This window comes from Pangasianodon hypophthalmus, chromosome 25, assembly GCF_027358585.1.
Source record: "Pangasianodon hypophthalmus isolate fPanHyp1 chromosome 25, fPanHyp1.pri, whole genome shotgun sequence".
Taxonomy (NCBI): domain Eukaryota; kingdom Metazoa; phylum Chordata; class Actinopteri; order Siluriformes; family Pangasiidae; genus Pangasianodon; species Pangasianodon hypophthalmus.
In genome coordinates, this window is record NC_069734.1 from 5,299,157 (window position 1) to 5,431,261 (window position 132,105).

The 132,105-nt window shown below is 37.3% G+C and overlaps 3 protein-coding genes across 3 annotated transcripts; all 3 read left to right on the forward strand.

The window, feature by feature from the left end:
* Positions 1–33,744: 33,744 nt before the first annotated feature.
* Positions 33,745–53,404, forward strand: mmp2 (matrix metallopeptidase 2). Its single transcript, XM_026937487.3, has 13 exons — positions 33,745–34,101; positions 34,637–34,863; positions 35,420–35,568; positions 36,142–36,270; positions 36,357–36,530; positions 37,105–37,278; positions 39,923–40,096; positions 40,291–40,446; positions 41,063–41,189; positions 48,762–48,898; positions 49,820–49,979; positions 50,812–50,921; positions 52,433–53,404. The coding sequence occupies exons 1-13, from the start codon at positions 33,946–33,948 to the stop codon at positions 52,531–52,533; spliced, it is 1,974 nt and encodes a 657-aa protein (XP_026793288.1). The 5' UTR covers positions 33,745–33,945; the 3' UTR covers positions 52,534–53,404.
* A 5,780-nt stretch (positions 53,405–59,184) lies between these two features.
* Positions 59,185–72,461, forward strand: lpcat2 (lysophosphatidylcholine acyltransferase 2). Its single transcript, XM_026937759.3, has 14 exons — positions 59,185–59,438; positions 61,394–61,536; positions 63,041–63,258; positions 64,295–64,407; positions 64,781–64,841; positions 65,616–65,674; positions 67,362–67,396; positions 67,880–67,934; positions 68,323–68,405; positions 68,517–68,642; positions 69,504–69,657; positions 69,885–69,983; positions 70,247–70,388; positions 71,068–72,461. The coding sequence occupies exons 1-14, from the start codon at positions 59,223–59,225 to the stop codon at positions 71,247–71,249; spliced, it is 1,686 nt and encodes a 561-aa protein (XP_026793560.3). The 5' UTR covers positions 59,185–59,222; the 3' UTR covers positions 71,250–72,461.
* Positions 72,462–82,060: 9,599 nt separating this feature from the next.
* Positions 82,061–110,650, forward strand: slc6a2 (solute carrier family 6 member 2). Its single transcript, XM_026937573.3, has 15 exons — positions 82,061–82,175; positions 82,564–83,034; positions 86,395–86,526; positions 87,984–88,221; positions 95,334–95,472; positions 96,264–96,398; positions 96,641–96,744; positions 99,416–99,540; positions 99,925–100,037; positions 100,838–100,966; positions 101,443–101,542; positions 103,744–103,844; positions 106,559–106,726; positions 106,978–107,049; positions 108,307–110,650. Exons 2-15 carry the CDS (start codon positions 82,767–82,769, stop codon positions 108,328–108,330), a joined length of 1,848 nt encoding a protein of 615 aa, XP_026793374.1. The 5' UTR covers positions 82,061–82,175; positions 82,564–82,766; the 3' UTR covers positions 108,331–110,650.
* The last annotated feature ends 21,455 nt before the right edge of the window (positions 110,651–132,105 follow it).

Here is a 132,105-nt window from a genome sequence, read left to right on the forward strand (position 1 = left end):
GATTATAAGCGGCAGTTTTAAGACTAGCGTGTGGCAGGCCATGTGCCCTCTTGAGTTAAACTATTAATCCCTGGCCAGCTGCTCCACCAAACAGCAGATGATACATGAGCTCTGATGAGTTTCACTTTCTTTAAGAGCACTGGATTATGAAAAATCACTGAAGTGAATTGTATTTCTGATGTCACACGTAGAGCTATGAAATACTGCCTCGATTTAATATTATATTAACGTAGGCTTAGTAATTAGTATACAATGGTGTAGAATATAACATTAACATTATAGGTATAATAGTAAAACAAAATCGAATTAGTTCAAGAGAATTTGAGTCAGTGTTTCTCAGCAGGTCTTGCCTTAAGACCCATATTTATATGTGTATATGAGAACTCAACCTTTAGTTTATTTCATAAAAGTGCTCTAAGTGCAGCAAGGATTTAAAAAGTGATCTAAACATGGCCAGAAAGACATACAGTTGGCCCATTATGTGTTTGTTTGAGACACATTTTTGGGTTGCAACCCAGCAGCTTTTCTTGCACAGATGTTGTGGATTCAGATCATTATGCATGGGAACATTAGTAAGATCAATTGACAGCAAAATACAGTAAGTGAAGCAATTATTTATGCAAATAATTGCAAATAAATGACATAATGTTTTTTTTTCCCCATTTCAGGTTGGAGATGTCAATGACAGAAGTACAGCAGCAGTTGTTGGAACACTCTACTTCTCTCTACTTGTCCATTTAATAAAGAGAAACAGGGTGGGAGGGATGGACTTGCCCCAAGTAAAAACTAGCATGAAGGCCTGGCCATCCCAGCTGCTCAGAGTTGGCAATAGAAGAGCAAGCCCTTTTCTTCTCTCCTCAGAAAAATCATTAATCATCACTCTTTTCTCTTTTGCTCTTGCCATCTGAGCTGAACCAAACTCTCTTTCTCACCCTGTCTCCCATGTCCTGATAAGATCAGACGTTTAAGACTGGCGGCGCGCTGCATGCCGGCACCACCAGTATCACTATTCACTCCTCCGTCTCACTCTCTCTCACCATCTTTTCTTTCTTTTTACTAAAAGGGAACAGTTTAAGCCTGAAGAGGAGATGAAAACCAAGCCGCACACACACACACACACAGACACACTCACACTGCTGTCACATATCACAACCTGCCTGCCCTCCCTACCATTTTGTCTGATTGAACACTTTTCAGTTTTGTGTGTGTGTGTGTGTGTGTGTGTGTGTATGTGTGTACAGTGATACTGTTAGCGATAGCAGACAATTCCGTCCTCCAGGCAATCATGAACAAAGAAGCACTAACTGCTGAACTCCAGAAGAAAAGTCACTCATTGAAGGATTGATGGGGGAAGAAACTCCATATGAAAAGAAAAGAATAACATTTGTGATTTTGTTGCTAAACTACTATGAATCATAGACACAGAGCATAAGCTAGGTAATGACTAATGACTAAGCTAGCAAATAATGATTTAACTAGCTAGCACAAAGCCAAAAGGTCTTTTATACAGGCAATGTAAAGGCAGAATGACACTGAAAATGAGACAAAAATTTCAGGAATATCAATATGTCCCCCAGGTGTGTTTTTTAATTGGTAGGAAAAAAACTTTATGACTTAAATCATATTATAATTACGATTAGCAATTAGCGCTGACCATCAATTGAACTTTCTTTTCTTCTGGCTTATAGAAATACATCAACTTTGCATCAAATTGGGAAAATTTTACTTCCAATGAGATGAATACCCCAAGAGTCAGCCTTTCATATGGAATTTTCTAGTTAACTCAGTTAACAAGACTGCTTTTATTCTCTCTCTGTTATTTTCTGTCCGTGGAAGTGTTCAGAAACATTTGCCATTGTTATGCTGGTTCACTAAAACATCCAAAATTTAAAAGCATACAGGAAATTAGCTTCAATTATGCCAGTATTTATGAATCAAATGAGATTCAAATCTAATTAAATCTAATTAAAATGAGATAATATCTGGTGTATGTGCACATTAAAATGTAATGTAAATAATAGCAGAAAGTACCTAATATAAATTTGATATCTGTGAAATTATTTGGACAAGGAAAGTCTCTAGTGGAAGTTGGCATGAAAATAGCAGTCTTTTTTAAAAAAAAAAAAATATCCAAGCTGGGAAAAGTGATGAGGAGAAGGATGAAGAAAGTGAAAAGGAGCAAATCCTAAGAAAGCTAGGCCTTACTGTCTAAATATAGAGGACATAGTGTGTGTGTGTGTGTGTGTGTTGGAGGTGGGAAGAGGTTATTTGAGGCCATGGTAAGGATAACATAATGCCCTGCTTCTCTTTTAATTAAACAAAAATAATCAGGACACAGTACAATTCAGGAGCTGGCTTGGGTGTATTGAGTGTAAGGATACTACACTAGTAATTAAGAACTAGCTAAACCCAATTTCATGCCAGATTTATAGGACTTATAATAAACAAGAGGAATTATGTTAGGATTCATATAAACCCACCACTTGTCCAAACCTTATTTAATCTTTTCATACGAGTTAGTGAGTGCCAATTCTCTGTACATTTGCCAATGGGAACATGTATTTGCTAGCTTGGGGTTTATACTCTCTCTCTCTCTCTCTCTTTCTTGAGGCTTGCTATTCTCTTAAATTTCCAAACCCTATTTACATAAAGACAGTCCAGCCTATAGCACCCACAATCAGTGCATCAGATATTAAATTATTGCATTGCATGACCCTTTTACAACGTACAGTAACTGCTTGGTCAGGGTCATAATGGTTTAAATCAGGCAAATAGTTTGTTAACATTTTAGGAACCGACTAAATTTTTTACGAAATAGCAAATAACATCTCTGGTTGAGAGCAATTATGAACTTAACAATGTAACTGAGGTTGAGGAACTGTCGAAGGTAGAACTCACACACTATGTTGACATTGCTGGAATTTCTACCGATTTATCTATCTATCTATCTATCTATCTATCTATCTATCTATCTATCAGTAATTTCGAAATCTGCTTCTATAGTGTCATACAGCAGCTGAACACATTCTGAGATGGACATGAACTGCCATCTTTCATATACCTGTACTAACACACTTATAATCGGCTTGCGGATCAACAGGTGAGACAGACATTACATCATGCCCACCCAGAGAGCAGCATAATTAGGCTGGCTAATCTAGTATGAGCAACACTGATTTTGAACATTATTCATCCAAAAAAAAAAAAAAAACACAAGCTGAGCCATGATCTTAATGCAAGGCATGCATTCGTGATAGTGCTCAGTATCTTATTGTTTTAATCTGCATGTCTGAGAGGCTATCTATGCAAAAACCAGAAGAGAAAAGATCAACAAACATCAAAGAGGCCAACAGGCATTATGTAGCTGCTAATTTCTTATTTCTTAGAGAGACAGCAGGCGAGAAGGAGAGAGAGAGAGAGAGAGAGAGAGAGAGAGAGAGACTCTCCCTCCAACTTCAAAGCTGTCTGAGGCCTGAAAAGGTCAGTCTGGGTTTTGACGTGGATCTGCAGAGGTGAATGAGAATCAAGCAGCCGAGGCAAGCCGCCTTCAGAAGTCAGACTTGCACTATTAGCCCACCCCTCTTGTGCACACACACACACACACACACACACACTCTCTCTCTCTCTCTCACACACACATACACACACACAGCTTTGACAAAGAAGAAAAACAGGAAAATTCAATAATGCCTTTGAGAGGCTGGATTACCTGTGAGAGGGGAGCAAGATAGAGAAGTCTCCAGCGCCTCATTCCTCCACTCAGCTGAACACAGATCTCTAGCAGATCAAACCTGCACTTTGAAGCCTCAGTTGGATGTTAACCCTGAGAGCCCAGGACAACAGCTAGCATGGGATGTATATACTTTTTTATGGGGATAACAACATATAGCCTAACTGTGTATTTGGGTTGCCTCATTTTTATATGATTAAATAACAGATTTGATTAGCAGATCCTGGCAAAATATTCATGTCATTTAGATGCTAAATCATGTTCATTTTCTAGAGAGGAGGTAAGTAGTAGTCCCCCTGCAGTAGTAGCTGTGCTAGCAGTAGTAGCATGTAACAATAGTCTTTTACACTTTTGCTACTGAGGGCAAAGAGTCATGTAGAGTGAACAGCAAAATGTTAAGGATAAAGTGCTATTAGGGTTTGACATCCACACAAGGCCTGATTTTTGCCCATCACTCAACCACACTTTTGTTCAGAGTAAAAAGATATTTCACAAGAGAGAGGAAATGAAAATGTATAACAAAAGAACTGGCTCTTCAAACACTGAAGCTTTCATAATTAACACTGTTTACACAAGTGCTTGGCAGGTAGAGCATGGTTCATCAGAGAGTGGATTAACAAAAATGTTGCAATGTTCACACTACAAGACACACAATGATCTCTTTGTTCCCCCCACAAAGTCTCAGTGGCTGTAACTTCAAAAATGATGATGACAGATATTTAAAATCACAGAAAGCAACTGATTGTTGAGATTTGTTTTTTGGATTTACTATACAATAGAGGCATGTCACAGTTGAGAATATGCATCAGCTGATATTCATTATGCCTGAATTATACCTAAGTATTTGAACATAATGTTATAACATACAGTATGTCTTCATAATTTGCTCCTAAAAAAACAAAAGAAAAAGCTTCTTTTGTCACTCATCATTTGCAATGTTCAACATTATATTAATGAGAAATCCAATGTAGAAGTAGTGCAGACAGAAAACGTTGGACTCAGAAGTCCCAGAATGCAATGCAGCTATATGACTCAGTTGTGCTGAAGACTTGGCTCAGCTAGTAAGCAATGATAAGCACAATGGCATTAACATGACAGTTGATGCTTTGGAAACTGATCTGTTTGAGCAGAGTGTAGATAGACAGAGTGTGGACAGACTAAAGGAGTAAAGCGCTGCTGCATCGCTCTTGTCAAAACAGCCCAGGACAGTACACATGCCTGTCAGCAGAGGTCAGTGTCTCCAGAAGTCTAGTCGGTTTCTCATTTCTTGGTTTATTCTTTATATAAGCACATGTACTTCAGTTATCCACTGCGAAGTCTTGCCATTCATTAGAGCTGTGTAAGCCATGTTTTCCCTGATTGTTATTTCTGTGCCTTGACCAATTTGCTATGCCATGCTTGACCAATCTTTGGATTTCCCTTCCATTTTGATGATTGATTCCAATACTGCGTTTGATCATTCCTTGCTTAACGATTGCGATATCTGTATTGAGATGCAATAAACTCTGCACATGGATCCTACCTTTGCTGTTGAGTCTGGTTCCCTATACGTCTCTATTAGGTGTATGAATTTCCATTGGCACCACTATTAGTGGGGAGTTGAATGGCATCGTGGGTAACGTTAGCCAAAGCTAAAATAGACCAACTTCTTGTTGAAAGAAGTTAGAAAAAAATACATTGCACCATTGAATATCACTATTGATTATATTGATTATACATATTTATATGCAAGTCATTCAGGGTGGATTTTTGGAGAGCTTTCGTGAGAGAGTTTTTGACCTCCAAAACCCAGGGAGCATCATAGAGAATATTCAAACAGCAGATTTATTTCAAATGACCCATTTCCCCCATGTTTGAGCTTTAATCTTGGCCAGGCTAAAGCTGCATTTTATGTGTGAGTGTGTGTTTATTTTTCACTTTGACATAAAGGAGAATTTTTCTCCATTTTAACTGCCAATTAGTCAATAATTTCCGTCCTCCCTTCTGTTTTGTTCCAACAAAATGTCTTCAAGGGTTTCCCACTTTGGTTGGGTGTGACGCTGTAGATCATTGCTTGGGCCAAACCAAACAAAATGTCTGTTTTATTCCATTTCTTTTCCTTTCTCAGCATTGAGTAGAGGCAAGCTTCACAACACATTACCCAAATGATACTTATAGATGCCATAATGGAAACTGCTCAACAGTCCAACTCAAACCAAGACACATAAACACACACAAACGTACAGAAGAAAAGGACTAGCATCTATCAGACCAGACTGATGAATTCAGCAAATGTGATTATTCTTTCAGTGTTCAAATAAATCCCACAGAATGGATTTTGTTTCACCTAAAATCCTTTTTCTTCCACACCTCTTTCCCTGAATGTGATTGGCACATCAATTACGTGCATAGATTCTAATACACATCCATCAAAATGGTGCAAACAAATTGAGATGACATCACTGGCCAACTCCAGTGAGAACAGATATATTTTTCTAAACTGAAGTTTATTTTTCTAGACTGGTGCAAAAGTTAGTCATTTATGACCTCCTTAAATCCACCATGACATTATGTTATAAAAAGACTTTATTTCAGTGTGTCTGCCATCACGACTGAATGGTGACAGTCTATTTGAAATTCAAAATATAGTCACCTGATCTTGCGTCAAGAAGTGTCAAATCGAAAAGTACGGAAATGTGGCAAATGAAAAGAATGACATTCAGTGCCTGAAGAAATAAGTAGGCTATTCAAAGGCAAGTATTTATACAGTGTGTGTGTGTGTGTATGTGTGTGTAATGTAGGAACTAGATGAACTGACTAGTATTCACGCCTTTGATTAACTGAACTGTGCACACTTGGGCTCAGAAGGCAGCGGCAAGAAAAGCTCTCGATTTCCAATAAAACCAGATTTATGCTTATACAAAGACAAACTGAAAGCCATTACCAAGCACATTAAAAGCCTCTTTAGCCGCCAACTAATATTCGCTCCCCTCTATAATTAATTTAATCATATTTTCGGCTTCTTTCCGGGACATGAACTATGAATCCAATTTCATGTCTCCTTATTGAGAAGCCTCTGTATTGCTCCATGTATACAGACTTCATCATTGTGAATGTCTTTGTTAACTCTGGCTGCCGAAACCCGGCGTGCGAGACGAGGCCTGCTTCACTGTGGAGGGGAAATACAATGAAAGAGGGAGAGAGAGAGAAAAAACAATATAGGAAATCCGAGTTATTAAATTGGATATTGCGGTAATGCATAATCTCAAACCGCCTGGTTGGAGCCTCCCAGAAAGCCTTTGTTTAGCCAGCGAGCTGCCGCACCCCCAGTAATTGAAAAACCAATTCAGATTTCTTATGAGCACAGGAGCCGGGGTGCTAAGGAAAAAAAAAAAGGGGGGTGGATGGATGGATGGATAGATAGATGAAGTGGAAGGGAGCATTAATCTTTATAAGGTTATTATTTTTTCATCCTCATTTTTTCCCCTCCCGATGAACTATTCTCCTTTGCATAATATGATTGCAGTTAGTAGGCTAATAAAGTCAGGCAGGGGGAGAGAAAAGGAGAGAGAGAGAGCAAGAGAGAGATGGAGAAAGAGTAGGACTTTCTGATTCACCCTGAACTCTCAAACTCACGGTTTTTGCTGCTCATACTCTTTCTTTACTTGCAAAGCTCAGTGAATGACTCCTTTAGGTTGGAGAACTTCTTTGAAGCAACAAGACAAACTCTTAACAAGCCTCCAAAATGGAGACTATTTTGTGGGTACCAAAACTCGCCCATACTCACTCACTCCTGAAATAATTCCATGGTCTCAGACTCCCAGCTTGCATTAAACAGATGGAACAAAAATGCAAGGATGACTAATAGATTGCAGAGCATGGCTGGATTTTTTTTTCTTTTACTATAAATACATCCATCTATCCATCCATCCATCCATCCATTCTCTGTACCGCTTATCCTGCACAGGGTCATGGGGTAGCCTGGAGCCTACCCCAGGGGACTCAGGGCACAAGGCGGGGGACACCCTGGATGGGGTGATAACCCATCCCAGGGCACAATCACACACACACTATGGACAATTTGGAAATGCCAGTCAGTCTACAACGCATGTCTTTGGACTGGGGAGGAAACTGGAGTACCTGGAGGAAACATGTAAACTCCACACGCACACACAGGGCGGAGGCGGGATTCAAATCTCCAACCCCGGAGGTGTGAGGCAACAGTGCTAACCACTAGGCCACCATGCTCCGCCCACATTTAATGTAAATATGCAACAATTTGGTCTAATATGTTTGGCCTAATCTGGGAGTTAGGCGCCTCTCTAAAACAGTCCGTATACTAATCCCGTGCTGATTAGTCACACAAGTACAGTGAACTCCTGAAATTATTGGCACCCTGCTTAAAAATGTCTGCCTTTCTTCCCTCAAATAGTGTTCTGTTGTCTCGTTAGTGCACACATCTTGTGTCTAGTTAGCATGCATAACCTGTGTCTTTTATTCTACTGTGTATTTATTGCACATTTTTAGTACTCATTTCACTTTATGTATTATGTAGTCCTGTGCACCATGTTGCACCATGGTTCACAACCATCAATTTCACCAGAGCCACCAGCTCATCCATATAAGCGCATTTTAAGAATTGGTAAATACTGTTACATGATACACAGATGTTTTATTTTACACATCTTTTGCGTTGATTTATTTAATTTCTTTGTTAACAATTAATTTGTGGGCAGTGTAGGGCTGCTAAAGGAAGTGCGGTTTGAGGCCTTTAAAAAAAAAAAATAAAATAAAGATTAGCAATGTCCTGAAGCAGTTCTTGTTTTAACTATGGAAACAATAACTAGTCAACTACTTTTTTAAATTACTGGCTGACTGAAAATTAGGAGTCCTCCAACCCCTACTCTATACATGCTGTGTGTGGTGTACTTAAGCTAAGATGGAGCAAAATGGAACATGGAGCAAATCTCTGGTTTCTAATAAATATTTATTAGAGATGCAAAAATTTCGCCACACATTTTTCAGAGAAAATATTATTTAAAAAAAATATTTGTGCATGTCTTTTGGCAAAAGGAAGGTAAGCAGTTTCTCAAATTGCCTAAGTGGAATTTATATACCATCTCAACCATTCTATTAAAGTATGCCAATAATTCTGAAGCTGAATCTAGATGTAGATCTGAAAAAAAAAAAAAACAGTCATGAGTTTTACTTAATTCATACTTAAGTAATACTCAATAAACTCTACATTAATGGATGTTTGCCAGTTATTTGTTATATATGCAGCTGCATATATTAAATGTTTATGTTCTTTATTTCTTTATATTCTTTATTTTGCTTGGACACTATTGAGCCTTTTTTTCGTTGGGTCATAGACCTTTAAAGGACATTTACATACTTGAAACATGACGCCATCTACTGTCTATATCTATTTGTAGCCTGCTCCGGATAGACAAAAAAAAAAAAAAAAAAACCCTGAATCAATGTCTTTAGGTGCTAAAGATTCAGTTACGTGCATTCAATACGTCTGAGTGAAAGATTTATTCCAAAAGAAGTGATGTCAAGAAACAAGTCACCAAATTATGGATGACGAGTTAATGTCACTAAGTACAATTGAGTCACGGTGCTTCATCAATCATCTGACTGGCTTTCATCCTTTCAGTGAATGAATGAAGGGAGGTTTGAGGTAAGATGAGACTGTGTCTGTCAAGGTGTTAATTTCGTAATGTAAACTCTGAGTGAAAACTCCATTCCATGGTGTGGTAGGTGTGGTAGCAGGACATAGGGTTAGGCCCAGAGGCAGGGTTAACTGCATCTCCCTTCTCCTCTCACCGATGAGCCATCCATCTCTCCTTCTCTGCGTTGACGCCTCACTTATTGTCTCCTTCATTTGTCATGTGTCCAATCAGCGAGATGAATAGGAGCTCTGCCTCGCTGATCGATGGCCTTTCTAATTATGAGCCAAAGAAAAGATCTGCACTAAACTTGAAACGCAATTCTCCTTTCTTTTCACCTCTTTCTCTCTCACTCACTCACTCTCTCTCTCTCTCTCTCTCTCTCTCTCTCTATCTATCTGTCTATCTGTCTCTATCTTTCACACACATGTTTGTCTTACTACCCTTGTGAGGACCTTCCTAAATCTAACCCTTACCGTAATCTTAGGAACCAAAAGTAAATATTTTGGCTCTGGAAGTTTGATTATTTATTTATTTTTTTTTTATCAAAGCTGCAGGTTTTCTCATGCGTACCAGTCAAATGTGACCTCACAAGGTGACAAATATTCCTATTCTTGTGAGACATTTGGTCCCCATCAAAATATAAAAGCATGCCTATATTCACATACACAGACAGACACTGTGTAAGAATCTTTTTCTATCCGACCCAACCTGGTTAACATCATTTCCAGTACCAGACTGCTACAGAGCATAGAAAGAGAGGTTAAAAAAAAAAGATAAAAACTCCAGCAGCAGGACACTTTTCTTTGTTTGTTTGGTGGTGTTTAAAACAAAGACAGCACAGGCATCGAGAATCTCATCTGTGCAAAATCCCAACAGACGCCTAGACATATTCAAAGGCATGCAAATGCCGTCGCCGTGCGCTGCTTTACACAGGGACTGCGCTCGTTCTGCTTAATTACTCCATTTCCAAAATAACTTGCATCTTGTTTACGAGGGCAGAACATAAGGTTGCACCATTGTTACGTTACCCAGGCTAAAAAAAAAAGAAAAGAAAAAATTGGCTCTGAATGAATGGTACAGAAAAGCATCAGTGGTACAGCACTATAGTCTATGTAAGTGCTTAAAGCAGCCTACATATGCATAGAGTCAATCCCAGCATGCCACTCAGCTAACAGCTAATATGTAACAGTGTGGCTGAATGGTAGACAGCTTCAAAAATGTGGTTTGAATGAGCGTCAGATATTAGATGAAGGTTGTGAGCCTGTTGAGGGATTAAATGAAAACAGGTAATGCTCGACAGTCTGTACTAGTTTAGCACAATCTATTCAAGTGCCTTAATGACCCCAAGAGATCAGAAAGGCCCAAGTCACGGCATATCTACGGAATTTAAAAATGGAGGATATGCTTGGATGCTTCTTAAAACATGCATAGAGAGAGAGAGAGAGAGAGACTGAGAGAGAGAGTCAGAGAGAGAGATGTAAAAAGGAGAATGAATGTGTCAGGCGAGACGACGCCTTTGAAAAGAATCAATTACAGTAAAAGCATCGGAATCACTCGTGCATGTAATACAGCTCATATCGGGACATTTCAGCCGCTGCCATCATCCCTCAACCATCAGCCTGGGCGATCTGCTATTCCCCTCTGCATGGGAGCCATATTCTAAACTAATATCAGCACATTAAAAGCCAAGAAATCCTTTCAGGAACACATTAAGATGAATTGTTGCAGGCTGCTGATATCAAATAGCAGGTAGCAGCAGCATTGAAAGACCCTAATTTCTCATTTACAGCACTTCTGAGAAATATCACGAGGAAGAGAGACAGAGAAAGGGGTGATATTCATACTAATTTGATCAAAGTAATGTGACTCGTTTAACACTATTAATACGACTATCCGTTGCCATGAACAATAAGAACCAGGTGTGAAACCAAACAAATGTTCTGTCTGTTGTTTAATAACACAAAATCATGTTAGCCTTTCCATGTTAGTGTGTATCACAAGTACAGTCATACCAAAAAAAACCCTAAAACTGCTTTTCATTCTGCAGCCCAAGTGATCAGCGTCGATCAGCTTTGTATGCAGGCGAACATCCTTAATCCTCAACATCAAAAACAAATAACATGCACACAAGGAATGAAAATATTATCCAGCTTAAATCTTTTTTTCCTCTTGTCATCCTTTAGTGGACAAGTCCTGTTCATTAGTGTGGAACAACTCGGCAAACAGGATTCAGTGGCACAGAGCGAGGACAGAACGATTGTTTTGCGTAGCTTGCACAGTGTACACATGCTGTAGACATGCTGTAAACCCTTGGGGTTCTTCCCAGGTCCTGTGCCCTAACACAAATATCTACTCCATAATATATGTCCAGTGCCTGTTAACAGACACTGTGTACATGTAGGATATTCTGTAAATACCAAGGAGACAAAAGATCTAGTAAGAAAATTTGTAATAACACTTTACTTACTGTATACAGTGTGTAGGGCACTATTAAGCCCTGATATAAACCTACTTAAATATTACAAATGCTTATTCCATTATGTGTCAATTGCCACTCAAAAGCCTTTCATCAAATTTGAGGACGAATTCACGTAACATCAAATCACATGACAGTTTCTGGTTGACATACGGTTGTTATTATTTTTTTATATTTTTCAAGTTGACTTGAAAACTGTAGAATATCATAATAACTGACTCATTATGGTGTCAAGACATCAGAAATAGTCATAAAATATTATAAAGAGTAAAATTAACTCATGCCATTCAATTCATATCATTGCTGCTTTAAGTACACACACACACACACACACACACATATACATATATATATATATATATATATATATATATATATATACACACACACACACACACACATATATATATATATATATATATATATATACACACACACACACACACACACACACATATATATATATATATATATATATATATATATATATATATATATATATAAAGATCATTGTGTCATGGATTTCTGTATGTATCAATAGAAACTTTATAATACAATTAACTAACTGACTATTATTTAATATAATATAAATACAATTACAGATAACCTGTCACTGCAGTGTCATGACAGTAAAATTGGCTCACAGGACACAAAATATACATAGCCCATCATTACAGTGTCATGCCATTACATACATACCTACATATTCATAAGAATCTTCTACATAAATTCACATCATGATGCTAAAGGGACAGAGAAAATATACAGAACTCTGTCATTATGGTGTCATGACAGTCATATATATTCATAAAATTCTTATAAATCATAAAATGAACTTCTTAAGGGAGAAGAAGTGCACATGTACAATTCATATAAAGAGAAAATGTACATAACTGTCTTTAAAGTCTCATGACATTGTCATAAATATTCTCGAAAATCTAAAAATGTTATAAATATTAAAATTAACTCACATGAATTAAGGAACAGAGAAATAAACACAACTCATTATAGTGTGATGACAGCCATAAATATTCATAAAAAATCTTTTAACTAGTAAAATTCACTTGTTATTTATATGGAGAAAAAAAACATATAATACTCTGTCATTATGGTGTCATGACACTGTTATAAATATTCATTAAACTATTACAAAAAGTAAAATTAACTCACATTAGTTAAGGGACACAGAAAACATATCTTACATAAGTTTGTCATTATAGTGTCAAATAATGATGTCATGATACTGTCATATATGTTCATAAAAATATTCTAAATGGTAAAATTAACATGTTAAATAAGGGATAAAAAAAAACCTCTGTATAATGCATAATTACAGTGTTGTAACACTGACATAAGTATTCATAACAAACTTATAAGCAGCAATAAGAAATGTACACTAAGAAATGTATTTTAAGGATTTGCATGTTTCATAAAATACATTTCTTAGTGTACATAACAAAGTGATTTTTCCACCAGCTGATTCCTGAAACATGCAAATGTTTATGCAGTTGTATGTCAGTTGTTGTGAAGGGTAATGTAGGTGTCATATGGCCCTATAAACAGGACAAAATTTTAAAATGCTGCTGCTGTGTGGAGTTTTGGGGAAAATCTGCCATCCCAGGTTTTAAACGACCTGCTCATTCATTACGTCCCAAACTCCTGTCCAGCTCCACAAAGAATCAACTTTGGAGAATTGATGGCTATAAAGGAAATGCGTGTGGGGCAAAAAGGCTTCCATGTAGCACCGTGGTCCGCATGTATGAAAATGACAGCCATGATTGATCTGACACGGCTGGTAAGATTTATCTTGCAAATGGAATAATTAGCGGAGCAGCGCAGAAGGTGGTCTGTTGCTCAGCTGATAGTGCAGGAAGAAAGAAAAGGCAGAGGAACGGTCCCCAAAGGATCCCACGCTAAAAATCTTCAAGAACTGTTGTGGAACAGACTGTCCTGGTCAAGGGTACGATGCAGTCATTCGTCTTAAGGAGCGTGTGTGTGTGTGTGTGTGGCACTTTGTCTCTTCACGACAAGGTGACCTAACGAGATCCAGGCAGGTAAGGACTAATTATTTATAAACGGACAGAAAAGTGGAACAGAAAAGCCAAAAGCAAGAAAGATGGTGTGAAGACAAAGAAACAAATCCAAATTCAATTTGCCTTCCTGCTCACAAGGAAGGCAGTCATTCTTGATCAAAGATATACTGAAAATGGGGTTCATACGCATACACTTATTTCAAAAGCAGCTGAGCTTGAGTTCATACACATGCATGCACACACACACACACACACACACACACATATACACACACCATGCAAATGCATAGAGTGCTGTCACAAAAGAATGGGTTTCCATCACAGCTCATCACCCCCAAGTTACGCTCGGAAAGAGCACCAGCCATCTCTCCATACATTCATAATTGAGAAAGTGTTCCCACAAATCCACACTGCACACTCAAAAAAAAAATCAACAGGATTTCCACTTCACAACATTTTAACTTGACTGCTTTCCTCAGGCCTGGGGAGGGTGGTGGTGGGGAGAAGAAGGCAAATCCTGAGGGTAGCTCTGATAATGTTTTGTTTATATCACTTTAAGAAAAAAATCTCAGGTCTCGGAGGAGAGAATATGTTTCACAGGTATCCGTCATTCAGCTGTCAATCTGGCCAGCGCATTTCACACTCCACTGATACTCTGCTGGCCTCACCTGCTGACAGTCAAATCACTTTCCTTCTCTCGCTCCCTCTCACACACACATACACACACTAAGGAAAAAACTGAATCAAGAACATCTATCAAAAACAGGTGGAAGTAAACAGAAGGAAAACAAATAAAGATTAAATCGGCCATTTTGTGGTGATAAGCTGGCTCTCGCCCATGTTGAAGAATTATGACTCTGTGTCTGTGTGAAGTATTACATGAGGAATACACAACCAGGCATGCTGTTATAGGCAAATAATCAACAATGAGGTTGGGTGATGCAGATCAAGTTACTGTTATCACTCGAACAGTGATTTATTTTCCAATAACAGCATGTCCCAATGTGCTTTATTCCTCTTATGCCACAGCAATATACCAACTTTAACAATGTGCTATTGTTTAAAGAATGGTATCTCATACTTTTTATCCATTTATAGTTACATTTAATGTTGCAGAACGTCTGTGAAGCAAGTCATTTCCTGTTATCACTTACAATAAAGCAGTCATTTCCTTACCAGCCTTTTTCTTTTTATCTCGCTTCAAGTAGCAAAACAAAACAAACAAAAAAAAAATCCAATTTCATGTGGCTTTGACAGCGAAAAGCCCTCCATCTTGAATTCTTACTCATATTGGAAAATTTTAGGTTACAGCTTTACCTGTACCTTTACCTGAAACTGGAGTCTCCTTCCAAAATGTTAAATAAACATATTCTCAGAGAAAACATCACTAATCAATGTTTACATATACTGATGATACACTTAAAAAAAAAAAAAAATCCATTAACGTAAAGTGTTCGCCACACAACAACTGGGTACGTTGTTACTATAGAAACAATGACATATTAGAAAGAGCACTGTACTGTTATAGAAACACCTTGTGGCCAATCAAAATCAAGCATTCAATAGCATTGTGGTATAAATGTATTTATATATGGGATTTATTTTCTGATTTTTCAGCACACACATACTGTATACACTGTAGAGTCGGTTCTTTGGATTTGCATATAGGTTCTTAGCTTCCTAAAAGGATTCTAGTGAGAAATCATTCTGATAAGGAAAACCTCTTTTGTGGTTCTACATAGAACTGTAAGGGCAAACCATAAAACATAATGTTAGGGTTGTAGGTTTTACCATATTTGTGCACAAGCATCTGTTTACAATGCTGTCCAGATTAATTAGCTTAGTAGTACTTTGCAAAGACATGCATATATTAAAATAAAGTACGGTAAAAGAATTACCATCATGTACAACTAAACAAAATATGTAATGACATTTTATTCCAAATTTCTGTAAACTCCAATGACACCTTGTGTAATTTTCACCTACTTTACTGACGTGCATGTTGTCAACACTTCCACTCTAATCTCTCATGTGTTCTTCCATGTCAACAGTATTTTAATAAGCTTTATGAGCATTACATTGATCTCTAGGTTCCTCCCGCAGTGCTGCCACACAGCGCTGGCACAGGTATCACCTCCAAGGACAACTTAAACCTGTTTTACTCCTCCTCGAGTTTCATCTGCCACTGATCCAGCACCTGAGCTGTGGCTTTCAGCGTCTCCCACATATCTGAGCTTTCGTGTCATGTGTTTATGAAAAACACGGCGTTCAGGAACTAGTGTGGGTTACAGTGTATTCTTTAAACAACAGCTCCGACCTTCGAGCTCAGCCTAAACCTTCAGAGAGGGAAAAAGTCTACGTCTTTGATGAATCCTGTGTAGTACACTTAATTCCCAGTAGAATATGGTGCGTGGGACATCTCGTCAGAAGTAAGAGAAGGGAATTTAAGAATATGAACAGTAATATTCATGCTGGCTGAATCTGCATGCAGCGCGGGATTACAGGGCTCGTGGGAGATTACCGGCAGGGAAAGAACGGATACAAGTCCGGAAAACTTTTCATCTTTCACTCAGGCCATGAGCAGTCAGGAGTGTGCATAGTGCTTTAGATGTTTAAACCACACACACACACACACATACATACATAAAAATCAGAGACTGGCAATGCAATCACAACATTTTTTTTAAAGTTTCATCCCTCATCATATTCATATCTACTCTACTGTCATATCTCTTTGTATATATTAGCAGACCAGTGTTGATTCTTGATTTATTGAGAAACCCCATGCATCAATCATCACTTCAAAAATATCAACATCAACCTTTGAGTGGCACGCATGAAGGCATTTCTAAGAGCTGTCTTTGATAATGTTGTGTTTATACCACTTTGAAAATTCAATAGAGAGACGGGACTAGTGCTGTCGTTTTAACAGTAGTGTTTTCGCAGTTCTTACTTCAATACACACAGTGTATACACAGAGATTAGTGGCTCCACTGAGCTGCCAGGCTTGATTTGGTCCCTGCGTGTGTTGCGTTTCCTTCCCAGCACGGAGCAGCCGGCAGGCCACGCGTGCAAAGCAAGCACAGGAAATCGGCCCCAGGAGTCAGCTTACAGCGCGGCAAAACTCTGCAATTTCCCCTTGTGCACCTTCCGTGTGAGAGTAACATGTAACACACACACTCCACTCAGCCACCATGTGCTCCCAATCACACACTTTAATCAAGGCCATTCAGACCAAGCGCACAGACAGAGGGCCTATAACAGGCTTGGACGTGCGTGTCACCACCAGAAATCATACTGCTGGCTTGGAAAAAAACTACTTATATTATCTTCAAATTGAGAACGTGATCGTGAGTTTTATTATGACAGCAAAACTGAAGGTGTTTCAAGCTGCTTGACATCAGCTTTGTATCTGCGGCTTAGAGGCCCACATCCTGATGAGAGAAAGGAAAAACGGAAGGAAGGAGGGAGGGAATGAAATGAGTGACTCGGCTGCCCCATGCAGAGCTCTGCTAACCTGCTAGTCCTGCTAGCGCTCCTAGTTCAAAGAGAATCCGATACACAGCCACCCATCAGCAGTTAGCCGTCTGACAGCCAACATCTCATATTAAAAGCATGGAAACATGCACACGTGTACACAAATACACCCAGTGTTTGGACTCTCGGCTCTTTTAATGTGGACTGACGCTCTGAGCAGACTTTAGAGTTAGTCTTTGACAAAGAGGCACATGCATATCAACAGAAATGGTCAGGAAACCGTTTGTTCTTTGTGTACCTTTGCATGAGAGTTGAATTCACCATGTCAAAGAGTGTCAGTGTTCTTACTGGTACTAAACTATGGGGAATATGCATAATAGAGTTAGTTATCACTATGTCGTTTTGAAGTGTTGATTGATTTTACCATGCCGCTTTATGGCAACTATGGTTACCAAACTCAAAACTTTAATGTTACACATTTAAGTATAGTAATTAACTTTGATCATTTAAATTTGTGTAATAAAGTGTTAGAGAAGCTACTTTGCAATTGTAGCCTGTAGATCCACAAGCTACTCATGTTTTAAAATAGCAAAGCTATAGCCAAAAAATATTCTTTTAATAAAGTAGATAGTTACACTACAAGCTACTAAGAAAAAGTAACTAATTACAGTGAAGCTACTTTGTCAAACTGAGGAAAAATAACTGTGACATTTTCATTTGTGCAGCTAAGTTAGCACACGAAATAAAATGTGCATGCTTTGTACAGGATATGCCATAACAAAAGAATTTACTTTTCTGTTTGTAAATCACAGTATGTAAGAAGAAATATTACTTAACAACAAATGGAGCAGGCTCACACTACTACTTTCAGTCCACTTCATTTCTGAAAGTACATTATATGGAGAAAGTACACTATATTTCCAAAAGTATATGGACACCTGGCAATCACACCCATATGTGCTTTTTGAACATCCCATTCCAGATTTAGTTCCCTGTTGCAATTATAATAGCCTCCTAACCTCCACTCTTCTGGATAGGATTTCCACTAGATTTTGGAGTGTGGCTATGGGAATTTTGTTCATTCAGCTACAAGAGGCTTAGTGAGGTCAGGCACTGGTGTCGGGTGAGGAGGCCTGGGGTGCAGTCAGCATTCCAGTTCAGTGGGGTTGAGGTCAGGGTTCTTCATGTACAGGACACTCAAGTTCTTCCACTCCAACCTCGGCAAACCAAGGCTTCATGGACCTCGGTTTGTGCATGGGGCATCGTCATGCTGGAACAGGGTTGTTTCGAGTAGCATTACAATTTCCCTTCACTGGAACTAAGGAGTCCAGTATCCAGAGTCCAGGTGTCTACACACTTGACCATATAGTGTATATAGCAAGTTAATGTTAATGGACATACAGTAATCCACATAACATTAGATTTGGACTTTCACCGAATAATAATAATAATAATAATAATAATAATAATAACAATGTCATCATTGCTTGTTATTTCATATTGTCTGATGCTAGTTATTAGGCTAAATCATATCTGAGGTCAGTTATCATGCTCCATCAAAAGAGTTTTGACAGTTTTAATCATTTACTGCTTCATCACAGTAATTCAACAGAAAAATACTCAACACCTAATGCTGTCACTTCTGATCACCCTCGTAACACACCCTTGATTACAAGCTTGGTAATCAACAATCAACAAATTGGTGCTTAAAGTTTTAGATTGACAGTTTTTTTCACATTTCTGGTTGCATATCTTATAAACAAACATGTATGACATATGAAACATGTAACTTGCCATGTAAATCTTTCATGCTTACTCACACTAATTTACATTCTACACTAATTAGAAATATTTATCTTGGTTCTGGATGGAACATTGCGATATGTTTGATTAAAAAATAACTTTGAACAGGTTGAAAATGGAACAAATAGTGGTGTAGCATAGCGAAATGGTAGATGCTACATGGTGAAAATGTAAATTCTTGCTGGAAAAGCTACATTACATATTTTGAAAATAGCTCAGCTACTGCTACACAGTCATTACCATTAAGTATTACTACACTAGTCATAAATAATGTTTATTACACATTTAACTATAAAAAGTCATAGTTTTATTTTGTATCATCATATTATTATTGGAGTTTTACTGTGACACTTTTGTTAATTCTAACTCTTATAACACTTATTTATGTTTTTGTAGTGGTATTGAAAGAAAGAACCATAGTTCAGTCTGCTTAAAGGTGTATTTCATCTTAACAGGAAGTTGTGATAAGGTCTTGGTCATTCAATGTGTCATGTTGCTTTTTTTCTAGGTCATCTATGCCAGGTTATTTTATTCTTTATTTTGTTGTAAAATACAACAAAACAGGTTTATGAATTTAATTCCGAAATCTCATTTAGTGTAGCTTATGCAACTTTATGTAATATAATAAAAAAAATTGTAACAGTCAAACAACACACAACATAGAAAATTATACTCTTATCAAATATCTCCTCCAATGTCAATAGTAAATGTATAATTTATCAAACTCATCCTGTATCTGTTAGTCTACTTCTGGATTTAACATGCGAATCAAGCATGGGTCTTTCCCACAGTCAGCCGATCTTTATGATTTCAGTATGATTCCTTTGGCGTGGTGGAACCTGATTGCCACCTTCAGGATTGTGGAGGGCAAAAGTGATCTAAAAGCCTTCTCGAATACCATTTAAATCGCCATCAGGGGAAACATCTCCATTCATAATCCTGGGCATATATCATTATTGAGATAATGCGGAGGATGAATTACAGCATGCGTGTGAGCCGTGTGAGCACTGACCCAGGTGCAGCCTCATGAGAGCTGAGGAATTCATTTTCATATTGCAAATGGCCGTCCTAATCATCACACTTGATTGTTCCACACAGGAGATTCACATGGCAGTGAGCAGTCTGCTGAATGTGTACTGAGGAACTAAGACAAGAGGAAATGCATTGATATGGCCACCTGTACTACAACTTACAACAAATTTTAGTGTAGTGTTGTAATATTATATATTTATTTGTAAGTATTTGTACATATTAGACCTCAAGTCTAGTGAATATGGGGCAGTGCTCATTAAAATATTTTGGTCTGTTTGCTATAAAAATGAATTCATGCCAATTAGTTTTAAATTGACTATTTAAAATCAACAACTAATGAACTAATCTTGGTATATTTTCCCAATTTGCACAAATTTGCATGAATGAGGATGATGTGGTAAGATATAATTTAATTTTATATGAATAAATTAATATAAAAAGCTATGAATGCTAGCTCCGCCCCTAACCTTAACCTTTTCATATGATTTGAGTGTCATTCTTGCAAGTTCGTAACAGTTTGCATGGCTCAAGTTGTATAAAAATATTGTTTAATGTTGAGGGTAGGTTTGGAGTTAGCATGCAAGCCTTTTTAATGGCTTTAGAATGAAATCAAATTAAATCCAACCACTCTTTTTTGTACAATTTTTTAATGAGATCCGGTTCTGAAGAGTAAACCCCAGGCAAACAAAACAAATCGGAGACAGAGAAAAAATTATCTCAGGAAGTGATTAAGAACAAGTTACTATGCAAGACTGTCTTTCTTTCCTTGTTAGAAAAGAAAAAAAATACAAAATCACAAAGTAAGTTAGTTACTGACTATTTTCTGACAATGCTAGCTAGCTATAATCTTAAGACACTTTTTTGACCAAAAATCAGTGGCTACTTCTTGTTTCTACAAAACAGTAATCATGGTGGGCTTGTAGCCATAGGTATAGATATAGGCCATAATAATGTTGACTTTTTCGTTCTTTCTTGAGCCCTGAACACCCCAATCTTACATTATAACACACACCCATACCCACAGCAAGCCTTATCCCCCATTCAAAGCGGATGGAGCTCTTAAATGATTTAGCACTGCGATCTGGAGACATGCAGAGCAATTTCATACGCCACTGATATTCACAATGCAGCACATATGGGATTTCAGACACACACACACACATACACACACACGGGAATCACAAAAGCGAGTCTGACATTGGTATAAGACGGGAAAATCACTGTCCCAAATATATTACTGAAATATAAAAAATAATGCCAGGGATTAGGTCTTGATACTCAGCCTTATTTACTCATGCTTGTATTAGGAAAAACACCTGGCTCCTGCTCCAATAGGATCAAGAGATTAATCTTAGTAAGTCTTAATACATACAGATGGTCAGACAGGAAAAATTAGAAAAATATGAAATACGAATACATTCGTCTTGTATAATTTGAAATACGATTCATCTACTGGAGAGATTATGGCTTGATGTATTGGTGTACTTAGCAAGGAGACAAAGTTAATTTCTTTAAAGGCCAAATGTTGCTGGCAAGATCCCTGGAATAATAATGATTCTTTGGGGAATATTATATAAATTAAACTGAAGCCATCTCTTCTGCTTGCATATTAATGGCTGCTGCTCGGGTGCTGTATTTTTTTTTTCTTTTATAATTCATATGCTGTCAGATCCCTCTACAGATGACACAATACACTTTGCACAAGCTGCTGACAGCTCAGGACATGCCGTATATCCAATACCTTTAATGTTGGAGACATATTACAAAGCCAGGGATTAGGCCACCTTTTCAACAAGGCCCTGCATTATTGTCTGCCCGTAAGGAGAGCTGATCTGTAACTTGTTTTTGCTTGTCCTTTATTTAGCAGAGTATAAAAATTTACAGCATTGTAACAGTGTAGTCTAGTAGTTTGGTAGTGATTTCAAATATTTTGCATAAATGGCAGTTACAATCTTTATCCTATATATACTGTGCATTCATCATCCTCTTTGCTAGAAAAACAGAAGTTAATTAGCAGTCAAGCCTACTATGATCTTGTAGCTATGAGCGTTAAGCTCTCCTCAACATGTTAAAATACCTGACAGTGTAATACTTTAGAAACCAAATAGGCACAAAGAAATAATCATTCACAATATAATACAAACCATGTTTTATTTTTATTTAGTTTTTTAGTTAGGGCAGGCAGGGGAGGCTAGTGTAAAATGTGCTAGCAGTGCTAAGCCCTCCTGTCTCTCAAAGACAAAAACATATCAATACATGGTTTAATTTTTAGTGTGCACGTCTGATTATTATTTTAACAAATATTGTAGGACAGAGTATTTTGGACTTTTGTGAAACTATCTGCAATAGCACCATGAATGGTCATAAGAAGAATGCACAGAATGCTTTTAAGTAGCAAGGCTGTGGCTGATTTCTTTCTAGCCCAGACTGTAGATTCATGCAGGGACATGCAGTGACAGTTGATTCAGGTGACTACACAAAGTGAAACACATCTGTAACGTGTCATCAGCAATGAATGAGATGTTGTGGTTGTAATGAACACAAATGAAGTGGATTACTTATTCTTATCATCTTTTTTTTCCCCAAAAATACCTTTGGAGGAGAAACTAAAAGTAGAATAACAGATAGAGTAAGATAGACTTTACATACATTGTCCAAGCAAAGTACAAATGACACAATAAGACATATGACAGAACCATTTAACAGTTCATAAGAACCATAATAACTGAAGATTGCAGACTTGAAAAATGTTTAAAATTTAGAAATCACAAATGCAGCTGTGTTTTCTTCCTTGTGTATAAGTGTGTACAATAGTTTGCTACATTTCTATTATTCCATTGATGAAACCTTATGATATAATTCATTGCTTAATGCTAACAGTTTTTGAGCTATTGATAGCTAACTTGAATGCTAATTCTAATAAAAAAATTTACCATCCATCATAAGGCTAACGTTACCTTTATCAACTGATCTTGTGTCCTCCTTGCAAAGTGAATTTATGTATTTTCCATATTTTCAGAAACTTTTGAGGAACATCTTTCTGTGTTAATACTTTGTCATGACGATTTTATGTACATTATGTACATATTCATTTGGCTGTAAAATGGACAAATTGTTTATTTTGTATTACGTACCAAAGTACATTGTGATGTGTTTAAGCTCATCTCTTGGTGATGCTGCAATAAGAAGTAAGCTTAAGTGCTACCCAAGTTCAATAAACCTAGACATCAAAGGTTTCCATGTAATTTTGAATATAGTAACTTACTGTGTAAAACAATGTGCAATCGGTAGCAAAAAAAAAAAAAAAAAAACTGTCTGAAAAATGCTTATGCAGTTGTTTTTGACATTACTCCATCTAGGAAACAGACTCTTGGTACCTGACAGCTGAAAGGTGATACAGTAATCTATCACAGTGGGCTCCATATCCTTGCTTAACACCCCATGGGCCTCCCCTTCCTGTCAAAGGTCTTTCTCAATATCCTGAATGGAGGGAGCAGTGGCGAGAGGGGAGAAGGGGAGGCACTGAGACAGGGAGGAGAATGACAGGGAAGGAGAGAGGTGGCGTGCCAGGTCTTGGTTAAGATTGAGAAGAGAGGCCACTTAGGCCAGATTTAAATCAAACCCTGCCGGAATCAGGGGAGGCGAAGACGCCATACCGGACACGGCAACATCCTTGCGTGTATGCCTTTTACAGACACACACACACACATTTTCAGGGTAGAAACGCGAAGGGGAAATAAAATCCTGTTTGTGTCATACAGTTGAAATTCAAGCCATTACGGAGTTTTCAGTTTTACTGGCCAAACAATAAACTAAATGGTTATTATGCCTATTTCTAGACATTTTCAAACTAATTTCAAGTTTTATTTCCAGTTTTGTTCATTTGGAAGATGATTGTTTGTAATTTTAAGCATTTATTTCAAGAAAGAAGCAAAATGATCTGCTAACAGAGTAAGAAAACGTAAAACTTGAAATGAGGAAAAGTATCTAAGAACGAGCTGAATAATTTTAGATTTGATAATCTCATAATAAGAAATATTAGATAAATTTCCCATATTTAAGATATTTTAATTGCTTAGATATAATTGTAGTGTAGGAAAACACAAATGTATGTATATATGTATGTATATATATAATATTGTATGTATGTATGTAAGGATGATCGAGAAACTGTCCATATTTTTGCTCACATAAGTATTCTTGCTGAGAAAATTTTTAATAAGACCAATGCCCACTGTCATTTTTGAAGAAGTTTCCAATATATGAGCATGTTCTTTTGCCATCTTAAGGCACCTTGTCGATACACAGATTAAATAAATACTGCGTGTTTTAAAGCATATAATAGCGGTTTTGTGGCATTTACAGACTGTACACATTGTACAACACAAGTTCAAGTCAGAAAAGGCTATGGCATGCATCCTTTTTTTTTTTTTTCAACATACCAAAAAATAGAAATGTAGGCCTGTAGTCCAAGTTCATTAAGGTCAAATTATCCAATAAAGCATCACAAAATGATAACATGACATTTCACTTATGTTTCACACTTTTTTCCACAGGTAGTGGACTTTTCACAAATAGTGCATGTGTTTTATTTTCACATTTTTCTTTTTATACATTCATAATATATCATGTGAACAATATTAACAAGTCTACTTGAGTGCAATTTCAGGGCACAACATGTTGAACTGAACCTTCACTTTCACATGATCACTAATTACTCACATAATCATGTAAAATGTGTGTGATTTTGCTGTAAAGAAGGACAGTACATTCATGTTCACAAAATAAAAGATACACAATAATTGTGCAAAGATCGAAAGATCTTTTGGTGTACAGCCCAGTGGTAAGCATTTGTAGCCTGTACAATATAGTTAAGTACAGTACCATTTCTCCTGAAAATGGATAGGCCTATGTGCAAGGTTGCAAACACTGGAAGTAATATAACACTGCTGTAGTAAGAAGGTGCAGGGAGTGAAAAGAATAAAGTGATAAAGTCAGAGCTTTATTGGATCATGCAGTCCTCAGATCTGAGGAGTGAACCTCAGATCATTATCAGCAGAAGAGGAAATTCACTTTGGTGTGGAAGTTGTGACAGGAGAGAGAACTGTAACAGCTCTGTATTGACACCTACAGGTTCACTGAAGGTGGTAGGATCTGATTGAAACACAGGGTGATTCAGGTAATATATATATATATATATATATATATATATATATATATATATATATATATATATATATATATATATATGTATACACACACACACACACACACACACACACATATATATATATATATATATATATATATATATATATATATATATATATATATATATATATACATACATATATTGCGTACAGATGTTTGTTGGTATGTTCATGTAGAAAGGTGTTACAGATGTAGACATTCATTGTCTGTGTGGGTTTCCTCAGAGTTCTCCAGTTTCATCTCACCTCCCCAAAATTACCTATAGGTGTGAATGATTGTGTGAATGTGTGTATTTCTGGGATACAGTAGGGTCTGTATCCACTGCGACCCTGACCAGAAAGTGTTACTGAAAGAGTGAGTGAGACTACACTACTTGACCATTTGACTATTTTTGTTATTGAAGGAACATCTTTTAGATTATCTTTTAGATAAACACACTAAATATGCTTTATTGGTATAAATTTAATTTTTTTCATTGTTGTCATAGGGTGACACAAACTTTTGCACTGAACTGTATGGTATATACTCCAGTTTTTCTCTGGATATAGATAGGTAGGTCAAGCATATAAGTTGCAATTCACTTCCAAAACTGATTAACACTACATTACTTTGGTCTTTTGCAGCTCTAAGAACACTGAGTCTGCGACAAGCAGAGCAGAGAGACAAGGACAACTTGTCTACATAAAGCTGATGAGGTAATCTCACTCTTACACACACGTAAACACACATGCTTACACTTTCAAGATGGAACACACACAAGTATGAATATATTAATGCCGGATAGGCAGCATTTGGGAACAGGACCCCTGGAGAGAGGGAACGTATCCACTCAGGATGTCAGGATGGAGAAAGGATTTGAAAGCTCACAGGACTGAATGCCTAGTTTAGAGAGAGAGAGAGAGAGAGAGAGAGAGAGAAACATCCACACACTACACATCTTGCAACATGTATCCTTGCACCTACAACCTGTGTAGATTGATTTTTCTTCGCCTATAAATCACATTAAACTCATTAAGTCTTTAGTGTGATTATTTTGGATTCCTTGTCGTGAACAGTCATACAGTTTGCCCTTGCCTTTTCAACAAGGATGATTACAGCGGTGAAAAATTCATCTCCTCTGCCAGCTTGTCAGCTGCACCCAGTGCACACCTGGGTGAATATTTTACAGTAACTAAAAGCAATTCGGAATAGCCATGCATATTTCATCTACAGCTACACACACACACACATACATACACACACAAGCTCATACTTTTTGATGCCTTGGGGAGTAATCTGTCTCAGAAAGGCATCAATATTTGAATTTGGTTAGAAAAAAAAGTAAACACAGATTCAAAGGAGGCCACAGGCTGATGCTGTTCTCTCTCTCTCTCTCTCTCTCTCACTCTGAGCTCATCTCTCTTTCGTTAAATTCATCTTGAACAGACATGGAGCCACTCACACTCTCCATTTATATCAGTGCATCTGTGTTTAGATTAAAATCTGTTCTGAGCTAATTTAAATGTCAGTACCAGTCTGATTGTTCTATGATTGAGAGTGCTCTCACTCTATTTCCGTGACTGCTTCTTCCCTACTCTCTCCCTATTCTTTCCTTTATCTATTTCTCCATCTGCGTAAGTGTGAGTGTGTGTAAGTGTGTGTTGTGCCATGCACAATCAAGGAGCCCTGTTTAAGCATGCACAGTGTTTTGGTGTCCCCTTATGACACACAAATCATTTACATGCTTCTCTCATCAAAGCATCTCCTCTCATCTCCGTAGAGATGATCACATCTCCGGGGCAAGGAGTCTAACCTTTCCGACTTGCCAAGAAATGTGATTAATTTTTTAAGTACAGCTGTGGACCTATTATTGAGACGGAAAGAAGCCGCGGGAGATGAGCCTGCTTCCCGCAGCACCCGTAATGGAAAGCACTATTCCATCAGTGTTTACAAGTCACTGCTAAAAGAGACACAGAGAAGAGCAAAAAAGCGTTAAATGACAATAATTTTGTTGGCCGTTCCGGTTCAAATCCACACACGAAGCATCAATCAGAGGCCTAGATCTATCGTGTGCCACTTTCGCTTCACTAGTCACATCAGAAATCAGAGCAGTGACACAATGGAACAACAATTACGCAGTAGCACGGGAGTCCCAGCGCTGCTTAATGCATGCATAAATAAAAGATGATGGATTCATGTTCAATAATTAATTATAATATTTCCATCACGCAATCGCAGCAAGGTGTAAAACGGCACTGTTATGAAGTACTTAGCAAAATTAACTTCTGTTTCAAACAGATTGATTAGCATTCCTAAACTGGTTTCTTCAGCTGGCTTTGCACTGTACAGTTTTACTGGTGCAGAGAAAAAAAAACATCGTAAAAGGATTCTTTCTTCCTGATTTGAGATCAGTGGTCTTAGATTTAATGCCATTGCAACCCAAGACTGCCAGCGTCTAAGTCCTAGAAGTGTCAGAATGTGACTGCTGCGAGGACGCTCCTCTAAAATCCACCAGTAGTTGGATGGCATAGGATGACGCTAAACTTACAGGACAGCAACAAATATGGCGTTGGTGATGGCAAAACATAAATGAATTTTTTTTTCTGTCTAACAGACAGAAAAAAACATCCTGCTTACCGCAATCTCGCTTTGAGATGCCATTTTCTGTATGACCCTGGATCACGCTGATACAGTAGATAACCAGAAAATAGTAATATTCTTTAATTGGATGTCTATCATTAGAGAATCTTCATTGTATAATCTCACATGGCAAACACATTAGAATGGATTAAGTTGGAACACTATCAATTACTCCAACAAGCTACAAGCAACAAGCTACGAGGTGACACTCACTCTGCACATGCTCAGTAGGATCCTCGGCCTGCCTGAATCACAGCACTGAAGAATTTATTGTCAAAAGTTTTGACTTATGAAAGTAACTTTCCTCGTCTGAAGAACATTTTGATTGTGTTGTGTTCATTTTGTGTGCAAATGAAACCAAATAGGCTAGTTTTGATCACTGTCTAGTTGACTATTAGCTGATTGATGATTGATAGTTGACAATGTTACACTGGTTAGCTGGCATGTCAGATTGTAAGACAAGACAAATATTTAAGATATTCAACAAAACACAAAAGAGCTTCCACTTACTTGAAAAATGGTCGTGCATTCGCATCATGAGGTGCTCAATATTTATGCATTTATACTGTATGTTCATCTTGGCAAACATCTTACAATTACATATGACAAAATAATTTGCAAAAAATATGTTTATATCTTCCAAAAACTTAATAAAATGAGAGTCATTTGATTTAATTTTATATATATCCACTGATATTAACATAAAAATTGTATTTGTTTATGAATAGTTATTTATGATTATTTATATATTTTATATTATTTGGTTATTATGAATAGTTATCTGTTAACTTAACATGTACCTAATGTGTCAAACTGGAGCTTTAGAATATTTTGCACATAAGATTTACAAAAGAAACTGACAACTGACCCCACACTACCATACAAATATGCATTTGTTGCAACAGTCCAATTCTCAGTACACAAGCTTTTTGACATCTTTCGAAAACCAACATGGCCAGCATTCACTTTGTAGTGCATGCTTGTACGACATCTGAACTGTGATTCACTTTGTAGTGCGCACTCTCCCACATCCGCATTCAAACTGGAAAAAAGAGCATAAGGGCTGAGAGTTGAGCATGAAAGCAGAGGAGGCATCCCGTTGCGGTGCCGCACATGAACACATATGGAGCATGTCCCTAACAGATGAGCATCTGAGGGGTTGACACAGCTTCTAACATGACCCAGATGAATGGGCCAGCACTCTCCGAAACGCCAGAAGACCCTTTTGGCCTGTTGATGGGCACAGGACTGCCAGTCCGAGTCCAGAGCATGAGACCAGGAGCCAAAACACAGTGTTACAGTCCAAGTACACAGATTGTGTCATAGGGCTGTTTGAGTATTCCCCTTATACGAGAGACATGCAGGAGCAAAAGTGGAAAGAAAAAACTGGCAGCATTGCATCATGAGAGAGAAACATCAGAAAGATCCATCACAACCCTGACCAGGACGAAGTGGTTACTGAAGATGGGTGAATGAATAATATTTAATATATGAAATATATTTCTTTTTTTTTTTTTTTACCACGTCAACTATATTGAAACTATAATTTCAATACAGTTTAAAACATAGTTTAATATCATTTTTGTGTCTAAGCAAATAGGCTAGAGTCTCATTATAACATACAGTATTTTCAATGAAAATTACATGAGATACATCAAATTATTTGATTCTCGAGACTACAGGAAATATCTTTTTCAGCAAGGGAATCTCTCTTGGCCTTTAATAGTTTAAAACAATACAGAAATATCTTATTTTTATTCAGTATCTGTTTTAAAATGAATGTTAACCTATTTTAAGTGCTATAACATACTTCAGAGCTGTGCTGCTTCTAGAAAAACACTTTCTGAAGTCTTTTCTGACTGTAAGGGAAGGCGATGCAAGGCAAATTTACTGATATAGCATTTCATACGCAAGGCAATTCAAGGTGCTTTACAAACAACATGAACAAATATAAAAACAAGCTCAAATAAAAAAAACAGAAATAATAATAATAATAATAATAATAATAATAATGATTATTATTATTATTATTATTGTTGTTGTTGAAATTATATAAGGTAATATGAAATAGAATACAAAGTAGGTCAAAGTGCCGTTTAAAAGAGCAATAATAAATATACAGACTTTAAGATTTAAACTACTTCAGATTGTCATTTTATATTGTAATGCTGTCTAGGCAGAAAGCATGTTTTTACTCTGTTACTTAGTTGAGGACTAAATAATTCCGTACAGTAGCATATATCCAATGCTATGTCTTTCATTTTATGTGCAAGTGTACGCTACTGATTGTGACTCAGTGGTGCATCCAAATTCAATATAATCCAGTTGGGAATTTGTATTGACTTGGAAATAAGGAAAGAGAGACAGAGAGACCAAATCGCTTCAACTTAAAAGAACTCTGGCAGTAAAAAAAAAACATCGAAGAAAAAAAAACAATTTACATGCAAATCAAAGTTTATCAACTCTATCTCTATTCACGCTGTTCTTTGATGCATTTGCATTCGCATGCTCGAAGGCATTCATGTAAGCAAGAGAGCCTGTACACACACTTGGGGAGACAGAACGAGACAGAAGGAGTGTGAGGAGAGAGACTGAGACAGAGACAGGCGGAAAGAGACGAGAGACTGCATCCTCCTGTCAGCAGCATGAGACAGCTGTATGTGACAGAGCATGAAATGAAGGCAGACTGCAGAGCCACAAGCCTTCGCCCATCGCAGCCAAACGGACCGTACCACCGGGCCGCTCCTCATCTGCAGTCAGACCTGAAAAATTAACACCCCCTCCCCAATGCGGAGAGATTTGCAGGCTGAGATAGGCAGAAATAATCCTGTTTGAGAGCACTCTCACTGTAAGATTTCGCCACTAAGTCCCCTGGCTTTCCTTCATAAAGAGTCTGTGTCAATATACTGTCGAGTCTAATCCTCCACATGAGAAAAGAGAGATGTCAAGAGGAGTTAAAAGAAATCCAGGGGTGGATACGCAGGCCTAGTCAAGCTCAGCAAGCCCTACTGAAGAATCATTAAAGTGTGCAGTGCTCCCTAGGGCCACCAGAGGACACTCTGACTTCTCGCTGGGATTATACCACGTGTGGTTGAATGCAAAAGTTTGTACACCCTGGGGACAAACAGAAGTTAATTTATACCAACATGATATTTAGGACATATAATACTCCACCATCTTTAGATCAAGTCTGGAAACCAAGAATGTCAATACAAAGCTTATTTACTAGTTTCTTTCTTTTTAAAGAATTTGCTTTTGAATTTGAATTGCTGTCTTCTTCTAGGAAAATAGAGATACTTCAATTTTTTTCAGTATTGACTTTCAGCATTTTTCTACTGTTTTCCATGTAAACATTTGAACTTAATGGCACTGCATATACTCACTATTATTACATTAAAATATTTTTTGCATTATTATTTTTATAAATCAGTAGTTTTCTACTGCCACCTTCATTGTCATTATATAGATTTATTTTATACACATTTATTATTATTATTATTATTATTATTATTATTATTAAACAACAGTTGATCTAGGAAATTCAGTCAGATAATGTAGTATTTTGTTCTGGCACCAGAGGGCACTGTCTCATTATATAGAATTATATAAAAATGTATAAAATTATATAAAGACTTTATTATTATTATTATTATTATTATTATTATTATTATTATTAAACAAATATGTAATATTTCCCACTGGCACTGGCACTGTGATTTATATAGTATATCAAATCTTTCATTATTAATAGATAATAATCACCAGTCAGTCAGGGAAAAGACAGATTTTAGTTTAGTTTATTATTTAGCCAATAATCAAAAGCCTATGTACATGTAAATGTATTAATGTTATATCATTAAAAGACCTAGCACTCTGCCACTACATTAGTCCAGACACAGGAAGGGAGGTCTCAAGTATTGTTTATGAACCAGTCAAATTCCTGAGAGCTTTGCTCAACACTTCTGCACACTGAAGTGCCTCCTCCAGTCTCATTATCTGGGGTATTAGTTTTGGGCTACTGCATTCAAGTTGTAAACCAAATGAATAAGAGTTTGGTTGTCAAAGTGATAATAGTTATTTAAGAATGTGTGCATTGTCAGTACATAAATAATGTTATTGTCAGTATACAAATAATATATCAACTAAGTGAAAGCCTAAAAATATAGAATAGTATGTAGAGAGAAAGAAAAAATGGCAACAGTGAAACATAGAAAAAGCACTTTGCATGCAGCCACTTCTTCCAGTAGATTTTTGCATGAAAGGCTCAGGTTAAAATAAATAAATAAATAAATAAATAAATAAATAAACCAGAAAACATGCAGATATTTGCACAGGAATTTTACACTGATATATTAATTGAATAAGTTGTATTTCAGTCATGCACCACCAGAGGGGAGTCTTTCCCTTCAAAATCTTCAGAGACATTCCCATCTACTCAGTTTCATGAGCTGCAGGGTTTCATTCTGATGAATTATTATTATTATTATTATTATTATTACTTGGATACATTGTACTGTCTGTGTGTGCATTAGATATTTCAAATAACAATGCATTTTTCGACCATGAGTTAAATTATGACTTGTCATTTTAAGAGATTTTTTTTTTTCTTTAATAAATTGAGTCAGCCACATTGTAATAACAGGGAATCCATGAAAATGACCCTGAGTCTAGACTGAGTGAGGACCCAGGCAGTCACTGACATGTGGGATAGGCCTATTTTAAGTATGAAAGTTAGCTTGTCTGGCCAAGTGTTCAGCTAGCCAGTATCAAATTTCCAGATCCAACCAATTCATGGTTTTGATCAGTTGTAGCACATCTGCTGTTTTGATGGTGGCTGTTTCCTGTTTTGGTTATGTTGTTACTTCCAGTACTTACACTGTTTATCTCCATTAGTCCAGGACTTTTCGTAGCTATTCTATATTTACAACTAGGCTACTGTAGGTGTACTACACTCAAATTTCAATAATCTACAATTATTACTGAAATACACTGCAACTTCAACTCCAGTGTGCATTAGTTAGGATTCTACAAATCTCTGGAACTGGACTACAGAGCTGAACACTGTTCTTATTAGAGCTATTTCCTCAGCAGGGGTTTTGATGATGGTGGTGTTTGAGCACTGTTTAGCACATCAATCCAAAATCTTCTTTAAGTGTTTAAACTTATGATGAATGAAAACTTGTGATCACATATGAACCATACACTTTACTTAGGTCTTTGTTTACACCTTAATTACAGTTATGGAAAAAATTATATACAATTTTAACCTGATCATAAGTTTTTCCACATGTGATTATGTGAGTAATATGAGATCACGTGAAAAAGAAAGAAATAAAAAAAACATGTGAAGGTACATTTCACCATCTTATGCTCTATACTGTACATGTGAATTATATGTGAAACTACATGTAAAAAAAAAAACATTTGAAAATAGATGAATTATGTTGAGCAAATAATAATAATAATAATAATAATAATTTTTAAAATACTAAAGGTATGTTTTTTAAGTGTCTAAAATGCACATGGGAATCATGTGACTGCCTGAGATCACGAGTCACATCAGGACTATCCTTCGTGTTTTCCTCTTTGCACATCTGGTTTGCTTCAGTCTGCACGCACGAGCACGCCCCTCAGTGCACGCGCACGCGCTGGCGGCTCCGATTTCACTGTCCTCGCGCCACGGGGAATCGAGCGGCGCCGGAGTACTGTGTGCGCGCGCGCGCGCGAGCGAGACAGCGTCCACGAGCCCGCCTCTGCGCGAGCTCCGGATCGGCGTGTGCAGTTGTGCAGGAAAACGAGCGGAAAACACACACACACACACACACACGCACGCACTCCGGAGCTTCGAGAGCGCACGGTGCCGAGCTGTTACTGCTGTCCGTGCCCGGGCTCCTTCTGCAAGCGGATAAAATGAGTTTCTTTACGCTTTTCAGCCGGAGGCATTTAGTCCTTCGAGCTCTCCTGGTTCAGGTTCTTGCTTCTTTAGGAACTTTTGCAGCGCCTTCGCCTATCATTAAGTTCCCAGGCGATGATCCTGCATCTCGGACAGACAAAGAAGTAGCGCTGGTGAGTGAGTCCTGAGAATTAATGTGGAAAGTGTGTCACAGGTTTCACAGCTAAATACTCTAAGATATTAAATTATAACATGGTGTTAATGTTCATGATGGGGAATTATTTAAAATATTTTTAAAATATTTTTAATATTTTTCTAGACGTTGATTCAATGCAATTTTTTCTTGCCAAAATCCAAAATCCAAAACTGCCTCTGTTTTGGAAAGATACTTTTATTATTTATTGTGTTATACATTAAAAAGCTGTAGTTTATAAAGAGTGTATAAGACCAGACCATAAATGAATGTGTGTTTAAAGTTTTCTCAACTCATAATGTTATTTATTTATTTATTTATTTATTTATTTGTGTGGGATGTGGTTGGAGAAGGTTTGGAATGCGGTAGCACTTCCAGTGAGGTTAACCTCTGTAAACTCTGTCAACTCTGTTCTTGTTTTCCTCTCTCTCTCTCTCTCTCTCTCTCTTTCTCTCTCTCTCTCTCTTTCCTCCTCCTCCCTCTCCCTCTCTCCTTATCTGTCTATAAATCTAAAGCATTACTTGAATAAGTTCTATGCATGCCCACAAGACCGCTGCAACTTGATGGTTCTGAAGGACACGCTGAAGAAGATGCAGAAGTTCTTTTCTCTTCCGGAGACGGGAGAGATTGATCAGAAGACAGTTGAGATTATGAAGAAGCCACGCTGTGGTGTCCCAGATGTGGCCAATTACAACTTCTTCCCGTCAAAGCCTAAGTGGCAAAATAATGAAATCACATACAGGTGTGTGTGTATGTGTGTGTGTGTGTATGTGTTTGTGTAACTGCTGAGCCAAGGCATTGCTTAACCTCCTGCTGTTTGTTTTCTGAGATAGCGAAATGAGACTACTCAAACATTGTGTTCTGGTAAATGATGTTCCGTTCTCTTTTTGGATCCTAAAATGTTTTTTTTCTTCTCTGAATGGAAAAAAATATATATATAACAAAAGCCATATTTGGTGTCCCTGCAAGCCACAAAGAACCAATGGAAAGCAACGACAGCATTAGCAATATTTAAAGAATGTCCTGACGCTGCCTTTTGTGGCTAGAGCTGACCGGAACGATGGTGTTTGCATCACTAGCAACAGAATGAGTCAAAGACAGAAAAGGGAATATTTCTGATAAAAAGAACTAGAGGATGCCCTTATAGCTGGAAGCAAAACCAACACTATAAATGACTCATAACCACAAGTATGTCTCGTAGCATTTTACCATGTAAAACAAAGTCTATTCTAAAAGTACAAGGGTACCAGAGACTTCACTCTTTAGTATGGAGGTCTAACTACCTCTCTTCTCTTTAGGATCTTGGGTCACAGTCCAGATATGGATGAGGAGACGATCGATGATGCTTTCTTCCGTGCTTTTAAAGTCTGGAGTGATGTTACACCTCTTAAATTCACACGCATCACGACCGGAGAGGCTGATATCATGATCAACTTTGGGCGCAATGGTATTTGTAAAAACATTCTGGTGTGATTTTTGTTTGTCTGGTGCGTTCAGACACCTTAAGAAGTAAAGTACAAGAATCACTGACAAGAAAAGTTACATGTCGGGTGACAGCAACAGTTTTTTTAAGGACTTCGATGTATGCAAGACTTATTGCTGAATGCACTTTGAGAAAATTCAGTATGAGTAGACATGCTGTAACTTCAGTGACTCTCTGCACAAGCTGTGGTTTGGTTCAACTTTGCCTTTGCATTTCACTGTATAATTAAAAGCACAGCTCAGTTTACTGGAAATTGTAGCTTATACTGACACATGAATTGTCCAAAGAAATCACAACACAATTACTCCTGTCCAAAACCCCACTTATTTTTGACCAGTTGAGATTTTTTGTCCAGAGGCTGTATCTCTATCCTGCCAATGAACAGGACATAACAAAAATTGCAGAAGACCATGTTAATGAATCCCAGCATGTTGTTACAGATTTTCCCCATATGTTGTAGAAATCAGGATACATTCCATTCATCAGGAGTGTGTTGGTATATAGTATGTACTGATTCAACATTGGTTTGATCTCTAGAGCATGGTGATGGTTATCCATTTGATGGTAAGGATGGTCTTCTGGCCCATGCGTTTGCTCCGGGCCCTGGGATTGGAGGAGATTCCCACTTTGATGATGATGAGCATTGGACTTTGGGAGAGGGCCAAGGTATTTTCACCTAATGATTTTCTTGAATACAAAGGTCTTTCTCCAAGGAGCAAACAAACCTACATTTTCTCTTACTGTCTCTCTAGTTGTAAAGGTGAAGTATGGCAATGCGGAGGGGGAGTTCTGTAAGTTTCCATTCCTCTTCATGGGTAAACTGTACAACAGCTGCACAAATCAAGGTCGTGATGATGGCTTTCTGTGGTGTTCAACAACCTATGACTTTGACACTGATGGAAAGTATGGGTTCTGTCCACATGAATGTGAGTACCACTTAGATGATACTGCTGATGCTACTTTCAGATTTTTCAAAAAATTATATTGACATTTTCTATTACTTACATAGCAGGGATGAGACCATGGTATAGGGTCCCAGCTCTCAATCAGAAGGTTGAGAGTTTGAATCCCAGCACCACTAAGCTGCCATGGGTGGGTCATTATACAAGACCCTTACTGTCAGTTGCTTCAGGGGTGCTGTATCATGACTGACCCTGTGCTCTGAAGCAAACATCCTATCATGTTAGTATATGTGATGAAAGGAAATTTCACTCTACTTGTATATAACGACAAACCTCTTTATTTTTAATACATTGTTGCAGATTGTTGCAAGTGCTTTATACTGTATATAATACTCATCCAACACATGATGCACATGATGATTGGGAAACCCATGGTAGAAGACTGATTTGACCAAAACATCTTAATATGAATTATTACAGAACATGCCACACAATATTTCCCCTATTGGAAAGAGTTCCAGGTAGCTAATTATCCAAGAAACCCTTAAAACAGCCCTTGAAGGACTGTTTTTGTAAGAGTGTACTTTGCATGTTACAGTGCTGCTCACACTGGGTGGAAATGGAGAAGGAGCACCATGTAAGTTCCCCTTCACGTTCCAAGGAGAGAAGTATGACAGTTGCACCACTGCAGGTAGAGATGACGGGTACCGTTGGTGCGCCACTACAGAGAACTATGACCAGGACAAGACCTATGGATTCTGCCCTGAAACTGGTAGATCATTATTTTTTCCTGTCCCACACACTTTTGTTATTAAACAAAATTTAATAAATTTAATAGGATAGGATTGCTTCAGTGTGGTTGTGAGTCACAAAACACTGGAAAGATTATATGATAAACCTCATGAATCTAGTAAAATATTCAGGCTGGAACCACATTTTGATTTTTTGCTAATATAATGTGAAATGTAGGGTATTTTGAGATGTTAAAGGCCTAGAGGTATATAGTATTTGGAAACCTTCTAAAATGAAAGCATGATTTTCAGGTAATATTACCAAGATATCATACTTGTTGTGGTCACATATTCACACACTTGGCAGAGAGTCATTTTAGAGAGTCATGCTAAAAGAGTCATGCTAATTTAGCCACAGACAGTGACTTATTTATAATTTATAAACTATAATTTAGACAGTATTTAAAAAAAAAATACTTTACTTGCAGTAGGAAAAATGTGTCCACTGAGGTCATATTCTAGCCAAAAACAACAAAGCAGTTTGGTTTCTCTTTGAGCCACCTCAGCTAAAGACTTCTGTATGCACAGATAAGTTGCATGTGGTGTATAGTTTTTGGTATAATTTACAAATATATTTTTTAAATATATAATAATTTATATATTTTAATGTTATCTTCCACTTTAGCTGAATGTTTAGTCATTTTGGCTAAGGTTTTATCACTCACATGGGCACAAATGCAAACTGTTCAACCTACTAAATGTTTTTAAAATACTCCTAATTCTAATAAATAATATACCAATATTTATTACTTATCTTGCAATAACTTATTGATTTTTCTAAATTCTTTATTCCATCCCCTAAGTTTGATAGAACCAGCTGCAGTGTCCATTTGTCCTGTTAACCTCCTAGAAGGCTATGAAAGTCGCTCATCTGTTTTCTTCCCTGTGGGCTGGCAGTAGGTTTTTTCCATTGTGTCAAAGAACTGGCTAAAGCTAAGAGAGCAGCCCTCTTCATCTGGATCTAATTCTCTGGGAATGTAGCCCTGTGTGTGTTTCTGTGCCAGTGTGTGTGTTCATACTGTATAACCTCTGGCTAAAAAGCAAAAGAAGCCTTGGGCTGCATCAAGCCCATCGTTCAAAAAAGAATCTGAGCAGTGCGGGAAAAATAAAGCCTCTCATTTCACCGATTTTGGAGTTTCATTTCTCTAATAATACGCCATACTAATGTTCATAGCATCTGGTGTTGTGCTAATGTTAAAAGCATCTCTGTCAGATTCTTTTATATTCACAACCAAAGAGAATGTGTTGCGAGTCAGGACAGATCTTTTTGCTAAAGGGATCTGAATGCTCACACTTAGTTTCTAATGCCGTTTCTTCACTTTTGATAACAAGACAGGCTTTTTCCGTTAACTACCAGTGAGACAGCTTAGTCTCTTAATGACAGATGCTCATGCCATTAAGCTCTCCCTGGATAATAAAACACTGCTATAAAATTCATTTATTGCCAGCTGTACTGTGAACTAGCTTTAAGAAAGGTGGAATGTGAATAACACACACATTTGCATGTTGCTTTGCACTCTTTTAGCATTATGAACATTAAATTTTGTGCAAATATTATCATCTATAATTTAAGGAAGCTAGCTTTCAACTAGTATCAGCATCCTTGTTGCCATCTTAACCATCCTTAATATAAAAAATAATTAGTGTACTAAATATATTAGCAGAATACCTCAGTTAGTAGAAATTAGTATTAGAAATCTGCTTTTTTGTCTACAGTACAGTTTAACTTTAAACAGGATTTTGGAAAAGTATGGGTTTTAAACACATTTGTTTTTCAACCTGGAAAAGTATCAAAGTTCAGAATATGGTTTGAAAAATGTAAGGACTATATAGAGTAAAGTAAGGGTTCTAAGTTATATAGACTCAGGATATGAATTAAAAGTTCCGAGAATTAAAATTCTCTACACCAACACAGCATTTCTAAGGCATATCACATTTCATGTTTACCTTTTTTACTATACAATTAATTACCATTACATAAAATAGTTTAAGAGTCACATGGAAAACATTCCTGAAAGAGTCTGGAACTTTTTTCATGATGAAAGGGAAATAATTCTGGAATTGGTTTTAGATGGATTAAAAAGCACCAGGTGGTTTCATACGGAGTACATCTTGCCCACATTTGGTTTATTTCTAAGAGGAATGCTAAAACAGACAGGCACATTTTATTTAACGCCAGATCCTTGTCTCTGATGTTATTAGTTGTCTCAGTAACTGTTCACAGTTGTTTCTGCTGCTCTAGTCTCAGCCTTTTACACTCCTCCTCACGCATCAGATAGGTGTAGTACACTTCTCTGGCCACGAGTTTTGGGATGTCAAAGACTGTAAGCTGATTAGCTATCTATACTTCTGTCTAAACATGTGTTCATGCACCAGTTTCCATGAGCTTTTTTTTAGCAACATATAGTCACAAAGAAGAAGTTGGTGGTGAGTAGGGCAGTATTTGGTCATCTGCCATGGCATTTATATTGCCTCATTCAGTGGAAGCAGAAGTTCATGGCCATTGGTTTATTGACTAAATGTACCAAATGTACCAAATGTACTCTCTTGCAAAAGATAGGAGCATGGCTTGAGAGATCATTTTGCTCTATATCGTTTCATGAAGATGTGTTATGCCTCTTGCAGCCATGTCTACAATTGGAGGGAATGCTGAGGGAGCTCCCTGTGTGTTCCCATTTATTTTCCTGGGCAAATCTTACGATGCATGCACCACCTCTGGACGTAATGATGGGAAGATATGGTGTAGTACCACCAAGAGTTTTGATGAAGACCGCAAATGGGGCTTTTGTCCAGACCAAGGTGATCAATCACTGGATCTGTTCAGCTTAGACGTAAAATATACCATACAGTAAATGCACAACTCCATCATTTCTTGACTAACAATATGGCACTGTTGCTAATGAATGCAATTTTAGGATTCTCTGTATTGTAACTATACATTATAATGGCCAGGCTCAGGTGTTTTGACCCAGTCTTTGGTCACTATCCACCAGGCTACAGTCTGTTCCTGGTGGCAGCTCATGAGTTTGGCCATGCTCTGGGCCTGGAGCACTCCCAAGACCCTGGATCACTCATGGCTCCCATCTACACCTACACTAAGCACTTCAGGCTCTCCAATGATGACATCAGAGGAATTCAGGAGCTCTACGGTAATTAGAGAGTCAAACAAAACACATCTAATAATAATGCTACAATTAAAATGACATATACCACAGTGTTATTGAATTCTCAAATCTGATTGGTCAGATGGTCTGTAACAGCAGTTATGACTATAGTATTGAATTTAATTCAAATCATACAGTAGGTTTATAGTAATATAATTATTCTCATTTCTATAGTAACACATTACACATAGATTAAAAAAACTACATGTAATTGTTCATATGATGCTGTTTTCTGTAAGGAAGTGTTTATTTAACATTTATGTAAGAACTCTCCAGTGTCTGAGCTTTGTAACAGTCAGAGAAAGGCTTGTGTTCCACGACATTAGATACAACCATAAATGGGTAGATATATGGTATGATGTTATTTAATAAGTAAATGTAACTGTTGGCAAATTGCTTTGGTATAAGAAGAGTAAAACACTTTGGGGCATGCATTTATTGGAAAACAGCCAACTTCAGGGGGTTATCAGTAACTCCACTTCTCGTCGGGCCGCATCACACCACCCCGCCATTGATCATTTTCCTATAACACCACATCCTGTCATGTTTTATCGCTTATATAAGCATCAGAATGGTTGAACACTATTTCTCTCACTCACAGGTGTGCCAACAGGAAAGCCACTTCCTCCCACTCAGGGTCCAGTCACTCCTATGGATATCTGCAGTGAGAACATCATATTTGATTCTATAGCACAGTTCAGAGGGGAGACTTTCTTCTTTAAAGACAGGTAACTGTGATGCTGTCTATCTTTTCTGTGGCACAGTGCCTGAATCAGGGTCAGGATTAGATCATTTGCTAAAGTAACAATTGCAGTTTGAAATATGCTAACATCATCGCTGACTACAAGGACACATTTCAACCAAGTTTAGCTTGAAAGCAAATCAAATTAATGAAAATGAAAGTAATCATGTCTGCCTATCCTACTAGCCATGTTAGAGTTTTAATGGCATTAAGTAAACCTCTAGAGAACCAGAATGTTTTCAGATTGAGCAAGTTTTTTTTTATATCAGTGGTTCTCATAGTGGGATCTGTGAACCATAGCCACGGGGGTCTGTGATTTTTTTTTTTTTTTTTTTTTTAGTTGCAGCGGGGGAAATCACATTCCAACATAATCAAAGTTAATCATTTTATTATTGCGTTCTAATGGTTTTTAGCAGATTTTTCTGGTCCCTTTAATCCAAGCCCCAATAACTCAAAACCAAGTGGCTGTTGGACCTAACGTGTTGTTGGTGGAAAGCTCAGGAACGCAGAGCTCTATTACTTGGATAAATGGCCAAAATATTATTGAGCACATTTAAATAATCTTGAAATGAAATAATTCTGTCCTGGGGGGTTTGTTCAATTTATTTTACAGTTAAAGTTTAAGAACCCATGTTCTATGCTATGCATATCTTTGGAGTTAGAGGACAAATGATGTACATATAGTATGTAGACATTGTTTTACAACTATAGTGGTTTCACATAAAGATATAAATTTCTATTTGACAAGAGTGACTTCCAGCCAGTTCATAGTCAACTAATCTCTATGTGGTTTAAAAAAAACTATTGTGGAAAATGGCCGGAAAATCAAATGTAGTGTATCTTCCAAAAAAAATCATTTGTGTTTTAAGAAATACTATAATAACGTTAAAACCATCACAGCAACTTATATTCATTTTATTGAAAGAGCTACACAAGTTATGCTGCATCTGTAACTGAAATATATTTCTGAATCCTTCAAATGAATTAATGTTACATTTTAAGGCTGAATTTAAGAGACTAGAGTCTCTTAATTGGAGCACGAGTGCTTATGTGTATGTTTGCATGTGTCTGGCCTGAGAGTGCGTGTCTATGTGTTTCTCTGTGTGTGTGTCTGTGTGTGTGTGTGTGTGTGTGTGTGTGTGCGTCTGTGTGCCTAGACTGTGAGCAGTAACCACAAATCTCTACAGATTCCAAAGCAAAATTTTTCATGGCACACACAAAAGCATACTTCAACGAACTTCAGGTAGTTCTGCTGACTGTGCTGTTTTATTATAATTACATAATTAAACCTCAGATAAAACATTCCTTCGCAGACTTCCCATCGTGTTTACAAGTATGAATGTATGCTACAAGTAAGTGTGTTGTCTGCTTTTTGCAGTAGACACTCTATTCGATGTACAAAACTCTTTTAAGTGGCTTGTAGTAATGAGACGGAATGAAATCACTAAACGAAAGTAGCCGTGAAAGCCACAACATTAGCATGCATATGTGTTTAATCAGGCTGTGACTCTGAGTAAACCCCATGGTGACACACACACACACACACACACACACACACAGGCATCCGTTCACTCCAGATGTCCTCTGTTGGGGACTGGATCTGATGGGATCAGCTAACCCAAATAATGCAATCCTAAGCAAAACTCCTTGAAGTTGTTGGTTTGAACACAAACACACACACACACACACACCACGCTTATGTACATAATGTGGTCTCAGAATCGAGCCTTTGGAGCAAGAGAGAGTGCTTAGTGTTCTGAACACAGACCTATCTTTAATACGAATTAAATCTTTACTGCTCTGTGGTTAGCAATGATAATCAGGAGACCACACACACACACTGAGGGCTGTTTTCAGATTTCTGGTAAGCACCGGTAGTGAGGAACTAATACCAAAATACCACATAGACCAGTATTGAGTCCTCAGAATTATCTATGGAGTTAAGCATTGATCGGACATCTGTGCACGGGGGCGAAGTTGTACTTAAACAGAGGTCTTTTCTTTCCTGTTTGAAATTCAGTCCAGCTGTCTGATCATTCGTGTGACACCTAGATTTTACCTTGAAATTCAAGTCTGGGACAGTGAAGGTCAATATTAAATAGATAAACTGGAAGTTAAAATAATTAATTATAAGAATCCTCAATACTTCTGCTGCAACTCCCACTACCAGCCATCACATTTTTCACATCCCCAAAGTCAGTTCCAAGGTTTGTTGTAACTGCAATATTTAAAAGCAAAAGACAGTTCATAGATAAACTAATAGTGGGATTGTTCTGAATAGCAATGGGAATCATGAATGGAACAGTAATGGATAAATATGTCGGTCCTTATTCATCAAAGTTGCATACAGTCAAATCTGACCAAAAAATTTCATCATCTTATCTGTAATATCTCATTTTCGTCGACCTATCTATGTGATCAAACTTGTGACTGAGTATTAAAAGTAATTATGATAAACATTAAATAATGTTAATAATCACAATTGAGCAAGTGAGAGCATTGTACTAAAATACGCTATGTATTGTGTATGTGGACACCTGGCGATCACATCCATATGTGCCCATTCCAAAACCATGGGCATTAACAAGGAGTTGGATCCCCCTTTGCTTCCACTCTTCTGGGAAGGCTTTCCACTAGAATTTGGAATGTAGCTGTGGGGATTTTCTCATTCAGATACAAGAGCATTAGTGAGGTCAGGCAGCGATGTCAAATGAGGAGGCCTGGGGTGCAGTCAGTGTTCCAATTCGTCCCAAAGGTGTTCGGTGGGCTTGAGGTCAGGGCTCGGGCTACTCAAGTTCTTCCACTCCACCCTTGGTAAACCATGTCTGCATGGACCTTGCATTGTGAACAGGGGCATTGTTATGCTGGATCAGGTTTGGGCCTCTTAGTTACAGTGAAGGGAAATTATAATCCTACGGCATACGAAGACATTCTAGAAATTGTGTCCTTACAACTTTTCAGCAACAGTTTGGAGAAGGCCCTCATTTGAGTGTGATGGTAAGGTGTCCACATACTTTTGGCCATATAGTGTATATATGCAGCATGCACTTTCAACACAGTACTAATAACTTCCCACTGAGTTAGTGACATAGTATCTTTTTACTCAAAAAAACTACTTAATTTGCCAACTCCGAATACAGTGTGTGTGTGCAGGGTGTCTCCTGGTTGGAGATGTTGGACAGTAAGACACTCCTGGCGACAAGCTATGAAGCCTCATGACGTGACCGAACTGTGCATATGCACATATTTTTGCTCGTTTGGGGGCAGTCGTGGCCTAATGGATAGAGAGTCGGACTTGCAACCCGAAGGTGAACCTGAAGGTTGTGGGTTCGAGTCTCGGGTCCGGCAGGGATTGTAGGTGGGGGGAGTGAATGACCAGCGCTCTCTTCCACCCTCAATACCACGACTGAGGTGAGACCCTTGAGCGAGGCACCGAACCCCCAACTGCTCCCCGGGCACCGCATCAAAAAAAAAGGCTGCCCACTGCTCCGGGTGTGTGTGTGTTCACTACTGTGTGTGTGCACTTGGATGGGTTAAATGCAGAGCACAAATTCCGAGTATGGGTCACCATACTTGGCCACAATTCACTTCACTTCATTTTGTTCCTTTAGGCCCAATAACTAGCAAGGGTATTTTGACGTTGTCCTGAGTGACATTAAACCATCAACCCTCTAGTTAAAAGAGCTATAAACTATGAAAATCTCATGACAGAGCTACATGTTTTTGCTCAACTATTCATGTGCATGTTTTTCCTTTTGATTCACTTTAATGATAATCTCGTGTTTGTTGTGGGTAGCTTTTCTGTGTGTTTTGTTTTGATTAGGATCGGTTCAGGATTAGTTACAGCATACGGCTGTTATCTGTTGGGCTCAGTGGTATAAACACCAGCTGTTAAGAAAGGGTACTTCAGAGTCTTTTGCCTCACTCCATTTCAGTAGAATTTTGCAACAGATATGGTTTGAACTTGTCTTTTATAAAAAGGTGAACATAGATCTCAGATAAAGTCTAAATTTCATGACCTTAGAGGGAAGACAATTGTTATTCCTGCAAATGCCCGATTGTAGTTAGTTGCACGAATCATATTAAGGTGTTGAAAACGCCAATAAATATGTATTTTATAATGATCCTAAACTCAGAGTCAGCAAGTAATAAAGAGGCTCACATTACTCTAAGGAAAGATGACATTAGCTCTGAGATATTTGCATAGCTGGGTCACTTTCTACAGCTGTTTAAACCATTTGAGAAATAGAGAAAGAGGCAGATATGTTGAAAAACTTATCCATGGCTAATGTCCATTATATTTGTGCAGCTGCAGTGGAAATGTATAGTTCATCTCTTTTATTTTGCGTTAAGTATTCACAGTATTTTTATAATTAAAGCTGACTTTTTTCTTGTGAGTCAGTGGACCTTTAGGCAGTTTCCCTCTAATCCTCTCTTGCTGTCCTGTTGGAGCTTGCTGGACTATAAGAAGGGAATGCTGACAGGTGTGTATTCAAGAGCGGCTGTTAACTCAGTGCTGGAAGGGAGTGGTGTCTAGCCATTTGATTACCTCGTCTCCCATTCCAAGTGTGTCTAGAGGTATAGGCAGACTGTGACGCAAGGAACATGAAAGTCTTAACTCTCACATTCATCTAAACCACATATATAAATATGTCCTTTTTTGCTGTAGTTTGTTGGAGTTTGTTGGGGATACCAATCTGCTCTGAAAGAATAAGTCTGGGCATAGAACCATTTTATAGGGGTGCATTCAGTTTAAAAATGTGAATATATAGGAAGTAAATAGATGTGTGTATATATATATATATATATATATACACACACAGGTACAAAGTACAAACATGAGACCTGTGTGCTAATATCATGTTTGGCTGAGCATCATGGGTATTGTAATCTGCAGCAGGCACTGACTTTGACATGACAGAACTCCACCTCCCCACCAAAGAGCTCATTCTGGGAGCTGACACAGCTCATTTTATCTTCAGCTCCATCCTTTGCCATGGAGTTTTGTGATCCGGGCATCTAGCGTGAATGTAGCACTGGTGTAGCAGAGCAGTGCCTGTCAGCAAATTTCTGTTGAATGACTGCTAGTCCTGTGCATCTCTGGGCCTCCTCCCATTCCCTTTTGCTTTTATGAAACCATTCATTAACAGCAGGTGCATCAGCAAACAATAATGGTTGGTCGCATATTGGAAGGGTGTTAGAGGGTATATTCTGGGTATATTCAACCTATGGGATAAAATGTGAACATTCATCAGGACACTTTTCATAATGGTTCTTAAGAATCTTCATACCTCTTGATATACCCTCTGTACTTTACCATTTGCCTTTGGGTGGTAGCCTGACATGAGACTCCTAGCTTTTTCATGATCTCCATACTTGTGATGTGAAATAGGAACCCCTGTCTGGAACTTCATCTTGAGGAATACACTATTTCCTAATAATGTATGTGGCATTTAGCTGATATGTCATTTAATCTAGATTTTAATGTCTACACTAGATTTTCCACCCCCTCTAACTAGTGATGCCACTCCCTCCATGCCAGGCTGATGGCCATCAGTTCTTCATTACCAAGGTCTTAGTTTTTTTTCACTGAAAGTGAGTTTCCTTTAAAGAATGCAGTGGGAAATATTTTTGCTGGAGATCCTCAATGATAATGATATGATCTCTGAGGCATCCACAATGAAAGGCGTCAGGGTGCTTGAAAAGACCTGTGGTGAATGCATGGGTGGTCTGCCTGGGTGGTGTAAACGTATTTCTTTGATCCACCCTTTAACGGTGTTATGGCAGGCATAGCTGTGGAACTAAAGTTCTTAAAAAAAAGTCTGATAATAAAATTGGTGAAACCTATGAACCTTTTAAGGTCCTTAATGCATTGGGGTGTTGGCAATTCAGTGACTCTCCAAAATGGACACATGGAGCTTACATTTCTCAGCTTATTTGGATAGATTAAGGTTTCCTAGTGTGCACAGGACCTATTGGACATGATCTTTCAATCAGTAGGAATATTGATATATGTTGACAATGTATGTGAGGACAAATCTGCCCAGGATATCTATAAGGGCAACTTTACTGGACCTGGAAAATAGCAGGGGCGTTGACCAATCCATATGCCATAACTAAGTAGTCATAGTGACATGGTGTACTAAATTCTGTTTTTGATGTAACCGCTTCCTGAATCCTGATAAGATATGTAGGTATATATGTAGGTATTCCATACTGTACATCAAGTTTAGTGAATATGGTGGTGGATGTTAGTTATTGCAGGACAGATTGTGCCATCTGTGATTTGCTTGAGCCACAATAGTCAATACTGGGTCTAAGACCTCCCCCCCTTTCTTGGAAATGAAGATGTGTACAGAAGTATTCAAGTGGAGGGTATAATGTATTCCTGTTATAATGTCTCAGTGATGGACCTCTCCATTGCTTTACTTTCTGTGGGAAATAGAGGATATATATGTGACCTTAGTGGTGTAAGGTCACAAAACAGGTCAATGGTACATTCATAAGTTCTGTGGCAGGTAGGGCAAAGGCTTTGGCTTGACTTAACACATCTTAAAACTTGTCATAACAGTCTGGAATATTGACTGAGTCAGGGGCTTTCAGATGTTGTGGATGCAATGATTATGATATGGCATGTTGAATAGGGTGACATTGGAGCTATAATAATTTGGGAGGTCATTCCACTATGCATAATGCTGGTGCTGAGACAGTGGGATAGCTTGACAGGTGATGATTTTCTCACCCACTGACTTGCCATCCTGACTGCTTTCATGCTGACGACCACTGAAAGTGAAGTACTTTTGGAATGTGAAACGGCTTGGCATTAATGACATAGTTTATAGTCACCACATTAGTATGTGATTGTTCTTCAATGCACTATCCAGCACAGGCCCTTTTCTAGTAGTTTGTTGTTCACCTGAGGTCAGTTAATTGGCATTGATCTGCATGGTACAAAGCAAGGGGAAAATCCAAAAGCATACAAACAATCAGAAAGGTTTAGGAAACTCAAAGAAGGACTCAGTGCAGTGATGGACTCAAGCAGTGCATTTAAAGGGTTAAAACGTTGCTGTAGCCAGAATTTTTTTGTATTTGCTGTTTATTGAAATGCATAGGCCGGATCTGCCTATTCAAGGTCTGAAATAATTTGGCCTTTGAAAATAGGTCAGCGGAAAAGGAGCTGGGGGAAGTGGGTATTGTTGCTGGGCTGAATGTTGGAAAAGCACAGTTTGGGCCTGTCCCGCTGGCTCCGCTCTCTGCCATAACGAGAAACAGATGCTCCAATGAATCACCCCATTGTTGCCAGGAGGCAGATCTACTAATGCAGCCTCTCTCTCACTTTATCTCTCAGTCTTGCTCTCTCTCTCACTTACACAGTCCCTAACTCCTTCCCTTTTTCACTCTAGCCTTTGGCTGCCATTTCTCTCCATTTTTTGAAGTGATGCTGACGTATTACTCACCAGCATCACCCTTTACTGAATCCAATTCAATTTGTGTGCAGAGTCACTCAAGTAAATTACTCATAAGTCAAGCCTGGGTCAATCATCTTGTTCCCTCTCAGGTTCCTGTTTAGAACTACTAGTACAGACAAGAAGCCATCAGGTCCATTGTTGGTGGCCACATTCTGGAGTGAGCTTCCTGAGAAGATAGATGCAGCCTATGAGAACCCACTGGAGGAGAAGTCCGTGTTCTTTTCAGGTAAAGTTGCACAGAGGACATCATAAAATGAAATAAATGTCAATCATTTTAACGATATATGACTTAATAGATAGAAAGAAATAATAAATAGAAATAATAGAAAATAGCTACTAGTTTTTCATAATCTATACAAAATTAAAAGAAAGTACATTAGAAAAATCAGTAGAAGTCTAAATACTTGAAAAATAAGTTGTTTTCACTTTTAGCATTCAGTACATTTGCCTGGTATCTACAGTACCAAACTTTCTATCTGGGCTCCTCATTGTATAAACAATGAGGTATATGCAAAGGTACCTAACAGATCTTACAAAGCAATTACAGAGTAACATTTAAGTTCTGTGTACTTCGAACTAATTCTGTCTAAGTAAATTTACCTAAATATATATATATATATATATATATATATATATATATATATATATATATATATATATACGCCAGTGTCCCACCTCTCTAAGGAGATTATTTTCCGCTAGTTCTCTATGATGTTGTACAATCTGCCTCAGATTGAGTAATTATAATATACCGAGACATCTTCCTCATTGTTGACTAAAAAAATTTAAAACCAGTTTTTTAAAAGAGCTATATATCAACCCCTGTATTTGTTAATACTTTGGCTTTGGTGGTTTGTGAGGAGGAACATTCAGTTTATAGATGACAAAATACGTCCTACCATGTCATACTTTGGGGAAAATTGATATTGCACAATTGCAGGAGGAGTTACATTAAGCAAAATGTAAAACACTGGATTTTTCATAACACACTAAGGGCAAGCTTTGTAAAATTGATTTTGTTGATAAAATAAAGACCTAGTTTATCTTGGTCTCTTATCTTAAAAATACCTGCATTCGGTCTCTATGCATGTAGTCATATTAAAGGTGTGTGTGTGTGTGTGTGTGTGTGTGTGTGTCCATGTCCTAGGTGATGAAATGTGGGTGTATTCAGCAAGCACTCTGGAGAGAGGCTATCCTAAAAAGATCTCCTCCATGGGCTTTCCACCAGACCTTCACCGCATAGATGCAGCCTATGCCTTCCACAAGAGCAAGAAGACCTACCTGTTCTCTGGAGACAAATTCTGGAGGTACCGTCTCAACTATCACACACAGTAACCCCAATGATAACAATACAAATGATGAAGAGTCATGTACAGAGGAGGACAAATGCTGAAATAAACCACATATACTGTTGAGTGCAAAAATGTGCATACTCTTAGGACAAAATAAAGAAGTCAAAAAGTTATATTTGTAGCAACAAGACATTTTGTGTGTTGGATTTCACAGATGTTCCCAAATGGTCAAATAATACAGACTGTATTGTACCACAACTCTATGCATTTCTCAATTCTGACTGGTGAGAAAGTGTAATTTTCCAACACAAGAAAGTCTTCAGGATGGAAGGATTTGTGCTTTCTCAGTAACACAACAAGCTACATTTTGTTGTTTTATTAAATTCAAGAGAGAAAAAAGAGACTGGTGAAGGAACAACTATTTATAGCTTCTGCAATAACTTAAGTGATAACAGGAACTAACTTGTCTCACAGATGTTCCACAAGGTTGAATGTAACTATAAATAAATAAAAAGTATGACATTCTTCATTTTTTTTATTACGATCATTGCCAAATTACTGTGGTATAAGAGGAATAAAACGCTTTAGAATGTGCTGTTATTGGAAAATAATAAATTTCATGGTGGTAACATCACACCATTTTGCTGCTGATTATTTTCCTATAACATGTTTTATTCCTTACTAAAGACATTAAAAGTGAAAAAAAATATGTTATCTGACCTTAGATGGATCCAAAATTTTGCACTTAACTGTATGCCTAGCAATTCCTTGAAAAAGCATTACCATCAGATGTAAAAAGGCAAACCGTCTTGATTAAACATCTGTATCCTAATTAATAATCTCACAGATACAATGAGGCCAAAAAGAAAATGGATCCTGGCTTCCCCAAACTCATTGCTGATTCCTGGAACGGAGTTCCTGATGATTTGGACGCTGCCTTCAGTATGAACGGAGGGGGTAAGATACTCAGTGGTTATTTTATGATATCATTAATAGATAAAATTACCGTATAACATATAAACATTATATTCCTGAGGTGCCTTGTTGTCAAGTAGGAAATATGTGGGCAGGTTTGTAGAAAGTCAACATGGACTTTTTGCCAGTTATATCACTGCTCCATCTGTTACATTTTATGCAGAGAACACACACAAGCACACTTTTACTGCAGTCAGTCGTCACCGAAACTCCCACATACACACATTCACTCTATAAAAAAAAGTGTTAAATAGAGCAAGTGTGTGCGGTGCCTGAAACGAGCCTCTATGTTGGTAGCTAACCAGCGCTAGGTTGCAGATCATTTTTTCCCATTTCCTGTAAATGCCAGCACCTTATTTTTTTTTTTACCAGTAGCTTTCAGAGTGAATGCCTTCTTGATGACCCATTTCTGCTACTGACTTTACCAATTAACCTATTTCCTTCCCTGTTACATATAAAAATTTGAACCTTTAAATAAAACATCCCTAAAGCAGCCGGAGTCTCTTCCGTAAAGACACAGAAAGAAGCAGAAATTCAATAAGTATTCATCTGAATTGTATCTTAATTTGCAGATATTAAAAAAAAACTTCTGCCCCTTAAATGGATATACAGAAAATAATTTGGTGATCTACACACAAATCCAGAGTGAATACTTACAGGAGTGGACAAATCACTAGCCCAGTCATCCAGGATAAGCATATTACCAGAAAAAAAAGATAAAAGGGAGTCCTTGTTGATTTTAGCAAAACGGTTTTAATTGTGCATGTGTCTACTTTTAAACTTCAGTCACAGTAGTGTGCCACATGTCGATGCTGTAACTATAGCGTTCATTACTCATTCCAAATCCCACCACCTGTGGCACTACATACAGTACATCAACTCAGGAGGGATCTGCTGTTCGGCTAGGTAGATTAATTAGCATGAAGAGATGACAAACTATCTTTTCACAATCAGGAACATGCAGCTATGTGGAAACACTGAGCAAAATGAAGCCCAGCGCAAAGCTGCCATTTAGCACAACAGGCAGTTACCTCAAGATTTTTAAATGTCGAGGGAAATCTCTAGGCAGTCTCTAGAAAGTCTCTAGGCTGACTCAGATAATACATTTTATGTGCGATTTAGGGACAGAACATCATAATTTATAGCCGAAATGTTGACCAAGGACTTGCTGACCTTTCACTGAGGGTGCAAACTTGATATGCTACATGATCATATATTTGTTTGTTTCCCTTAATCTGTACATAATTAATGTTACATACATAATTACATACGTACATAATTACATACATAATTACTGTTAAGTCCAGGGAATCAAAATAATCAAAATCGAAGCATAGGAGCTTTTACTCACCCAGTTTATGTTTTTTCTACCTCTCAATTAACATGCACTGTGCTTATAACAAGTAAAATGTTTATCAAGGAACTTTTTTCTTGATTGTGGATTCTTCTGGTATTATTGTTCCAACTTAATTTCATGTTTTTGTGCCCTACAGGCTACAGCTACTTCTTCAAAGACTCCCACTATCACAAAATGGACGAGAACTTTAGGATCATCAAGGTGGGAGAGGTGAAAGCAGACTGGCTGCACTGCTGAGCAGCAGTACGATCCCCCAGCCATGACCTTTAAACTTGGATCATCTTATTCTGTGCCACTATGGTGTAATGTTTTATTGGCAACACTCCAATCTGTCAGAATGTCTTCGCTCCCACTGATCTCTCCCAGTTGAGATCAATCTGGTATTAGTCAGCCTGTGAGGCTTTATCATAGCTCTGGTGATCTTCCGTAATGGAACATAGTTAAAGCCAGATCTTACAAACTATTTGCATCGTTAAACCATGTGATAATTGCTGTTTATTTCCAGTGCTCATTTTTTCTTTACTCATGGCCTCCTTAAAGGAAATTAATTTGTGTGTCACACTAGATTTGCAAAGACATCAGGTATGTCCCCACTGAATATTCATGCAATATTGTATTTCATGTATTGTTTTTCTACATAAACCGGATTCAGTCAAGTAGGACTGTAAAAGTACAATTATAGGCATAAAAACTAATGTTTTGGAAATGTTTTGACTTTTGTTTATTATTCTATTAGTGGAAAATCTTATCTGGTGCAGTATTTTTTTTTTTATATCATTTCCTAGGGGGAAGCACTTTTTTGTACATTAATTAAAATTGTGTTCTGCAGCAACACAGAGACCAAACATAACAGTAGCACATCATTTTTTATTTTTCTTCTGTTTCTTTCATGGCACTAGGCAATTGAGGGCACGGGTTGCCTGAGACTGTATATGGGTTTGTTGTGTGATGGACTCATGACCGAAAAGTATCATGGAAAATACTGTTAATTAATCATATGTACTTTTATTTTGACCTTTTGAGTTGGCATTATATGTTTTTATTATTGTTTGCTTTGTGCACTTTGTCATTACATGTAATTCTGAAAATAAAGACAAAATAAAGACTGTCCTGTAGCCCTTTTTTATTATTAAATCAATCAAGAAATTAAAATGTGTGCACAAAATAGGTCTTTCATTTATAGTATAATCCCATAATAAGTATGGAAACAGTAAGTACATTACTCACTCATATGAATGCCAGTGAGCTTTATTAGTGTGACTGTTACATGGACGTGAAAGAATCAACACATGGATAAACAGTGACATCTTGTGGCTGATTAAAGAAACACAATTGCCCTCAAGCTTGTTAGTGCTGTACTTGGAAATTATTAAATTATACATATTGTCATATTCCAGGGGTATGAACATAACATAATATGTTAAGTTAAGTGAATCAAAATAACAGTGCTGTATTACATAGTATACGCAAATAATCCTCAGCATAGTGTGTGTGTATGTGTGTGTGTGTGTGTGTGTGTGTGTGTGTGTGTATATTCAGTTCAAAACATAAACATATGCATAATATTATTTCATTACTCATATGTACTGCTACTAGTTTTATGCATTTAATAGTAGAGTTGTATACTGTTAAAAAGCTTATGCATGGCCGTTTCTAGCCATCACACCATGTTTGGGCCTCCATGTTAGTTTCAGTGAAGGGAAACTCTAATGCTACAACAAAAACATCCTATACTATTGTGTGCTTCCAACTTGTAATGGTCAGGTGTCCACAAACATATTGCCATATAGAGTGTGTCATGAATCTACACAAAATAGTCCATAATATTGAAATCACGCAATACAAATAGCTTTGATTGCACAAATATTCACCCTCATTGCTGTGAAATTCCTAAATTAATTATTCTGGAAAAAGATATGGTTACAGCATCAAATATTTTGCTCACTAATGAAGAATTACATCCATAGCACATCTTGTCACTAACTGATTTCATGGCTCTGAGTTTATTGCTCTAATTTGCCCCCTAGTGGAATAACAGATACTAGATCTTTCTTGTTTTTTTTTTTTGTTTGTTTTTTTTTCAATTCTGTCAATTCAGTTAAGGTCCACAAAATGATTTTAATTTTTAACATGGATTCTAAATTCAGATGGTGACATGGATTAGAATATTTATCAGGCCAGCCCCACACCCCTGCATTAGACTGTCCAAACAGGTAGACAGTTCCAACAAGAGACTAATGTAAATAATAATACAGCATTCCTATGTGAAAGGACACGTTCTATTTCTCAGTAAATATTGCAAAAATACATGTTCAGGCACTGCATATGGCAACATCAATTGCATTTACATAGTTTAATCTTAATAATAAGTTAAAATCAACTGTTAATATAGACTATGGATAATTTTGCCCCCCCTAAAGATGGAAGGAGATGAAGTGCCAAGGTGCATGATGGGTGAAGGATTGATGCTCTACACAGGAAAACCCAAGCAGCTAAAGAAAACCTTGTGCTTTTCCAAGAAATGAAAGCCATCATTGACCACATTCATCAGTAACATGCCCTTACCCACACTGCCATCAGTACCACAAATTGTTCGGAGCCAAAGCTACTGTAATTCAGAGCCTTATGCAGCTGGAAAAAAGCTGCATTGTGGTACACTGATGTTGCACCAGACATTACCCCTGCACCACATACAAGGAATGCAGACAGTGGTAGATAATGATAATGATAGTAATGATGATAATAATGAAGATGATAAAGATGATGATAATTTTAACGACCACAGATTATAAGATTGTAATAATTTGTTCATTACATTGTTATGTGTGAGACATAGGCTCTACAAGTTAAACTGACTTTAACTGGTTTGAACTGAATCTTTAATTGGTTTCTGTTTAAAAAACATTGAATGGTTTACATTCCACTGCATATCCATTACACTGTGTATCTTTCTCTGGAAGCAGTATAACCCATCCTGAGCACTTTGCTCAGCTGAAATTTGTCCGCTGTAAGTCCAGAGTATCAGTTGCAGCTTAGCTGGTGAAAGACATCTTCCTAACAATGCCCCTAAACTGTGGAATAGTTTTACAGGAAACCTTAGGAAAACTCTATAGTTGTATATGTGTTTTTAATCCAGTTTATCTTGGCATATTCTTTTATGTTGTTAAATATACTTTTTTTATGATTCGTAGTATCTCTACTAGATTTAAAGTCGATTCATTAATAATTTACATTGGTTCTTTAATGTGCTTTATCATAATTTCTTTGTTTGGACCATCTAATCTTTTATATTGAATGCACTTTGACATATATACTATGAAATATTAAAACACGGTGTATAAAATTGTCTGTGTGTGTGTGTGTGTGTATGTGTGTGTGTGTATGTGTGTGTGCACGCCTTTTTAATCAACACAGTAATATAATTGGGCTGTGGTGCGACAGAGGGATTAGCGGTTTAACTATTAATGCACTGAGAAGAGCTGTAAATTTATAACCACATAATTTACTGTTGTATTGACAAAATGTTTGCAAAACGTGCATCTCCCCAAAGAGACCCAACCAAAGAGAAACCTACCATTGACAATGTACAGACCCGGGCTCTGGCAGATATGCAGGAAATCATGTACAATTATAGTTGTGTTTCTTGGGAATTATTTTCAGCAGAGATAGTTTATTCATGTCCCTACAGCACAACACCCTTTCCTGGAAGCTACAGATCTTGTCATGAAGATTTGTCTAATGCTTAAGCTAACCCCAAGAAAAGCCTACCCCAAATTTTGTCCTATGAAGATAATATTAAAAAATAATTATTTTAAAGTAATTAAAAAAGTTATACACAAAAACTTTATATGGCTGCATCACTAAGTTGATCCACCGGTTTAACCATGCCTTCACCAGCTTTACCAAGCTGATCCACCGGTTTAACCATGCCTTCACCAGCTTTACCAAGCTGATCCACCGGTTTAACCATGCCTTCACCAGCTTTACCAAGCTGATCCACCAGTTTAACCATGCCTTCACCAGCTTTACCAAGCTGATCCACCAGTTTAACCATGCCTTCACTAGCTTCAGCAAGCTAATCCACTAGTTTAACCATGCCTTCACTAGCTTCAGCAAGCTGATCCAACAGTTTAACCATGGCTTTACCAGCTTAACCAAGCTAATCCACCGGTTTAATCAGACTTTCATCAGCTTCCCCAAGCTGATCCACCAGTTTAATCATGGCTTTACCAGCTTCAATAAGTTGGTCAACCATTTTAACTATGATTTTACCAGCTTCACCAAGCTGCTCCAACAATTTAACCATGTTTACACTAGCTTCACCAAAGCTAATCAACCAACTTAACCATGTTTTCAACAGCTTCACCAAGCTAATACACCAACTCACCAGGCTGAAGTATAAGTTCAAACAGTTCTGACCAGGTAAACCAGGCTAGTACTCTCGTTTAACCAGTTCAGGATCAAAGCTGGTCTACACTGGATTTTTCAGCAGGGTCAAATCTAAAACCTAGGATGTCGTTCTTTGGGCACCCTTCAGCTCTACCAATTTAACCATACTTTCACTAACCATCTTCACTAAGCTGATCCACCCATTTAATCATGCCTTCACCAGTTTCACCAAACTGATCCACCAATTTAACTATTCTTTTACCAGCTTCACTAATGTGGTACACCAGCTTACCAACATGAAATAAAAGTTCAACCAGTTCTGACCAGGTAAACTAGAACAGTACACCAGCTTAACTGGTCAAAGCTGAGCTAAGCTTTTTTTTTTTTTTTTTTTTTTTAAATTTAGAACCTAGGTTGTCCTTCTGTGGGAACCCTTAAATTTTCAATGTAAAATGTTACAACAGCATTTTCCTAACATGAAAGTACCTGGGAACTAGCCATAAAACCTATCAAGAATCCTTTTTTCTAAGATAGAAAATAGAACAGGCAAATATTCCATTAAGATACAACAATTACATATTGAATTATCTTATGTCCTGGCCCTGTATATCCTGGCCCTGGACTCTTATAAACTGTTAGATCGTAAAATGTTTAATAGAAACTGTTGGGCCTATTCCTGTTAGGAAGTTCAGTAGAACAGACAGATTCTTGCCTGTAGCTACAGGTTTAATTTCAGCCAGGCTGCAGGTATACTTAATATCCATTTGAAAACCAAACTCAGTTGATTAAACAAGTGAAAACCTGTTCTTGGTTGGAATGGAGATGTGCAGCCACACCAGCCTTTTGTGGATAAGACTGGAGACCCCAGATTTATGGTTTCAGCCTGTACAATAGCTTTTTCCAGAGGGCCTGGATCTTGGTCTAAATGACCCACTGCCCTGCACAGAGGGCAAAATAGAGTAATTTCCTGGTGTTTTTTTTTTTTTAACTAACTTACTGTCCCAGAATTTAAGCACTGCACACCAATGACTACGCCCTTAAAATAGATAGTCATTAAAAAATGTAGAATTTTACCAAATAAAATAAATAAACTATGATTTATTTTGTTGTTTTTACCTGTCAGCTGCATGGAACATGATTTTTGATTCTAAAAGTACTTGGTTTATGATGTCCCAAATACTTGACCACGTTACACCAGGAGTTCCAGTAGGCTGTAAACGAGACCTGAGGCGACATGTCACCGGAACTCAATTATTGCATGCGCCACAAGAAAGAGACAGAGAAAGCTCAAATTTCATTTGTGGATAGATAATTTATTACTTTGAAAATTGACATGCAGTTTTTGCTGGTATCGTCGCTATTTTCTTTACACGAAAGGTATTTTTGCACAATAGTCTGTCTGTCTACACCACTAGGGGGCCTGAATAAACAGGCTACATGTTCATTTTTCTCCTATTAAACACAATTGTAAACTGCACTAACAATAACAATGTTCCCTTTGACATCAGCATAGCATAGCAGACAATCACAACCTTCTCACAGAAATAATGAAAATATGGCACCAACCAACAAATTAGCACCATGATCACTAGGCAAGTCTCAAATATTTCAATATAAACACATTAATATTGTTTCAGGGTGGACTTCCTTTAAGCGTGGTACATGTTAGACTTCATTTTCATGCTTAATTCACCCTGGGGTTATGATATGGTACAAGACATTTTCTTTTATGGGCCATACTTCTAAAACTTTATTAGTTAACACATAATCTTTTAATTTATTTACAGTGAGGTACAGAAGTCTGAGACCACTAGTGAAAATGCTTCTATTTTGCATATTTGTTTAATGTAAGAATTTGATAACTTGATTTAATCATATTCTCAGCAGAAACCTGAGTTAGAAATATCTACATGGATTTCAGATTTGGTATTTCTCCCTTTTGCTATAATGACAGTGCATTCGTGCTGGCGTGGACTTTGCTAGTTTATAAAAATCTGATTCATGTTCTATCAAATCCACTGGAGTGTCATTTGAACATGTGCTTTAATGCAATGGATAAGACTCAAGAAAAACTTGACCTTTTGTGCAAAGCAGTTAACATGCTCAATATCACAATATTTTCTGCCATTTAAACAGGGACCTTGAATATGAAAATATTCAAGATAGTGAACATTTACTTTCTTTAGTGTAAATAGTTCAGAATTCTAAAACTTTCTGCTTCTTTCCAGTTTTAAATGGAAACAAATCCCAGATTTTCAGTGTGATCTCAGACTTTTGGATCCCACTGTATATATGAATAACAACCCTAGATATAAAGAGCAACTGTTTGAAATAGATCCACATTTGTGTTTTTCTGTGCCATTACGTAAGTGGCTCATTATACCTGTTCTCCTTTAAGCAAACTGATAAATGCATGTCTGTGCAGCTCAGAAGAGGATTAGAGGCTTAAAGCTAGGCGGGTCGATGGGAGATTGACACAGAGAGGTAACACCTTAAAAGGAGGAAGTACGCGGGCAGAAAGGTTGCATAGTTGTTGCATGCTGTGCGAAGCTCCTGATATTGAGGAGGAAGTGCAGTGCAGTGCCTGTGCATCTCTTACTGAGCCATACAGATGTGTCGGCGCACTGGATCATGCGCTTAACCTGAAGATGCCTCCTAAAAGAGTGTTTCCCAGGCAGGAGTCCCTCCTGCTCCCTGCCGTCATCAATCCCTTCCGCCTGGACTTTAAACTGACCAAACGCGACAAAATCAAAGTGAGTGCAGCTTTTGTTTATTCTCTTTATGCCTACTTACGCAACATCTGCTGGGTGACGCGGTAACGGAAATGCATGGATGCTGTTAAATCCAGTGCTGTACATCGCTGACTGTGCATATACATACATGCACGTGCACGTGCACACGCACATGTTAATCCTCAAAAAGCGTCTGGCTATTCACATGTATTCGTTTGTTCTACAGAAGGAACAGCGTGCAGATGTTTTACATGCTTGTGTGCACGAGCATTCTCACATTCCAGCTGTAGGAAAGGCGTGTCCTCACTCAGTGCACTCATTCACTGGTGTCCTTGAATGTGTAGCAGTGATCTGGCTTGTAACTCTACAGAAAAGTTCTTATTATACGACAGAAAAGGCACATGAACATCACATGATGCACATGATGTGAAATATACACAGACATGTAGTGGACTTTTCACATATAGAGTATGTGTTTTTACTGTCACATGATTTTTTCACACACTCTGAGCATTAAAGATAGTAAACTATACTTTTCTTTGTGCTGGGGTGCTAGTATTGAGGGTACATCATTTGTAAATTTTGTATATTTTATCTGGAAATGTGAATATAATATACATTTAAAAATAATTTATGGTACATAATTATACCTTAGGGACCACTGGAGTACTGTCAAAGTTTTATTCTAAAAGCTAAAGCACCACAATATGCACCTTCGCAAAATGATAAAGATACATATTAAAGCTACGAAAGATCCCCCAGCAACAAGAAGTACAGTTTTTTTTAACAGTTACAGTTCAATTTATTTCTTAGAGTCCATGATTTATTTCTTTTCAAATGCAATTGTTACATACATTTAATTTTTCACATGTATTTTTTTCACACAAATTTCTCAAATGAACAATTCCTTTTTCACATGTTGTTCACATACTGTATACACACAGCTGACTTTACTAGGAACGCATATACACCTGCTCATTCATGCAAATATCCAATAAGCCGATCAGTAAAATGCAGCAGTAAAAAGCAGCAGTAAAATGCATAAAACCATGCACATACAGGTCAAGAGGTTGAGTTAATGTTCAGTTAACCAACAGCAGAAAATGTGATCTCAGTGAGTTTGACCATGGCACGGTTGTTGGTACCAGAAGAAGAAGCCTGTCTTTGTCACATATACCTTACAGCACAGTGAATTTCTTTCAAAGTTATTTCTTCACATATCCCAGCTTGTTAGCAATTTGGGGTTAGAACATAAGGTCAGCCATGATACAGCACGCCTGGAGCAGAGAGGGTTAACCTTTTGATCAGTTACCCATGAGCCATCACTGCCCTGGGATGGGTTGAGTATTTCAGAAACTGATGCTGTCCGGAGGTTTCACAACACAAGGTTTACACAGAATGGTCCGAAAAAAAAAAAAAAAAATCCAGTGAGCGACAGTTCTTGTTGATTAGAGAAGTCAGAAGAAAATGGCCAGACTAGTTTGCATTGACAGGAAGGCTACAGTAACTCAAATAACCACTATTTACAACTGTGGTGAGCAGAAAAGCATGTCAGAGCCCATGACACATCTAATCTTAAGTTGGATGGGCTACAACAGCAGAAGACTACATCAGGATCCAACGGCTCACCAAAACTGGATAGTTGAAGATCTGCCACACACTTGAGATTTATTTAGTAAAATACAACGATACTGCTTCAACAATACTGCATCAGTCCTCTTATTAACCGCTTAGCTCCTGATATTGTGACCATCACACATGGTCACTTTAAAAAATATGTCAGTGCATCAAACTGAACCACTGATACCGATCCAGTGTTTCAGATGAGTATCAGTCCCAATACTGATATCAAACTGCTTCACTTCAAGTGAGTCCAAAAGCTATAGATTCCAGCCATATGTCTTTTTCCACTGTGGTACAAAACAACAGACTACCATATTTGTTTTTCTGTGTCTTTTGTGTATTCATGTGTTTAGTGTTTTCTTCTGGGAATCATCCTCGTGCCACTGCGCTCTGTCTTCCTCTTCCTGGTTCTTATGGTAGCATGGCTTGTTTCTACCCTAATCACATTCAACCGTCCTCTCAAAGGAGAGCTGGAACCTTTCACAGGCTGGAGGAGGTAAGCATCGTTATCCACTACAAATGTCCACATCTACAAGCACTAATCATTTGACAGCAGTAGGATTATTCCTACTGACATCTAATGGGATGTAGCAATCATAAGAAAAATACACTACATCATGTACTCATTAATAATTGGGCTTTGATATGTGCTTAAATGTGTCCTGATTCTTTATAAACATTATTCTTGAGCAGGTTCATGAAACAATGTATAAAGATGTGGATCATACTCTGGGTCACCAGGAACAAGGAAGTGTTTATCTATTGTAAATAAAAGCCTACTTTGTTCAAAGTGTGGAAACACTATTTCCAGAGAATCCCACTTGCTTTGCATATTGATTTCTAAGATAGTCCAGGGAATGCTGTTAGATACTCCAGAGTCAGAGATACACAGAAAAAAGTGTTGTTTTGATGTGTACAAATGATTCCAAAAAATGTAAATTAAAATAAAAATCTAGAAGAGATTTATCTTACAGGTCAAAAAGACGGAGGATGTCATTCCATGCTTACTTCGATATTTCTTGTGAATACTAATTCTCAGATCTGGACAGTGTTTTTTAAAATACCATTTCTTATCTGAAAGTGAGATTAATAAATGGAGCTTAAATGGGCATTATATAATGTCCATGAAGAGCCTGTATTAACTCAAAACACGAAAGTACTCAAACACAGTATACAACTGCATGAAGGATTTAATGGATGAATGTTAAAAAGGGTTACATCTGCAAAAAAATAAAAAATAAATAAATAAATAAATTGGGAAACATAAAACAAGAAATGAGAAACCAGAATAAGTGGGAACTAGGAACGCAAACTGTAAATATATACACAGTGTATATACACTGCGATTAACTAGAAATGATTTACAGGTGACATAGATAATGCATGATGAAAGGGAGGGGAAAACAAAGTCAAAATAACAAATACACGTGGAAAACAGAGAAACAAGCGTTGCTTAGCACGCTGGGAACCGTGGCATGCGTTGAAAGGGGTAATTTGAGATAAGGCTTCTTCCTGTCTAAGTATAGGTGCATAGGAAATCACACATTCTTGGCATATTATTTCTAAAGTAGTCCACAACATGCTGTTAGATGTGGCAAAGTCAGAGATATACAGAAAATGTTTGCTATTTATGAATAATTCATTCCAAAAATAATTTGTTTTTGGAGCTAATACTTCAAGATTCCTGGTGAACACTAATCCTCTGATTAGAAGTCTTTTTTTTTTTTATTAAAGCATCTGTGTCTTAAGATGGAAATCAAAATGAGGGTCTTTTTTTCCAAATGCTAGAAGTTCACAGACTTCATATACACAATAAAAAGAACTAGACATGTGTAAAGATAGGGTATTTTATCTAATAAGGTTATCAGCCCTCCTGATCTACAGTTAAACCGACTGCTACTCAAATGAATGCACTGCATTACAGAAGCAAAGGAAGTGATGCTGCCACTTGTGTGTATGTTTGTTTCTGCTCATGCATGACTGTGTGTATGTTTGTGTAGCTTTATGTGTCATAGAGTGATGGTGGTTCTGGGCCGGCTGTGTTTCTTTATGATGGGCTTTCGCGTCATAGTCAAGGGGAAACAGGTAACCAGCACCGAGGCTCCGATTCTTGCTGTGGCTCCTCATTCTTCGTTCTTTGACTCTATCACCTGCATTGTGTCAGGCATGCCATCTGTTGTATCCCGCACTGAGAATCTACTTCCTCCCATGTTCGGCCGTAAGTAACAGACGAGTGCTTATCTTTCATCACCATTTTTTGTCTGTAATTTGAATATGGAATAAAGACCTCTGTGTGATGAATAAAGGCTATTTATAAACCTAAAGCTGATATCAAACTGAGCCTGCATCATTAATGGGGTTATAAATGTTTGGAATTAGAATTCTTTACCGACCACATTTAGGATCAAGTAGGAATGTAATCAGGTTAAACAATGCTCCAGAGACTAAAACTGTTTTCCAAGTAACTGATCTTTAACCTTATAAAATCTATAGAATATTTTGTTCAGGCATCACAAGGTTACCCAACAAATGGGGTATATATTTTAAAAGCTATAGTTAATATATTTACTTATACCATAGAGCTGTTGAATGCTCAATCTGACTGGGTAGAAAGGGTTAATTTTCTTTAATAGTATATCTGACAGTTCCAGCAGCAAGACAAATTGCAGGTTTATATTTATGTGCTTGTTCTAATTCTCTACTTGTTCAATTCTATAGTAACAACTTACAAAGGGACTTGGTGTTCAGAGAGCGAGCCAAAAAATCATGCATAATCATTGATATGATGAAGTTTTCTGCAACAAGATGTTTATTTAGCATTTTTGGAAGGAGTCTGCAGTATCAGCACTTTGTAACTGCCAACGTTAAATGTAACCATAAACAGATAAAAAGTATGACATGCCGTTCTTTAATGAAACAAATGTCTTTATTGGCAGATTGCTGTGATGTAAGAGGAAAAATACTTTGGGACATGATGTTATAGGAAAATAATAAAATTCTGAGTGGTACCACTTCACATCTGACCGCATCACTGGCTGTGTTGCTGATTATATTCCTAGAACAGCAAGCCCCCAAATGTTTTATTTCTTACTTAAAGCCAGAAAAAGATGGAGTGAAATTGAATTGGTGGAAGGGTACATTGGGCTTTGACTACTATAATACCTTTATACAGATTTTGTGCACAAAAATCATCTGATGTTTGTATGTTGTATTATGCAGTTAAGAGTTTGGGCATATGTATGTGTGTCCTTTAGGATTTCTGCGCTGCCTGCAGCCTGTCGTCGTCTCAAGGGAAGACCCAGACTCACGCAAAAACACAATCACGGACATCAACAACCGGGCCAGATCTGAAGGCCGCTGGCCACAGGTCAGAATAAATCCATGCCTTGCATTATACTGTTTGTTTACGTGAATGCGTAAGTATGAGGTAGCAGATTGTATAGTCTGTCTTTAGACAGGAGATTTTAAAGTTGAGTCTGTGTGTTACAAAAGCAGGAAATTACTATGAAATGTCTTTGGAGAACCCAACTTCCTGTATAAGAAGAAAGAATGCCTGGCTTTTCCCTGCCGTGCGTTAAAAGTGCTTCAGTGAAAACATAAATTAATTGTTAGTATGAAAATAAGCATTATGTATGGTTTACCACACATTACCTTGGATTGACTCTGATTAAAAGATAAGCAAAATTATTATACATAATACATTCTAAATCCACACAGACTTTATCTTCAATATTTTTCAGTTGCTGATTTTCCCAGAAGGAACATGCACAAACAGATCCTGTCTCATTACTTTCAAACAAGGTAAGAAGGCACACTCTTATGTAACTCATGTACTTATATGTGTATCTATATTTTGTAATGATTTTTTGGTCTTAGCATTGATATATGCAAGTCATCCCTAAGTCAAAAATAAATAAATAAACAAACAAATAAATAAATAAGTAAATAAGCTTATACAAGTGGTTGCAGTTTATATAAAGTAATATGAGAATGTCCCTTTGGTGGACAGGGACATTGCAACATCCAGAGTTGAATTGAATGTATGTAATGAAACTGACTTCAGTGTTTATTTTTGCTTGCAGAAGAAGTTAAAACAGGAACAGATCTTTTAGATCAGACTTTTGTACCAGACACATCCTTCATATACTATACTATACTGTACAGAACACATTATTTTTTAGTTAATCATATTTTAGATTATTTAAGCATTACAGACAGTCAGCTCAAAATGCTTATACTGATTGAATTTGTCTGAGGCCATATAATCTACAGAATTTTGATTGATTACATGAGATCATCTAGGGCACAGTCTGATCAATACATACTACTGATGCACATTTACCAGAGCAGCACTCGTATCCAGTGAGAGCACTGCAGTGAGGACAGGGTTAACTGTGATGCATTTTGTACACTTGCATTTACACAGTGTGTTCGAAGGGTGTGAGTGTGTTTGAAAATTGGAATGTAAAAAAAACTCACCGAATGTGTGTGTGTGGGTGGGTGTGGGTGTGTGTGTGAGTGAGAGAGAGAGAGAGAGAGAGAAGTCTTGTCACTTAGTTCTCTTTTTGTTTTCAGGTGCTTTCTTACCAGGGGTCCCTGTTCAGCCAGTGCTTATCAGATACCCCAATAAACTGGTAAGTTGATTCCAGTGAAGATGTGCAGACTACACATCTACATTACATACCACAACCAAAAGCCCATTAAAAAAAAAGAAAGAAAGAAAGAAAGAAATGTTCTTGTTATGATATAAGGAATTCTACTGATTGGACTTAACCACATATCACACATCTGTTGTAATGTCAAAGCTGCATTCCACAGGGCTTGACAAATCATAAATTCTTTATCTAGTCCACCAGGCATGTGAAAGCTCCAATGTGCTGTCCAGTCCCATGCTTTTGTTCCCTGGAAAAATAAATGACTAGGCTAAAAAGTGGTAGCTAGAATAATGTAACAGTGTATGATGAGCTAGTTAGCTAGTTAAGTACATTAATACAGACTAAGAGAAATGAATGCATATAGGATTATTATCCTCTTCTATCAAAGTTGCCAATGTAGCACATCATGTTTGCACCATCAACAAAAAATCTATAAGCTGTTGTTTAAGATTTCAGCTAGGACAGCTGGAATTGTCTGTCCTTGCATCACATGTAAAAGATACAGTATCATTTGAGTATCTCCAATGTCTGTTTTCTCTACGTATGTTTACACAAGGTCACGTTATTCGTTACTCCCTCTAATAAAAATCATTTACCATCAACCAGCTTACACTTCAGCCGATGTGTGTGTGTGTGGATTTACAATCACACACTACAATTACACCATCGAGGTTCCAAACCTTTGTGAAAGTTAGTAATAAGTAGTTATTTCTGGTTGTTAAACCTAAAGGCAGGCATGAAATGTACTTGTCCTAGACACCATGGCTACAGATTTGTCCACCCCTACCTCCACAAAATCCCTGACAAAGACAATACTACAATACTACGACCATGTGTTAAGGTAGGGGACTATTCTGAAAGATAATACTTTAGGGAAGCAGAAGTACTATAGAAATCTGATTTTTTTTTTTTTCAATAAATTTGTATTATCCAGGTTTGAAAAGTACTTCATTTCAGATAAATGACTGGAGAATTTTCTGTCATAAGTGGACTGAATGACATTCAGGAGAAAACAAGCATACAGTAGTTTCGTAATTGTGTTTCATGAAATGTGTGTATTGTTTGTATGAGCTTGCAGTGCCAGATAAATTCTCTTGCTGGAGTTAACTGTAGTTTAATCATTTGTGCTCTTTAATTGAATCGTAAAATTGGACTTAAAGCATATGCCTTCGCTGAATATCTTAATAAATATGCCCAGATAACGTTACCACTCATCATTACAGCACTATGTAACCTTAGATAATGATGGCAATTCAAAAGTGTATATATATATTTTTTTTTCCTGTGATTCACTGTGATTATTATTCACTAAATTTCACTTAATAAGGTTGCATGAACTTGGTTGTAGAAGGTAAAGGCACAATTTTTTTGCATTGCAAATATGATCTAGGCCCAACTAGAAGTGGTCCTTGGGAGTCTAGTGGATAAGGTGTACGTATGCTCACTACTGTGGCCTGGGTTTGGTTCCTGGGTAGTTAACCAACCCAGGTACTCTGGGTGCCAGTTCCAAGCCTCATGGGTTCTGTCAGAAAGGGCATCTGGCATAAAAACCTGTGCCAAAGCGATCATGTGACCGATGATCTGCTATAGCCAACCGTAACGGGAGCAGATGAAACAACAACAATGTATCTTATACTAATCTGTGTACATTTTTTCTGCTCCTCAGGACACAGTAACATGGACATGGCAAGGCCCTTCATTGTAAGTGCAGAAGGTTCAGTTAACAGTTCACAGACTTAAGTTGTTTAAAATGTCTAGCCTCACATCATCTGGCCCACTGCTCAGCTCTAGACATAAAATATTCTCTTAGAGTGTTGACATAACTGCGTTGTATTTTAGCCCTGTAATGAGCTCTGAGAATTGTCATACTTTCCAGTCCTAATTTCCAGGGAATAATCCTCACTGGACAAGCAACGCAAGCATTTTCCTATTTTGTGTTCCCAATATGTATAAATACAGAGGTGGGACAATGACATATTCAAAGCTTTTATTTTGCTTTTTATTTTTTATTTTTGTCCAAGGTATACCCACACTTGCTTGAAATCCATATATCACTACAGATTTCTTGAGGAAACGCAAACTGACAACTATTGAGTCAGTGTTGTGCTTAATGCTGAATATATAATGTGGTTTTAGTTCCTTCTTGAAAAAGTGTAGTAACATCATCGCTGCTTCCTGTTTCAGTCGGACCCTGGTTCTCTTCACCCTGTGTCAGCTCTATACAACGGTGGAAATTGAGGTTAGCCATTTCCGAGTCTACTTCTCTGTTTTAACTTCTTTTGCAGACCCCCTGCCTATCAAACTTATATGCAAACTGCATCAGAAGACATATCAACTGAAACTTGCAGAGTACTTTCCAATTGAAGATTTATTCAGAGATAACTATCGTTAATATTCCATAGCCTCAGAAATAGACTTTATTCTAAGAACTCAGAAGAAGACACATGAAGGACAGTTTCACATTTATATAAAAATGTAGCTTAAATATCTTATTGAATGTTGATTTCTATTTACTTGAACTTTGAAAATTCATGAGGTTTCATGTGAATGTTGACAGTTTTGTTCTGAAATGTATACAGCATGTATGTATGATCTCTTGTAAGTGTGCTTTTTTTTCTCTCTTTCAGTTCCTTCCTCCATATATTCCCAATGAAGAAGAGAAAAATAACCCCATAAAATTTGCACAGTCTCTGAGGAGTCAAATGGCAGCGTAAGGAATAAAATAAAGTGCAAGTTTGCACTGGATCCAAGGGTCTGTGCTGTGAGTATTGGTATGCACTTATGAATAAGTCGGTGCTGATGAAACTTTGTGGTTTGACAGGGCTCTGGGCGTGCCCATAACTGATCATACTTTTGAGGACTGTCGGCTGATGATCTCAGCAGGGCAGCTGACTCTGCCCATGGAGGCGGGGCTAGTGGAGTTCACCAAGATTAGCAGAAAGCTTAAGTATAGCACATTGTTTGGACTTTACTGCTTTCTCTGTACTACTTAATATTGTATGTATATCGATGCATCTTACAGCATTATAATGACTTGGGTTAATATAAAATTGGGGAATATTCAGAGTGAAGCCTGTGCAGGGAGGAGTTAACACTGAATATGCACATCTCTATTACATTAAGGTTCAGGTCAGGACAGCTATAAGCATGTACACTTAAGTTATGATCATCACTGCACAGAAACCAGCATTATATAGGTAAAATGTCATGGACACTAATTTCCTAATCAGTGGTCAAAAAAAAATCTTCTTTTGTTTGTTTTTTAAATTTCTGATTTCTGAATGTTGGATCCTTTAACAAAATCTTAAACTACATGAATACAAAGAAGATGAGAAACCACAGAGGGAATCTTTTATGTTTGAAGAAAGAATTAATTGGCACTTGTTTATACATACACTATATATTTTTACAGATGTAATTATCTTGCTAGCAGTAGCCAGTGTGACAGGATTTCTGAGGGTACTGAGGGCCCTTGTACATCCCTGTTTATACACTATACTGCTAACACTGGCCAGCTTGCTGATAAGAACTAATTTGACAGGATTCCTGAGGGTACTGAGGGCCCTTGTACATTACTGTTTATACACTATACTTCTAACACTAGCCAGCTAGCTAATAAGAGCTAATTTGACAAAATTCCTGAGGGGATTGAGGGGTCATATACAGTACATCACTGTTTATACAATATACTGCTAACACTAGCCAACTTGCTAAAGGGAGCTAATCTGACAGGACTTCTGAGGGGACTGAGGGCCCATGTACATCACATTTTTTTTTTTTTTTTTTAATTCTTTTTAACTTCCCTCAGTCTGAAATGGAACAACATGCAGAAGGAGCTGGAGAATTTTGCTGCCATCGCCCAGTCGTGCAAAGGAGGTCGAATCAGGATCGAGGAGTTCGCTAGTTTTCTCAAACTGCCCATCAGCCCTGTGCTTCAGGAGCTCTTTGCTCTTTTTGACAGGGTGTGTTTCTCTCTCTCTCTCTCTCTCTCTCTCTGTGTGTGTGTGTGTGTGTGTGTGTTTATTTATTTATTTACTTTATTAAGTACTAATATCCAGTTATATCTTATGATCCTCAATAAAAGTATTGACAATACAGAATCCGTTCATGAATTCGACAATACTATAGTGAGGTAGGTGCATATAAATTTTAGTAGGTTTAATAAATCATTTACCATGTTACACTGCAGGACGGGGATGGCACCATTGATTTTAGAGAATATGTCATCGGTATGACAGTGTTGTGTCGACCAGCGAACACAGATGAAGTGATCCAGACAGCATTTAAGGTACATGCCCACTCCTTACATGCATTTGATAATTTTATGAACTAAACTATAATTTAGATAAGACTAGATACGACTTAGATAAGACTTAGATAATAAGACTTCCCATATTTCTAGTCATTATGTTTTTCATTTTACTTTACCATCCCACAGCTTAATCATTGGGCTTTGTATTTTTGAAATACCTTTTTGAACAGTGTAAAGGTAAAGATGCCGGAAATATGATGTATAGCAGTACAGTAACTCTGTGTGATGTCTCGCTTCAGCTTTTTGATGTAGATGAGGACAAGAGCATAACTCGAGATGAGTTTGCTAGCCTGCTGCGCTCCACTCTCGGTGTCTGCGATCTCGATGTCACTAAACTCTTCAATGAAATCGATATCGATGGTTCAGGTCATATCACATATGGTGAGTATACAGTTTGCGCAGTGCAAAAGTTTGCACCGTTCTTGCCTTTCTTCTTTTTAATCTGTATTTCCCTCAGTTTGAAATGGGGAAAATAGATTCAAAGTGACACTTTACATCTTACAGTTTGTCGAAAACTCAGAATTCCATGTTCATGTTATGTTCTTTAATGAATTGATGACCTTATATAACACACAGCCTAAATCTTAAAGAAAGAAAGAGAGCCTTTATTGTCATGTATAGTACAAAAATTTAAGAAATGTTTATTAATGTCTAGTGAATTGAGAAATGTTAGAAAAGACCTTATTTTAACAATCTAGATCTAATCTAATTAGAAAAGGTTAAAAAAAATCACACTAATTAGACACCACATAATTGTTTTATACTTAAAACTAGCACTGTCTATGAATCTTGTTTTTCTGTAGGCTTAACATGTTTGTCCAATAAAATACTCATTTAGAGTCTCTTGAGGATCTGAGAGTGACCAAGCGCCACAAATATTTTGCTTCCTTTACTTAACTTCTGCTTTATATAATTTTGTATGTTCTGTTGCACTAATTGTGATTAAACTCTTACAATACTTAAGAAACTCCAGAAGATCAGTGGTAGTGTATTTAGAGTATACAATATGTTTGACATGCTATAACTAAAAGATTTTTCTTCCCTGTCATCTTTTCATTAGATGAGTTTCTCTCCTTTGCTTACACACACCCCGAGTACGCTAAACTCTTCACAACATACATTGAGCTCCAGCGCTACCAGTGCCTCCTGGGAGAAGGACCAATCTCGCACCTCACTTCCTCATCTACGATTCCCCCCACTGAGCAGCAGGAAGAGTGTAATTTGGACAAAAAAGATGACTAAGTGCCTTATATCAAGAGTAAAGCCATATCAATTACATTGTGAGGCAAACAGAAAAGCAGATTTCTGCTGCTTTTTTCCTTGATTTGAAACACAGCTATTGCTCTGGGTAAAATCCTGTGACTCTCATATGCCTCAGCAGCATCCAGAGCAAATACAATGGATTTGCAATAAATCATTAAATATATGCACATTTCCCCCCAGTTTTAGATGATGTTACTACCTGCTTAAATTTTATTAAATGCATGCAAAGACTGATGTGTTACTGCATTTTGCCACTGTGATTATAACACTGTGACTTTTCGTGATCCAGAGATGCACAACTATTTCTTATTACACAAAGAAAACAATAATACTACAAAGTTTGCAACTTAAAAAAATGTCCTTTGAACACTGCAAAGCCAGCTAATGCATGATCATTGTTTAAGTTTACAGTCAAGTGCAAATGTCTGCATACCCATAGGGCAAAATGAAGACATTGTATCCACAGTAACAAGACATTTAGTTTGTTATGTTTCACAGGTAACAAAAATGGTCAGTTGATGTAGTTGAATATATTAACAGCGAATAATATTAAATTAGTATTATTTCAATGTGATATAGTTTTTTTTTACTCGTATGCTCACCCTTTGCAGCTATACAAGTCTCCAACCTCTTATTATTATCTGTTCTAACTCCTCCTTTTGGACTCAGTTATAAAGATTAACCCATGAAACTCCAAGGACCTGTCAGTGGGTTCAGACCTACATTCCTTACTCTTGTAACTACACACATTTCCTATAAGTTTCACTGCAGTTATGAATAATTCATTGATACTAAATAATATGCATTAAAGTGAATAACTGAGAAATTAACTATGTTTTTGAAGGTTAAACTGCAATTGACAGCAATTTTTATCACTGAATGATGAGTCCTTTTTGAAAAGAGCCAGCAGTTAGTTGAGCTCTGGCCCGAGAGTGTATCAAAATCCCCATGTGTTCTACCTGATGCCTGTTTTTCCCTACGTCCCTCTCTCTTTCTCACTGCTTAGGGGCCTTGGTGTGGAAACATTGTATTTGCATTCATATTAAAGAGTTAACATTCTCCATTCTCTCTTAATCTCATCCCCAGTGGTTAAAAATAGGCCAGTTTATAAGATTGTGACTGTTACTGGTTACAGACTGTCTTTTTTTAAGCACTCTGCTTATTTTACAATAAAACTACATCAATTTTAAAGGTGTGATTTGTGTTCAGTTGTACTGCATAAACAGCTGGAAGATTGTTGCCAGTAGACACACACAGGAAACTCTTGTGGAGTCTAAAAATATTTAGTGAATATTATTCTGCAGTCTTCCACCAGGTGACACCAGAAACCCATTTTACACTTCTACTTACATTGCTCACCTCCTGACTGCCTGAAGATCATGCAAGCAATCTTTCGTCTTTGAGTTCTCCAAATATTTGTGCAGGTGTGTGTGTGTGTGTGTGTGTGTGTGCAATCATCAACCGTTCAAAGTCAAAGGCCAAATGTTACAAAATGATACAAAGCCAAGCATACATATCACTAGCCTGTAATTTATCCAGAGCCTATAAAAACCAAAAGTATTTATAGGAAAGTATATGTGCATGCTAATCCTTGTCTCTGTTTGAAAGATGGGTCAAAGGTATACAGAATGTTTTACAGAGGAGTTATGAAAGAAAAAATGTGACCCAAAGGAGAATTCTAATAGTCTTGCTGCCTTTTAATCATTCTGTGTTTCGTTCTGTAGACTGGATCATAATTTAGATTAACCATTTTTTCTTAAGTAATACTTAAACATACATGATGAAAATATGAAAACGTCTGATGAAAATGTTTGCAAATACTTAAATTTTAGATTACAGCAAAATCACTGTGGCTGTGTGTTTTATTGTACATATACAGTGCATTCACGTTAACTAGGAGATAACTATGAGGTTCTTCAATGAGCTGTACATATTCTGAGATTGGGAAATGATTTGTTTCTGTGGCAACTCACACAAATGTTAGCTGAACAATATTTTTACAAATTTTGCTCATAGAATAACAAAATTCTGCAATATAAAAAGTTCCAACATACTATTTATTACGTTTATTAGTATATGGTCTTTACTAAAACCCCATGGAAATATATGTTCAATCAAGTTCATTGAAGATGTGAATACTTTTCACAAGTCAAAAGCTCATAACTCTCATAATACTGATTTGACATGAACACACTGTGGAGCAATACACAAATTTTACAACCTAGTGAACAGGAAGCCGTCTGGAATTCAGCCTAACTTGTGGAATGGTAGATTCTACCTCTATCACAGGTTAAATCAAATCTGAAACATTAAATTGCATGATAAAATTTTGATATTGCCTTATCAGGTGAGCAGAAATATTACTCTTAATACACCGACAAGATGGGTAGCCAAATTTAGCAGACGTATTTGGAGATAATGACAAAATGTTGGACAGGGGATTTGTTACTATGCCATACTGTCTGTCAGAATAAGGCTAAAAGAAAGATAGTGATTGAACACGTAGTGTGTATATAATAAATGATTTTCTGAAAATTAGTGCATGTACAATATTAATTTCCAGGGTCAATGATGATGATGGCGGCGTCCTACAGAAGACTGATGTTCTCTCTTGTCAAGCCCTGCTGGATGAATGATGGCATGAAGCTCACTTCATTAAATCCCTGCTGTTCGGTACACTGTGATCACCAGCTGCGATTTCCACCGTCAATTTGTTTTAACCTTTTCAGACAAAAAAAGCCCATTTCATTTTAACCACAATTGATGAGATGGCATGGAATCAATTAAATAACATTGCTGCCTCTTCTCCCCCTTTCCCTCTATTTCTCAGTGCTTCTCCTTTATATTGCTGGATCCATTTTGGAGCAGCCTCAGGTTAAAGCTGTCTAGTCAAATCGTAAACAATCAATGTCACTAATTAGGTTTGATTTGCACCAACCAAATGAGGATTGGATAAAGGGGTCTGGGTGAGCCGGTGTCTGCCTACACAGATGAAGAAGAGACTGATCTGATGCTCTTCTAAAGAAAGGTCAACACCGACAAGATGAGCAGTTAATTGACAAGTAGCCAAATAGTCGCAAAACGCAGCAAGCTAATCGTACTCACCCTGCAAGTATAGGAGACGTTGCATGCATCCATTGCCTTCTCATTTATTTGTATTCAGCTGTGAATCCAATAATGACACATCATCCTTTTTATCCATTTACAGTTACATTTAATGTTGTAGAATGTCCACGAATCAAATTATTTCTTGTCACTTACACTTACCTCACCCGAATCTCTTTTTTTTTCCCTCTTGAAATTAATGAGACAAAAAATCTAGCTTGTCATGTTACAGAGTGCAACATCCTCCATCCTGAAGAGTTTCCTGTGTTGGAAAGTTTAAAAGTTACACTTTTAACTCTGACTGTTGCAAAGCACTGACCCTGGAGACTCCTTCCAAAAATACTACTTAAACGTCACAATATCAGTGATTGCATTTTTATATGGAGCATCCATCATGTATCAGGAGAAGTTTAAGATTTTGGTCAAATGCTGTTTTGGATAGAGGGATGTATTTAATGTTGTGCTAAATTCATCTAAAATACACCATATGATGAAGGTTGAGATTGGGACTCTGTGAAGGACACTCAAATTCTTTCACACCAAGCACGCAAAGCCATGTCTTTATGGACCTCGTTTTGTGCACTGGGGCATTGTCATGCTGGGACAAGATTGGGCCTCTTAGTTCCAGTTAAGGGAATTCTTAATGCTTTAGCATACAAAGTGTCATGGTAGAGCCCAAAGGGTGCTGAACTGCATTTCCCATCAGGCCCAGCATGTCATATGTCCTAACCACTATCACCTGTGTCTCGTCTCACCCTGATTTAGCACCTCTATATAAGTCTAGTTTGTAAGTGTGTCATTGTCAAGCTTTTATTTTCGTGTTGGTGTGTTGCTATTTGTACCTTAGTCTCGAAAATAGTCTGTATGTTTTGCCTTGTATCTCTAGTTCAGGTTTTTGATTCTTGTTTTCAGTGTTTTTGTTGTTTGTTTGCAATGTTCACACAAATCTCCACCACTGCCTCTACAAATCCCTGACACAAATACATTCAAATCTGTATTCTGATAACACCTTGCCCCTTGAAATCCTACCACCTTGCCCCTCGAAACTCTAGACAATATTTGGTGGGGGGGAAAACAAACAAACAAACAAACAAACAAATGGTCATGGTCTGTGAATTCTGGCTCTGACAGTTCCTCAGCCTCATATCACTCGAGAGATGTGTGCAGGACTGTGTTTAATCACATTCCAATCATTACTTTTATTTGTACCTGCCTGCAATGACCAAAAGAATTCTAACAAATTTAGTTGGATCTGCACTTTCGTTGTTTCTCTTTCGCCTGCTCCTGTTAGGGGTCACCACAGCAGATCGTTGGTCCGTGTATTTGATTTGGCCCAGTTTTTACACCAGATGCCCTTCCTGACACAACCCTCCCCAGTTTTATCCAGGCTTGGGACCAGCACTGATAACACACTGTTGCACGCAACTCCAGTGGCTGGGGTCAGTTCCCTGGCCGGGAATCAAACCCGGCCCACAGCAGTGAAAGCACTGTGGCCTAACCACTAGTCCTTCAGGGAGCTAGTTGGAGCTAACCTACTACTGTAGCTTAATTTAAACCACTCTGACCCTGACCAGGAAGTTAATAAAGACCATCAATAAGTCTTAGTACTAGTTTAATATCTGACCAATCGCTAAAACCAAATGGAAAGTAAAAATGTGTGGTTTGGATAATTTTATTGCATCCTCTGTTATCCCAAGGCACAACTTTAGTCTCAACCAGATCCAAGCTGTCTAAAAAAAAATAAATAATAATAATAATAGTGCACCTTCTATTCATATTTGTATTTGTTTAGAACACATATTCTATTCAATCCAAATAATGTATTTGTATTTGGTTATATTCCTATTTTATATAATGGGTATGCTTGGGTATGTCATGTGTTGTGCTGTAGTTCTAGCTGTAAGATTAAATGTAATATAAGGTGGTGGTAAGTAATTGTGAAACGTATCGCATTTTACTTCAGTACTTTGAGCATCACTGTATTCTACCCTCACAGCACTTTTCAATGTGTCTCTGTGGGTGGGTGTTTTCTGTACTATACTGTATGGATGCCATACCCCAGCCACCCACAGCTTCCCCAAACCCAGCCTTCTTGAGTAAACACAACTTGTAGCACTCTTACTGATCTTTGATGTAAGGAAAAAGTTTTGACCTCGGGCAGAAGGGACAAAAGCCATAACGGCACCTCCCGGAGGCTGAAGCACAAATAAAGGACAGCCCTTCCTCAAACCTCTGGACGACACCATGCTGATTCATACAGTCCTTTTCTTCTGAGGAAAGAGTGAGGAAATGTTTATACAGTGATTTCCAAATTAAAGGAACTCCCAGATACAGATGAGCAAGCTAAGCTACAAAAGAGTTCAAAACGACATCATTGTTAATGCTTGTGGTTTTCCACTTGTGTTTATGTCTCAGCACTTTTAGAGAGTTCCAGAGAAATATTTCCAGTGATTACTTTATTGTTCAATTCCACCGCAGATAAAAACATTCCATTCAAGGCATTATTTGGATGAATTTAAGATAATTTAGGAGAGAATAACTAATGATAAGGAGTCAAATGATAATAAAATGTTTTAGTGACAGCTTTGTACTTTTCCGTCTCCAAAACCTGATCTCATGAGACATTTGTATGAATTTGGATCAGCAAAAGGGATGTGATTCGAAACAAATGCTAACCCCGCTCCTAATCCTAACCTTAACCTTTGTGTCTCACTGATGACGGGTCACATATTTGCAGCTAAGTGATTCACTATGGCAATATTCAAAGCAAAGATAAGATAGATATATCTATTAGTGTTGTAGAGACAAAAATAAGACCAGTACAGTGGTCTGGAGGAATCAGCTTTCCTTCTCTAGCTCCCTCAGCTGATGCTTTTCCACTCCTCAAAAAGGAAGGATTCTTTTTACTTTAATGTTAATGTGATAAAAATAGTCACAAAACCAGACACAGGGTAAACCTTAACACTAAGCATGCACGTTCCCTCTATAAATCAGACATTTTTATGTTCAATGCACTGTTAAATTCTTAAAGGTCTTGCAGCCAGCACTATGGTCAGACCAATCACTTGTTTATATCAAAAAGAAAGAAAGACCGTTTATAGATGCTATAACACAAGTGAGAATAGGAACTAACTTGATTCACAGAACTTGTACAATGTCTTATTAGATATAACTATTCACTGGAACAAGTACACCATGTCATTTTTAATTAATAAATAACATAGTCATTGGCAAATGGCTTGGTATAAGATGGATAATAAATTTGTATAAGAGGAATTAAAATACTTTGGAACATGCTGCTATAGAAAAAGTAATCTGATTCACGATATTTTTTTAAAAAAACTTTCCTATACCAGCACATGCTTTTATTCCTTACTTAAATGTACCCAGCAATATGACAACTTTCGGATTATATGAGTATAAAGGGCAACTTAATGTTCTCTGGAGAGCGCAAGTAATGATATGAAATCTTTTGGTATAAGAAGCTGTTATAGGAAATGGCATAGCTCTTATTTTATGAAATTTATGAATAGTATTAAAGGGCTACAGTGTGATTGATTTCTGGCCAAACTAGACCTTGTATGTGGGATCACTCCATTAAAAATGTATTACTATTTTCTCAAAACACAGCTAGTTTCCTGCTAGCAACCTATAGGGGACCTTTCACTGGGTCTGTCTTTCTTTTGCACATCACATTTGTGCAAGCAGAGACACATGGATCAATTTAACAATGACGTATTGCAGTATTTTATGTTGGTAGTCAAGGAAAACAACAGTATTTGTGTAACATACAATACTAATTCCTTCTAAAACCTTCTGCAAACCTCTGCTCTTTCTCTTTAATTTACCTAATGGCATCAATTCCCTATACTGTATCATATCTGTAGGATTGAAATTAGATAATTAACTCCATATATTCTATAAGCAAAGAGGCTTCTCATTGATGTTATTATGTTGTTATTATATTGTCATTTAATTTGATTTTAAAACTATGTGTATTTAAATGTAATGAAGTAACTAAGGGTAATAATCTCATTTTGTGGGCCATTTATATAATCTGAAACATCCAAATAAACTTGCTTTGGACAATGACACACTGTTTACATGTAAGGTGAAGGCTTCAGTATGTTCTCAGTGCAAAAGAAAGGCTGCATTTGGAAAATGCTTCATTACCTTTTTTTTTTTTTCTTTTCATTAAATGAAATGTATATTACTTTGATTTTATTTGAACGTCAGGAGCACACTGATGTTTTCACATATCCCTTCGAGTATGCACTGTTTATGCTCTGGACCACATGTGTTTTGTATCAGGGTAACACCGATCAATTTCAATAAAGCTTGCAGATGATTTGATTGACAGTTTGACATGGCCAAGTGATGGTGTGAACTCTCTGACGAACAAAAGCACTAATTAAGCATAGTTTAACCTTTTAGAGAGCTATTTGGCTGATTCACTAAACTGCAAAAGCTACTAAAATGGGGGAAAAAGGTATTTAAAAGGAGCAACAAAGAAATTTTAATCTTATTGTTGTTATAATCCTATATGCTATATGACTTTAGCCTAGCAGACATTTTACTGGACTGTGTCTTCAATTCATCAACCTTATCTCAGGAGAAATTTGTATATATGTATTCAAACAAGAAATACTGATGAGGTTGGATTTAAGGTCATATCAGTGAAGTAGGAAAAATACAAAAGTGAATTCCACTCCAAACCTTAAACTCAACCTATGTATCTTTTCATCTTTTCATATAACTTGAGATGCACAGATTTGCACATTACAGGAAACATATAGACCATTTCCTGTTTCGAACAGCTCTTTGGCTGATTCTGGAAACCTGCGATTTTGATCTGAAAGGCTACTGGAAGTAATGTAATTTAGAAAAAAAAAATGCAGGTCTGCTCTTTGTTTAGCTTAATGATCAACCTTTCACCCAGTGCCCCAAGGCTCTCCAACACCTGCCATATATACTCTCTCCAAACCAGTGTCAAGCATTTTATGGACCATCTCCTTAAAAAAAAAAAAAAAAAAAAAAAAACTTTCTCATAACCTACCTCTTGCCTTTTATTTTGGTCATTCTTAGCTTTTTATCTTTAATCCTGCTTTGCCTATAATTCTGTGGATGGACATTACATAGAAGAAACATAAAGAAACTTGACAACATTGTTCTGAAAAAGCTAACATTTACCAAAATGTTAATTTGCATATACACTACAGGCTTTGTTTAAGCCGATCCCTAAGGCTTATATATACTAGAGACGTCCCACATATCAAACATGGGCAAAAGGCAATATGTAATCTCTACAAACTCAGTATTTAAAAAGCCAAAGTCGTAAAATGTATGCTGTTTGCTCAAATGTGGTGTTTGCCATCTCTGTCTCATGATGATGACCTGACCTCATGACAAATTTATATAAAGTTGAACAAAGTAGGGTTTTGCTTGATTTCATATCACTCATAAGAACAAATGCAAATCCAGAACTAACCCAAATCCAAATTCCTACTAATTGATGTTACCACTTTGTACGCATGAGAGGCATTTCTCTTTCAAAGGTCATAGGTTAAACAGTTTTTTTTTTTTTTGTAAGAAACTGATCAGCAGTCACATGAAAATACTTCTACTATCATATCCACTTCTAACCATTTCTAAATATCATGTTTCCGAAGTTTAAATAAGAGCACTATGTATAAAACTGTTGTTGCTGTTGTCTTATAAAAATGGTTATGAGTTTTTATGACTGCATTAGCACGGCTTTTGAGGAAAAGGATAGCGCTCACAGGCTTGATGATGGTGGAGGATCCGTGTTTGGGGTATGCCACGGTGCGAGAACGTCTTGTTTGCTCTTTGCTGGGGTCGCCGTCTCCCATCTGTATGGCAACTTCCTGAAGAAGTATGAACAAATTCCTGTTCCCATAGAGAGAAAATGCCCTTAATGAGTGCATAAATCAGTCTGCGTAACCAGGTTCCTTATATGATCTAATCTTTGCCAGAGTATCAACAAAAACAGGCCTGTAAAGGTTTCATAAAAGAAGCACTGGAAAGCTTTAAATGAACATTCATTGACTTTAATGGGATGAACTGATCACCCATATCTAATAGAAATCATAGCCTTTGGCTAAAGCTGTGCAGGATTCGATTACACATGGAACACAATGCTTTTACTGCTTCTTAGAAAACAGGTAATTGAATCTATGAAGAAGAAGAGAAGAGAAACATACAATTAAAGGGAAGATTATAGAATTTTAAGAAGGACTTGTTTTTATCTATTTACTTTTTTTGCAGAACTTTTGGTGAGAATATAGGAACTGGCACAAAGGTTAACCCGCACTGCACCCACATTCTTACTGGGGTTCATTTGCACGTCTGTGTTCCCTAATCTCTCCACCACTATATAAAACACTTGAGATGCAAAGTTGGCACATTTCAGTGAATGTCTGAAAGTCTAAGTGGGATAAAAGTGTTTGCTTTCCTGACATGCATTGTAAAACATCTGAAGAGTAGTCTGATTAGTTTGAGGCAGAATTTTTGAAGTGTACTTACGTACAGGCACATTGCGTCAAGATTCATTTTCTAGAATTTTCCACAGTGCCTGTTGAGGCAGAGCGGCAACCGGAAAAAGTCTGTAAAATAAATCAGCTGAAATTGCAAGAAATGTTAGTTTTTGTTCACATTTAACTTATGTTCTAATTTAGTTGAGCTTTTTTTCTAGATGTTATGTAGGCAATAATTTTTTGGCTTGATGTTCTCTCATAATTATATTTATTTTAAGTTACCAAATTTGGGCTGCTACATAACTATTATCAGTTCTTCTAGCTACTTAAAAATGACTTTGCCGATTTTCTGTAATATTATGTTGGGTTATCGGCTAGCACTAGTGTCTAAAGCCCAGTGATAGTGATGTTTACCCACAAGTCAGCAAGCTACGTCAACATTTTAATCCAACTTTACTGGGATAAACCAACCCATGCACAAGGGTTGGTCCCTATTGGACCCAGGGCTGGATTTTCAAATTTATTATTAGATCATTATTTTTAGCCCAGCTAGGCTAGTGTAATAATAATAATAATAATAATAATAATAATAATAATAATAATAATAATAAATCAATGCATAAAATAAAATAAAATAAAATTAAAAAAAACTAATAGTAAATTAAAAAATATATTTTTGATGCTTTTTTATTTGATGCTTTGAGTGGAGCCATAAAAATAACAATAAAAATATTAATAAAAATACAAATAAAATATATTTTTAATTGTCTTATTGTAAGTTATTGGTATAACTTATAATTTATTTATTACACTCTAAATAAACCCAAATAACTAAATAATTAAAATATTATAAGTAACTAAACACAATAGGCTTATCACATGGGAAATTGGCAGGAGTACAGTAAATAAAGATTGCCTGAGTGTAATAAATAAAGCAATAAATGAATCAATAAATGCATACATTGAGAATGTGAAAGTTTAAAAAAAAAAAAAAAGCATCAACTCAAAAAAAAAATGCAATTAATTATTGTCATATTTGCAATGACTTGATTTATTGATTTATTGCACTCTAAAAAAAAAAAAGGAAAAAATAAATAAATAAAGAGAAATAAAGAAATAAAGAAACGGATCCGAAGCATGCTGAGATATAAGGCATCACGTGGAAAAACAGGAGGATGTCAGTTTAAATAGTCCTGGGCTCTAAGGGAGGGGACACTTCTGGCTCTGGGAGAATGGGCAGCAGCCTCTCATTCGCGTCCGGAGCGCACGAGCAGCCGGGTTGTGACCAGCAACCTCCGACTCACAAGTACGGACTTTAAACTCGACTTCATGCGCTTTACTCGACCAATGGACGTGAACTTTAATTTAGCAGCGCTTCATTTGTACCAGAGCAGTTAATCTCTAATGGGTTATGGGTTAGTGTTATTGGCTCCTGCACAGCGGCACGCGCGAGAACTTACTGCTGTTAACGCACCAACAAATAATTAACATCTGGTGATCTGCAGATGTTAATTATTGAACATTTGGCTTAAACCACTAGGCTTTCATTTTAACACGCGAACTTTGTAACTGTATAACTTTATATCTTGAGAATGAATTCATAAACAAGCACTCTCGTGCGTTTTCGGTTTATCACACGTTATCAGTTCAGTAACTTTTTCTCCCTCATCCTTTCCTCTGTCTCTCTTCTACAGCTGATGAAGCAGAGGAGCGGGCAAGCCAAGACCAAAAACACGTCCTTATCACCCTCCTCTTCCTCAAAGTCCTCCTCCTCAGCATCCTCATCATCCTCATCATCAACATCAACATCATCATCATCATCATCGCCAGTGCGGACTCGAGCGCCGGCCACCCGTCCCGCCTTTCCCCAGGCAGCGCGTGCACACCGGCGGCCATCATGAACGTGCAGGTGATGCCCGAGCACAAGCTGGCGTCGGTGGCCCCGCTCAAACCGTACGCCGTGGAGAAGAAGGATGTGGAGCTCATCCTGGTCAAAGAGCGCAACGGCTTGCAGTACACGAGCACCCGCACGCGCACGTGCACCGAGACGCCGGAGCGCGAGACATGGGGCAAGAAACTGGACTTCCTGCTCTCCGTCATCGGCTTCGCCGTGGACCTGGCCAACGTGTGGAGGTTCCCTTATCTGTGCTACAAAAACGGCGGAGGTGAGTACTCGAAAAGAAACATTGCATGATGCATGCCACTCACTAACAACTGCGCTCTGTGTGCACTGGAGTGCTAAGAAGTGTGCACAATGCAATTTTTGCACAAAAAAAAAAAAAAAATCTTCCTCACATTAATCACATGACCTCTACCATTTATGCAGACTAGTTCAAAACTGTTTGCATGCTGTTCTACAAACCTGACTACAAGTTCAAAACCAAAGTGACAAGAGTATATATGTATATACAAGGAGGTTATGAGTTATAAACAAATATTGCATTCAACTATAATCAGAACTTTTAAAATATATAATACTTTTAGACACAAGGAGAAAAAGACAACAGCGAAGGTTCTGGACTAGAAGGGGTCCAACATGGGCCGAAATTTCCCATTTCATTTTCACACAACTGCTCTGAATCTAAAGTCTGAGTTAAATAAACGGACAGAGAAATAAGCAAAAGATAGAATAACAGTGCAGACCATCTGAGATCGCTCTCCAGCACTCACACACTTATCTACAGTTCAGTAGAAGAATGAACAGCAAAAGATAAGGGACATTTCCTCTCACATTATTCACCACACATAGAAGAGTTTATTAGCATTGTCCACATGATATGTCATGTGGTAATAATGATAAGTTTCTCAAACCTGTGGTTGCTTTACAGCACACAAGAAAATCTCACACTAACAAAACACAGGATTTACATGCTGAAGAAAAAAAAAAAAAAACTAGACGAGGAAGACAGATGAAAGTGTTGAGAAAATTTTTCAGGTCACTTTTAAAAGAAGAGATGGAAAAGCAATCCTGGAGAGATTGAAGTAGTGTGGCAATGTTTAGGTGCTAAGACACTAAAGGACCTGCAGCCATAGTGGACAAACTTACACTCATAGGGACATTGAGGATCCCAGGACCTGCGAGTATGAACATGGATGTAGGGATGCAAGAGCACAGAAATCAGTCAGAACAGGAGTTTGCATTGGACGCAGACTGAAAACGATAGAGTATAGGAGTGATGTGAGCGGATTTTGTATTATGGATGAGGAATTTTGTGTGTATCAAAGTGTTGTGTGGTTTTCTCTGGAGCGCCAATGCAAAGGGAACTGCAGTAGTCAAGACGAGTGGTGAAAAAAGCATGGACCAAAGTTTTAGCATATTTTGTGTTCAGCATTTGGAGGAGTTGAGCAATACTGTGAAGTTGGAAAAAAGCCTTTTTAGTGAGTGCCCTAATGTGGAGCTAAGATGTAAGAAATGTGTCAAAAGTAAAGACCAGAGGCTTTATTAATGACCCCTGATGGATTCCTGCACTTATCAGATTTCCAGGGATGGAATCAAGCATGCAAAGATTTTTTTTTTTTTTTTAGTGGTGCAGAAAGAGAGGAGAAAAAGTGTTGTGGTGATTAGAACAAATAACCAAATGAAGTCATAATAAACACGATTTTAGTGTACTTTTAGCGTTTGTTACACTATTAGAGGTTTAGATTCTAGCACTTTTAACTTGTAATTGTTCCAGACAGTACAGATGTGCCATTTATTCTGTCTGCATATTAAAATGTTGTTAAAAAATTCAAGTAATTCAAAAGAAAACAGCGTTCTTGCTAGACGAAAACCAGTGATAGTCTTCTGAGAGAATGAACTGTTTCAAACTTCATGCAGAGAGATGAATGTGTGATGAATTTTTACAGTTTTATGTAGTTGAACTGTTCCATATGTTACATGAACTCACATGACACAAGCTATTCAAAGAAGGTTCTTTTAGTGCTTATTTTACTTTATTTTTTAGCGTTAACTTTGACACGTTAGGAACTTTTCCAATGGATGGTGTGGTGCAGCCCGACTCGGCAAATTAGCCATAATCCTCCACGTTGTAGGTATTTCTACTGCCGATCCAGGAAGTGGTTAAGCACCCTTGCAGCATTTGGTTACCTTTCTTGCCCAGGTACCATACAAACCAAGCCTAGACATATGAGTAGAGCTAAAAAAAAAAAAAAAAAAAAAGTCGCAGACCATTGATCAGTCACATAGGCATTATGATTAATGTCTCTGCCAGGAATTGCTTCTCTAACAACATAAAAATCAAAATGTAGGCTAGTGCAGTGACTGCCAAAGTTTCTCACTTTTCTGAAAAGTCTTTTTTCTGGCAGATTTAAGAGGGCAGACGTTTCAATAACCTTAACAGCGATTTCGTGATTCAAATTCAGTTTTATTTACTTACCCGCTTTTCTTTTCTGTGATCCAAATAAAATCCACAGTCTTCCAGTTGGGACGAATCCTACATAGCTTCCTATTCACTTTGTTTGAGCCACTGTGTTTTATCTGGTAAGGTTTGCTCTGTATTTTCGCAAAAGATTAAAGTATTGGCACCCTTGGCCGTGTTTCAGAGAGTAGGCAACCATTAAATGAAAGTTTGCGCCTCTTTATTTTCACTAAGCATTAAAGTATCATCTTTGTGTGCTGTCATTAATACAAGCTCACTGTGTCTCATGGGTAATTTAACTCTATAACAGAGCAACACATTAGCACCACACATGTTAACACCAATGGAGACAAGCCTGGTTTCATTTCAAATCGTAAATTCAATAATTAGAATTTTGAGCACTATTTTACTGATTATTCTTGTCAATTCACTATCCAGTAACCTCCAGACAAGCTCCTCCTACTTTCAGATTTAACCGATGGGAAAGCGACACATGAAGTTAGCTACTGTAGGATACGGATAGTCCTGAGCCGTGTTGTTCGTTAAAGAAGCAGTACTGTACAAGTGTTGCTGTGTACTTATAATGCAGTATCAGTGTAAACATAGTATCTTTTCTGCAGTGACTTTTTCACATCTGTTTATTTAGGTTAGAGTATCAAACTATGGAAGTTTTTCTGCAAGCCTCTATACAAAAGAATGATATGAAGCTTTGATATTTTCTGATCAAACACTGTGGATCATATGTATGTGGCATCTGTTTTCTATAAAAAAGATATGAGCACGAGATCTGTTGGTGTCTGAAATCAAAGATGATCCCATATCCCGTATCAACTAGTGCTCTAGTGCTTACTTTGTAAATCTTGTTTCCATGTCTATAATGAAATTAGGGTTGTACAATATAAAAAGAAGATATAAAATACAAAGAAATAAGACACAATACACAACAGGGTTTTATTGTTTTACTGTCAGTGTACAGTATGATCACTGATCATCCCTTAGCTTTAGATCGATTATAGAAAACTGTTTAGAAAACTGAATTTCACCACATAATCATTTATGTCAAGTTGTACATAATGTAGTACACATGTAGACAATCTTCTCAGTTTCTTTTATTCTTTCTTCTTTATGTTTCTGGAATGATAACACTCATGCAAATCCTTTCTTCAGGGGCCTTTCTGATCCCGTACACCATGTTCCTGTTCATTGCGGGAATGCCGCTGTTTTACATGGAGCTGGCTTTGGGTCAGTATAACAGAGAAGGGGCAGCCACTGTGTGGAAGATCTGCCCCGTTTTCAAAGGTGGGTTTTTAAAATCTCTCTTTCATTCATTACCTTCTTACACAGACACTCAGCTTGATCATCTCATAGCTTGTAGTATCTGTTTCAAAAATTAAATGCATTATTGTAGCTTTAATATGCTGAATTAATTTGTGTACTTAGATTTTAAATTCTGGCATATGGCCCTATCATAAAATAACAGTAATTGTATTCACAATCCTTTGTTTTTAAAACAAATGCACATTCATTACTGGAATGGTACCTGTAGGTCTTCCTGAGGATTTATTAATCATGTTACAGACCGGTGACAAATTAAAGGAAAAACTGGTGGCTCTGTTATACTGTTCTGTCTGGAGCATGTATTTATTTTGCTGGCGTGGTTTGGGTCCACTTGTCCCCTTTGAGTGAAGCATCACTGCAAATCAATACAATATTCTTCAAACATTTCTATCCTGATGGATGTGGTCTCTTCCAGGATGACTCCACCCCCATCCACAGGGCATAAGATCTCACTAAATAGTTTGATGAGGATGCTGTGACGTTCATTCACCAGATCTCAACTCAATTGGACACCTATGGGAGATTTTTGAGTGACATGTTAGACAGTGCTCTACACCACTATCATCAACACACCAGCTGAGGGAATATCTTTTGGAAGAATAGTGTTTATCCCCCAGTACAGTTCCTGAGATTTATAGAATCGATGCCAAGCCACAATCGATGACGCTCTTCTGGTGTCTCATTGTGGCCCAAAACCTTACTATGACAGTTTTCCTTTAATATGGTACACGTCTAGATGTAGTAGAAGTATGTAGATGAAGGATGTAGTCAAAGTACATCCATTTTTTAAACTACTATTACATTTGATACTATTAGCTATAAGCCTGGGAGACTGAAACCCTTCACTGATCTAAAAAACAGTCTTTGGTTTCTCTTTCAGAGGGAACCCTTAGAGATTTTATGTAGAATCCTAGAACAGACAGTTTCTTATCCAGAGATACTTTCAAATCAAAACCCTTGTAGAAAGCTAATGACATGTTCATGCTATGTCGGAATTATGATAATTATGAGCTTCCAAAGTGCTTTTAAAAAGCACTCAAATCTCTGTCAAACATGTAATTACCAGCTGGGAAAGTTTCTGAGTGCTCTGACTTGTGTGTTTTGTTATAAACATACATGACCAGAAACACCAGCAATGGCATCCACAGTTAATGCAGCTGGAAATGCAATGTCAAATATTCCCTATTATTTTCTAGTCCTAGCTAATAAATAAATAGCATAGTTTTGGTTTCTATATAAAAGATGTTAAGGCACCAGATGAGTTTCCATAGAAACGATTCTGTGTTCCCAGAGCTGTCATCTTGTAATTCCTGCAATTCCGACATGATCTAAACACACTATATGAACTTTTAACTATCTAAAATTCTTGTTTTTTTTTTAAAAGAATGTACTAAATCATCTGTCCCAACTATCTGCAGGTGTTGGTTATACCGTGATCATCATAGCTTTGTATGTGGGCTTCTACTACAACGTCATTATAGCATGGTCTCTGTACTACCTGTTCTCCTCATTCACGAGTGAGCTGCCCTGGCAGCACTGTAACAACACATGGAACAGCCCCATGTGCAAAGACCCCAAACTCATCAATGGCTCCTTTTTCCTGGGCAATGCGACCTACGCCAAGTACAAGCGAACGCCTGCTGCTGAGTTCTATGAGTGAGTTTAATCATTCCTAATCTCAAATCTTATATTTTGTTCGTGCTTAGGATTTGTTTTGTAGCATTGCATCATTGAGTTGCAGGGCCAAATGCATTTTTTTGTGGACAACAGTGTCATCTTTCATACTCTTCAGTGGGACAGTTTTTCCACTCTGGATAGTTTATGTGAATTTACTTTTGGTCTCCATTAACAGTGTCAGTTAAATGGGATATTTCATGCAGTTTTTCAAATTTGTTGTACAAATCAATCTAATTACACAGTACAGTATGTCTTTAGTATGACTAAAGATTCTCGCAATATGAAAATTTATGAATGGTTAAGTTCAGAGGGAGGAGTAGAGTTAGAGGGGTTTGGCATTTATTACACCTTACATTTTTTTATGAGACTGGGCTGGTTAGTGTTTTCATGGCTGCTATAATAAGTTGGTTTTTTCCTAATGTTTCCATATCCATTCAATGAACTACTTCTATAGTATCATGTTGCCCCAGTCAGTCAGTGCACCTTATCATGGCACCAAAGTTTCCACTCTATTTTATTTCAGCATTTTATTTTCCATCTCTTTGCCTCCACTGTTATTTTTTTGTGTTAGCAGCACTTCCATAAAGCATCTGTTGGCAACTTAATATTTGTTTCTTTAGATTAAGTAGGAATAGCTGAAAACATGTTTTAAATCGGATCGTACTGCTGATGGGATGTGTTGAGTGGTTTCAGGCGTTAATCGTTAACAGTAGTAGAGCGTGGAAGGTGCCATAATTGATTCAGTCTAGCCAAAAGCAGTGGGGCGTACAAGCACTGGATGGCTGTTTGAAAGTAGAGCAGTTTGCATTCCAGCAATCTTCTGAGTTGTATGTGAAGTGAAACTTAGAACGGAAAATTTCTGTCCAGCAGAAGGAATAATGTCTGAGGCATTCAGAATGTTTTTGGAGGTCTCTTTCAAATAAATCTCATAATTATAAATCCAGTGGCGTATCATTATCGGACCAAATTGCTGGATCTGAAATTGAATAAATGTGGTTTAAGGAAGATCCACTGAAAATATTTTTTCTGGCTTAATATTTATTCATTGTGATTAGTTTGATTTAGCAAGGAGTTCTTTTGCATTGACACTGATCACCTGTTCTTAAGAATATCATTTATAGCAGAGTTTGTTTAAATAGCATAGTTTATTTTCCATTCTTGGTTTTACACATCATTTTATAATGTGTTTGCTTTTTTGCCAGTAGGTCTCATTATAATGTTCACATTTTGAACTTTTTTTTATATTATGTATATTAGGAGATACCGATTTGCGCAACTATCATGTGCGTATGCAATTAGGCAAACCCTAGAAGAAAGTTCCTTAAGGTCTGCTGCTGAAGCCCAGGGGTTTAAACAAAGAAGATTTCATTTCCAAACAGTGATTCATGAATCCTACTAAAGCTGCCTGATTAGAAAGTGAGGATCATCTGCAGTGGAAAAAAATATTATAGATGTTCAGTCATAATCCAGACAATTTGAGTTCTTCATACTCAAGACGCTGGGGCATCTGAGCTATGTTTTGCATACTTTTAGAAATTGTGGTTTTCTCTGGAAAATGAGTACGTTAGCAAGAGTTTTATTTCAGTTCAACCAGGCTAGACAAATATTAGTGCTCTTCATTTATAGTGATGTCTGACTGAGTGTGTTTTCATGAGTGTGTTATGGAGGAAAGGTACATTAAGGTGGATCTAGTCTTTGTTTAACAGCGTTCTGAATCATTAATCGCTATTCTTTTAGTCAGAAGGTGAAATCATTTTGAGGTGTGTGTAAATATTTTCTTAACATGGAGTCAAAAAGAAGTTTGAGAACGTTCAGTCAGCTAACAATGAAAAACTATTACTGGGTGTAATATTAAAGAAGTTGACACTGGAGACTCCTTACAAAAAAGCTAAATAAAGGTCTATGAGCAGTCACATTTTTAATCAGTTTATGTGGAGTGCCTGCCATACGCATCCATGTATAATGAATTAAGGCAAACGCATTAATATAAACTTGTGATTTAACTTGTAGCCTGCACTACTGACCGTGCTGCGCTTATAGAAAATTAATCAACACCTCCTAGAATGGATTAGAAGCATTTTGATTTGTCCTCCTGTTAATATGTCATGAAGTCACACATCTTTGGTTCATTTGAATGTTAAAAGTGGGTCAAAAGGCATATCATAACTATAATTTTTTATTTTTTTTTTGCACCCCTAAGGTCCTGAAGCCTCCAACTTATTTTCATGTTCTGTATTTCAATGTGTAGTATAATATAAGTATAAAATTTATGGGGGAAAGCATTTATACCTTAAAGAATGGCCGATCCTTAAGATTGGGTTCTGCAGAGGAATTGGAAAAAATATATCAATATTTAAACTGATGTGCAAATCACTGCTGGAACCACAGCATTCATTCCTCTTCAGTAACTGCTTCAGTGAGAGCAACTGTTGGACAGGGTCACGGAGAATCCAAGCCTATCGTGGAACATTGGGATACACCATGGTTGGGATTCCAGTCCATCACAGGACACAATCATTCATACCTGTTGCAATTTAGAGTAGTTACCATCTGCTGAAATGTTTTTGTATGGTGGGAGGCAACTGTATAACCCTGAGGAATTCCATGCAGGCACAGAGTGAAATAATTAAAGAAAGTACAGAGGAGTTGACTACTTAGAAAAATGTTGTAGTTTCTACTTGCAAAGGCATTCCTGAGTGTGAGAATTATGTGGAAGAACTCAAAGCATTAGGCAGAAGTCTTCCCCCTGATAAATATAGTTTTATCTACAGGGAACAGGGAAAGGTGGTGTTTGATGTCTTTGTTAAAGTGAAATTCAAAAGACTCACCATAAAGCTGTTTTATAATACACGTGGAAGGTAGTGAAAGCCACAAGAGATAAACTCTGGGCTTTTAAGCTGATTATACCACCCTGACCTTGCCAGGCAATAAAAAACCATCCCCTTCGAAGCAAAAGTCTTAAGTTTAGTCTAGTTGGCATACTGTACCTCTTTGCTCTTTAATTTCTCACTGGCTCCATTCTTTTTCTTTTTTCATCCTTATATTACAGTTCGTTTCTCTCTTATGTTGCTCTTTCTCTATTTGTGTCTTACATGTCTACCTTTCTCCTTGTGGTCTCTTACATAATGACGCATGGGTTCGTCAGCTGTCATTGGCCAGCACTAACCATGACACTGAGTCTAAAAAAACAACCGTAGGATACTATGATTAGTCTCATTAGTGTATCCAGCAGGAGTCTTACACCAGTTCTTTTTTATCCCCTCAGTACAGATGTATTTAATGAACATAACCCAATGATTTAAATATTCAATACTCATGAATTAAATGTGGCTATATATTTTGGCTATATATTTTAACTGTAGTGCTTTTTTATTCCTAAACCTTCCGTCATCATGTCATCATCATGTTCAATTTCACAGAAATGATATGACTACTTGTTTTTGAGTTAATGAGGTTTGGATTGTGGTGGTGCCGTGGCACAGCAGGTAGCGTCTCCCTCACTGCCTCACAGCTCCAGGGTCCCTGGTTTGATCCTGAGTTTGTCTTACTGTCTGTGTGGAGTTTCTGTTCATTTTTCTACTATGTCCATGTGGGTTTTCTCTGGGTTCTCCGGTTTCCCCCTACCTCCCAGAAACATGCCAGTAGGTGAATTGGCTAAGAAAAGTGATCTTAGGTGTTAGTGTGTATACATGGTGCCCTGTGATGAACTGGAATCCCAGCCAGGGTGCATTCCCGCCTGTCCGGTGTTCTCAGGATAGAGCAGTTACTGAAAGTGAGTAAGGTTTGGATTACACCCATTCAAGTGACCAATCAATCAAATAGGCTAATATAATGTATAAGAATATATAATATAGCTTCAATAATAGATTATTTTTATAATAGCAGATCCACTGGCTATGTTTGACAGAACTTTGGGTGTCCCTGGACCCCACTTTGAGAACCATGATGTTACACACTGGATTATGTTTGGAGAATCTCAACTGATTTGGTTTGCACTTTCCAAGACATTTCACCATATAGTAAACTTAAAGGAACAGAAAACAACAGATAGCCTTGGCAACCCCAAAAGGAAGTGTCACATGTCACCACTATGTCTTTCTGCAGTAGGCAATCAAGTATGACTTCTAGAGAAAAGAAAGTGTGACAGTGTCAAGAAGAGGAAGTTTCATCAGCCATCTTACCACCCACATTTCATTTCAGTGCATTGTTTTGCCAGTCAATCTCTGTCTCTAGTGGGTGGGAAGTAATAGTAGTTGTCAAAAAATTCTTCTAGACACAGATTAAACCTAGTCTTGAAATAATTATTTTGTCAGGAAGGATTCTCTATTGAAAATCTAATTTTAGATTTTTAATGATGAGAAAGGGTATTTTCTCTAATTTAGTTTCTTTAAATAAAGACTTTAAAGGCTAAAGAATATCCGTGCAGATGTTATGGAGGGTCAAATATCCAATGACTGTTCAAAATATGGGTTTGTCTCGGCATAAGGGGGGGTTCTTCTAAATTAAATGAAATAAAAGAGCAACAACAGTAAAAGAAGCTCTCTTCTCCTTCTAAACTGTGTATGAGCATTGTTGGCCCATGTTCATCTATATCACTAAGAATTACTAACATTAGCACTTTTGCTTTTTTGGATAAAGAGTTTGGCAAATCTTTATCTGAAACTTTAGCTATAAAATGATAGGTCTGTAGTAATATGACTCTTCTGATACGTCATTGTTTCTAACGTACCAGCTCATACATAGTGGCTTGTATGGCTTTTCCAAAGAATCACAGTTTACACTGTAATGAATAACAGAAACAATCTTGTCTTGTGGATGTTTGTGGATGTGTTGGCAAATCACTCGGGTTTAAGACTGCCTGTTGTGTGTTATTCCTTAAATAATGATAAAAATACTTGCCTGCGAAAATTGTATAGCTGTCTGGAAATTTAAATATATAACTATTAAATATATAACTATGTTCACACTATCTGTTAAATAGTGAAGCCGTTTATTTTCGTGTTTTATTTTATTCATTTTACCTGCTTCCTCCTATCCCATTACCAAATGTAGTAATCTCTTAGAGGCTGGATATGATATTGACTCAATTAATGCAGTTTCCTAAGCATTGTATGTTGTCTTCACCAGTAAGTAGGTTCAGTAAGTAGTAAAATGTTCCAGAGTGATTTATTCTGCTTATACCTTGGCAATTTGCCAGTAATTATGCATTTTTCTCTGTTAAATAAAGTTTTTCCACAGACTTTACCTAACTGCATTACATCTGACTATTCTCCGTATGTATTCTGCACTCTCCTTATGTAGAAACTTCTCAAGACTACACTGTTTTCTTTGTTAAAGAAAAAGAGCACCTGGAAAACAAATCCCTGTGGGGGAAAATAAGCTAGAATTCTAAACATTTGTATGTGTTTTCATATGTATTTGATCTTGCATCTGTGTTGTTGTAGAAAATTACTCAGTACCTCCTGACCAGCAAGAATCATTTAAGAAATATTATTTGATGCTTATGTTTTTATGGTGAACTCAGACCATTGGACTTTGCTGTAAAAGAAAGCTGTCAATTCAGATTGGAAGCAGGAGTTTAAAGTTTTAAGCCTCGCCTTTGGAAACTTTAGTAGAGACAGATGAGATCTGTTTCAGATTATAATAGGAATGTTTTCCCATGTTTCACAGAGACAACTATTTGAGCATCACTTTTAAATGGCAACAAGAATACAAAGAAATCATACAAGTGGTTATGAAAAGGGAAGTTAAGGGCAAAGTTTCAATTAAGAGCAAAATTAAATCTAGACCTACTTACCATTTAGCCTTTTTCCCACCAACTGTAGTGTAAACTGAAAAGGAGTGAAATGAAAAAGGAAACAATAACTTCTTCATGAGAATTTTTTATTTCGGAAGGAAAAGCACAAAACAGCAGGTTCCTATAGGTGTTTGTTTAGCATTTAAGAACAATGGCCTTAAATTCTTTTCCCTTTGAACTTCTGGGAATCTGGATCATGATTGCCTTTTCTCAGAATGTGTGGAGGTAATACTTTGCTCTGACACTAAGAAAGAGAAATACAGCATGAATAATATTTATCTCTTCTAAGGAGAGGCCCCATATGTGGGTGGTACTTTTCATCTTTTCATATTTATGCGGCCATAAATTTCTGAAACCTTTGGAATCCCACGGAGCAGGAATAAGACCTGATGGAAGAGAAAAGTCACACAAGGCTGTGTATGTGTTTAACTAAGGGAACTGAATATATAACTGACTGTAGCCTGTATGTGCTAAACACATTTACAAACCAAAACTGCAACTGCAAATTCGAAAACACAACAGCGATTTCAGAAACACAGCAGAAAATTCAGAAAAACATGACAGCAAATTCGGAAACTCGACAGCAAATTCAGAAACACGACAGCAAATGGGCAGCAACTTTGAGCTTTTACTTGACCAGTGGGCTAGTTAATGAATTTCTCCACCTCTTCTTGTAATTTTTAGCAATTTATAGGCAATTTCTAGTTATTTACGTGTATGCATTCCACCAATTTTGTTTTTAAAAGCAAATGAAATAATCTCAGTGTAGTGTTTGGTTGCATATAATAATTTCACAAGCCCTGTGACCAACTCATACCACAGTCTTTTTGAGATCTTCTGACAGGCTGTAGTCCCGTTCAGTTCTTATCAGTTTTGAGGAGCTCCTGAAAGCAGTGAAATGCACACTTATCTCAACTTGTTTGTGCCAGGACAAACCCTTCTTCTGTAGTTCTCTGATTAACCCAGGGATGGTTATATGAGTGTTGTGTTGTTCTGACTCTTGAATGCTTTGTGACTTCTGCCACCTTCAGTAAAGATGAGTTACAGTGTGAGCACCAGTGATTGTTTGTCATACTTTACAGTTTTACAGTAGTTAATCCTAACCCTTTTAAAGACATCAATCAAACATTGTGTTATATATTCATTTCAATGAAAACAATCTCTGTGTAAATCACAGGCTACTTGATAATTCAGAAAAACAGGCTATGAAAGTTTTAACATATTACTTATTAAGCAATAACATCAATTACCTTCTTAAATTTGGCAGACTTATTAAAATGTGTTCTTTGCTTAGACGAGAGGTACTGCGCATCCATGAGAGTCAAGGCATTGATGACCTGAAAGAACCTCGCTGGGAGCTGACGCTTTGCCTCGTGGTGGTCGTCTTTATTCTCTACTTCAGCCTGTGGAAGGGCGTAAAGTCCTCTGGAAAGGTACTAAATAGCCTGAGCATTTTTTTTTAAATTAAATTACAATATATTACACTATATACTATGCTGATTATATTACACTTTTGTTTTGTATCTTATGTATTCCAAAGATTCTCTGCAAATTGGTTCATGCATCACATACTGGTGGCAATGCAATAAATACTATGTACTGTAACATTACATAACTACATAGTATTTATTTTTAAAGCAAGCAATAAGAGATGGAAACCAGACATGCTCATGGGAGTCCAGTTACATGAATGTTATATATAATATATCAGATATATGAGTACTATATAACTTTAAACATTGCAAGTATTTTTCAGCAGTATTTTTTTTTTTACCACATTTTACTTTTACTTGTAAAACTTCAGTAACTTTTATTATGAGTCATGTTTAGATTTTTTATTATTATTATTTGCATGCTATTGTTGATTAATGAGATCATCTAATGATCTGGATATGGTTTATAATAATTTATGCATGAAAGGATTTATGCATGAAAGAGGATTCTAAAGCTGTTAAGAAGATATGAAAGTGGTTGGAGGCAGGAAATATTTATAACATTCCGAAAGGGAGATGCAACATTTTGTATAACATTTTGTATAATTTATTATTTTTTATTATTTTTTTTAAATTAATGAAAAAATAATTATAAAAGGAGTTGACTACTTAAAAAATAATAAAAAAATAATTATAAAAAATATTTTTTAAATAATTTTTTTTATTATTTCACTTTTATCTTTTTATCTTTTTTATTATTTTTATTGGACATTTTTATTTATCATGTTTAGGTGGTGTATATCACTGCCACCATGCCCTACATTGTACTTCTGGTGCTGCTGATCCGAGGCATCACACTACCTGGTGCTATGAACGGAATCCGTGCATACCTCCACATTGACCTCAATAAGCTCAACAATCCTCAAGTGAGCCTCTGATTAACTTCAATTTAAATGAACTTGGAACTATCATCTTATCAATTTACCATATTATCATTTGGAATATTATTTACATCTATTAACATAATAGCATATCCATATAACATTATGTATTTTCCTTGGGACTAACTATAATCTTCTGATCATTGTACTATATTGTTATTTGCAGTGTTATCTATATGTATTATGTCTTGTCCTCTGTGTGTATTGTTGTCTTTTGTATGTTGCAGGTTTGGATTGAAGCTGCCACTCAGATTTTCTACTCTCTGGGGGCTGGTTTCGGTGTGCTTATCGCTTTTGCCAGCTACAATAAATTTGACAACAACTGCTATAGGTAAGACACAGTCACTGATGTGATCTGTTGGGATTGGATATCACGGTCTCCGTCAGCAGCACTATATCATGGACACTGCAGATCTGTGCATTTTATTCCCATCTTTCTGTGTCATTAAATAGACAGTGGTTCAGGTAAATGATGGCTATCTCCATCTTTCTCCTTGGAGCTGTTGCTTAATTGAATAAGAGCTGTGGCCAGTGTCAAGTTTATGCTCTTACCAGGCCAATGTCATCTCTGCTTTGTGTCACAGTCCAAAGGACATGTCAGATAGAAGGAGCCTTAAGCCTTACTGATAAGAGTTTGTGTGTTGCTACTAGGTCCATGTGTCTCAGTAAAGCCTTTTTTTAATAGAGAGATATTATGACTTGAGGGACTATGCTGTTTCTATATTACTAACTACATCAATTACATCAAACTACATTAAATAGTTATATTCACAGAAATCGATAGCACAGGGAGAAACATGTCCATAAAAATTAAACAAGTTGTCACAATTGTTTGTAACAATTCACATGATGAAGGTTAAAACTAGGTTTAGGAGTGGCAATTAACATTTGTACCCTTCTTTCAGCTTTCAATTTATATGTCTTTATGGGGTGCATGTTGGTTTAGTGGTTAGTATGTTTGCCTCAGACATCTGGAGTTGGGGGCTCGATTCCCATCACCACCCTATATGCGCAGAGCTTGCATGTTCTCTTAGAGCTTTGGGGTTTTTTTTCTGGGTACTCCTGCATTGTAGGCTGATTGGCATATTTAACTTGTTCATGGTGTGTGAATGGGTGTGTGTGCGATTGCGCCCTACGATAGGTTGGCACCCCTTCCAGGTGCCCGAGTCTCCTGGGACAGGCTCCAGGCTCCCCGTGACCCTGTGTCGGATGAGCGGTACAGATAAAGGATGGATTCCTTTTCCAACTAAAATGCTAAACAAATAAAGTAGCAAAGTACAATTTCCTAGGGACTTTACAGTGGCAGGGTTAGTGTTCATACATTTTCTTGCAACACAATGAAACACAAAGGGAAACATACCCATATAAAGCCTAAATCCACTGGTTTCATATACCAGGAGAGCTAATTTCCATTTGATGCAAAAGCTAATGCCTTTTTGGGAGGATTTTTACCCCATTTTCTTATATTTGGTAATTTGCCAATTCTCACCCACTATCTAGCTCTGCCCTATCACACGACAGCTACCAAGTGGAGAGGGTTAGGATTAGCACGTGTTTTTTGCGTGCGTCTTTTCCAACTGCTGCTCATGTAACATCACAGTGTGGCTTTTCAGTGGAAAGCACTAACTGTTCTATTCCACATACATGAGCTCACGGATGCCTACGATTGGTTACTGTTGCTGTAATAGAGGAAAGAGTAAAGCCACTCTCCCACCCAGAAAGCATGGCCAATTTTGCTCTCTTGGACTCCTGGCCATGGAAGACTGTGGCATCATTGGGATTTCAAGGCTTTTTTTGTTGCACCACTCGGGAGTCCCTTCAGAAGCTTTTTAATCCAATTTGCAGATTATACAACAGTTTTATACCATCATAAGCACTAACTTCTGAACTACCACTGGGCACTGTAATGAGCAGGTCAAGTGCATACTCTTTTCACTTACACTGTAAGTGTACTTCTGTGTACTTCTAGAGGCTGCAAAATTGGCCATATTTGGCCACATTTCTGACACAAAGACTAAAAATCACTGGACCACACTCCAACAACACTCTGAAGTCATTTGTTGAGCTGTGTTAACAGCCTGAACTCATGCTAACCAGGCCCGATGATAGCTCGATGAGGTAATTAAACATGGGATCTCACACAGGCTCCCCAATAGATGAACAATAGCTTGGCTCCATGCTAGTGGGCAAGCAAGGCTCTCTTGTCTTTGGATTAAACAACAATATGTCACTCAGAGCCAAGACATGGTTCCAATAAAATTTAGATTTACTATTCTGTTTAGGAGACAACAGAAAGTCAGTGAAAGAGTCCATGTTTTTGTAATAACACATATTTACTCATTGGAGGGATCATAGATCAAAGATGATAGATAGTAATTGCAAGTCTTGCATTAGTTTCTAATTTAAAAATACATATTTTCAAGTTGCAAATAGTTTTTAGGTGATCCAAGCATTGTGCAATGGCCAGAGGCAAATGTTGAAGCTAAGACTTTATCCTTTTCATTTGGATAAATCTGTGATATGTGTAATGGATTTGAAAAAATTGTATCTAGATGCAATCATAGCCTTCTGACTTGGATTATCCTATAGAATTACATTCATTCATCTTCAGTAACCACTTTACAATCATCAGGGTCACAGTAGATCTGGCCTTTATGCATGGAACACTGGATGCAATGCAGGAATACACCCTGAATGGGACAGCAGGTCATCGCAGCTATAGTATTATAGGAAATTGGAATGATAATCCTGTAACAAACCTTGCCCTGTTTGGGGCACTAGAGAGTTTAAAGAACAAAAATTGGTGGCAAGAATTTTTGACTTCCACAGAATTTATTAGACTTCCACTAGTTATGAAAAAATACAATCACCTTCAGTGTTTGGACTCCTAACTTTACGAACTATTGTTTATAGAAATAAATACAGAAATACAGTGGCAACACTTTTATAAATTTTAGTAATGTGTTGAAAGGAACAACCTGTTTTTCACTGTGCTCTTGCAGGGACGCCCTCCTGACCAGCACCATAAACTGCATCACCAGTTTCTTCTCAGGGTTTGCCATCTTCTCAGTGTTGGGCTACATGGCCCATGAGCATGGCGTCAGCATCAAGGAAGTGGCCACAGATGGTGTGTATGTCACATCTCTTTATCAGCTCTACACATCTATTTTAATCAGCTTTAAAATTAGTTTTAACTTGATTGCAGGGTGGATCCTTGATTCCATCATTTTATAATGCTGAATCATAAAAAGATTCAGAATAACAACCGTGAAAATCTGATATCTGAAAATCTACGAATGTTCTGAATACCAATTCACTGAGTGGAATATTTAGAGTAGTATTTTTGTAATTTACTTGAGTTGTAATATTTTGTTTATTATTAATTATTATGCTATTTCTTATTGCACAATATAACCATAAAGTGCTTGCTGTTCTATCTGTGTTGTGTTGTTATTCCTAAGAATATCAGCCTGTACTACTCCATCTATTTCTGATGTGTGTTTGAATGCAGGGCCTGGGCTTGTGTTCATTATCTACCCAGAGGCCATTTCCACTCTCCCTGGATCCACTTTCTTTGCCATATTCTTCTTCATCATGCTTCTAACCCTAGGCATTGACAGCTCTGTAAGTCACTTACTGAGGAAAAAATAAGATCTTAATCTCAAATCAGCAAGAATCACTTTTTCAATGTGCTGTCTCGCTTTGATGCTGTTTATGGAAATGTAGGTGTGTCAAAGAGTCCATATATGGGTTTTTTTTGGGTGGGCATGCCTTTGTGTCCATATATGGAAGTAATAGAATGTCCTTAACATTCATGTACTGTATGCTCAGGCTTTTTTTTTTCCAGATTTTATTAGCTAGCTAGCTATCATGAGCAGGATCATAACAGGATTTCTGTTAGTGCTAGCATTAAAACGGTTATCCTTTTAATGTTAGCACTAACCAGTTAGCTACAGTTAGCTAGCCTGAAGTAAGACTCATGAATGCTCCAAATCGTCATGACAAATGATAACAAATGATGTTATAAAATTAGTCTTCGAGTCCATTGATGCCTATGCCCAGACTCTTCTGGAAACATAAGCTCTAGTCAAAATAACAAAAGCTACAAAGTTGTTTTTTTTTAAGTATGACAAAGAAAAAAAGATTTTTTAGTCCAAAAACCCAAAAAAGCAAATAAATAAGAATATTTTGTGATAATATATATAATGTAGATATTTCACAAAATAATGTACAAAATGTGTTGTAGGCAACATTGTGGCATTGGTTTGTCACCAGCATGCCACCAACAACTTGTGACACATAACGGAAATTCTGATAAAACTGAAACAAAAACTGTCAACAGATTAGCAAAGCAAACACATCACACACAAGCACTCTCACATTTAAACCTCCCCATATCCATCCAGTGTGTTCTTTCTGTTCAGATGGGTGGCATGGAAGCAGTCATCACTGGACTCACAGATGACTTCAAGATACTAAGGAGAAACAGGAAATTGTTTACCTTCATCACTGCATTTGGGACCTTCCTGGTTGCATTATTGTGCATTACAAAGGTATGAATCATCTCATTACCATGGAAGTGAGATAATGGGAACTTTTTGAGGCAGTGTAAATGAGCAGTTCAATATGAGATTACATACATAAAGATGTAAGAAAAAAAATGTTATAAATTGCTATTGACCACATCCACAATCCTGTCTAAATTTCCCCAAACTATTGCTGCAATGTTCTCAGCTTGACATGCATTCCTTTCTTTACTATGTCATGCCTTGTTGAGATAATAAATACAGAAGATGTACAGCCTTTTAGTACAGCCTTTTAGTACATGTGGTCAATGATCATTATGAAATTTCAGGGAATTATTGACTTGAATGATTAAACATTTATCAGATAAAATGAGGGCCAGGTTAGTAACTTACTACATGAATTGACACAATTTTAGTTCTTCACTGGGGTTCATAGTGTTTTAATTCTTTGAAAAGTTTTCATAATGGGCTCTTTTGTCATTTCTGGATATCATTGTCCATAGGGAGGGATCTATGTCTTCACCCTACTGGACCACTATGCTGCAGGGACATCCATTCTGTTTGGGGTTCTTGTGGAGGCCATAGGAGTGTCCTGGTTCTATGGTAGGTGATTCAGGCCAGTCAGGGCAAATAGTTCAGTTCAGCAAAGCTTTACTGACTATAGGCCATTATATATTATACAGGGTGGCTATCATACACATGAAAGAACATGACATTGTTGACCAAAAAAATCTATTTTTGGCTAAGCAGCAATGTACACTACTACGCTAGTTTTAATGCCTCAGTGCGCCAGCTTTTTTTTTTTTTTTTTTTTTTTTTTTTTTACTTTCAGCCAGTCTTTCTTTTTCACCTTATAGCAGCAATGTGACAAATACTGACAATGGGCCTCATTTATCAATCTTTTAATAAAGTTGTGTAAATGTTCGCATATGCCAAACCAACCTAAAATTTTCCACCAGATTTATAAAAGTTTCAGAAAGACTGATTTTCTTTGTACTCACATATGTATGTTGATCACCCATAACGTGTAAAGCATGTTCCCGACACAGCTCATTTGCAGGTAGTGACACCCACAAAACTCCAAAAATGTTCACTCACAAAACTCCAAAAAGTGCACAGACAGCTGGGAGCGCAAAACGATCGATCAGGGTAAAGTCTGAAAGGCAGAAGTGGAAATGATATTGACTCAATTCTTTGGCAATAACATCCATCTATCCATTTTCTGTACCGCTTATCCTACACAGGGTCACGGGGAGCCTGGAACCTATCCCAGGGGACTCGGACCACTAGGTGGGGGACACCCTGGATGGGGTGCCAGCCCATCGCAGAGCACAATCGCACACACACATTCACACACCCATTCACTCATTACAGACAATTTAGAGAGGAAACAGGGGAGGAAACCCCCGAAGCACGGGGAGAACATGCATACTCCACACACACAGTCCGGAGGCGGAGGCGAGGCAAACGTGCTAACCACTAAGCCTCAGTGCCCCCATGGCAATAACAATATATAATAATATATAATATTAATAATAATAAGCGAGCACTATATCTTCCATCAGCTGTGGCATTTGTTTGCGGCTTATGGCTACGCAGAAGTTGTATATTTTTTAGGGCTTATGACTAACTTGCCCGTCCTCCGTTAACTGGTAACATTTCTTTTGTCATAATTGAATGATTAGTTTTATTTGTCTTAATTGACAGGTTTGTGTTAGCTAGCTTTTTTATTTCAATTACTGTCAAAAATATAAACCAAATATTTTTAATTCTTTCTCACCTAGTGAACCAGCATGAGTTATTAATAGAGACTCATAAACACTTTTATAAGTCGTTCTGGATAAGGAACAATTTACACATAAATCCGTTCATGTCCAGCTTGAAAATGAGGCCCAATGAGATTTTATGGAAAAATCATTCTCAAAAATGTTTCTTAGAAAGTAAAATTTGATCTGCTGTTTTCCTTTTTTTTTTTTTTTTTTTTGTTATATATACAAGCATGTGCAAAGAGACATTTGTACAAAGAACTAATATTATTACTATTTGTACCAGCTTGTGTGTTTTTAAATGGTCGATTAATACCATGAAGCCATGAAGGAAGTAATATCATGAAAATTTCACACTGCTGTACTACAGTTTCAAGCACAACATGGCTTTTAATAATAGTAGTGTATAATTTTTAAGCACAAATGCAAACCATATGTTATGATTCCTATGTAATGTAATGAATAGACTTTTCTGAAATACATATCAAGTCATAGGATTATGTTATGGGAAGTCATACAATAGATTTTCTTAATAGAAACAGTGAAGAACTGAAAAATGAGTGCTGAAAGCGACAGACCACAATTCATAATAAATTCACTAATATTAAATCCTCAGTCAGCCTTAATCGGAGAGGCTTGGAGCTTGAATGTCTAAGTGAAAGAAAAGCATTTAAGAATACAAGCCATAGCCAGGACCTAATGTACAGTTAGAATTGTTTACTCTAATAAGTCCTGTTAAATTTCTTGCACTTCATAGATGTCAGAATCTAACAGGGCTTACTGATAGAATTAATTTACATTTGTCTGACATTTGACAACATTACTCACGTTGGACAATATCACTGACAGACTTGTTATCCTTATTTGCCTCCTAAGCCTTGAGTGTCTCACCTCCTTCCCTATTTTAATTTTACTGCATAATTTATAAGGTCAGATTTCTGGTCAAGCTGAGAGTGCAGATGCTGGCTGATAAGGTGTATCATTGTATTCCCTCACTGTGTGTGTGTGTGTGTGTGTGTGTGTGTGTATATGTCTCAGGGGTGGACAGATTCAGTGAAGACATTGAACGGATGATGGGCTTCAAGCCAGGACTCTACTGGAGGCTTTGCTGGAAGTTTGTCAGTCCTGTTTTTCTGCTGGTGAGGAGTGATTATGATGATGTTGGAAAAATAGGCTTATATTTCTTTGCTAACATAGGAATACACTCACTGAAAGATGGAGTAGCTAACACGATTTGTGACGGCTGTGTTTCAAGTCAAGTGTTTCAAGTCTGTAATCATGCCATGTCTCTTCTATACAGCAAGCATGGTAAACAGAATGCTTCCTGTTAGCCAGATTTTTGTTTGTCATGTAATGGAGACTGAGACAGATGCAACTGCAGGAAGAACAGCTTTAATGAAAGTCCATGAAAACAATCCAAAAAACTAGGCAAAGTCAAAGCCCAGGAATGAAATGGTGCACATCTCCCCCTTCACATACAGCTGGTGCTGCAGGAGGCACTGAAGGACCTGGCAGACATGATGGACATGAGCATTGAAAGGGGATTAGACCAGGATGTCAGCAATATAGGTTATTACATATTTCCCCAGCATATCCCTCAGGACATCATTGATTAAGCGCTGGAACACTGGGGAGGCGCTAGAGAGCCCATATGACATAACACAGTACTCATAGTGGCCAGAGGTGGTGGTCGTCCCCCTGAGCACCAGGTTATAAGCACTGTGGAGGTCAAGCTTGGTGAAGAACTGCGTGGACCGAAGCTGTTCCAGGGTGGCAGGGACTAAGGGCAGATGGTACCGGTACTTGACTGTGCACTGGTTAAGTCGATACATGGCCCGAGTCCACCCCTTTTATCTCCACGAAGAAGAACCCAGCCGACGTGGGGGATGTGGATGGCCTGATGTACCCTTGCTGGACAGCCTCCTGAATGTACTTCTCCATCGCCTGCTGCTACGCCACAGACAAGTGATAGACCCAGCTTAGAGGGGGTGTGGTTACGGGTAGCAGCTTGATGGCACAATCATAGAGACGATGTGGAGGTAGCCTGCTGACTGTGGCTTTGCTGAAAATCTTGCTCAGGTCCTGGTACTCAGGACCTGCTGAACAAGGTGTGGTTCTCAGGGCTATCTATTTAGGGGTAGGCTATGGTGAGCTCAGGGACTCAGAGACAGTGGGTCAGACAGTAGGGAGACCAGCAAATGAGTTGTTTCTCTGACCAGGAGATTTGGGGATTGTGCAGCTCTGTCCAAATGAGGCCCAAATGTCGCCACTGCTCTCCCATCAGCTGCCCATGAGCTTTGATGGCTTGCCGCCAGTCCAGCTCTCCTGCTGCATCCATGTTATCGGCAAAGTATTCTGTCATGTAATGGAGACTTAGACAGATGCAACTGCAGGAAGAACAGCTTAAATGAAAGTCCTTGCAAATAATCCAACACACTAGGCAAAGTCCAAGTCAGAAACAGGCTTAGGTCAGGTGATCAACAAACAGAATACATTAGGCTAGGCAAAACTCAGAAAACAAGGAGCAAGATCAAGGTCAAACCAGAATAGCTGTGGCAGAGAAAACAGGCTTGGTAATGTCAGAAACACAGATAAGCTGAGTGTATACTTCCCAACTGTATAAGCTCAAAAGTCCAGTGACTGAGAACGAGGCAGTTTGTGTGTGTTCTGGGAAGTGGAGTCCAGAACAGCCATGGTTGTTTTTAGCTAAATTTTGTAAATATTAAAAAAAAATTAAATAAACTTTATCACCATTTCCTCTATATTAAAGTCAGTCCAATCAGTTGGATGTTTTTGGCCACAGATAAACCAGTTCTTAACATAACACTTCATAACAGATTTTAGGTATAGATAGGGGTATTAGAGTGCTGTTATTTATGGCTGCTCAATTTTCACATTTTTACATAATAATTATGATTATTAAAAAAATGTCTCCACTTGCTTTCTACTGCTGTTTGTAGTGTAACATTACATACCATATTAAATCATGTGAAAAGTAAAATAAATGTGGATTAAAGTGACACAGTTGAATTTTGCAACCATCCACTATGACTTTTGGCTTGCTTAATCACACTAAATCATTTTGTGGAAATACCTAGTGCTTGCCAGTGAAAAATGCTCCACTTCTGAGCTTTTGTTCCTTATTGTATTTCAACGGCATTTTTTTCCTTTCAATTGGCTTGCTCAATGCAGCATGAGCCCGGGAGTGTATAAAGTGGCTCCGACCTTTTGTGAAGCAAAGCTAAAATGAATTAGTGCAATTATCATAGTCTAGTCACATTATCAACATTAATGATCTTGGTGCTTTGTAATGGATTTGGTGATAGGGATTAAATCGCACTATATACTTTATTTGAGCGAATTCATACAGAGCAAGAAAGAATAATATATCACATTCAATCCTGAAGAGATATGTCTCAGATCAGGGTCTCTTTCTGGAGCTAATTTATCAAACGCAGATGTTTGTGTTAAAAGGCATAAACAGGATTATGAGAAGCATATGACCATGTCTGGGTAAAACATTATTCCTTCTGGACCAAGGCACAATTCTTTCCTTTGTTGTTAACAACTATGTGAGCTTTAGGAAAGAAGGAAGGAACAAAATCTGTCTTATGTGACACCTGTTAAGCAATAAAGAATCTGTAAGTTACAGGCCATGAAGGACAGTAGTATAATATTTCACATCAACACACACATGCTCTTGATATTCATGCCTTTGATATATTGAAATAACCACAAGAAGCTGCAGTAAAATATAATTGGAGCAATAACAATATTATTAATGTCTTAGCTCACTCACCCCCCACTGAATGATTGGATGACACTCTCTCATAGCATGGCCTTGTTTTTGTAGGTTGTGGTGATTGCCAGCATTGTTACTGCCAACAATATGGAATATGATGACTACATCTTTCCTACCTGGGCTACTTTGGTGGGCTGGGGCATTGCCCTTTCCTCGATGATCTTTGTACCACTCTATGCCATCTACAAGTTTGTCAGATTGCCAGGCACCTTCAAGCAGGTTAATATTGCTTTAATATTACCAGCTTCCCAGTTACTCTACACTGCACATCCTGTATTTGTATATGTTCTCAAAAGCACCATTTAGCTTGATAATTCATGTAAAAAAAATCTCTGCTCTTCTTTCCTATTGATTGTTTATATCCTATTTTGTGCTGTGTCCTATATTTAGTCTTCCTTTCATTTCAATTGTTTCCAGTCCTGTCCAAATATTTAGCTCACTGTTTATATTTTCATTGATTTCCATTTCAGAGGATAGCGTACTGTATTACACCAGAGCATGAACATCACCTAGTGGCAGAGGGAAACGTCAGGCAGTTCAAGGTAGGACCTTTTTTTAAGCTGAAAGTCTATTTATGATCTCCAACCAGAAAAAAAGCAAGACAACTATAACACAAAATGGCAAGTAATCACTAAATGAAGAAAGCCAGAGAGAATCAACACCAACACTTATGGACACTGACTAAAGCACAGACATGGTGTATGTATTAGAGAGACTAAAAAAAAGCTAGATTAGCAAGCAAATTAAAAAAAAAAAAAAAAAAAAAACGGGTTTCAACTGCAACAATTTTGATCAAGAAACCACAACACAAAAGAGACACTATGCCTTAGTCTCAACAAACCTCTATATAGCCCACTCTCTACACTCTACTGTACATGGATTGTTATAGTGATAGTGATAGTGATAGTGAAGTGACTTGTGGCCAGGTATGGTGACCCATACTAGGAATTTGTGCTCTGCATTTAACCCATCCAAGTGCACACACACAGTAGTGAACACAAACACACACCGTGAACACACACCCGGACCAGTTCAGACAGACAGTAGTATGACCCATCAATAATATAAAGTCCAACCAGTCACTATAGCTAGCAATGTTCATTACTGAAGAGATGGCAAGCAAAGCAAAACACAGAGCCAGGGGAAAGGAGAATACAATAGCCATTCCCTTGGTGTGCATCCGAAATTAGTTTTCTGGTGTTCAGATATTTTACTATCTGCATTCTTGTTTTGGTATGACTCTGACCCCTTCCTAGCCTAATACACACAGACTCTTTTGTGAGCTTTACCCCATACAGCAAGGCCAATGTTGCAGGAATCATCTGCTAAGATTTGGCCCTGGTAACTTTAGCTTTAAAAAGGTTAGATGATAAACCCACCAGGCTGCATGTGTCAGTCTGAGGAGAAGCTGATAATGACAGTAAAGCAGCTTAGGTTGTATCATCACTGACACTCAATATGTCAAATTTTATAATATGTGATATTTGAATAATTCTGTAGTTTTAGCCTGTTTTATGGAAATAAAACTACATACTGTACATACATAACTATATACTGTACCTTTCTTATTAGTTTCACTGTAGTTACATAGCGATTACTGGATATTGTACTTTAAGATTAAAAACTGGATGATAAAATAAGACTTGTGAAAAATCCAGCTCTTCATGTGTACACAATTACGGTTGTAGATTAATACATTCACTACACCAGTAAGTCTCACATGAAGCTTGACTGCTGTTTAATAACCTCAGATCTGGTCAGCGTCTCACTAAAGTATTATTCTACACTTGCTTTTACAGCTCAAACACTGGCTTGCCATCTGATGTGACCACTGGTGCTGGAATGCCATCGAAAATCCCAGGCGGCTGATGTGCCATGTGTGGACCCTGAGAGAAATGTGCCTCCAGTCAAGTGGACAAAGCGAAGCGATGACTTCTGTGTGTCTCAACCACGTACCCTATTGTCTGCACAGCTCTGCTTCTGTCCTGTGGGTCTCTTTTTCAAGTTGGTGGAGAAAAAAGTGTTTTCTGTCTGTATTTTGCTTTTTTATTATTATAATAATTTTTTTAAACATTACACCTCCAAAACCTCAAATATTTTTTAATTATTTATGACCATTTTTTAATTAATTGTATTAATTATTTTTTATACTTCATCTCAACCTGCAGAACATTTAGTGTTTCCAAAGATAAAAATACACAGTCACATGTCACTTATTTTATCTCTGTGTTTGTGTGGGTGGTGTGTGTGTAAGAGCATGTGTGTATGAGGGCATGAACAGTAACTAACACAGTTCTTTCCTCTATAATATATTTTTTTTCCATTTATCGACTAACTTTGGGCAGACACATTTCCCAGCTAATGTTAGGCTTTAAGAACATAAAGATCCCACACATTTTTCTGTGTCCCATAGCAGCAGTAAAACCGTTCTCGCAAGTGTATCCTGATGCCATTTCTGCTTTGTAGACACACACCACTGTGTCAGTGCCTTATTAAGAATCTACTGGTCACTTATTGACATTTTTAATCCATTTTAATAAGACCAAAATGAGTGTTTACTATAACCAAAACTTTAAAATTAATAGGAACCTTTCCAGAGATGATGCTAAGGATATATATTATTGTTAGAGATTAATTAAATAGCATAGATTTCCTAAAAAGACACCAAAAGTTTTTCATAATTGCAAAAAGTTTAATAAAATCACTCCAAAGATTGAGTTATATGACAAAACTGTTAGGTCAATATAATACAAAGTGTAAGGTCATATTATATAATACAAAACGTTAGGTCACACTATATATTACAAAATGTTAGGTCATACTATATAATAAAGGATATTTATCCTTAAATTTGCACTATGCCAAAATAATTAATTAAAAAAGTGCAGGTCATGTTCAATATTGCTCTTGTTCAGTATTGTTCCAAAGTTAATGTTCAATATTCTTATCATCTGCAAATGTAGGATGTACACCAAATGGAGCTGGAGCCAATTAGATGAAATACAGCATAAAGTTTTTCATTTAAAAACAAACCTCGGGTCAATTATACATGTTCAGTTAAATGAATCTATCAAAGTGGTTTTAGCCTCATTAAAGCTTGTTAATGACTGGGAGTTTTATTAATAAAGACCATCAAATATCCTACCCAATAAAACATAGATGATTTACATTACGATTTATAAGCAATTATTTCTAAGACAGGCAAAAAAGAGACTTGAACTGTCATAAAAAAGAGTTTTGTTTTATGCTTGAAAAGATTACACAGGAAAATGGTAGCTCAGTCGTTAAGATGTTGGACTACTGAAGGTTTTGAGCTCAAATCCCAGTGCTGCCACTGCTGGGCCCTTGAGTAAGGCCCTTAACCCTCAACTGCTTAGTTGTATAAATGAGATAAATGTAAGTTGCTCTGTATAAGGGTGTCTGCCAAATGCTGTAAATGTATACAGAGTTCTATTTCATGTGTCACACACATACAACTGTCATGCCCATATTATAATCTCTCCCTGGTGATTGTGTGTGTGTGTGCGTGTGTGTGTTTTGGGGTTTCTAATTTGTTGAGAATTTCTCTCAGGTCAAATTTGTGTTGCATCCCTAGTTTAAGAAAAAAAAACACCTACTTCCTTATAATTCACTTGGAAGAAACAACAATGTGTTGGAAGTGCCAAAATTCTTCTTGTATTTTCTATATTTATTAGAGTGGAAATGCATTCAGATATATACATTACACTGTAAACATGGTAACTGGTTGGGATCAAGCCACGGTTGTGGTGTCTAGATATATTAATTAATAAATATATTCCTATATATATAAATATATTCTTTTGTTATATATCTAATCTTGCATTTATCAGATTCTTTATAATGAAACGTGAATGTAAAGTATTTTAAATGTAGGCTGTCTACTGTAATATTATGTGTTCGATGTAAGTAAAGGTGAAACTGTAAAAAAAAAAAAATAAAATACGTTCTATGTAATTGGGGTGGTTCTTCCATGAGAAGCTAAACTGATCAGCCTGGTGTTTCTGAGCAATGTTTACAGATTGAGTATTCATATGTCTTGTTCATAGCTGATCGATATGATGAAGTTAAAATACGCACACTATTACAATAAAGAGGTTTCCACACAACAATAAAAAATGTAGAGGGTTTTTTTCTGTCTTTTGGAACAGTATTGGGTTTGTAAATGGGCTGAGCTGAACTCAGGAAACTTACAGTATTAAGCAGGCAACTGATCTCAAAGGTCAGAGAAAGATGAGCAACTGGCTCAGTAATTGACTTTTTTTTACCACTGTACCATTGAATTCTCAAATCTGATTGGTCAGAAAGTGGTGGTTAATTTTCTAGAATAGCAAGTCTCTGATAGCAGTTATAGATATAGCTATAATTCAAATGATAGGTTTATATTAATTCTCTCATTCTAATACGTTATAATTTCTATAGTGAAACTCCACATAATCTAAGCCTGCTAATTAACAGGTCTAAAAATCACATTTATATAACAAAGACATAATCATTGATATGATGAAGCTTTCTCTAAGGACATCTATGGAAGGAGTCTCAGGTGTCAGAGCTGTGTAATAGTCAGAAAGTTTTCCACCACAGGAAAATCTTCAGGACTTTTCAGGACTTTCTGGTTTCTCAGTAACCGCACAAGCTGCATTTTTCCCTCACAAGAGTAATTTGTGAGGGAAAAACTATTTATAGCTGCTATAATGCAAGTGATAACAGGAACTAACTCATTTCATGAATGTTCTATAACATTAAATGTAACTGTATACGGTTAAAAATATATATGAAACCAGATGCACCAAACCTGTACACACATTGGTGAAAGATGGAGCACAGTAGGAAGAGATTGTAAATAACAGATGGTTTCTGGGTTACAAATATTCACTCATTTAAATATTTTAACATTTTTTTTCTAACATGTTTAGAAATCAAAATAAACTGAAAATAATCATTATACTTGCATTGTTCGTGATCATTAAAAATATTTGAATAATCAATTAATTATCTAAAGATGTTTATAATCCAAACCTTGGACAATACAAGTTAGGCCAAACTGTGGGATTTGAAATTATATTTTTCCAGTATCTTCTTTGACTTAAGCCACATCACCACTTTCTCATGTGTAGTAAAAAGTTACAGTTGCTTCAAACTGATCCAAACTCCCGGGAGCTGTTGACTGGTGCCCTGATTCAATATTCTGCTTGGAATATTATACTATATTATATTGTGTGTGTGTCTGTGCATACAATATAATATAACCATATCCAACCTCATCTCTGACCCCACCACTACCTCATATTACCAATGTGCCAATGTGCACATGTATAAACAATCATGAACACAAACTTGGGTAAAAAGAACCCAGAAAAACAAGGAAAGTATGTGAAACATTGGTCACATCCATCATGACTGATAGTGGAAAAATTCGGAAAATACTTTCTCATGCAAAAGACTTCTTTTTTCCACAATGCCACACAACTGACGTAATCTGCATTGTCTCTGTAATAAAATAAGTGAGCTTGAACGTCTGATCAGGATTTAGAAGTTCAAAAGGTTTTAAAGGTTTCCAGGATCCTCTGCAAACTGAATGAAAACAAACAAATAAACAAGTACCATCTGGTTACACGTCACTGAACTAACCATGTCATAAACGTGGCACGGAAAGTTCATTTGTGATCACAAATTTCCATAATAGATTATATCCAGTGATATATGCATTACAGCATTTTAGTATTATTAGTATTTTATCCCTGGAGTCTTCTCGATGGGAAGGTGCTGGTTCCGAATGACAAGGAACCCTGGTAGTTATCCAGGGTTCATAGTACCAAAGTTCTTGGCTTACTGGTCATGTCATGAGGAACTGACGTTCCATGTCATGGAAGAAACTGGGTGTCCAACCCTTCTATTTATTTGTATAGTATTTATTTGTATAGTATTTTACATAGACATTGTGATAAAGCAGCATTACAGAACCCTGGATGCAGATTTAGATCTTTAATGAGCAAGCCAGAGGCGACAGTGTCAATTAAAAACTCCCTTAGATGACATGAGAAAGAAACCTTGTGAGGACCCAGATGCCTTCCACCAACCAGTGGGCCAATCTCTGCTTAGACAAGGGAGCCTAATGTGTCTCTCCTCCATGTACAGATGGCCTGAGGGTCGGATGGGGATGGCCTGAGGGTCGGATGGGTATTATCTCGTCTAAATACTACCAGTAGGCTCACCTTCATGGAACACAGCAAGTCAAATTGATTGATTTACAAAATTAAGTGATATGTCTTTGGACAGAAATCCCAGCAGGTTCATCCACAAGGTCACCCCAGACTCACCTGGCCACTAATGCATTCAAGGCATGCAGTTCTCCTACAGTTTTTTTTTTTTTCCAGACACACTCCCTTCAGATACATAGGCTTGTAAAGAGGCTCCTTAAGGTACTCCAGCACAAGGGGAAGATTGCCTGCAGGGCTCTTAGAAATCATGGAATTGCCCTGTTACTTTCAGGAAGATAGTCCCTGAAGAAAGGTTAGTATTTGGGGTATCTGGCATAAGGGAATACATGGTCCATGTTCAGGAGAGTTTCCTAGACTGCTAGGTCACAGTATTCAGTTAGCAATTCATTCTAAGGGGCAAAACCCACATACACAGATGACCTGGATAGAGGTGCCAAATCTTTCCATTCACTTCGAACTGCAGATCTGCTCAGCGATGAAGCCAACAAGGTATTCTGACCACAAGCGAAGGCAGCAGTGGATACTACTGTCTGACCTGATCTTGGGACCATGAGCAGGACTCTGTCACCTAGTTGCTGAATTCTGTACAAAGTGGCACAAGGTAGCAGTAGTAGACAAAAGGCATAAAGTTGATTGTAGAGCCAGTCAAGGGCCAGTACATCCTGTCCCAGTGGGCTGTCCAGCTCCTCCAAGGTGAACTAGATTTGGCAACATGCTAATTTGTCATTGGTGAAGAAGTCCACCTGTACCTTGCCAAACCTTTTCCAGATCCACAACACCAGTTTTAGGGGTACATGTTACTCTCCTGCATATCTCAGTGAGGTTAACTATGGGGGACCCAACTAAGGACCTTTTGTGCAAGGTGGACCCAATCTTTTGCTCAGATCAGCGCTGTCTATATTGATGGTTCAACTTTATAATCACAAATGACACAAATCTGTCTTTAATTTGAATGCACTTGTCCCCCAAAATTCCCCACACGTGCACATCGGTTTCTTGGGCAATTGTTTCAATACTCAGTTTCAGCAGGTTCCTTCTAGTTTTGTTTGGATAGATTTCTCTATCCTTCCACTGAATATAACCACTGCTGTTGTTGTCCTCCATTGTTGGTTTGACATGCTGCTGTCTTTCTATAATGCACGTGCACATTGAGAAAAAAACCTGAAAAAAAAAATCTGAGTGCTCTCATTCATATCACATGACTACCTATTGGATATGTATCCGTTCTGGGACCACATACGAAAGTGGCTCAGGTCTGATTTGAAAAGATTGGATTTTGTTTCCATACAGTACTGAAAAAATCAAATCTGTGTCAGATTAAGGTAGAAAATCAGATTTGTGCCACTTCAACCTGGTAATATGAACGTAGCCATAGTAAAATCCAATAAAGCTTTAGTCCTTTTAATTGATTATGTTCTCAACAGGAAAGACATACACATTATCGCCCATGCCTTAAGGAGAACCGGGGATAAGGCTGATATTACACAGTGGTCCTGTTTCTGCAGGTAACCACTTACATACAACCGCCAATCAAATGTGGTGCCATTCATGGTCATTTGCATTAACAGATGTGAGAATGTTATTTTCAGCATAGAGTATGTCGTAGCTATGGCCACTCTTAATATTATCTCTTAACATTACATTTATACTCTTAATATTATTCTTAACATTATTGAGCCAAAACCATCTATAACCTATTAAAAAATATTTAAGTAATGCATTTGAACTGACTATCAAGTCTACAGTCTTTAGAGTGTGGAAAAAAGTAATTAAAAATAAAATAAAAATAAAAGAGCTTACTACTTAAATTGATGTAGTTTCTAAGTGTAGCATCTGATCTTGCGTATTCTGTATTTTTATTGTGTGGGTATTATCACACTATCAATTGCAGTTTTTAAAGCAGTTCTAATATACTGTAGGTCTCTACACTGAAGAGTAAAGCAGCACAGAGGCACTTTTTCATGAGTGTACCATATCCTGCTTGTAGCAGGATCTTGTTAATTCATTTTATTTGTGTTTTTTCATTTATTAAAACTGTTATATGTTTCCTTTGCTGATGGGAAAAAGAGACAAGCTCCCACTTACTCTGTTTTCCAATGGTCCCAATCAACAGAGATTTTCAGCACAGATAAGTGACAGAATTTCTCTTTCTGCCTCCTTCTCTCATTTCCACTTTCCTCTACCTCTCTCCTGTTGCCCAATTCTCAGGCTGTCATCTCACTGGTTTTCCTTAACATCTCCTTTCCTGTCTCATTTCTTCCCTTTTGCTGTTACTCAACCTAACACACCAAAAAAAGGTCAAAGTTCCAAATTTGTTTAACAAATAAAATAAAAGCTAATCTCTCCAGAGACAGAGGTCTAATTGCAATCCCTGTTCAACCATAATGCGATTGAGGAGCTCGAGGACTTTTTAGGCCAGTTGGTGCATATTGAAGGCCTTATCCTGTGCTCATAATCCAATTGCTGAAGATTAATCCATGTGACCACATTGATAAAATCTTTGTTCTGTCAATGGATGGGACTGGGACACAAAATAAGCTGCACACAGAAAGAGAGTGCTGCTATTAATGGGAATATTAATTTAAAGGTTAGCAATGAGCAAAATAAAACATCCAGCATTGACAATAATTAACATTATTCATAGATAAATCAACCACTTGCTCCTGCCATTAGATTGAATTATGCAGAGCTATTATATCACAGCATGGACATGTAACCAAGACAGATCTAATTTAGGTGCCGTGATGAAACTGCAAATTAAAAGGCCTGAGTGGCAGAGTACACCATCAAAATAAAGTAGTAATTGTATCCTGTTGGGTTTTCCAAAAGAATTTTAAGTGGTTTAGGAGATTTTCATCACTGGCATACTCTCATACACTTGTAAACAAACCATTACTGATGTGATTACTTACTGCAGTACTTAACTGGCTGGGAATAAAAGTAGATCTCAAGAAATTAGACCTTCCATTGATGGATTGATTGGGCCAGTTACGATCACCTGATGTTCTGAGGGTTGTGACAATCAACGAACCATATAAACAAAGAAAATAATGATTCAGGTTTTCCACAAGTCATTGTGGAACTTATATTTCTCACAAATAATGGTGGCAAAATGATTGAAATTAACATTATTTGACAAAATAAATTGTATCATTGAAAGAAAGAAGTCTTTGGAAGCTCTAATATCACTAGCTGACTCATTAAATAATTTTCAGTATATTTCATCATCATGAGGAAAAGCAAAGGGCTTGCAACACAAAAGCAAGAAAAGCACCAGACCTGTACAACTGAGGTCATTTATAATCAATCAATAAGTCAATAAATCAACAAATAAATACTACTGGGCAAAGCCCGGGCTGAAACAGCTTTCATTCCCTGCCCCATCCACATCCCCCCACCCCCATGCATACAAGGATATCTTTGCCCAAAATATGTTTGCCTCTGCCAGGAGGTTAATACTTGACCATAGATGGACCTTTCAAAAAGATAGTGACACCGAACATATATTCAAATCTGCACAGAAATCACTGCAGAGTATTGCAATTTGAGCCCAAGATCTTTATACCAGTGTTTTCTAAGGGAAGGCTTTGCAAATTGATGTAGATGTGCCAATAATTTTAAAACCAGTGTTTTGCTGAAGAAGATACACTATTTAGATAAACATTTATGCTTGAAAACAAAACATTGTGTTAAAACAAACCTATACAGTGTCCCCTCAATATAATTTTTATAATACACCTCACCATTAGAATGCAGGGCTTGTCCAGTTCTTCTTGGATTTATATTCGATGGTGTTCAAAAATCACTATGCATGACTATAAAACATGGCCATTCCTTGTTAATCTAAAGTTGACCATTAATCCTGTCTAAACCCAAAGGCCAAAGAACAATGTGTTTGTATGAATCTGATGTGTTAGCAATTTTTCCTGTCTTGTTTTCCAACATCGCCAATGTAACTCAGGCTCCTCTGTATGAAGTCAGAGTGTATCTCCACCAGCAGTCTAATATCAGATATCAGGGGTTATCATGGGACACTTCCTCCCTAAACAGAGAGTATGTGGGGTGTGACCGAGGAAGTCAGGCATCAATGGTTTTTATTCAGAACTGTAAATACTCCCTGTGCTTTTGTTGGACTCAGCCACATGGCAAAATGATAATAATAATAATGAAGGATGGATATTCTCAACTGAGGACACTTAAGCTAAGGTGAACCAGAGTGTGTGTGATGATGTTTAAAGGGTTGGATGCATATGACTGATTTTGGGTATTGCCATGGCTCAAGTTTTTGATGTATATTAATGTGCCATTAGGTTTTCCACTGAGCTGAGCCAAACACGACGGTCACAATTATACTCAATTTCTCAGATAAGAACACTTTTATTCGGAAAACAGTCTGGAAATGGGTTATGAGGAAAGGATATGGTCTTGGGGAGCCATTTGATTGTGTTTATAACAATTATTCTCAAGCAGGCTATATTCTAAGCACAGAGCTCAATTTCTGGTAGACAGTAAGTCCAAATTCAAACTCTCCAAAAAGAAAGAAGAATCATAGAGGACATTCATATTTTTCAATTATATGTTTTGTAATACAATATTCCAGCTAACTGAGAAAAACAATCAAATCTGCTGGTGGTTTATTAACATGTAGTTGGATTATTTTACTTTGGTTTCTCTTCCCTTTACCATTTTCCTACTACCCGTTGTTCTATTTATTCAGGTGCATACAAAATGAAGGGGGTGTCTTTGGCTTACTTTAGTTCTGCACTTTCTTTTTGTCTGTAGTGGGCCTGTAGGAACTCTGGAGGAACTCTGGATCCTGATTCGCTCTCAAGAGGCCATTTGTTATGGTGTAATATTATTACTCAAGAATCAAGAAGAGCTTAGGTCATCCTATCCCATTACATATAACAACACATTAAGCAAAACAATTTGGTGAACACAGGATTAAACATAATAAAGAGAAATATTATACTTGTTTATACACAGTTATCATACATGGTTGGGCTACTACAGTACAATAAAATGCAATACAGAAAATATGCAGGACAGTATTACAGATAGTATATAAAAATTTTAGTATATAGTACGTGGCTAACTCCACAGCACATAAATCAACTAGCAAATTTGGCAGCTAAAATTAGCTAAATAGCTAAAACCCAGGAACAAAAACACAGACACCAAAAATGAGCAAGATCTGTGATGTGAAATTCTGGTTATAGTCCAAACCCAGTGGTCTAAGGTTGTCAAGATTTCTCTCGTTGTACAGTCTAATCCCATATTAAAACAATCCAGACATCCTAGCTACCCAATGAACACAGAGCAGATAATAACAAAAAAAAATAAATGAACAGAGAACAAAAGCATCTTGAAACTGGTGCTGTGATCATGCAATAGCAGACAATTAAATCTGAGGATGCAATTACAGACATGACCAAACTCTGTAGTAGTCTAGGCAAATACTCTGTAGATGAAAACTAGTAGCTAACTTTAGCTAACTAACTAAAAAAAAAAAACAGAGTGGAGAACAAAAACATGTCATGGGGTGATCAGCTAGGCAGACGTGACCAAGTTCAGGACTCTGAAGCCATCCACACAGGTGCTGTTAGCAAACTAGCCAGCCAATGTTCATTAGCTGTCTAAAAACAACATTTGCTAAATAAAAGACACAGCACTTGACTGATATGACCAAGCTTAGGAGTCTAGGCCCAGTCACACAAGCACATTTAGCAAACCAGATGGCTAATGGTAGCAAGATAGTTAACTAAAAGGTGAACAAATAAAGAAACACAGAGCAGAGAACAAAACAGACAAGCTAAAAGTGACAAGCATGGCCAGCAGACATGACTGAGTTTAGAAGTCCAAGAACACTTTCAGACAAAAAATGTTAGCAAACTAGACAGCATGTTACCTCATGCCTGGCAGACACAACTGAGCTCCTAAAACCACAGGTATCTTTTATATTGGCTCGTGATATTGTTGTACTTTTGTTTTTTGCCTTCCTTGAGCACAATGTGGGTCAAAATTTCCTGTTTCCTCTTCCAAATTGGGAGGACTTAGGAAGTCTACTTAAAAATAGAATATCTGTTAATTCCATACAGAAACACTGGAAGCCTTGGAACATCAGCACAATGTCTGTCAAAGGTTACAAGAAACACTTGAAACTTGTAGCGGTACACATGTCCTTCCTGATTTTTTTCCACAGTTCACATTCTTTCAGACATTTGGCTGTGTATATGTAAATTTTGTCCTCAGAAACACTTTGAGATCTCAGATCACTCACTCATGGGATTGAGCCCAGACCTGTCCTCTTCCAGACTCTAGTCTGCGGGGAAATGCTTTATTGTGGATGTTAAAAAGGTGCAGAGACACAGGAGTTTTGCTGTTTTCCTGAAAAAGTATTGCATTCAGTCACACATGTAATCAATAGCGCCCCGTTGTGTCCAAGACGAGCTGGTCAAGACCAAGGCAAGATTGAATCTAAACGAAAGTAAGACAGTGTCAAGACCAGAGACTAAAGTTCAGCAGACTTAGGGTTTTGAGGACCTCTGGGCTTTAACCATTATTGGGGCCCTATACAAACACCTTGACATGAATTTACAACTGCTCCAACCAGAAAAATCCAACCAGCTACTACTACTACTACAAAAAAACAGCAAGTATTCTCATATTCAATTATTCTTCAATATTAACTAAAGCACAGAGCTTGTATTACTTTAATAACAGAGAGAGTCATATGCAGTCAACCCTACTGAAATCAGGTGGCTGGTAATGTCAAACCTTTCACACTTTTCTTGTTTGCTGCACTTAACGCCGGCCCCTAAGGATTCAGCGTCACTCTGGATCAGGGGGGTATTTCATGAAGTGGGCTAACTGGATAAGACAGGCTTATTTCAACAAGCTAATTTCTGTCAATTTCGGTTCCAACAAAGCTAATCGTAAGCGCTGCTGAGTTACTATGGCAACATATGCTTTTAGACAAATCTGTATCCACATGATAGATGTAGGATATCAGCAATATATCTTATCTGAAGAGAAATAGCTTACCCTTTTGACAAGAATGACTGGAAACTATTTTTAATGACATGTTTGGTTACCTGGCATACATAATTTCAATGGCTTCGATTAGATTAGATTCGTCCTAAGTGACATATTTAAAACATTTTTTTATTAGTAGCATTCTTATTCATTGCATCAATAAGTCACATTTCAATAACAGGAATTTAAAAAATGTTCTCCAGATCAATCCATCATCAGCATAATATTGTATGTACACACAGTAGACTCAGTAAAATTGACTACATATTAAGGTGCTGGCCTACGTAACATTCTATAATTCATTTCTTACAGCAATAACAACAAAAAAGAGGGTTTATATTATCCAAATTCAGAACCAATCTTTTCTAAAAGTAATTTAACAGCAGTTTAACAATTTTCTGCCGTGCTGCTTCTCAAGCTTTGTTAATTGCTGATGTGTTGCTTTTCTTAGCAATAATGTTTTTATACTCATCAAATAATTTAATAATTATTTGCTGTTTAGATGTAGTGAAAAAGCGTCTCTCTCATACATATTATGTGAGCGTCTCTCTCGCTTATATATTATGTCCTGGCACGTGAGCCTCCATTGGCAAATTACAGCTTGAATTGGCAGAAATAAGGTGCATCTGAATTTCACTGATGAAAGGCACTGAGCATGGATTGACTTGTTACACTAAATCAAGCAAGGCTATTCCAAATAAGCCCCACTTTCTTTTTTTTGCTCAGTTTGTGGAATACCCCCCAGGTGTTTCCTGACTTGATTAAGCAGGTGTAGTTGGTTCCCCTTTCGATGTTACATTCAAATCATGGAGTCTTACAATAGTCTGGTGTGCCATTCATGTGCTACTGACCATATATAAATGTCTGCATGTGAAACTAACTTTAGTGCAGTAAAAGAGATATAATGTCATTAGCTTAGCATCAAACCTCTACATAGCCACAAAACACCATTCTCTCTAACAGAAAAGATACCTTCACTCTTAGAAGTTACACTACTTGGCCAAAAGTATGTGAACACCTGACCATCACAACCAGATGTGCTTTGTTGAACATCCCTTTCCAAAACCATGGGCATTAATGTGGAATACTTGGAAAAGCCCAAGCACAAATGCCAGTAAGTCCAAGACAAGAAAGAAAACATCTGTAAATGGACTCCAGCCCTAGTAATCAATCTCTGGTACAAAATCTGACATGTAATATGAGCTTTGTAGTAAGATCACCACAGTAAGTGCACTATAGTAAGATCCACACTAGCAGACCTTGGACCATAAATAACATCTTGGGTACAGTGGGGTTTCGCCGTGGTTTGCTTACGAAAGTGAAACCACATCCGAAAACACACACACTCACACTAAATTTGAAGACTTCAGGCAAAATAAATCAATAACTAAAATATATAAACCTTTTCACTGAAATATATGCCACTGAACAAAATATGGGGCAATAAAAAATACTTTCTAAAACAAGCTATAAATAGTCCCTAGAAGTTAGAAGAATGGTTTTATTTTTACTTTATTTTTATAGGGCATTTTATTCGTTTAAAACTTTGGCGTTTTTGTTAGTATGAAAGTGGATGTAATAAAAAGTGACATTTGTTAAGTAATCCAGTATTTTATGTTGCCAGTCACATTTTTTATGTTGCACTTTGTCATAAATGTTTAAGTACATCTTCATATTGATTGATGTTAAAAATATCTTTGTACACCCAGACTTACTTGAAACAAAACTTAGAGTATTATACACATGGCATAAATGTAAGTCATTCATTTTATGAGATGTTAAAGGCAAACTTTAAAAAAATGTGAGCTATTTATTTTATGAGTTTAATAAATGCAGAAAATAAGCACGCAATGATGCTTGTTAGAATTTTAGTTGCTGTTCTCACAGCTAATTTCCCAGTGTGCAGTGTTTGCACTAATTACACAATTGATGGTGAGGTCTTTAAACAAAAGAAGTCAGCCCCATACTGCACAGATCAACATTTCTGCTTTTTTTAGTCCACAGCTTGTAGATGCAAAGGCAATACAATGTAATCAAATGATGAGAAATTGATCTGCACAGAGAAATTCCATGATGTATTCTGTTCTCGTCCCACCCGGGGTGAATTCTCCAACCTCACGTCCAGTGTTCCAGGAATCCACAACCCTGACAAGGATCAAGCAAATAATGAAGATGAGTGAATGATGCTGTAAGCTTTAAATAAAATACACTAATCTAAACCAACAGAAGCAAACGTTTAATAGTAGTACCTGATGACGTAAATGGTGCTGGATTTGCCAAATGAAGATGGAAGGAAGAAATTGCTTTTTGGTAGAAAGATCAGTGTTAGAGGTGCACTCACCCACCCATGGCTTGAATAAGTCCTGGAAAACAGCATGTACTCATTTTTCTGCCGGGTCTTGGTTATTCCAGTCCTGTGCCTGTTTCCTGTGCAGATGTTTTTTGTTTGCACTTTTATGTCTTGTTTTGTCTGCTCTAAGGGTGTGTTGATATGTCTTAGGGTTCACAGACATGCCAGTGCAATTGTGGCATTCATATCAATCTGAAAAGATGAAAAAAGCTTCCAAGGAAAAAAAACAGTTTTAACTTTAGTGACCAATACATGATTTTATACTTGATGGCTATCAACTTTTGCCCCCAGAGCTGATGTGTGCCATCTCATAAAAGAAAGCATGTTGGGGTTATAAATAAGCAGAAGGTTGTTGGGTCATGAGTGGTGAAAAATCTCTTTATGTGCGTCTCTAAGTGCTCTCCAACATCAACAAATTCCATCCCATCACCAATGAAGTCACAGCATGTTATCAAGTTTCCTGTGGTATTTTCTTGAAGTTCTTGAGATGTATGAAGTACAAAATAGCACTGGCTAATCCCACAGGGTCACTATTTGAATAAATGAGAAACAAAAAGGTCAGTTACCACCTTAACTGTGTTTACCATACCATATACATATCGCAAAGACTAGGAGAGACCTAGAGGCCAAGTTGTCTCTTGTGCTCTTTCATTCAAAGATGTTGGACATTAGCCATTTAAACACACTTAACAGCCAAAGAAAATAAAGGGTCTAAGGTTCAAAGAATCACCACACATATGGAACATGTAGGTTGGTGGTGTAGCTACAAATATCCCATATATACTGTATGTACAGATGTTCCATTTGCCATCCACCATATGGCTATTATGAGCTAAAACTGAAGGTTAGCCCAGATAGCTCTATCCCCAGCCACAGACTCCAGCTCCTCCTGGGGGATCCCCAGATGTTCCCAAGCCAACTGTGAGATATAATCTCAGTGGGATAAACCTATATCTTTAGTGGGGCATGGCTGATACAGCTCTAGTGCGAATCAACCAAAGGACATATCCATGCAAGGTGCCCAAACTACCTCAACTGGCTCCTTTTAATTTGGAGGAGCTGCGGCTCTGCTCTGGGGTTCTCCTGAATTGTCAATCTCCTCACCCTATCACAGCGAATATACCCAGCAACCTTGCAGAGGAACATAATTTCCACCACCTGGAGTTGCATCCTTATTCGTTCAGTCACTACCCTCAGCTCATGATCATAGGTTTGGATAGGAATGTAGATTGACTGGTGAACATAAAGGATCAAGGTACAGTGACTGTGGCAATGATGCTGTGGATGCAATCTATTTGTTAATCTCATGTTATCTATCAGCTAAAAACACCAAGACCCAAATCCTGGGTCCCCAAAGCCCAAACCCATGCCAAAGCCTTCAAAGCTAAAACGTCTAATAGACCTATTAAGACCAAAACCAAGACCAGACCCAGACCCTCAGATCCCAGACCCAAACCCGACCACATCCCTCAAGAGCCAGGCTTGGCCCAAACCCAAAACCCAAACCAGAGCCAGACCAGACCTCCAAGATCCAGACTAGACCAAACCCAAGATCCAAACCAGAACAAGACCAAAATCAGTACCATATCCAGAATGAGAGCATGACAGATCTTACAAGGCTCACATTATACCATCCTAGCCCCGATTTATTTAAGTCCCAGGTGCAGACCTTGAGCAAAATCCTCAGGTTCAGTCTCAGTCAAAAATGCAGACCCTCCAAGACTCCAGATGCAGACCAGGTCCCTCTAAGACCCAGAATCTGTGACCTAGACTCTGAAGTTTTTAAAGGTAAATTGATCCAAACTCAAAAGACACAAACTCCTGCGTTTTCAGATGGCTTGCAAACTGAAACAGAACCTCATTTGACATCTTAGCATCATTGTTTGAAAAAATTGTGGGAGGTCTCATCAATATACCACACACAGGATGAGAGAATTACAGTTAAACAAGGTGTTTGTGTACATTAAAGAATATTTTCTAAGAGGATTTATTTAAATGTGCAAGCACTGTGTTATCAGATTTGCAGGATTGCATTTCATCGAGTAATCATAAAGCACTCATGATGGTGGCCCCGGTGAGTGTATTTTTCCATTTCCTATGTGTAAAAGGTTCATCACCATCCACAATTATGTGGTCAACATTAAATGGAAACAAACAGAGGCCCAAGCTGGTGATGACAAACTTAGAGACAATGTGTGTGGCTGTGGGTAGTGGTGGTGGTGGTCAAGGATGTTTTTTTATTTTTTTGTATGGTTCTCATATGCCTGAAGGTCAGTCTATGTACAAATACATTTAGGATGTTCCTCTCTTGTCTCTGTGGTGTTTGAGCCACAGGAGGCAGAAACACAGCTCCAACAACCAAAAACACCAATAATAATTGTCACTCATTTGTTGAATCTGAATCTACTGTATCTGTAACAGTATCAGGGAAATACAATCAATACGGATGATCACATTAGAGATTGGGATGTAACATTTATTCAAAAGAAAATTGTTTATTACAATTTATAAGAGCAAGTGGACTGTGATAGCATTTTAATGTTGGCTAAATAATTTTCTTGGATTCCATATGACTGAAGTCAAAAGAAAATGCCATAAACACTACCCTCACTTCTACTCATAACATCAATCACTAGTCTTTTTCCATGTGAATTTGCATTTGGCTTTAGTGCAACTGGTACAAATTTATTTGAAGAAATTTAAAGCATTTATTTTACGACATTATAAAAAGAGCCATATATACATTATAAAACAACTTCAACATGGAGCACTTCACCAAGTGCTACCCTCAAAACAGCAACTAATCCAATTGTGAGAAAAGGCCTATGTAAGGCACAAAGATTAATAATCTCCTTCAATGATTTATTTCTTGTAGTGGAAACACCTACAAAGAGAGCACTGCTAACACGTAGTTGAATGGAAGAATGATAGTGCTGGTGCGTAACAGTCTTTAGTAAATCACAACATTCCAGCTTTTAGGTGCTTTATAATCTCTGTGGAAAGCCACAACCTCTGAAGAGTCTGAGAACAAAACGGCAAAGGCGTAGTTTGTGTTCTCACGGTCATAAATGCTTTCAAATGCTGAGCTATAGTATTCATTTGGAAAGCATTAATACCTGATAACAGGGGCTGAAAAATCAGTGGTCTAGTCCTCTCCGTAGTGGATATACTGTAGTGACTAGTCCTGATGGCTTTAGAAAAACCTCGGAGACATTTTTGTCAATGTGTAGTCTCTCCAAAGGATTATGTACAATGTGTGCTGTTATTCTCACATAAGTAGATCATGTTAAGAAGATATGCAAAGTCTTTGGATAAATTTGATTTTTCAATTTTTCAATTTTTTTTTCTTTTTTTTTTTTTTTTTTGGTGGATAGACCCAGAGAGTAAAATAAAACAAAATAAAAAGTTTATGCTACAGACATTACACCATTAGTTATAATTATAGTTTATTAGTAATTTTCTGTATGAATTTGAAATCCATAGACCATGTTGGTTTATTGCAACTAGTACAAATTTAGTTGACCATGTTATTTGTAATAAGCAGACCTTTATTGTAAACAGTTATGAGCCATATATACATTATAAAATGCTATCTCTGAGTAAATCTGATTTTCAATTTTATTTTTCTGTCCTACATTTACCCAAAGAATACTACATATACTACAAAAAGTAAAGTATCCAACCCCATTATATTATAATATCTCTGTTGTATTAGGAGCATCAGTGCTTTCATTTCATTTTAAGTGATAAAGTAAGTCATTTAGTAATAAAGATTAAGTTTGTTTTCAGTTAAACTTGAGGTGTTGGACTAACTAGCAAGGTGCAGTCTGTCAGTGTGGATCATTTCTTTGAAGGTCGAACTTTGTGAACTTGAAGGAAAGAAATTATAGTTTGTCCACTGTATGGTGCATTATTCACTTATGGTTTTGTTTACAGATTCAGTTTATTTTCCTAGACATATTTATTATTTTTTTTTTTGTCTGTTTTATTCAGGTGTGTGAAAATTCCAGGTATATATAATCAGGTCTGATAGAGGCATCACAGTGAATCAGTGTGTCTTCAGACCAGTGTTTTTGATTCATTCATCATTAACTGCTTTATCCTGGTCAGGGTGGTGGAAAGTCCAGAGTCTATTCTGAGAATACTGAGCAAAGATCAATAATAATGTTTTGGGGTGTCCACTGCAGGGCATCAAAAATTTAACTGCACTAATTTGTAATAGCGGTTCAACTGGCTATGGAAAGTGTAATACTCTACAAAGCATCAAATATTACTTTTGCCCTACTCACATGCAGTAAGCTGAATTACTGCATTTAACAATAGTATCTGCCAGTTTATTTATTTATTTATTTATTTGCTTGTTTGTTTGTTTGTTTGTTTCAACTTTAGTTAGATAAAAAGTCAGGGTCTCTCAATTAAAGGGGTCTCCCTTAACACTGTCATTACAATGTTAATTCATTTTGGAAAACCACTAAGCCTCTTCTTCATGGTTCTGTCTCAGTACAGGACTGCAATTGTTTCTGCTCAACCTTCTCAAGAGGAAAGACCTTCAGTAATCCAATTGATCCGAGCTTCTCTGAGTTCGCAAAGACTGAGTCAAAAACATGATTGACTGAAGTGAGAACAAGCCATTCAGTTGAGGCTTTGGGCCTTTTTAAGTTACTCGAATTAGTGGTTAACTCATACTTTTAAATTTTAGGTCAGAGGTCAAGAAGCACTTTTAATTCTTGAAAATAAATTTTAAATTTGCTACATGTTCAAATTTTGTTAAAATTCCAATAATAGTCAAAACTAAATTACATTAATGACTAGCATTAACAATGTGACTTACTATTCAACTCACTGTTCAGCAGTATGTCACAGAATAAAACAAACACTTCTTAGCTTATAGTCCAACTTATATTAACACACATCAACTCATTACAGACACTCTGACATACAGCGGCTGACTGCAGTAGCTTTGGAATGATTCAGTAGTCAAAAGCCTATAAGTCACTCCTTCATAATGCAAAGACTGAAGATTTCACTAAGCTTCCTTGAGCTATTTGTACTAGCATGAGAATATATTTTTTTCAGAGCACTTTTATAAGTCACTCTGGATAAGGATTATTCTGTAAATGTAAATGTATTCATATAAAATGTACTTAATAAAATATGTGAATAAATTTTCTAGGAAATAAAGTCACACTGGACATGCCATATAACTTGGGCTTGTTGTTTTGCATTATGTAATCTAAGACATGAGCAGATACTGCCTCCTTGTGGTATTTGTAGGAACATTTGTCTATAACATTTGTTGATAAGTTTCCTGTACTAGTAGAACTTTGGCTGCAACTGTTTGATAGGATTGTAAGTATAATTTAATTTGGTTTTTTAGTATCTATTAGCTATAGCCATGGCTATATGATCACACCTCCATTAAAGCTGATCACACCTCCATCCTTCTTCTGCCTGCATATAAACAAAAACTCAAACAGGAAAAAAAAACGGTTCTCAGGACAATCTATCAGTGGAGCGAGGAGGCTATCTTCACACATCAGGACTGTTTCCAATCCACAGATTGACAGATTTTCAGGCATGCAGCAGACACGGACATTAATGAATACATGAATTCTAGATCATTATGTGCACTGATAAAAATCTGTATCAAATCCTTCCTGAACAAGAAACCCTGGGTTAATGCTGATGTCAGGGCCAAACTTAGAGCTTGAACTTCAGCCTACAACTCCAGGGACCTGGTGGCATACAGGGAAGCCAAGAGAGGCTACAGAGCAAAGGTTGTGTAGAACTATCAAGGATCTGACCTCAAGCTTATGTGGATTGGTTTGTGCTCTATTACAGACTACAACTGGGGGACTATCTGCCTCACTACCTCATGAAATGAACACTTTCTATGATCGGTTTGAGGCAAACAACACCTTCCCTGCAGTGAAACTACTGGTGGACTGCAACAGCTGCACATTAACCATCTCTGAGCCTGATGTGATGAGATCCTGCAGGTCGGTCATCCCACACAAAGCGCCAGGTCTTGATGGCGTTCATGGCCATGTTAAAGCATGTGCCAGCCAGCTAGCCGAGGTTTTCACTGATATCTTTAATATCTCGCTAAGATTGTCTGTGATTCCCACATGCTTTAAGAAGACCACCATTGTCCCTGTCCCTAAGATGTCTGCAGCCAGATGTCTGAATGACTACCGCCCGTGGCTCTGACCTCTACAATCATGAAGTGCTTCAAGTGGCTAGTCAAAAACCACATCGGTTCCTCCCTTCTGGCCACCATGGACCCTGTCCAATTTGCATACCACGAAAACAGATCGACAGATGATGCCATTGCTCTGGTGATGCACAGTGCTCTCACACACCTGGATAAGAAAAGCACCTATGTGAGAATGCTGTTCATTGACTACAGGTCTGCTGTTAAAACCATCATTCCAGCCAAACTCATCACAAAGCTCAAAGACTTAGGACTGAACACTCATCTGTGCAATTTCATTTTCACCCCAGGGGGTGAAAATCAGTAACTGCAGCTCCTCCACACTGTCTCTGAACACTGGAGCTCCACAGGGATGCGTTCTCAGCCCCCTCTGGCACTCCCTGTTCACTCACCACTCTGTCACCAAGCACAGCTCCAATATCATTTTCATGTTTACTGACGACACCACAATCCCAGGCCTCATCATGGACAGAGATGAGACAGCTTACAGAGATGAGGTCTGAGCATTATCAGAGTGGTGCAATGACAGCAACCTCTGCCTCAACATCATCAAAACTAAGGAGGTGAATGTGGACTACAGGAGGCTGCAGGAGGATGGTCACATGCTTTATACATTGGTGGGGCTTCTATGGAAAGAGTTAGGAGTATCAAGCTCTTCAGTGTGCACCTCCCTGACGACCTGACCTTGTCCCTTCACACTGAGACAGTGGTGAAATCTGCTTGTCTGTGACTCTAGTTCCTGCGGAGGCTCAGAAAGTTTGGTTTTCCCCCAAAAATCCTGACCAACTTCTACAAATGCACCATAGAGAGCATCCTGACTGGGTGCATGACTGTCTGGTTTGGCTGAATTCATTATTGGCAACAAACTCCTAGCCTTACAGGACATCTTCCATAAACAATGTCTGAGGAAGTCTCACAAAATCATCACAGACTGAAATTACCCAGCACACAGACTGTTAACCAGACTGCCATCAGGCAGATGGTACCGCAGCGTTCAATCCAGAACCAGCAGGCTGAAGAACAGTTTCTACCTGCAGGCCATGAGGATCCTGAATAAACTGTAATCCATTCATTACTCCTTCTTCCACTCTTTCACTCATGCCTCCACTACCTCCCACACACTGGTCACCTCACTGACAGCTCAAAGACACTCAAGGACAATCTCTTCACATGTTTCTCTCCCTTTTGGGCATGTTGCAATATTTCTAAGGGCACTATTACCACTTTACTGCCGCTAGGGACTCCTGTCTGTACACCTGTACAGTACCTGAGCCTCATGACAACATTTCAATTACAATTGTACTGACATTTTGTGCACATGACAAATAAACTTGAAATCTGAAACTTGAACATGGCTATCAATGTGGGGTCCCGGTACCCCAATAGGTATGTACAGCATAGCCAAGGGTTCCTCATGTTTGTTTTATGATTAAGTTTTCATATGAGTTATATTATTATTATGTTTTCATAGTCACTAGTCAACAAGTAGGCCTGGACTTAAAATTAATTTGAATCTAATATCAAATTTAATAGAAATGTGTTCTGTGTGTGGAAAGTTTAGCCCAAATATCATTGTACACATTTAAATAATGATATAATAATATTATAATATTAAATATTTTGAGAACCCCTGCTATGTAGTACCATTTCTTAATGAAATATCATGTAAAGATAGGGGCATCATAACATATTGTTATCATATTTTATTTTATGTAGAAGATTCCATTATATTTTGGTGGTTTATTAAAGTATATTAAATATTAAACTGATTTTGAAACAGGTCAGTTTATAATTAAGAGTACAACATTTACTTATAATAATATTCACAGAGTAGTTACATCTGATCATGTCTTTAATCACAAGTGCATTTTTAGATTTTGATGTGAGACATTTGTAAATATAAAGTGCCATTTAGCTTCCGAATCCACCCACAGTGCTCATACTCGCAGTTCTGCATGACATATCACACTATTATATAACTCAGTAGAAGAAAGTTTAATAAAAGACTGCTCTTCTTTAGCAGTACGAAAAAGCAACCATTGACTAATTCACAGTCTTCACTCATGTCCTCCACCCTGAGAGGAAATGTCACACTGCAGCTCTAAACATGCTTGACCTACAAATCCAAGGGGAAGAAAATACTCACTACTTCCTGTGATACATTAAAAGAGCTGACCTCAAAGGACCATTCCTCTGTATGCTGAAACATGCTCTATATTCTCCTTTTAACTCTCTCCCTCTCTCTCTCTCTCTCTCTCTCTCTCTCTCTCTCTCTCCCTTATCTCCTCTTCATATAACATTTTTATATTAGGATTAAAACACTTGTTGCAATGTTATAAGGAAATAATCAGTAATGAACAACAGTGTAGCTAAGTTACTGTTAACACCATGTAGTTGATTATTTTCCTATAACAGCATGTTCTGGTGTATTTTATTCCTCCTATACCACAATGATGTTACAATTTTTAATTTATTATTGAATGTTACCTTATACTTTTTATCTATTCATAGTTATATTATTATTTTGGAATGTGACTGAGACAAGTTGTTACAGCTCTGAACAGCTGTTCTCTTAACAGCCTCTCTTTTTTCTCTCTCTTCATAATTTATAATTATTTGTAATTTGTTAATAAGACAGAAAAATGCAGCTTGCAAATTCGCAAATCTAATTCTAGTTTTTTTTTTTTTTTAACTTTTGGTGTTAGCCAAAACTTTAAAATACAAACCGTTACTTTTGGTTGAGATACATACAAAAGGGAAACACAATTCAGTTCTATTTTTCAGAATTATATATGTAGAAAATATCAAAATTTCACACTGTAAAAGGTTTTCCCAGGCCTTCACACATATGATCTGTATACTTCAGCCATTCAAGAGATATGGCCATTTGTATACTCCCAAACACCTTGTTTACTGTCTGGTAATCTGATAATTACTGTGATATTGCACTTAGACATTTCTCATAATCCTTACAGTCTGTCCCGGTGCAAGAAAACCAATTTTTATTAGACAGTAGCAGTCTAAGCCAGAGCAAGCAGACAGGAAAGCGCTTAATAGTGGCAATAACAGCATGACAAATGAATGACTCCTGGATCCAGTCTAGTTTTATGGCTTCTACAAAAACAGGGTAGAGTAGTGTTTAGAATGATGATTAGATGATGAGACGATGTGAAAAGGAATGGGTGTGTATTGGTCAGGTTAGAGATTTAAGTGTCTGATAGTAGGATTTTTTTAGCTGGCTGTGATTCTCAAACAGGTCGAAAAACAGAGGCCAAAGAAACCACATACATTCAAACACATAGAATGAATGAATGAATGAATGAATGAATGAAGAGAAAAATAACTACATTCTGTCTTTTCAGCTGAAAAATAACAAAAACCGTGTAAGTAGGAAGAAAAAAATACAAGTTTCTGCAAGAACTGGGTGAAGTTCTTAAAATAGAAAGCACTACAGTAATTACAGACTACATTTAGCATCTACAATTACTGCAGATGACCTGCTTTTTTCCAGTCCCTGCAATGAAAACTTCCACTTCCAAAATTATTTTAATACCTTTATACTTGTGTAGAGAATATGTTAATGACAAGACCGAGTTTCCTGTATACTTTTTAGAAATGGTCTTAATGCTTATGCTAAAGTTTAAGTTTATGCTAAAAAAAAAAATGAAAAAGTCTAATGTTTTGGCTGGAATCAACAGATAAGTTAAGTCCACTACGAAGTGAACAAAGTGTTTAAAATAGCTGCAACAAGAAAACATTC

Bases quoted from the DNA above. Each gene is read 5' to 3' on its own strand.
- mmp2 (XM_026937487.3), top strand. From the start codon at position 33,946: ATGAGTTTCTTTACGCTTTTCAGCCGGAGGCATTTAGTCCTTCGAGCT. The intron at 35,569-36,141 runs GTATTTGTAAAA...TTTGATCTCTAG, and splicing joins GATCAACTTTGGGCGCAATG to AGCATGGTGATGGTTATCCA. The intron at 36,271-36,356 runs GTATTTTCACCT...CTGTCTCTCTAG, and splicing joins GACTTTGGGAGAGGGCCAAG to TTGTAAAGGTGAAGTATGGC.
- lpcat2 (XM_026937759.3), top strand. From the start codon at position 59,223: ATGCTGTGCGAAGCTCCTGATATTGAGGAGGAAGTGCAGTGCAGTGCC. The intron at 59,439-61,393 runs GTGAGTGCAGCT...TCATGTGTTTAG, and splicing joins CCAAACGCGACAAAATCAAA to TGTTTTCTTCTGGGAATCAT. The intron at 61,537-63,040 runs GTAAGCATCGTT...ATGTTTGTGTAG, and splicing joins CCTTTCACAGGCTGGAGGAG to CTTTATGTGTCATAGAGTGA.
- slc6a2 (XM_026937573.3), top strand. From the start codon at position 82,767: ATGAACGTGCAGGTGATGCCCGAGCACAAGCTGGCGTCGGTGGCCCCG. The intron at 86,527-87,983 runs GTGGGTTTTTAA...AACTATCTGCAG, and splicing joins GATCTGCCCCGTTTTCAAAG to GTGTTGGTTATACCGTGATC. The intron at 107,050-108,306 runs GTAGGACCTTTT...TTGCTTTTACAG, and splicing joins GAAACGTCAGGCAGTTCAAG to CTCAAACACTGGCTTGCCAT.